The 144,179-nt window shown below is 43.6% G+C and overlaps 4 protein-coding genes across 9 annotated transcripts; 1 reads left to right on the forward strand and 3 right to left on the reverse strand.

The window, feature by feature from the left end:
- The first annotated feature begins 298 nt into the window (after positions 1-298).
- Positions 299-50,932, forward strand: wipf2b (WAS/WASL interacting protein family, member 2b). Of its 4 annotated transcripts, none has more exons than XM_078224097.1 (8): positions 299-587; positions 26,866-26,992; positions 27,321-27,453; positions 27,947-28,096; positions 34,083-34,739; positions 42,114-42,317; positions 44,547-44,648; positions 47,253-50,932. In XM_078224097.1, exons 2-8 carry the CDS (start codon positions 26,933-26,935, stop codon positions 47,291-47,293), a joined length of 1,347 nt encoding a protein of 448 aa, XP_078080223.1. In that variant the 5' UTR covers positions 299-587; positions 26,866-26,932; the 3' UTR covers positions 47,294-50,932. The 4 variants fall into 4 exon arrangements, with proteins under 4 accessions (XP_078080223.1, XP_078080224.1, XP_078080226.1 ...); XM_078224098.1 differs by having other exon boundaries at positions 299-546; XM_078224100.1 differs by having other exon boundaries at positions 303-447.
- A 20,996-nt stretch (positions 50,933-71,928) lies between these two features.
- LOC144500985 (leucine-rich repeat-containing protein 46-like) lies at positions 71,929-96,580 on the reverse strand. 2 transcript variants are annotated; one of them, XM_078224485.1, is made up of 8 exons: positions 96,523-96,580; positions 93,335-93,434; positions 92,167-92,275; positions 85,848-85,894; positions 82,334-82,443; positions 78,094-78,163; positions 77,140-77,345; positions 71,929-72,353 (listed from the first exon to the last, which is right to left on the reverse strand). In XM_078224485.1, exons 1-8 carry the CDS (start codon positions 96,551-96,553, stop codon positions 72,076-72,078), a joined length of 951 nt encoding a protein of 316 aa, XP_078080611.1. In that variant the 5' UTR covers positions 96,554-96,580; the 3' UTR covers positions 71,929-72,075. The 2 variants fall into 2 exon arrangements, with proteins under 2 accessions (XP_078080611.1, XP_078080610.1); XM_078224484.1 differs by lacking the exon at positions 96,523-96,580 and adding an exon at positions 95,287-95,380.
- A 3,187-nt stretch (positions 96,581-99,767) lies between these two features.
- Positions 99,768-126,288, reverse strand: LOC144500737 (secernin-2-like). Of its 2 annotated transcripts, XM_078224131.1 has the most exons (10): positions 126,208-126,288; positions 124,284-124,518; positions 122,287-122,461; positions 116,957-117,138; positions 114,145-114,344; positions 112,358-112,573; positions 109,310-109,478; positions 107,930-108,110; positions 105,086-105,280; positions 99,768-103,672 (listed from the first exon to the last, which is right to left on the reverse strand). In XM_078224131.1, the coding sequence occupies exons 3-9, from the start codon at positions 122,458-122,460 to the stop codon at positions 105,122-105,124; spliced, it is 1,281 nt and encodes a 426-aa protein (XP_078080257.1). In that variant the 5' UTR covers position 122,461; positions 124,284-124,518; positions 126,208-126,288; the 3' UTR covers positions 99,768-103,672; positions 105,086-105,121. The 2 variants fall into 2 exon arrangements, with proteins under 2 accessions (XP_078080257.1, XP_078080256.1); XM_078224130.1 differs by lacking the exon at positions 124,284-124,518 and having other exon boundaries at positions 126,208-126,287.
- Positions 126,289-142,674: 16,386 nt separating this feature from the next.
- Positions 142,675-143,817, reverse strand: LOC144500986 (transcription factor Sp8-like). Its single transcript, XM_078224486.1, has one exon. It carries the CDS (start codon positions 143,815-143,817, stop codon positions 142,675-142,677), a length of 1,143 nt encoding a protein of 380 aa, XP_078080612.1.
- Between the last annotated feature and the right edge of the window lie 362 nt (positions 143,818-144,179).

Genomic DNA, 144,179 nt, shown 5'->3' on the forward strand with positions numbered 1-144,179 from the left:
CGGGTCCCATGGAGCTGTGAAGCAGCAGTGCTAACCACTGTGTTACCGTGCTGTGTCGGTACAGGCTAAATGGCCTCTTTCTACACTGTGGAGGGATTCTATGAACTCAATAAAGACAGTGTCTTTTTCATTGATTCCTCCGGGGCGCAAGGGGGCGGTGTTGCCGGGGGGGGTTGGACGCGCACGCACATACGCGGTGGACGCGTGAGCGCGCCCCTCCCGCGCGGACATGCGCGCAGTGAGCGCGCACGTCGGCCGTGCTGCGTGCCCAGGCTGACGCCCGCGGCCGCCATTTTGTGGGACGCTGGTGTGAGTGAGTGAGGGAGAGACAGAGAGAGAGAGAGAAAATTTCCGGGTTTGTTGATGAGGAAAAAGTTGGCAGCGGCGGCGGAGGAGGAGGCTTCAGCGAGCGAGGAGTTCGGAGGGGTGGCGGGCCCCGATCGGAAAGCAAGTTAAACCCTCCGCCTCCCCCATCCCCCCCCCACCTCGTCTCCCTCCACCTTTCCCCCCCACCACCATCAATAACAAACCCCAGCCGGCGCCAGGGTATGTGACCAGTTGGGGGGGGGTGGGGGAAACAGAGAAAGGTAAGCCAAGCCGGAGAGGGCATCAAACTCAGTCCCCGGACTCGGGGCCTAGTGCTGCTGTGAGGAGGTGTGAACCTGTGTTGATTCTGGGTGGGGGGGTGGGGGCCACATTTGCAGCATTGACATTCCTGAAAGGACAACCTCACATCAGAGAGAGGGAAAAACACACACATCTTAAATCCAAATGGAATTCAGAGGGGGAGGAATTTTAAGTCAGCTGAGAATGGTGGCTGGGTGCTATTGCCTTCAGCAACAGGGTCTCAGGCTCTGGCACAGACCCAGTGTTTGGGGGAAGTTCCCCCCTCACAAATGGGAGGGGGGCATTAGTTAGTGATACAGGTGTATAATGTGTGTTTCAGATAACATTTCGGGTGGTGGCAACTCAATGCAGCACTCCTGTAATTGATAGGACGAATTGTTTCATTTTCCTGAATCTAATCTTTTCTCTTTTACAATGTGGACAAAGAGGATAAAGGAAGGAGGGAGAGACAGAGAAGTACAAATCTAAATCTCCAGTCCCCTGATTTGACAACTTATATCTGTTGGATCCTACTCATTTTAGGGGTGAGGTGTTTCTGACCCCCCTTTTGTGTATCGTGCTTGTTTGCAGTTGGTTTGACACATGTTGATTATTCTTACGTTTACTTTTGGGGCGGCACAGTGGTTAGGATTGCTGCCTCACAGTGGTTAGCACTGCTGCCTCACAGTGCCAGGGACCCAGGTTCAATTCTGGCCTTGGGTGACTGGCAGTGTGGAGTTTGCGCACAACTCCCCATGCCTGCGTTGGTTTCCTCCTACAGTCCAAAGATGTGCAATTCAGATGAATTGGTCATGCTAAATTGTCCCTTGGTGTTGCAAGATGTGTAGGTTAGGGGGACTAGTGGGGTAAATACATGGGGTTACGGGGATAGGGCCTGTCAGAGAGTTGGTGCAGACTTGAAGGGACGAATGGCCTCCTGCACCGTAGGGATTCTGTGATTTCTGTATTCTAATTTACTGGGAAATGTTCAGAATAGGTTAGAGGATTCCTCAGATTTTTTTTATTAGGCTTGATGGCGATCTTGACTTTGAAAGTATGGTCACCTGTGCCATCTAGGCTTTGCAATTCTAACAATCAATGCCAGGATCATCTTTCCTGGTCCATGGGTGTGTGACAGACTCAAATTATATACACCTATGTCATCTGTTTTGAAATTTGACAATGAGCAGAGAACTGTCTTCACTTTTTTCTTTGGAGATATTAGAAATATTTTAGATACTGGCAGATGATTGAACTGTTAATTTGACCTTGATTGGATCCAGTGTGTTAACAAAGTTAAATTTAGCTTAAAAACTAACAGGGATTAACAAATGGAGAGTGGAAATATCTGTTTAATAATTCTGTAGTTAGGTGTATTAAACAATCCAGGAGACAGTATTGGTATAATCAAAAGAAGAATCCTGCTAAATATTCCCATGTGCTTTAGATGAAACCTTTTCATCCAGCAGTTATCCAACTTATAAACAGAAAACTCAGATACATCTGAGGAATTGTGCATTATCACAATTAAACTTAGAGTGAAATCATATGGAGCAGATTAATCTGGGGTGTACTGCACCATTGGTATATCAACAGTGTAGGTACAATTGATTAATGAATTGCAGTATGTAAAAGTAAGTGTATAATCATATGTATCCTGATTAAAATTTTAACGAGCTAAAACTATGCTGTACAGCATCTGACAGCTTACCCAATAAGGACCACTGAACTTGTGAGATCATTGAGTTGCAGATTTATCTGGGGTTGAAAGGGACAAATCTCAGCTCTACCCCTCCAGGGTAGTCAGGCTGGCTGGTCATTTGTTAGCAGTGCCCTAGATTATTGAGGATCTGTCTGGCTCAGGTTTCTGACTAGGGTCATAGAGTGACTCAGGTTCAGCCTTCGATTAAGAGTTATATCATCTTGGGGCCAAAACGATCCTGCTTGTACTATGTTTAGTCCTAACTCTCAAATAGATAGAAACTAGACAGTCATTGGACAACTGTGAACTGCAAGTTTCAGCACTTGCAGGCTGACAGCAGATAACAAGTGTAGCTCATTGGCACCATGGTGATCGCAGTTTTCCATGAAGTATGAGTACTTTGTTCTTATCTTCCTGCCCATACATGACCATGGGCTGCAGCATGGTTCAACCAGTTGGAGGTACACATCTTTGGAAGTAGATGCCTGTTTCCCTATAACCCAATCTCAATAGGCACTGAATCCGGGATAAATGCTCATTATCAGTCTCTGGGCAATGCCTCCTGTCATGTTTAAGAGTTTCCTCAGCATTGTCGTGACATTGCGTATATTTTGAATGGCTGCCTTAAGTGTGATGGAAAGGCATATGAATGACAGTTTGTAATGTGTAGAACTATTTTGATCTCAATATCCAAGCCCAGTGTTGCACATTGGATTTATTATCCACTACTTCATCCAAGGGTTGTTATATGAAGGGCTTGGGTAAAGACACATGCCTGATCTGAGCAACGGATTGCATCCCTTGCTTTCTGTCACTGATTGGACCTTTCTACCACAATCAAAGCTCAACCACAGACCCTTTGTCAGTCAAGAACTTAAGCCTGCTTTCTGGTTGCCATCTTGTTAAAGATGCAGATAACTGAAATATCTAAACCAAGATACTCGACTTGTTAGACTGCACTTGGTCTACTCATGACTGGGATGTCAATAAGGATATTATAATTGGGTCAGGAATAGGAAATTCAGATACGGTTCTGATATCTCACCACTAATATACAGTAATTGTGACTGAAGAGACGCAATGTGTGAAATATTGACTGGGGCCTGGATAAAAATCTATGTTGTAGATTCAGAAAGAATGGGCAGTGATTTCACATCAATGCAATGGGGCGAGGAATGAAGAGCAGTAGCCTGATTGTGCAACGTCCCTACCAAACTCCAACCTGTCAGTACAGTACAAAATAATACAGATTCACTCCAGTATGTACACAGTGTGGGGGAAGGGCTGAGCTTTGATGCACGCTATTTGACTACTGGGAGCAACCTAGGAAATGCACTGTTCATTCACTCCCTTGATTATACATTGTGTGGTAGTCCTCTGCGGTGACTTTGCAGTACTAATACACCCACTTCACAATTACATGAGGCCTGGAAACTCATGCTGGTATGCATTCTGTATAAAAACTGGCAGACTTGGGCAAGCTGTACTAATACATGTGTTGTATCAATATCACCAGCACTATCATCATGTTCCAAGTAACACCTAAGAAAGCTAATACTAATATTTCTATATGCTAAATGGGGTGAAGATTGGAACATTTTATTCAGTTTTCTCTAATGAAGATGCTGTCTTGTTCTGCAATATGATTATACAGGGCAGCCCTCGAGTGCCCTATCCAAATGGTTGTTGTTCATTGAATTCAAAAGTATAAATGTTGCAAAGCTATTTGAACATGGGAGTTTCTCAGCTGAACCTGATCTTGTTCTTCCTCGACATTCATGCGTGCAATTTCGACACGACTTACTGACTAGTGATCTGTAGCAATTGCATTTTCACCTCCCTTGCTCGGGGTGGGGTGGGGGGGGGGGGGGGGGGGGGGGTTGCTGAATGCAGTTGCCACACCTGTCAGAACATTCCAACCGAGATCAACTAATTCAGACTGGGAATTGCAACAGCAGTTGCTAATCTGCCTTTCCACCACTGGCAGTTCAGGAAATCCTCCACTTTATGTTTGATCAACATTTCTCCAGTGTATTTGACCTGCTGAGGGAGCTGAGTAAAAACAGACAGCAGCCTCGAATGAGAAAATTTGGTGAAAGCTTTCTCTAATCCCAGAGGCAGCCAAGCTCAATATTTAAGATCATTTCATGAACCCTGACTTTTTGTATTTGCATGGTGACAGTCTTGTATTCCAAACAAGATCATGGAATGGTAGAGTATTTGCTTACGACAATATCAATCCCAGTTTGGGGGTCGGGTGGAGTGGGTAGTGGAGAGCATAGTGTTAGAATGTTGATGTCTGAGAAAACTCTACATTGATACAGAAACAGTGTTTGTTCTTGAATTAATATGTAAGCCTGCATTAATATCTAAACCCGCATTAATATCTAAGCCCATTTCTAAGTGAAAGTTTGTTTAGGCCAAATTGGATACCAGTCGCAGTGAATTACTTTAAGGATGATTGTACTTAGCTGTACCTGGACCGAAAGCAATTTATTTAACATGCTTAACAAACATAACAGCCACAGTTGGTAAACACAGCAGCTTTAGCCAGCTATCAAATGAGCGAATGTGAACGGTGAAAACCGACCACAGAGAGCCAAGTTGTGTATTTCATGGTTCCCTTAATACCATTGGAGATAGTTATATTGGCGATGCAGTAGTTTAATGCTGTGACCACTGGTGCCAAGGGCAAACTGTCACTTAGGTTTTATCTTACTCAGCTGAATGCCGTTAATGAGACAGCAATATTTCAGGTAACGAGTAACAAGTACTCGTTCAAGTGTAAGGGTCACATTGCTGCAGTATGCACAAGGAGGTAGAATGGAGCTGTCCTGGGTATTCTATGCACTCTCTGGGAGGCAGCTACACATTATTTGAAGCTCTGCAGACAAATGTGTTGTGGAACTGAGATGTGTTCATTCCCCAGGTTCAACTCCTGGCCTATGTTGTTCTAGCCAATTTCAGTCGAGACAGAGAGTACCATAGTAGTCTGAAGTACTTGTCGGCTAAGACTAAGGGCTAAAAAATGGCAGATTTGGGCAATCTCTGGATGGAGATTGAACATGACTTTTACTGAAAATATCACCCACACTTACTGTGCAGGCTGCTTACCAAAATATGGCCTACTTTGTTTAGGTATAGAGGACTGTTACTGCAACTGGAGTCATACACCAGTGTCATAAACTTTAAAGCAAAATAGGACAATAAACTTCCCAAGGTCACTGACTGTGACTGGTATCCAATTTGGCCTCGAGCTTTAATTGAGAAATGGACTTGGATATTAATACAAGTTGTACCACTTCTTAATCTGGGTCGGTGAGAAACCAACTCTTTTTACCTTTAATGTTTTAGAATTGGCCACAGATTATTCTGATCTGTATTTTTGATCCAACATTGGGCGACACTGTGGCACAGTGGGTAGCACTGCTGCCTCATAGCGCCAGGGACCCAGGTTCGATTTCCAGCTTGGGTCATGGTCTGTGTGGAGTTTGCACATTCTCCGCACATCTGCGAGGGTTTCCTCCGGGTGCTCCGGTTTCCAACCACACTCCAAAGATGTGCGGGTTAGGTGGATTGGCCATGCTAAATTGCCCCTTAGTGTCTGGGGGACTAGCTAGGATAAATGCATGGGGTTATGGGGATAGGGCTGGGTGGGATTGTGGCCGGTGCAGACTCGATGGGCCAAATGGCCTCCTGCACTGTAGGATTCTATGAGTTTCACCCCTTCCAAAAATGTAATCCATATCATTTGTTGAAAAGGATGCAATTCGCTATTACTTTCACATAAGGTGAAAGGGAATATCTGCAGAAAACACTGTGGCCTTGTGCTCTTGCTACCCTCTGTAAACCTGAGGTCATCCAAAATTCTGTGTCTGTGTCCCAAGTTGCACCAATTACCCATCAACCCTGTTTTCATTGACATATACTGTCAACGCTTAAACATGCCAACATTTATTTGGCCTCGTGCAGTAATGGCCACCCAATCATAGTATTTAGAGCTTACCTGATGTCTGTACAGCCATACAAATTCTAATGGGTTGGAAACATGACTTTGAACATTACAGCAGTAATTTAAAATGATAAGGAAGCACCACACAGATGGACACTAACACCATACTATTTAACACTTAGTTTTAATGCATAGTTGTGAGAAAAAGGCTTCTGACTTGTAAACTTTTTAACTGTTGCATTGCTAAAACAGTTGAATTGAATTTTTCTAAGTAAATACCATTGCAAAAGAATGTCCAATGGGATTGGTATGGCACTGAATCTTTGAACACTCAGTGCCACAATGAAAATAAGTACAGGTTCAACTAGCTTGGTAACTAATCTGAAATTAGTTAATTGGAGGCTTAGGGTGTTTCTGAAAGTGAATATTAAATGGTTGATTAGTGCTGGATGCATCTCAAGCTGATAGCAGGGGTACTGGTAACCTCTGAGAAGTCCTGTGAACTCCCCTTATGGCTGTAAAGAATGCAGGATAGGTGACTGAAGAGGAAAAAAATTGCAGAAGAGGAAGGGAGGGGGATTAAAAATGTGGTGGGTCAGGCATAGGATTTTTTTGTCTCTGGTTTCAGAGTTATTCTTGCTTGCGCTTGACACTGATATGCCATGTTCTCCTTTGGACTTGACTATTCTAACACACTTCTTGCTGACCTCCCACAGTCTACCCTCTAATCCTGAGATTGACCAAAACTCTATGCTGCCCATATCCTAAATTGCACCAGATCCCATTCTTTGACCTACACTGACTCCCGGTTAAACATGTGAAGATTTATTATTTGGTTTCAGATATTTAGAATGGCTGCTCAAAGCGTGGTATTAAGATCTTGCTTGGTGTCCATGCAACCATGTCACAGCATGTCTGTGCTTTTCTGGAGGGGAAGAATTCAGAATAACACTTTATGGAAAAAGACAGGGAATGAAAAGCAGAATCTTCTATGGGCGAGCAGTTCTGGTACAGTGTCTTATTCTGCCTGGTTTGGTGTTAGTTGAGGACATAGGAGGTGGTTTTCTGAATGATTATTTGTAAACTGGATAATGACTACGTGGTTACACTTAAAGCTTTTGTAAATTTCAGGCTTGTATAATCCAGAAAAGGGTAATCTTTCACATTTCCCATTGTGTCTGTAGACACAAGTGCCTGTGCGTGTACCAGTTGTCATCATGACACATTTTCAGAAGGGCGGTTGTCAGCGTAATTCTATTGATTACTTTTACATTGTATTTGTGATAGATTGATAGCCATATTTATATGTTGATTCAATAAGTTAAAATTGCAGTAATTAAATAATTTGCTGCACTACCAACAGTGCAAGGAAATGTATAGTTCAGTTTGGTTGGAAGATGAGGGGGATAATTGTACACTTTTGCTGGCCCCTGAGAATTACTATTTTATTGCATTTTTTAATGTGACTCCAGCTGCGGTTGACTCTTAAATCCCATCTGAAATGGCCTAGCAAGCCACTCAGTTCAGGGGCAATTATGGATGGGCAATAAATGCTGGCCCAGCCAGTAGCGCCCACATCCCATGAATGAGTTGAAACCTATTATAAGAGGAGTTTACGCCCACAAGGAATGTTCAGAGTCATTTTATAAATACAACTACAGTCAGCAAAAATAATTTTTCACCCCCATCGTAATGGGCCAAATTCAAACCCATCAACTGGAAAGAAAGTGAAGTGTCTTCACCTTCTGAACCACACAGGTCTCTTTTTGCTTATGTGGACATATGGGGTAGGGCAGTTCATTTCGAGGACCTGAACTCAAAATGACCTAAACTGTGGGAATTAAGGAAGGGTCTTGCTCTCACGTTTTGACTAATGTATGATTGGGGGAACGTTCTTTCCAATTCCTAGTAATGCAAGTATGTTACAAAATTTAGCACATACAGAAATTGCTGGAGTAGAATGATGCTTTGAGGGTGAATATGGAATCATTTGAAGTGTTGAAGGAGATTTATGTTATTTATTGTACTTTAAGTCCATGGGCTGTGCTTTTCACAGAGCCTTCATTTACAAATATTACTGAGTTTGCTGTTTAAATTTATAACCCAATCTTCACATTGGTTCTTGCTTTCAGTTATCTCTGATTTTTGATTTCATATCACTATTTTGCTGAAGGCAGGAATACTGTTGACTGAGAGGTTTTGAGGGCACCTATAGCCCCAGCAATGTCACTTGACTGGAATCCACCAATTTGGCACTGACCAAGAAAAAACCTGATCAGATACATCTTAGAATCCCTACAGTGCAGAAGAGGCCATTCAGCCCATCGAGTCCACACTGACTCTCTGACAGAGCACTCTATCCAGGCCCCCTCCCCTGCCTTAACCCACAACCCCACACATTTATCATGGCTAATCAATCTTTGGACACTAAAGAGCAATTTAGCATGGCCAATCCACCTAACCTGCACACGTTTGGACTGAGCACCTGGAGGAAACCTACACGGGCACATGGAGAATGTGCAAACGCCACACAGTTACCCAAGGCTGGAATTCAGCCCGGGTCTCTGGAACTGAGAGGCAGCAGTGTGAATCATGATATGTATGGTACACTTACCTGTAGGCATTTGGTAGCTGAAGTAGGAGTACTTTCCCTTTTTTCAAATTTTCTCTCCTTATTTTCAATACTTAAGGATTGATTCTTGTTCTGGATGCTTGGAATGTATTACAGAGCAGAAATATTAAAGGAATAACATTGATAACGAATAAGCTTGGAGGAATTTAAAGATGTGCAGGTTAGGTGGATTGCCCATGATAAATGTGTGGGGTTGTGGGGATAGAACAGAGGGAAGGGCCTAGGTGGGATGCGCTTTTGGAGAGTCAGTGCAGACTCAGTGGGCCTCGATTGTCTGTCTGTCTATATTGCAAGCTATTATTTTGAAATATGTTGCCTGTGTGTGTGTTTCAGATAACATAGGATCACTGGCTTTTCTTGACCCAGTTCTCTTCCCCTAACTCCAAGATGTTGATTCTTGCTGGGTGCAGTTGTACAGTGTCATACACACACTGATGGCAGGGTTCTGTTGATATGCTGCGTGCTTTGATGAGTTGTAGTGATGTATAGAATGATTTCACAAACAGCAAAATAACTTTTTCCTGATAGAGGAATATAACCTTTTCCCTGATCTATTTTTTTCTCTTGTTCTCTCATACAATTTAGTAAAATCCTGTGATTTTTTTTCCCCACCCCTTTAAAAACATTATGCAACAATAGATTATTCGATTATTATGGAGTAGTTTAGTTTTGTTCCTTGGTCTTGAGGATAATTTTTATTCTGGCTGGATTCTGACCTGTATGAATGGATCAACAATTTGAGATAATTAATCCTCTTTGGTTGTAAGACTGCAAAGCTATGGCAGTTGCATAAGCCAGTTTTATAATACCAGCTTAAACAAGGGAACAAGAAACTAGTATTGTTCTATTGTAGTTCATTTATTCCAACCTGCCAAATAAATGTGAGAGAAATTCTGAACATTTTATATAATAATTTTTATGTATTAGCATATTCACGATAACTCAAAAGGAAACACCCTCTATAGTAGACCCATTGCAAAGATCCCAAATTTGATTCACAATCTTTAGAGCTGACCTTGTAACAATAAATCGGCATATGCAAACAACTCAGTAGTTGCAATATTATAAAAACAGATAAACCCTTCATTATAACACACATTTCATTGTGCTTTGTAATGTTCATCAAGGATACTTTATAATAAAAAAATAATTATTTGTCACTAAGCTACTCTGTGGTTTTGTTGCAAAATGTTGTGGGGCCATGTGCAATGACATCCATATAACCTATTTTAAGTATGTGGGAGAAACTGCTACTTAGACAATGTGGTTTCCTGGCACTTGTCTTGATGATGGTGTGCAGCTTTGCAATACCGTGGATTAATATTGTAATATTATACACGAAAAATGCCAGCCTGCGTTGGTTTGATGTGTTTGTTGCCAATTGACTGCAGATAATTTGGAGAGCAGCACTACACCTAACCATATGCCCAATCACTCAAAGTACTTCTAGTATTTAGTGCAGTTGGGTGTGCAATCCTAGGACCTTCTAAACAATGTGTTTGGTGTGGTGAGGTATAGCTTCATGGCAGTAATTCCCCATCAGTTAAATTATGGATTTGTTGTTAGGATGCATAGATTGGAGACACAGTTATTCTCAGGCACGTTCTTGTGACCGGCAATGGAATGACATGGCAGATTGCTCTGATTTTGGACTGAGCGTGCATGGTGACTGTATAAAAAAAAAGATTGTGAAATGCTGGTGTGTAGTACAGATGATCCAACACGTTTCTAGCAAAAGCGATGCTGTGTATATATAAAACATGGCAGACACCCAGGGCTAGAATTGCTGTGCTGTACTTTCCTGTACGTTAGCTGCTTGAATCAAAGACTCAAAATTTGATGCAGGAGTCCAAAAGTAGACATTTACTGTTGGAATCCTGATTGTAACAACAGCATGATGTCTTGCTTACTGATTTTGTATTCAGGTTTTCGTTGAAGACCTATTAGTTGATTTGACCTGGTGGTCAAATTTCAACCAAAAAGGCCCAGCTAATACCATGCTCAGATCTGATCTGTTGTGCCTGATATGGTGGATTAATATGTGTGACATTTTACAAGGGGCTGAGTGTTAAATCAATTGATTTTTGAGTGCTGGATCTGACAGTAGGGAGCATCTGATTTTATTGTTTGATGCCTGCTTTGACCTCTGATTCCTGGATGCTCTATTTTCACTTTATTTTGCCCATCTATAATTTTTCATTTGGTGTAGGATAAATAATGGCTAGAGTAGTGGAATCAGGTGAAAATTACACTGCAGTCAGATTTTGCAGTTATTATGAAAGAACTATCAACTTGAAAATCCTATAATTGACTGAAGAACATAAGAATTAGGAGCAGGAGTAGGCAATTCAGCCACTCGAGCCTGCTCTGCCATTAAATATGACCATGGTTGCTCTCATCCCGGCCTCAACTCCACTTTCTTACCCGTTCTTCATAACCCTTCAACCCATTACTAACTAAAAATCTTGTCTATCTCCTCCTTGTCTCAGCATTCATGACCCTTTGAGCGAAGTAGTTTCCCTTCATCTCTCTTTTAAATCTGCTACCCCTTATCCTAAAACTGCGACCTCTTATTCTAGATTGTCCCACAAGAGATATCATCCATCTATGTCTGCTTTGACAATACATTTTATCATATATACCTCAATTCTTTTAAACTTGAGGCCTAAACTGCTCAATTTCTATTCGTAAGACAAACCCTTCATTTCTGGAATTAATCTAGTGAACCTCCTCTGAACTGCCTCTATTGCCACTGCACCTTTCCTCAAATAAGGGGACCTAAACTGTATACAATACTCTAGATGCAGTCTCACCAATGTTTTGTGTAGCTGCAGCAATACTTCCTTACTTTTATACTCTATTCCTTTAGCTTTAAATGCCAAAATTCCATTTGCTTTCCTTACCAGCTGTACCTGCATACCAGTTTTCTGCAACTCATGCACAAGGACACCCAGGTTCCGGAGCACCCCAAAGTCTCTGTCCATTTAGACAACAAGTTGTCTTTCCAGTTTACCAACCAATAGCACAAAACACACCAGCAATATAACCGGCAACAAAATGGATAAATAAAATGATAATTAATAAAAATCCAGCCGGTTGTAAAAATATTAGGTGTTGTGAAATAATGCGGGTCTGTTGTGCAGGGCCTCTAAGAATGAGATTGAAAATGCCGAAGCTCATTTTACATAGGATCCTTTCATCCACCGCCAGGAGAAATTCTGTTATCAGTGTGGGCTAGATTTGATTATGGTCCCAAAAGTGAAAGGCAATTCTATAATCACACAAACATCTGAAATTAATTCATTCACAATAAAAAATTCCATTGGCATATTAGATTTATTCTGGAAGCAGGAAGAATGTGTACCCTTAAAAACTTAAAACTTTGTGTTTGTGTAGGATCCTGTTTCATATTGCAGTAGTTTTATCTTGGTAAATTTTGTTTTACCTTGAAATGAAATGGAGATTGCTGTCTATTACCTGTGACATTCAATTAGTTAGAAGCTCTGCTTCCCGGAGTTTGTTAAAGTTAATGTGTGAACTTAACTTGGAAAATGGCTGCTTTGATCAAATAGCCGAATTACTGGTTAAGGTTCAGGTGCCACACCTCAGTGCTTCGAAGTATGCATTTCATATTGGATCATATGGATGGTAAACTATTGGGTAAACACTTGCATGGATTTCATTTTCATACAGGCAGATGGAGCACATTTTTGCTAGACGTTTAGTATCTTTCACACTGCTCTAAACCGAGTTTATAATAGCAAAGTCAGGGCCAACCTGCAAGATGATAATCATTGAATCATAGAATACTGTAGAAGTCTATGATTGTATGAGTCATAGATTCCCTACAGTACAGAAAGAGGCCTTTCAGTCCATCGAGTTTGCACCGACAACAGTCCCACCCTATCCCCGTAACCCCACATATTTACTCTGCTAGTCCCCCTGACACTAAGGGGCAATTTACCATGGCCAATCCACCTATCCAATCCATCTTTGGACAGTGGAAGGAAACCAGAGCATCTGGAGGAAACCCATGCAGACACAAGGAGAATGTGCAAACTCCATACAGTCACCCAAAGCCAGAATTGAGCCCAGATCCCTGGCGCTGAGGCAGCAATGCTAACCACAGTGCCACCATGCCGCCCAAATTTTGCATCCATTTATATTGCCAATACATGGGTTGTAATCCAGTGCAGTGTCCAATCTTGTTTTGTGCCAAAGAATTGCACAAGGAGGATGATTGATTTTGCAAAAGAAGTTACATGGTCCACATGTACACTTTCACTGTATTCTGTTGTGTGAGGAAGACATCCTTAAAAATCTAGGTTAGAGAATAAAAGTCCGGTTGGTTGGCATGTCAATAGAAAGTAAAATGTTATTGTCGCAATTCTTAGAGTCAGAGTCATTGGGTAGCTGAGGAAAAAGGAAGCGCAGGGAGGATTGCTACTGGAGGTATTTGTATGGTTTTATTTAAAAAGTGTACAAAAGTGAAATATTTCAGATGGCGAAATCTGGAATAAAAGCAGAAAATACTTGAAATACTCAACAAGCCTGGCAGTATCTGTGGAGAGAGAAACAGAATTGGAGTTTCTGGTCAATGAATTTTTATGTCATTGTCTTGAAACACTATTTCTCTCTCCACTGATGCTGCTTGTGTTAATTGCTGTAAAACTGAAAAATCACAAGATTTCAAGGGAAATTTTAATTTACTAACCCGGGGCTTGAACAATATTAATTATTTTTAAGATCTCTCTTGTACCCCTCCCAAATTTCTGTCCTTTACTCCAGGCACTGACTTATTTACATATATAGATCCACTACTGGATCTATTTATAGATCCTTCTGGTATCTTGCACATGGACAAGTCAAGGCAGTGAATGTCAGCAGATCATTTGCCCTTTGGAAGCAGAAGAGATGAATGCAGTACAATCATAGTCCAACTTAACCTTATTCTTATTCAGCATTCATACCCATAAAAGGGACAGCACAGTGGTTAGCACGCACTGCGTGCTTCATGACACTAGGGACCCAGGTTCGATTCCAGCCTTGGATGTCTGTGTGGAGTTTGCACATTCTCCCCTTATCTACGTGGGTATCCTCCGGGGGCTCCAATTTATTCTCATAGTCCAAAGGAGTGTAGGTTAGGTGGATTGGCCATGCTGAATTGCCCCTTACTGTTCAGAGATGTCCAGATTAAGGAGATTTGTGGAGCAAATGCAAGAGGTTATGAGGGTAAGGCGGGGGGTGGGCCCGATACTCCGTTGGTGCAGATTCGATGGGATGAATGGCCTCCTTCTGCACTGTAGGGATTCTATGAATAGTCACAGGATAGCACAGTCAAGAGTGGCTGATCTTGTTTTCATTCTGCTAGCTGAAAGGATACGAGCCAAATGTAGTGCAATAGTTGACGTTAGCTACATTGCCTTATTAAACCTGGGACCTCCTGTTTCTGTGCTTCGTTTCACACAGCAGACTCATTGTCAAGTGAACCATGAAGGAGAGCAAAATGCTGATTTATTTTTTTCATAGAATCATAGGACAGCAGAGGAGTAGTGAGCATGTACTGGCTCTTTCAAAGAGCAATGCAGTTCATCTCACTCCCTCTCTTTCCTCCCCCCGCCACACCCCCCAATCCCTGTAATTTCTTTCTCTCTCAAGAATTTATCTCAATCCCTTTGAAAGGTTACTATTGAAATGGTATCCACTGCCCAATGCAGTGTGTTCCAAACCCTATCAACTTGAGGTAAAACCTTTTTTTATACAAGTCACTTCTGGTTCTTTTGCCAGTCACTTTAAATCTGTGCTGTCTGGTGTTGACCTTTAAAACATTGGAAACTATTTCTCTTTATTTAGTCTATCTTCATGATTTTAAACACCACTATCAAATCTCCTTCCTCTTAACCTTGTTTGTTTTTAAGAAACACGATCCAGTTTGTCTCAAGTCTAGCCATGTAGCTGTAATCTTTCATCTGTGGAACCACTGTAGAGATTTCTTCTAAACCTTATCAAAATCTTCGCGGCCTTCCTAAAGTGTACAGTTCTTTACTTAATTGTAATCAACTCTTTAGAACTCTACATCTGAACATCACACAAAAACGCAGTGAATCATTTTCCATTATAGTAGATTGTGTCCCACAAGGATTTGTGTTGGGGCCTCAACCATTCTCCCAATTAATGACTTAAATGAAGGAATGGAAAGCCACATATCTATAACATAAAAGATAATTGGCAATGTAATTCATGTAGATAGAAGCATAAAATTACAAATAAGTAATAGATTAAATGAATGACAAATGGATTTCAACGTGGGAAAATGTGTGGTCATCTACTTGGACATAAATGAGATAGAAGAGTATTTTCTGAATTGAGTAAAAGCTAAAAACAGTTCAGTCTAAAGATACTTGGGAGTCCAGGTACAAAGATCATTGAAATGTTATGGTACAGAAAATAATCCAAAAAATTAATGGAATGCTATCTAGAGGACTGGAAGAAAATAGGGTAGAAGTCATGCTTTGCAGCTACGTAAGGCTCTGTTTAGATCACTCAGAATATGTGACCAATTCTGGGCACAACTTCTTATGATATATTGGCTTTGAAGGAATAGATTTGCCAGAATTACACCTGACCCCTCAAAAGTTAAATTATGAGAGATTAAACAAACTAGGGTTGTATTCCCTGGAATTAGAAAACTAAGGAATGGTTTGATAGATGTTTCCAAGATTTCAAGGGGGATAGAGAAGATAGAGGGGAACCATATCTTCTGGTGGGAGAGTCTAAGATTGTGGATCATAGTTCAAAAATTAAAGCCTGACCTTTTAAGAATGAAATTAGGAAACACATTGGGTGATAGAAATTTGGATCTTTGGCAATTGTTAATTTTAAGGGACTAATATTTATTATCCAAAGGTATCGGGACAAAATCATGTATATGGAGTTAGGTCACAAATCAGCCATGATTTCATTGACTGGTGGAACAAGCTGGAGGGGCTAAATGGCCTTCTGTTCCTATGCTGTCTGAGGAAATTAGTTCAAAATAAAGCACACTGCAACTGTTGGGAGAAAGAAAACAGTGATCTATAAGTTTTTTCTGGAAAGAATCAGACTTAAGACATTTTGAGAAAAAACGGATCCCTACTGAGATGTTAATATTTTGGATGAATATTAAACCAAAAGCAGCAGATACCTGGAAAACTGAATTTGAATTTTGGACCTATTAAGCCCTGGACATTTCTTGACTGTGATCGTGATCATAGAGCAGAATTCCCCCTCTTGATCACATCATTCTTTTCAATTTGTTATTGTTAGCCCACAAGGAGTCAAATTTATTCAGCATCGGCATGTTTTTAAGTGCTAGGATGATGGTTTTGTGTGATTATGTTGTACATTAGCACAGTGAATCAGTATGTCTGTACATGAGCTATTGATATCCAGACACACAGAATTGGCCCCGGTTGGCATGTGTATGGTGTGATGGCAGCACAATTAATTGCCAGTGATTTGTAAGAACTAACTATAATATCTTGGAGAAATTGGCCATTTATCAGTATTTGGATTTGAATAAAACAGAGGAGTAGGAAGAGGATGGTGTGCTCAGCCATGTTAAAGGCTGCAGATCAAATGTGCAGGGCTAGGTCACCACAGCCAGAGTTACATGATATGACATTTGTCACATAGGATCTCATTAAATCAGCCATTCTTTCTGTGTACCTGGTGACATGCTCATCGATCTATAGCATTGATGAGTTTGATCCTTTTCAGTCCGAACATTACAGTTTGTGCTAGTTCCAATACAGCTTACTTCATAATGACTGGGGACACTCCAGCCTGTGGGCTTGTATTGTAATGGCCTAACCAGAGCAACTAATTCACAAAGCTATGGTAATGAGCATGGGACCTTTTAGTTTGGCCAGTTGAACGCCAGACTTATTTCTGTTCTGCACTCCCAAGAACAATTTTATAAAATTGACAGTATAACAGTTCACGAGTAATTAACATTTCTTGCCTTTATCCCAGAACTATAATCTATTAATCCAGTCCCTAAAGAGGCTTTGCTGACACTTTGTTGAGGAGTTTTTCATTTTGTTACATTCATATTGTATCCCTTTCATTCATTTGCCATTTTTAAACTGAAAATTTTTCATTTTGTTTCAGTCTCTAAATAATATTGCCTACCAATTTGGAGGTGGGAAATTCATCATCATATGTCACCTTTTTTGCCTCTTTTCCCGGACCCAATTGGTCACTCGTTTTATATCAAGTTACGTATATTCTTGCAACATCAGATTTCAGACCCTTCTAAATAAATACCAGAGAATTCTACCAGACAAATTCATGCCATCTTGAATGCTTCAGAGGTTACAGTTCCTCTATTTAGCACTGTTAGCTTTGCACTTGAGGGCCCTACACTCGAGTAAGATACCTGTAAAGGAAGCAGATTTTGAGACGTCATAGGTAAAGTAAACAAAGTTACTAAATGCCCATTAGCAAAAGTCAGTATTTGTACAGACCTGGGTTTGCATTCCAGACACACCATTATATCTGCAGATTCTAACCATCGTGAGTGCAATTAAACTTTGGTGGTGGACCTTAATGACTTTGATTTATAGTTTGTAATGAAGCTGTTGGTAATCTGTAGGTGGTTCTCGTAATTTCATAGGATCTCATGTCACATTGTAAATGGATAAATAGACAATGTTGTCAATAAGTGTTTGAAATGCTTGTGCAGCATACAGATCAAATGGCTGTTCCTAAGGTGATAGAATGGCATTGGGGAAGTGAGATGGTCTGTCTCTTGGGTTCAGCAAACTGCTGCAGTCGGGACTGTCTTTCATTCCAGCTATTTCCTGTGCTGTCTGCAGACAAACTAGCTCGTTTGCAGACAAACTCCACTGAGGATTCCAGCATTCCAGTCCCAGCTTCAGACATGCGTCTTTTTAAGGTTAGCAAATGCTGCTTCGACCGTAGCCCTAAATCTAAATGTAATTAATTTCCTCCACCACTCTTGCCCTCCCCTACCATATAAAAAAAATAGTTTGACAGTTAAAAGTTTCGTGCCACTTCTGTAAGGTGCCTGATGTTGACATGTTCTAACATTGGTGAGGTTGAATCCTAGCCCAGGGCACTAAATGTGGAAAGAGTAAAAGGCTGAGTGTAATTCCATAACTCAGCGTCTAACAAGACGCTGCACTTTCAGTTCTGTAGAATGAGGAAATCAGTAAGGTGTGTAAACATAAGCTCCAACCAGTTTCAGCTTGGAGGGTGTGATGTTTGTTGAAGACATGATTTAGCTTGTTGGTGAGGGAGGTACAAGAAAACATTTATTGCAGAGCAACACTAAAAGTGCTGAAGGAGCAACTTTCCATTGTTGATGTCTTGCTGAAAAGAATTGCAAATTTAAAAAGACAGTATGGAAAGAAGTATATTTACAAGCCTGTTCATTGAATTACCTGAGATACTGAATGCTTAATATTTTATAGCAAAAGTCCATTCAGTCCATTGACACCCAGCTCTTTTTCTATTCCCCCACCCTTTCTCCATACCTTTTTTTCTTTTCAAAGGAAATCCTTGTAGCTTTTAAAATATATTAAGGATTGTGCTTCTGCCTCCATTTTTGTAGAACATTCCACATCTTGAGCCTAATGTAACTGTCTCCTCTTGCATTCTTTTGAGGAATGTTTAAAATATTTTGCCCTCGAGTCACAAACCCATTAAGCAGCGGAAATGGTTGTTCCAATTTACTGTATCAAATTCTCATAATTTTGAACATTTCTCTAGAACTCCTTTTAATGGATTATTTTGACTATTAGTTCCTTCCCCTTGCTCAGTGTTCTGCAAGCATTGTAGAATACAGATATAGTACCAAAGAACTTTCAAAACATCTTTCAAAAACCAAAATAATCAAGTATGCAGTTGATCCCAGCACTCTGCTGTATTACGGTAGTTAGTAACTGCTGGACAATGGGAAAAGTCTGTCCAAGATTCTAAAAGAATACTTCGAAAGTAAAAAAAATTAACTAACAGCAGAGGCCCAATAGCTTGAGTAATGAAGGCAGCAAGGTGAAGATTAGATTCTGTTCAGATATTACAGTCAAGATTATGCAATGTTCTGTACCTGTAGAGGATTTACTGAGTGACTTGCTGATTTGCAGCTGGATCAGGAATCCTGATTCTTTGTGCCTTCTTAACTGACGGATGTTTGTTTAACATTCCAAAAGAAATCCCACTAAGATAAAAAGTCATTCACATTGATCATGGCTGATCTATAATTTGTCCCAGCTTGTGATCCCAATGAATTAAGTACTTAATATTTTTGACAACTTATCTCTGGTGTCTCCACATTGTATGTCAGTTTAGCTCATATTAATCAGCAGAAAATTTTATTTGTATTTGCTAATTTAATCTCTGTTTTAGCTGTAACATTGCAAATAATTAATTGTAACGACTTAACTAAGTTGCTTAAATGCAGTTGAGATAAGATCAGCCTTGAAATTGTGACCCTGATTGTTATCTGGAGAAATCTGCAATTATTACAATTGACAATTAGACTAATTTTTATACTCGGGCAGATAGATTTTTAAATTTTAAAATGATGTCTTTTGTGATGGTGCTTGTCTTATGCCATCTTCAAAGTGATTCAAATTTTGAAAATTGTCTGGATGATGGTGTTGCTGGCAAGACTAGAACTTATGCTTAACTCTCATTACCTAGAGAAGGTGATGGTGCAGTTTGAGTGTCTAAAGCGATTCCCACACTGCTAAGTATGGAGTTGACTCAGGGGTGATGAAGAAACAGTGGGCTATGTCCAAGTTGGGATGGTTTGTGATTTGGGGAGAACATGGTGAATCTTATCCTATCAGGTGGTGGAAATCCTAGATTTTGAAGGTAAACCTAAGGCAGCCTTGACATTGCTGCAGTGCATTTTAGAATCATAAAATCCTATAGTGCAGATGGAGGCCATTCGGCCCATTGAATCTGCACCGACCACAATCCCACCCAGGCCCTATTCCCATAACCCCATGCATTTACCCTAAGGGGCAATTTAGCATGGTCAATCCACCTGACCCGCACATCTTTGGACTACCTCCATTCTGTAGGTAGTAACACCTTAGCCATGGTATGCCAGTGCTGGAGGGGTGGATTGTGAGACTGGTGGATTAACTGCCAATTGAACAAATTGCTATGTCCTGAATTTTGTCATTTAGTTGTGCCGAATTTTATTCATGTTTTATCTTTTCCTTTTATTTACCTGTCTTTCCATTAAAGGAGTATTTAACTGCATTACACCATGTTTTTGACACAGCTCAGACAACCTCAAACTTTCCCTATATTTAAACAAATTCTGTCAGCTCAGATTTCAGTTTGTAAGAAATGAGCTTTGCATGTAAACTATAATTTGAGGTTGTGGTTTGTGTAGATTGAGTTAGGTGCTTAATTTGACTGTACAAAATCGTGTTTGAATCAGGAACAGCTTGCACAAAAGGAATATGTGGTAACAGACCTGTGTTTCAGAATTGGCTGGAAGAATTTTTTTACATGAATATACAGAAAATCCAGGGTGATTATTCTAGTACTTCCCCAGGATTAAATGTTAGTAATTCAACTATTATTTATATTTGAGGATGAGTTTTAGGCTGCGTTTTATCACGTGCTTTTCATTTCCTGTTTTGTTTCTACTGTTAGTGCTGCACGGTGTTATAATATTAGTCTTGTGCAGTAATCAGGGTCTGATTGGAATTCACCTGCAATATTTAATATAACTTTTTAATTAGCATGAATTTGTACCAAACTAGTTAAATATTCTGCTTTTAAATGCCCCTGGAGTTTTGATACTACTTAGCTTCAACTATTACAGACAGGAGGGAAGGGGGGTTTAATATAAACTGCACTGATTTCTCCTCTCAGCACCCATCTGTAAACATAAAGGTCTTTTGATTTGCTTTTCTCTTTATAAGCACTGACATATTTCGCAACCCTTTGGTTTTGATGTGATCCAACTTCTATTAATAATCCCAAATCAAATGTGAGATAGGATGAACTCAAAGGGTTTATTTGCACACACTCATGTGGGAAATGGGTCGCAACGTTGCCTCCTTTTCATTTAGATTGTAAAAGAAGGATAGAGAAAAGAAAGATTTGCAACCATCAGCCATTTTAAAAGTCTTTGTTCAGTTTTTAATTTTTGAAAAATATACAGTAAGAGGTCTTATAGCCCCTTCACACTACTAAGAATATCAGACTGTCTTTGTGAATGTTTGTAACTATTTGACCAACCTGATACCATAATAAAGTCTAGTCCTATCTTTGCTGACCATCCTTGCAGTAGTCAATTTAGTTGAAAAAAGAAATAAGAACCTGGCCATTCTCTTCTTCCTAAACTGGACAATGAACCCAAATGCAATACCCTCCTGCTGCCCCAGATTAAGATCATGTAATTTTTGCCTGTGAGGTTTAACAACTAGCCTGATGAACTGGTTGAACTTTGGGGAGCACAAATCTTCAGTTTTGTGTTATTTTATATAGTTTTCCGGAAGGCTTCGTTGCCTCTTTGTACTACCGAATGGATTGCAGACATGGCAAATGAGATAGTGCACATGTCATCAAAGGCAACAACCACATGTGGAATTGTTTAATTATGTTCTCCACAATCAAAACACCATCACCAACAAACGTAACTAGTCATCAGTTCAATCAGGTTTCGTATTACTGATGACGATTGGTCTTGTCCCAATATCATAGATAATCCCCATCCAAAGTATGAAAGTAGTGAATGCTTAAATCCCCCATTTTGTTACTCATTCTAGATGTGGAATATGTACCATGGTATAAATATTTTTTTAAAAATACTGCAGCAATTAAAACTCTTTGAATTTTTAGAAGCATTCTAAAAGTAATAATTTAACTATCAGAAATACTGCCAGTAATGTAACCATTTTGAACTATGTAGAATTTGTCATTCAATTGCTAAATTTGTTTTTAAGTATCTGGTTGTCCAGTGGGAGTGGACATTCTTTCATTGCCCAGACAAATGATAATTCATAAGTTTAAAAACAATAATGCACACCAGTGAATTATTGCTTAGTGATTTGTTAAGCTTGCCCTACCGAAAAGTTTTCAAGCAGCATGTTAACCCTGCATGACTAAAATAATTGAAAAGCCAAGAATAACTGCATCAGTAATGATTGAACATGACTGCAAAACCTCTGCTAGTTTCCCCCAAAAAATGCCTTTCGCACATCTCCTAAAGGATGTATCCAGACAGCTAAAGTAAATCACTGTAGTTTCTCATTGTTGATCTTGATGCTGTTTAGGGTAAGCTTGAAATTCTATTGAAGCAGCAGCTGTCAACATATTGGCCGGATTCCAGACAAGCTGATGAAAAGGCTGTTCCATGGCATCTTGTTTAAATTCCTGCTGTACAAATATCTGTGGAGATGATGATTTTATGGGTGTTTCACACTTGTGAAAGAACATTGGTTAAGGTCATTGTCACCCAAAAACAACTAATCCCGCACAGTGGGTTCATTTAACCAGCAGCTTGTGAGGGGATAAAGACTGGCTGAAATCATGAAGACGTGGCTGGCGGAGGGGAAGTTTAAAACTGATGCAGTTTTCTGGCTAGTCCCTGTTCAGCTTAAAGGTTGGATATTCTCTAATCGGCGGTTGCTTAAGCTATTGAAATATTAGAGAGCAGATCCAGTAATTGGGAAAATGGTCTTCCTGCGAATTTTAAAAACATGACATATAATGAATGAGTCAGTTCGTAGGTTCAAGTCCCATTCCAGAGATTTAGCAATTATCTTGGCTGACAGTTGCGTGCAGTACTTGTGAGTGTTATACTGTTGGATGTACCATTACTTCTGCAGTGACTGGTTGGAGTTCATTCTTCCTCTGAATCGTAAGCATGTTGATATTTTATCTTTTTATCAGCGGGTAATTAAGAAGGCAAATGGAATTTTGTCCTTCATTGCTAGAGGGATGGAGTTTAAAAACAGGGAGGTTATGTTGCAGCTGTATAAGGTGCTGGTGAGGCCACACCTGAAGTACTGTGTACAGTTTTAGTCTCCTTACTTGAGAAAGGATATACTGGCATTGGAGGGGGTGCAGAGGAGATTCACTAGGTTGATTCCGGAGTTGAGAGGGTTGGCTTATGAGAAAAGACTGAGTATACTAGGGCGATACTCATTGGAATTCAGAAGAATGAGGGGAGATCTTATAGAAACATATAAGATTATGAAGAGAATAGATAAGATAGAAACAGAGAAGTTGTTTCCACTGATGGGTGAAACTAGACTAGGGGATATGGCCTCAAAATGAGGGGAGCAGATTTAGGATTGAATTGCGGAGGAACTTCTTCACACAAAGGGTTGTGAATCTGTGGAATTCCCTGCCCAGTGAAACAGTTGAGGCTACCTCATTGAATGTTTTTAAGGCAAGGATAGATACATTTTTGAACAGTAAAGGAATTAAGGGTTATGGTGAGCAGGTGGGTGAGTGGAGCTGAGTCCACAAAAAGATCAGCCATGATCTTATTGAATGGCGGAGCAGGCTCGAGGGGCCAGATGGCTTACTCCTGCACCTAGTTCTTATGTTCTTTTTGCGAGATTAAGATGGGAGAAATTCAGGAGGCATTTCTTAACTACTACCTGAAACATGTTTGCTCCTGTCTGATTTAATGTATATACTTAAGAGGCAAGAGTTTTGGTTTGTACCAATGTCTGTGAAACAAAATTTATTATTTCAAATTGGATTTTCATAGTGTTGTACTAGGCCTGGTTTACAGCTGCCTGGCAAACTAGAAAATTAATCAAGGCCTTAATGTCCAAGCTGTGGAATATTCAGTGTAGTTACCACTTCAGATGTAGTTGCTTCTGCCTCTGTTCGTATGGTTTGGTCATAAACAGTTCCCTCATTCGGTTAAAAATTTCTTATGAAGGTGGGTGGCTGGCCTGAAACTGAAACCCAGGTTATGCACTTATCCATGTGAAATCTGAATTGATTGACAAGTTTAACAGTGCAAGAAATAACACACTTAATTACTTGTGAGCAGTTTCTGTCAATCACCTTTCACAGCAACATTTATTGCTCATCTCTAATTGCCCTTTTGAAGTTGGTGGTGAGCTGGCTTCTTGAACCACTGCAGTCTGTGTGGTTGTAGGTACACCTATAGTGCTGTTAGCAAGGAAGATCTAGTATTTTGACTTAGCGGCAGTAAAGAAACAGCAGTACATTTCCAAGTCAGGATGATGTGTGACTTGGAGGGGAATCTGATGGTATTTCCATGAGCCTGTTTCAAGTGGGTATGGGAGGTGTTGTCAAAGAAACCTTGGCAAGTTACTGTAGTACATCTTGTAGGTAGTACAGATGTGCTGGTGTGCTTCAAGCTTCATTATGAGATTTGAGCACTGTTGCAGTGTAAATAGAATGCTGCATTGTTACGAGTCTTTTTGACATAAAAGCTTCCATGGCCATACTTCGAAGAAGAGCAGAAAAACCTGCTGATATCCTGGCCAAAGTTCCTTGTTTCACCATCAGGGGCAAAGCAGATTAGTTGATTATTTTTCTCATTTCCTGTTTGAGTCTCTTATGCGCAAGTTAGCTGCTATATTTGTGTACAAAGCAGCAATGTCATACTTGCAAAAATAATTAATTGACTGTGAAGCACCATCTGATATACTGCGGAAATTGTATACATTTCAATTCTTCAATGAAGTTATAGATTTAGCTGGAGATGATCTCTCTGTGACTTATTCATTAGAGTACTTCAGAGTCATTGCTTTGGTTCCAGTCCAACAGGTTTATTTGGTAGCACGAGCTTTCGGAGCACTACTCCTTCATCAGGTGCTGCCAAATAAGCCTGTTGGACTTTAACCTGGTGTTGTGAGACTTCTTACTGTGCCCACCCCAATCCAGCACCAGCATCTCCACATCATTGCTTTCGTTATCAGTGGAAAACCATCTTATTGCTTATATAGGGAATGCTACTTCCCAGATTACTTCATTGGTATATTTGTTTGAGTTCATACTAAGTGTGGGAATGTTTGTGGCATTAATTCTTTGTACTGAGCATGCTAAAAAGTATCTGGAAGTACCTAAAGTGGAACTCTTAATACACTGCCCTATTTGCATTATTTGATATGTGGTCTGGGAAATTATAGGGCTAGGGATTTAGGGGAAGGGGTGGTGCAGAAGTATTATCACTAGATTAGTAATCCAGGAATCCAGTCTCTGGGGGCTCGGGTTCGAATCCCACTATGGTAGATGATGGAATTTGAATTCAATAAAAATCTGGAATTGAAGGTCTAATAATGACCATGAAACCATTGTTGTTTGTTGTAAAAATCCATCTTGTTCACTCATGTCCTTTACGAAACCTGACCTACATGTGACTCCAGATCCATAGTCTTGTGGTTGACTCTTAAATGTCCTTTGAAATGAGGATATTTAAGCGACTCAGTTCAAGGGGAATAAGGGATAGGCAACAAATTCTGGGCTTGCCAGCAATGCCTACATTCATCGAAGCGTTAAACCTAACAAAAACACGTGTATGTGAATGGATTTTGTGTCAGTAGGGAAAAGAATTATACAAAAAGGCGACACAGATGGATATTTTGGATTGGAGTTGAGGGTCAGAAAAGTGGATGATTGGTTCCTTGTTGTCAGCTGGGATTTTCTTTGCAGTGGGCAATGCAAATTTAGGACACATACATACAAAGTATGATTCTTCTACTCTCCTGTACAGATATGTCTCAATGCCAACATCAGGAGATGATGCTGCGGCACTCCACCTGTCTGAAATTTTCATTTTATTATCCAAGCCTTTGTGAGAGAATTTCCCAGTTAGTTTCAAATTAGGTGAGTTCTGTATGAAGAGCCCATCTAACATAGGGACAAGAGATATTTCAACCACAACCCCAGTTGCACAACAAAGACATAATGAATGATGTTTATGTAATGGGCTACTCTAAGAAAGAAATGCTGAGGTTTTTTTGGGATAAGTTTGTGAGTCGCCTCAGGCCCAGGTAAGTTTTCAATTGTGGTGGTGCAAGAAATGGAACCTTGAGGGAGTACGGCTGCTTACAGGTGGAGGAAGATCCTTCAGGTAGAGGACTTGTGTTTCTTTCAAGTGCACATGAAGAGGGCAACAAGAAACCATGTCATTCTTTTCGCTGGTCATATTGCTCAGTAAAATTGAAAATGGGAGGCTGCTGCGAGCAAGCGAAAGAAGTGCATGACTGCGAGGTATGGAGAAATGAGAATAGGGCCAGCCCTTAGGCAGATCACGTTGAAACCTTGGCCAGTGCATAGCTGCATTCCTTAAATTATTCAAGCTCTCCCAGAAATATTCTGTGCAACACTACATCATTGGAAAATGTGTTATAGCCCTCGAGAGTGCAACATCAGGATGATTCTATAACACTGGAATCTTAAATTGGGAAAAGATTGAGGAAAACAAATTTGCCTGAATTGGAAAAAGGCTAATGTAGTTATGAAGGTGATTGATAAACACTCATCCAAACAATTGTTTGTATTCAGAAAGGGATCATAAAATAGGGGTCATAATTCAGAAATGAAGTGCAAAGGCATTGTGCAAAACAGTTCCATCTCTGGCTAACCCCTGCTGCAGGGATTGGATACTGCAATTGTGTCCATTTTCCTGGATGACCCGGTGAGTTCCTACTCCTGATTTCTATCTTGTGACCCTGCTAGAAAGTGCATTATGTGAGTGTTGAGTGAGGATAATAGAAGTGTATGGGTCATACCCCCACAGTTGAATGTTTGCAATTGCGCGCTACCTTGCTTAATGTCTGTGAATGAAATGCAGGGAGACTGTTCGTCATCTCTGGATCAATACCCGAGTATAATAAATCAGTACTTTCTGGAGAAATGTTGAGGGGATGGGAATTTTGAAATACTAATCGATAATGATGTAGAATAATCTGTGCCCTGATTGTGCAGTATTTACATATTTTTCAGGTTTATGAATGACCCAGAACACTGTGTGAAATACAATAGAGACTGAGCCAGCAGGCAGTGGGAAAAGATGCCAATACCTCCGCCACCCCCACCTGCTGCACCCCCTCCACCCCCAACCTTTGGTCAGGTAAGAAGAAAGGCATGCGAGCACGGTCTGTGACAGTTTGGGCAGTTATCATTTTGGTTAAAAATTAGCACATACTGTTATGGTCTTTCAGATACTGTCTATATTATTGCATCAGTTGGACAAACATGAAATATATGTGTGTTGCATATCAATACAGGACTGCATAAACAAAAGTGTGCCAAGAAGCCCTTGCTACACCTGAACATTTTGATCCGAGAACATTGTAAAAATCCTTATACAGATGGTCTTCACTTGTAATTTGCTAAGAGCTTTGTAGCAATTTTTCTTTAAGTGCATCTTTATGATTAATTTTAATCTTTTTCATCAGGCAAATACAGTTACACCCAAATTGACCAGAGATGACCAGCGTAATCGAGGAGCACTCTTAAATGATATCACAAAGGGAGCCAAACTTCGAAAAGTGACCAATGCAAATGATAGAAGTGCCCCGATTCTTGAAAGTAAGTGACAAATGTAAAAGAGCAGTGATGTTGTTAGAATTTCAGTAAACTATAATGGTGAGTTTGTGACAATGTTGTCCAATGTTCACTTAAATTTTAAAAACCCCAACCAGTTCAATTACAAATATTGTCTTTTCAAACTTGAAACCAGTTTAAAAGAGGCACTTTGAGTTATCTAAAGTTACGGCGAAGTGCAGGTTATCTCTGCTTAGTTTTGAAGGCAGTTTGAAATGATGAATCTGAAGCACCAGACAAGAAATGTATTGCACAACACTAAAGTTTATTGGCTTAGTTCAGTTTTTTTTCTTGAATGCAAATTGACTAAATGAGTTTCTGACAGTGGGTCGGCTAAGTACGTTGCTTTAAATTACTTGCTGACTTGCGTCTGGACTGAATTTTCACCACTTGTGCTACATCAGATGCTTTGGCATCACTGAAGTCCATCAGAAGGCTAATTACCATTGTGTAAATTTAATATTTTTCTTATTTGCAGATGCTAAAGGAGGAGGGGGTGGTGGCGGTGGTGGTGGAGGTGGAGGATTTGGTGCAGGACCTGTTTCTGGAGGACCAGTTCCCTCGATGGGTGGTTTGTTTCAGGGTGGAGTTCCTAAGCTTCGTCCAGTAGGACACAGAGACAATTCAGGTACTTCAACTGGGTAATTGTTGGAATGTGGGCCGTAATATTCTTTTAAGATTATTTATTTTGTTTAGTGTATGCGTCATCACAGACCCAAGCAATAGCTTTGAAAGTGGCTAGATGGATTTCTTTAAGCCCGCCTTCAAGTTGAGTCAGCAGACACTCCTCAGCAATGTGAGTCATTGTTTAGATTACACCATAGCTGCACACTTGATGGTCTTAGCTACCCCACTGATGTTGGGGGCTGCACAGAGGCTGTGGCTAGTCCAGAAGCAATTCAAAAGGGTCCACTGTCGCTGTGGGAGAGTAAAGCGGAGTCGATACGCAGTGGAGTCTACATTGAGGGTGGCCTCTGGTGGATGTTTTCTCCTGCCAGTTCTCCTGCTATCAGTTCCTCAGTTATCTCGCACTGTGCTGGGTTTCGCCATATGGTGAGGTGTGAGGGAAGGCATATTGTTTGGTGAGTTGAGGAGGTCCTTGAATAAGGGCATGCTTGGGTTGGAGAGACCTTTTCCTGTAGCTTACTTGTGCAGTTACCCTCCTGATGTAATGGGAGAAGATGTTGCTTAGCACTGGGAGTCGGAGAGGTGGGTCTGTCAAAGAGCATCTGTGATGATGCACATTGTTGAATTGAGTTGCCCATGATGGGTTTTACGCAAGCAGATTGATAGACTGGTGTGCAATATTCTGGAGTTGAGTACATAATGGCAAGACTAGAAGTGCTCAGGGTTTTGACATGTGATTCCCATGAGTTTACGGTTCATTAACTGAGGAGGTTAATGCAGGCTTTAATTTTTTCTAATCTATTTGTTCAGGGGGAAATCATTGGCTAGCATTTATTGCCCATCCCCAACTGCCCTTGTGAAGATTGTGATGGGCCACTTTCTTGAACCACTGCGGTCTGTGTTGTGTAGGTACACCCATAGTGCTGTTAGGGAGTGAGTTATAGGATTTTAACCCAGCGACAGTGAAGGAACGGCAATATATTTCCAAGTCAGGATGGTGAGGGGCTTGGAGGGGTCTTGCAGATGATGGTGTTCCCATGCATCTGCTGCCCTTGTTCTTCTAGGTGGTAGAGGCCTTGCATTTGGAAGGTGCTGTCAGAGGAGCCTTGGTGAGTTGCTGCAGTGAATCTTGTAGATGGTACTTAATGCTACCACTGTGTGTCAGTGGTGGAGGAATTGAATATTTAAAGTGGTGAATGGGGTGCTAATCAAACAGGCTGCTTTGTCTTGAATGGTGCCAAAGCTCTTGAGTTGTTGATACTGCACTCATCCAAGCAATTGGAGAGTATTCCATCATACTCTTGACTTGTGGGCAGGATTTGGGGAGTAAGAAGTTACTTTCCACAGAATTTCCATCCTTTGACCTGCTACTTTAGCCACAGTATTTATATGGCTGGTCCAGTTCATTTTCTAGTCAATGGTAACCCCCAAGTTGTCGATAGTGTGGAGTTCAGCAATGGTAATGCCCTTGAATGTCAAGGGAGAGGATGGTTAGGTTCTGTCTTGTTGGAGATGGTCATTTCCTGGCACTTGTGTGGGACAAATGTTACTTGCCACCTATCAACCCAAACTTGCATATTCTCCCAGTCTTGCTGCATTTGGATATGGACTGCTTCAGTATCTGAGGAATTACAAATGATGCTGTATATTGTGCAATCATTTGCGAAAATCCATACCTCCGACTTACTGATGGAGGCAAGTCATGAATGATGCAGCTGAAGATGGTTGGGCCTTAGACATTACCCCGAGGAATTCCTGCAGTATTGTCCTGGGACTGAGATGGTTGACCTCCAACAATCGCAGCCATTTTCTTTTGTGCTCGGTATGACTCCAATCAATGGAGGGCTCCCCCCCTCGATTACCATTAACTTTAAGTTTTACTGGGGCTCTTTGATGCGACAGTGTCACCTCATCACTGTAGTTCAGCTCTTTTGTCCATGTTTGGGTCAAAGCTGCAATGAGGTCAGGAGCCGAGTGGTTCTGGCGGAACCCAAACTGAGCGTCAGTGAGCAAGTTATTGTTGCGCAAGTGCTGCTTGATACTGCAGCCTTGATGTGGTGTTGCCTGTATTTGTGGATTCCATTAAGGGTGGCACCTAGAAAAACAAGGTGGGGACTTTGCTTCAGTCTCTGACTATCCAGGGTGATGTTCAGTTTCAAATTAGCAGAGGCACTGTGAAGGTGGAATGTAAGAAGTTTAACAACACCAGGTTAAAGTCCAACAGGTTTATTTGGTAGCAAAAGCCACACAAGCTTTCGGAGCTCCAAGCCCCTTCTTCAGTTGAATGGGAATTCTGTTCACAAACAGGGCATATAAAGACACAGACTCAATTTACATGAATAATGGTTGGAATGCGAATACTTACAACTAATCAAGTCTTTAAGATACAAACAACGTGAGTGGAGAGAGCATCAAGACAGGCTAAAAAGATGTGTATTGTCTCCAGACAAGACAGCCAGTGAAACTCTGCAGGTCCAGGCAAGCTGTGGGGGTTACAAATAGTGTGACATGAACCCAATATCCCGGTTGAGGCCGTCCTCGTGTGTGCGGAACTTGGCTATCAGTTTCTGCTCAGCGACTCTGCGAGCCCACGGATAACCTCACGATGCTCCACTTCTCCAGCTTCCACCCTAAACACGTTAAAGAAGCCATCCCCTACGGACAAGCCCTCCGTATACACAGGATCTGCTCGGATGAGGAGGATCGCAACAGACACCTCCAGACGCTGAAAGATGCCCTCATAAGAACAGGATATAGCGCTCGACTCATTGATCAACAGTTCCAACGCGCCACAGCGAAAAACCGCACCGACCACCTCAGAAGACAAACACGGGACACAGTGGACAGAGTACCCTTCGTCGTCCAGTACTTCCCCGGAGCGGAGAAGCTACGGCATCTCCTCTGGAGCCTTCAACATGTCATTGATGAAGACGAACATCTCGCCAAGGCCATCCCCACACCCCCACTTCTTGCCTTCAAACAACAGCACAACCTCAAACAGGCCATTGTCCGCCGCAAACTACCCAGCCTTCAGGAGAACAGTGACCACGACACCACACAACCCTGCCACAGCAACCTCTGCAAGACGTGCCGGATCATCGACACAGATGCCATCATCTCACGTGAAATCACCATCCACCAGGTACACGGTACATACTCTTGCAACTCGGCCAACATTGTCTACCTGATACGCTGCAGGAAAGGATGTCCTGAGGCATGGTACATTGGGGAAACTATGCAGACGCTGCGACAATGGATGAATGAACACCGCTCGACAATCACCAGGCAAGACTGTTCTCTTCCTGTTGGGGAGCACTTCAGCGGTCACGGGCATTCGGCCTCTGATGTTCGGGTAAGCGTTCTCCAAGGCGGCCTTCACGACACACGACGGCGCAGAGTCGCTGAGCAGAAACTGATAGCCAAGTTCCGCACACACAAGGACGGCCTCAACCGGGATATTGGGTTCATGTCACACTATTTGTAACCCCCACAGAGTTTCAATGGCTGTCTTGTCTGGAGACAATACACATCTTTTTAGCCTGTCTTGATGCTCTCTCCACTCACGTTGTTTGTATCTTAAAGACTTGATTAGCTGTAAGTATTCGCATTCCAACCATTATTCATGTAAATTGAGTCTGTGTCTTTATATGCTCTGTGAACAGAATTCCCACTCACCTGAAGAAGGGGCTTGGATCTCCGAAAGCTTGTGTGGCTTTTGCTACCAAATAAACCTGTTGGACTTTAACCTGGTGTTGTTAAACTTCTTACTGTGTTTACCCCAGTCCAACGCCGGCATCTCCACATCAAGGTGGAATGTGCCAGAGACTGTTTTATTGATGCTTGGTTTTAGGCACCATGTCATGCAGTAGTTGGCCAGCTTTACAATGTCATCTTTTAGTGTGTCTTCCAGCTCTGGGAAGCCTGAGCCAGTAAGAGCACATGATGTAGGTGCAACATTAGGATGAATAAATGATTGGCTAACAGGAAGCAGAGAGTAGGAATATTGGGTATTTTTCAGGTTGGCAAACTATAACTAGTTGAGTATCACAGGGATCAGTGCTGGCACCTCAACTACTTACAATCTATTTTAGTGATTTGGATGAAGGGAATGAATGTATGATAGCTACATTTGAAGATCAAGATAGTTAGGAAAATAAGTTGTCAAGAGGCTGAAAAGAGCCTGGAGAGCGATATGGATGGATAAAGTGAGTGGCAAAGATTTGACAGATGGAGTATGACATGGGAAAATGTGAACCTGTCTGCTTTGGCCGCGAGAATAGAAAAGCAATATATTATTTAAATGGAGAGAGATCATAGAAATAGCTGATAGAGAGATATCCTCATAGAAATATCATAGAAACCCTACAGTACAGAAAGAGGCCATTCGGCCCATCGAGTCTGCACCGACCACAATCCCACCCAGGCACTACCCCCATATCCCTACATATTTTACCCACTAATCCCTCTAATCTACACATCCCAGGACACTAAGGGCAATTTTTTTAGCATGGCCAATCAACCTAACCCGCACATCTTTGGACTGTGGGAGGAAACCGGAGCACCCGGAGGAAACCCACGCAGACACGAGAAGAATGTGCAAACTCCACACAGACAGGGGGAGTGGAATATAAAAGAAGGGAAATTTTACTGCAGATATACAAGGCCTTGCTATTACATCTGGAATACTGCGTGCAGTTTGGCTTTCCTATTTGAAAAAATATATAATTGCGTTAGAAAAAGTTCAGAGAAGTTCACTGGACTCATTACTGGGATGGAGGGCATATCTGATGAGAAACGTTGAATCTGATGAGAAACGTTGAACCGGTTGGGCCTGATGGGCCAAATGGCCTGCTTCTGCACTGTAGAGATTCTATGAAAGAGTGGATTAAGGTTTTGCAGCAGTATGGGCAAAATCAAGCTCTGCCAGGTTTTATTATTCATGCTGTTAACCTGTGTTTGGCTCCAGTTTTCCTGCCAGCCACTAAACTAGAACTAGGTGAAGGTCAGCAGCGTAACTATGCAGCTGAAGCCATTTTAGATTCTCCCCTATCATTGATACAAAAAAGTCAGTCATGTAAACTGAAACAATGAGGGGTGTAAATATCTTACTGGATATTTTTTCTAATTTCCCTCGCCCAAAAGTTCATGATAATGGAGAAAATCAAGAATTTGCATTCATAATTGCTGTGCGGGGTGACTCCAGCTGGTGCGGGCATGGGAGAAAGACTTAATTGCACTCGAATAGGATGCCTTTGTGTTTGAATAAGCAGCCAGGGCTCGCCATCCAGCGTCATGTTGAAAGAATGATCATTTCTCCCAACTCTTTCCTCTTCCAACAGTGTCAACTTTTACTATTGTATTGTTTCACGGGCATTCTCTATGGCACCTTTCCCAAGTAAGATTGCGATTATATCTATCTACAGTTGCCGTTCTCATGCGTGCACTTTCAGTATGGGTTGACAGTGGGGAATCTGAACGCTCTTCTAACTCTGGAATTTTCAGGTCAATATCCTACTGCTGATCAGATAACTGAATTGTACATCTTCAGAGAATCCTCCAGGGCAGAAGGAGGCCATTCGACCCATCAAGTCTGCACTGACCGCAATCCTACCCCAGGCCCTAATCCCACGTATTTACCCCGCTAATCCCTCTAACCTACTCATCCCGGGACACTAAGGGTCAATTTAGCATAGCCAGTCGACCTAGCCCGCACATCTTTTGGAGTGTGGGAGAAAACCGGAGCACTCAGAGGAAACCCACGCAGACTCGGGGAGAATGTGCAAACCCCACACAGACAGTGACCCAAGCCGGTAATCGAAACCCAGGACCTTGGAGCTGTGAGGCAGCAATGCTAGCCACTGTGCCCTAACCTGAATTAGTTTCATTCACTAGTCATGGGGTAAACTCACTAAATCATCAAGAAGCCCAAAGTGAAGTTTTTAAAGTATAACTCTTTACGTTTCAACCATATATTCCTTTTATTTCAGATTCTACATCCAGTAAAACAGCACTAAATCCACCTGGCACAAGATCCGCTGCTCCGCGACCTCCGTCCAGCAGTAATCGTTATAGCGATGATTCTGATTCACAGAGTAAAACATCTCCACCAGAGCTTCCAAGAGTTCATCGACCTTCATTACCAGATCTCTCCAGCACATCTCGCCCCAGTAGTGCCGGTGGTGTGAGGCATAGCGCATCAGCACCGCCACCGCCTCCTCCAGTTGGAAGACGTACAAATGCGCCTCCACCACCTATGCACAGCAGCAGAACTCATTCCAGTGGACCATACAACAGAGAAAAGCCTTTGCCTCCTACTCCAGGACAAAGGACTCCTGGCAATCGAGATGGACCTCCTGCCCCTCCTTCAGTCAAGCCTCCCCCATCCCCAATAAATGTTAGGCTTGGTAACATTCAGAGCCAACCTTTGCCACCCCCTCCCCCACCTTACAGGCAACCGCCCCATGTACATAATGGCCCTTCCAGTCCTGGGAATGAGACTGCCCCAGAATTGCCACAGAGACACAACTCATTATCACGCAAGTCAGCAGGACCAATGCGGGGAGTTGCTCCTCCCCCTCCATCTCCTTCACCCTCCCAAAACCGACCACCACCACCTGCTAGAGATCCGCCAAACCGAGGTGCAGGTACGAGATTTCTGTGTGTTGAGTTTAATAGAGGTCAGATATAGTGGATGACTGATGGAACTCTGAAGCAAAGCACATTTTGTTAGCAATAGTAGAAATATTACCTTGTGTGTTAAGTGGATTGACCCTCAAAGCTTTCTGGGAGGTTTGGGAGAGGAAATTTTAAATGAGGTTCCTGCTGCCGATTCATTGATCACTATTGAAAAGTGGATATTGGATGGATGCAGCATCATGGTAAGCTGTGAAATACAGGAACCATCCCCCTGCTCTGGTCAAGTAGCTTTCCAGCATTCACCATGGCTGCCGTGGGTTGCTGGCAGGTAATGGACTGTACACCAGTCTATGAGTGACTTGGGTGAAGTGAGGGAAAATTGAACTGAAGTACCTATTAATTTAATGCACTTTAGAAAATTATGTTGATATAACAAAATAAACATGCAGTTAACAGCTACAATGTACTTAGCAGTAATGTCTTCACGTTTCTTAATATATATTGTCCAGTTCTAAGTGGATTGATCATAAGTTATGAATGTTGGCTGAGGGCCTTTAGTTCAAGGCACTAAACTTGAACAGAGTATGATTAAGAAGCAGTCATTAGGTAACATAGAGCTTACATTTAAAATAAATATTTATTTTGCAAGAAAGTTAAACCGAGGCAGATAAGGAGTTTCTAAATGTTCTACTGTCTGAGAGAATGTGTTTGGGTAGGAGACAACACAGCAAGTTTTGAATTTTGAGCATATTAGAAAGACATGCCCTTGGTTGCAAATTCTAGTGTTATGGTCTGAATATGCAGTTCCCTTTGGGAATATTATTTTGATGTGCAGAATGGCAACATCACAAGGCACAGACATTCCAACTCCTGCCACGGAACCGAGAATGAGCAAATTTAATCTCTGGAGGAAAGGGGAGCAGTTCTTCTATTTTTAAGCCAAAGGTGATCAGAATGGCTGCAAGGAACAAACGTTTAAATTCGTTGCCAATCACGTCAGAGAAATTGTTTAATTTTAGCGCTGGCATATGGCAGCGTGCTGTGGATCAGAATGGTGCTCCTGATGGCAGCTCATGGGGAGCTGTCACACCATCTTTGTTCAAGTAGAATACATACGATGGTAATAATTTTTGAGTAACTACGTCACTGGAATTCCCATGAAAAAAAATCAAAGATGTTACTGATTCTGATCATTTATCATCGACCCAAAAACAATTTAAGAAAGTGTGTTTTGTTTTGATGCAATGATCCTAGAGAGAGCACCACCAGACATTGGTAACATAGAAACTAGAAGCAGGAGTAGGCCATTTGGCCCTTCAAGCCTGCTTGGCCATTCATCTCGATCACAGCTGATCACTGAATCCAACATCCTGATCCCCGCTTGCTCCCGGATCCCTTAAGCCCCAAGAGCTATATCCAATTTCTTCTTGAAATCAGACAACGTTTTGGCCTCAACTACATTCGGTGGTCGTGAATTCCACGCATTCACCACCCTCTGGGTGAAGACATTTCTCCTCACCTCAGTTCTAAAAGGTTTATCCCTTATCCTCAAACTATGAACCCTAGTTCTGGACTCTCTCTTCCCCCCCCCCCCCCAAAAGTATTGGGAACATTTTTGAATCTACGACGGCCATAGTGAGAGTTTTGGACACCCCCTTACAAGAAGAAATGGAGAAACTGCAGTGTAGATTCCATAGGGTGTTACCAGAATGAGTGGTTGCAGTTACGAAGAAAGACTGAAAAAATTGATAGCTTTTTTCCCATTTGAGAGGTGAACCTAAGGGAGGTTTTCGAGATTGTGAAGAATGATCAGATAAATGGTGATAGATTTGTTTCTGCTGATTGGTGAGACTATAACAAGAGGACAGAAATTTAAAATTAGAGAATCTCTATAATGAAGGAGGAGGCCATTTGGCCCATCAAGTCCCTCTGAAAAAGTATCCCACCCAGCCATTATTCCTGTAACATTTCATATTTATCCCGCTAATCCCTGTAACCCACACTTCCTAGACCACTAAGGGGAAATTTACCATGGCCAATCCACCTAACCTGCGCATCTTTGGCCGGTGGGAGGAAACTCACGCAGACACGGGGAGAACTTGCAAACTCCACACAGACAGTGATCCGAGGGCGGAATTGAACCCGGGTGCTGTGAGGCAGCAGTGCTAACCGCTGTGAGGCAGCAGTGCTAACCACTGTGCCACCTTGCCCGTCCCTCGAAGAAAGAATTAAAAGGGAAACTAGAAAAATGTCTTTACACAGTAACTAGTTGTGATGATATTTGGCGAAGAATACCGAAGATGTATAGAGAGCAGGTGAAAATAGATTTAATTAGGGGCTTCATGTGCATAAAAGCTCCAAGATGCTTAATGGGCCGCATGACTATTTTCTGTGCCAAGGCTTTCTATCATTCCATGATATTTGGGACCAGTATCAGCAGTTATTTCTAGCATGAAGAGTAAAGAACACGCAGAGTACTGGATGCAACAATTCTGGAATCATTTAGGAAACCACTCTATCCTGTGATGCTGGGAGGATGGTCATTCTGGAAGACTGAGTTAAAATGAGGACAACGTGTGTAAAACGATGAAGGAATTTGAGAGGTTAGGTACAGGAAGTCGGATAAGGGATCATTCAGATCATTTAAAAATTAAAGCTAGGACATTCAGGAGCGAAATCACCAAGTGCTTTTCACAAACTAGAACTGTCTTTCGCAAAAGGCCGTGCTTGCTGGGTCAAGTGAAATTTTCAAGACTGAGATTGATGGTTTTATTTTGGCATTCGGCTCCAAAGAGAAAAGGCAGGAAGTGGAGTTCAGATGTTGATCAGCATCTATCTATTTGAATGACGAGGCAGGCTCGGGGTGAATGGCCTAATCCTGTTTTAATAATTCTAAAATGGAATTTGTTTTCTGTCTTTGTCTTGTCATTGCCTTTTTGTACCTGTGCACTAATTTCTAGTGAGGGCCTGGACATCTGAATCTTGCTTCTCATCCTCCGTGTTTAGCTTCTCACCATTAAGAAAATATTCCAATGGTCTTTCTTGAACCCAGCGCTACTCCTGTTACAGTTTTACCCACTCGCTAAATCTACACTATGTCCACTCTTCATGCTTCCATCCAAATAATTTAGGTGCTTCCTAACTTAGTGTCATCTACAAACTTAGATGTATGATAACAAATCTCCGCTCTTTCATCAGGGTCATTGCTACAAGAGGTGGAAAGTGGAAATCACAGTCCCAAGTCCCTGAGGAACATTACTAGCCACAGCTGGTGATGTAGTGGTAATACCGTTGGACGGGTAATCCGGAGGCCTAAGCTAATGCTCTGGGACACAAATTCAAATCCCATCAGGACACCTGGAGGGATTTGAATTCCGTTAATAAATCTGGAATATAAAACTAGTCCCATGAAACTATCACGATTGTTGTAAAAACCCACCTGTTCACTAAAGTCCTCTGGGGAAGGAAACCTTCCATCCCTTCCTGATCTGGCCTAAATGTGACTCCAGGCACACAACAAAGGTCCCTCTGCAGCGGTCTCGCAAGCCACCCAGTTGTAGCAGTTAGGGATGGGCAACAAATGCCCACATCCCTAAAAAGAATAAAGAAAAAAAAATTAGTGCGCACTCAATTTATCTCTCCTCTATAATGCCTATCTCCTATTCCACGCTACAATGTTATCTCCAATTTTGTCCACTTTTTAAATATTGAACTTTAGTTATAACCTTGTTGAATGCCTTCTTGGATATTCACCTTATTTTCCTAAAAAGATTCAACAGATCAGGCAAACTTATTCTTCACAAATCCATGCTGACTTTCTCTGATCAGCTTGTGTGTTTTCAAGTGTTCCTTCACTGTCTCCGATGATGAATTTCAGTCACTTCTTCACAGTTGATGTTAAACTGAGAAGTCTGTAGTTTCCTCCCTTCTTTAATATTGGAGTAACATTCGCAATCTTCCAATCCAAAATATCAGTTTTCAAACCTTCAGTTTCCTTGTATTTCTTTTAGTACCCTGTAATCATCACAAAAACACCATAAACCATATCACCCCTGGCTTGGGAGCTTTTAGGTTCTGGAATACACTGATTGTTCTGAACATATTTACATATCAAGCTCATAAATTTAAGGTGCCATAACTACAAACAGCATCTTAACGATAGTTACAATCTTGGATGCATCTCAGAAGTAGACCGAATTTTATTTGTAGTTTAAAAAATACTTTCAGTTAGAGAGTGTCACATTGTGCCAACCAATTTAGTATTTGGGCACAAATCTCGCCATAGCTTTAGAAAAATTACATTGTAATTTCCTGTTGTGCCTACTTCTGAAATGCATCCTAGATTGTAATTATCGTTAAGATGCTGTTTGTAGTTATGGCACCTTAAATTTATGAGTTTAATATATAAATATGCTCAGAACAATCAGTGTTTTACAGACCGAGAAGCTCCCAAGCCAGGAGCGATATGGCCTGTGTTCGTCTGTGATGACCGCCCGTACACTACACTCAAATAAATTTGACAAAAAATATCTGAAGTGCTTACAAATCAACCAGATTTCTGTGCATTCACTGATTTCAAAGATCAGAGTGAGTCTGTTTGTTTGGGGGAGGGAAGTGGGGGAAGATGATAGCCATGCCTTTGAATCTTTATTCTCGAACCACAGAAGTACTACAGAAATTGGCAGTATTAGAATTGAAGAAACCTTGGTTGGGTTGAAGATTTAGTTATGTAGCTCCTTTGAAGTTTGGGACATTTTACTATGTTAAAGTTACCATATAAATGCAGTTTGTTGTTTAGCAAGGACAAGATGCGTTTATAAAGTATTCTTCCCCTTGTTAATTTTCTTTCTTTCCATCCTCTGTTGCAGGCATTGACTCTTTAGGATAGTCAGTGTTTGTTGGCTTTCCAACCTGTTTGGAAGAAGGTGATAGTCCAGCCTGTTCCTGGTTTCAGATAAGCGCCTGATTCCAGCAATTGGGAATAGGGACCTCTGACCAATTTTCTCTCTGCTGTTCTGAGCAAGAACATCAAATTCAGCCCTGAGCAAAGACTGAACCTTGGACCTTTGCCATCTGTATGACTTGACTCTTTCCTTGTTGATCTATTAAGGATGTTTGGCGTGCAGGAGGAATGAGAGTAAATGATGCCATGCCAGCCAAATGAAATGGTCTTGATAATTTATAGTTCACAAAATAAAAGTAGGTTGATGATCTTTCTGATCTTTGGGTCATTGAACGTGTGATGGACACGTTCAGGTCAGGTTTGTAAATACCTCCGGCATCTTTAGTCAAATCTATTTGAGTGCAGTGTACAGTCATCATCAAAATAATGAGTTGGAGATACTGGCGTTGGACTGGGGTGAGCACAGTAAGAAGTCTCACAACACCTGACTCACCCGATGAAGGAATCAGGTGTGTATCTGAAAACGGGAAGGGGTTGGACTATCATCTTCCCCCAAACAGGTTGGAAAGCCAACAAACACTGACTATCCCAAAGAGTCAATGCCTATCACAGAGGATGGGAAGAAGGGGAAGAATACTTTATCAATGCATCTTGTCTTTGCTAAACAATAAACTGCATTTATAAAGCACCTTCAACATGGTAAAATGTCCCAAGGACTTCAAAGGAGCTACATAACCAAATCTTCAACCCAGCCAAGGTTTCTTCAATTCTGAAGCACTTCCGACACTGATTCCAAATAGGCCTGTTGGACTTTAACCTGGTGTTATCATAAAAACAACACAGACTGTATGGTCCCTGGGTTAGGTGTTTCATGATGTTTAGGTGTTTATTAGGTGTTTCATCCCAGGAGTCAGTCTTTATTTGTGTTCAACCTCTCGACAGTGCCCTGTGCACTGACTCTTTCCCTTGTGGGGACCCATCAACAGCCAACATTTCTCTCTTTGCGATCCTCTGCAAAATGGCCTCCTTCCACACTGCAAAGATTCTGTGATTAGGCTTGATTCGATATGAAATAACCCTAAACAGAGAGATTTGAACATTAGGGCTTCATATGCAAAACGAGAAACAATGCTAGAATGTTTTAGAGCAAAAGGCCACTTGTGACAACAATATCTTTAATTTTTGGTTTTAATTTGCACCGTCAATTTTGATGGCTTTCCGTGGTAGCTGATTTCAAGATACGTCTTTCTTTAATTATATAAAAACTAATCAATCAGACAAGAGGCTTTCTGTTGATGGTTCTGAACACAATCTCATTAAGAACTGGCAATTGTGTCCTTTTACTGGGGGGGGGGGGGGGGGGGGAGAGAGAGAGATGCGGGGATGAGAGGGCAGATGATGGCATGTTGATAACATCCCTGGACTAATAATCCAGATGCCCAGGCAAATGCTCAGAGGGAATGGGTCCAAAACCCATCACAGCAGGTAGTGAAATTTAAATTCAATCAATAAAAAGTCTGCAACTGAAAACTAGTCTCAGTAATGGTGACTATGAAGTTATCATCAATTGTAAAAACCCAATCGGTTCGCTAATGTCCATTAGGTAAGGAAATCTGCTGTCCGTATCCGGTCTGGCCTACGTGTGACTCCCAACCCATAGCAATGTGATTGACTTTGAAGTGCCCTCTGAAATGCTCTAGAAAGGACATGCTAAATTGCCCCTTAGTGTCCCAAGGTGTGTTGGTTAGGGGGATTAGTAGGGTAAATGTGTGGGGTTGCAGGTGTAGGCCGGGGGTGGTCTGGTTAAGATGCTCTGTTGGAGAGTCCGTGCAGACTCGATAGGCTGAATGGCCACCTTCTGCACTATAGGGATTCTCTGTCACTCATTACAAGGACAATGAGGGATGGGCAATAAATGCTGGCTCTTTTGCCAGCGACGCCCACATCCCCTGAAATAATGTTTTTTAAATACTTTTTCTGTTTGGGTCCCAAGACTTTTTAATTAGGAATTCTGTTGTAATTCTGAGTTCTCATAGATTCTGTCACTTTCCTAAACCGGTTACATTCTTCAATACACACTGTAGAAAGTGACATTCGATGCAAAATGCAGTATAATTGGGGTTTGAGGCATAATAGGTACTTGCTTCTCTTGTTGAAAATTGCTTGTGTTTGCATATGTTGGCTGCTGCAGAGGAGACTACCTAGAAAGGAAGTAAAACACAAATAGGATAACAGTACTAAGTGATAATCTGACTTGCATGAGTTCTAAGTATGCAGATTGGTGGATCTCTCGAAGTTTATTTTTTGAAACCAGCCTCCCTTTTGTCTACAGTGATAATCAGTTCTTGCAGGGTTCGCTCCTTCTGGGTTTCGTGCAGTTTTAAGTAACAATGACAAGCTGCTTATGCTTAATAGTAAATGTATTCTCTCATGTGGCACTTGACATAACTTGTTAAATGTTTAACTTTTTCCTGTGCAGCTCCTCCACCACCTCCCCCGGCGATGCGGAATGGAGCTCGCGAAGTCCCTCCCCCGCCACCGCCATACAGGACGCCCTCTTCAGATCCGCCAAATCGAGGGAAGCCCCCACCACCACCTCCAATGCGGACTCCTGCACCACCTCCTCCACCTATAAGAAATGGACATAGAGACCCCATCGGATCATCATCCAAATCATTCATAGGTAAAAGGAAGGGGGGAGGAAAAAATGCCAAATTGCTGCTGTTTTAAAAATCTGCTTTCTTACTTGCCTCTAGAGAAAGAAAGATCAGCCAACACTCTAATCAGCTGATGGCGGGATGGACTGGAAAGTGGGGTTGAGGCCACCATCAGATCGACCAATGATCTTATCAAATGGCAGAGCAGGCTCAAGGGGCTGAATGGCCCACTCCTCCTAATTGTTGTGTTTTTATGCTCTCCCTGTCCTGATCATTAACACAGTGGCTTTAGGAAATTGTGTGAAAGGGTTGTGAGAAACTCAGCAATGTGCTGTAACTGCAAATCATTGACTAGATGTTTCCAGAAGATAAATTCAAGCTGTTTATAACTTTCTTTTCAGTATTTCCAATCCCAATTGATAAAAATTGGCTCAAAGTGAACTTCCTTCCTTTTATTTATAAAGATATCCTAAAATGTTTTTCTGGCAGGAATTCCTGACTCCCAATGACCTTCTAATATTTATCCTTAGTTATATCGCTCCTCCTATTGGTGACTAATGCACACGGGTTGATCCTATTTAAAAATTGTGCAGTTTCCAGCATCATCGGCAGATGGAAACAGATTGACATCAAATGGTCAGAAGCTTGTAACTCTTGTTAGTTTTACATAAGAATTAACATGCTAAAGTAGGCCGTACTCTATTAGAAGAATTACATTATATTTCTACCTCTTTGTGTGCCCTCCTTTCCATGCCCTAGGGGCAGCACGGTGGCACAGTGGTTAGCACTGTTGCCTCACAGTGCCAGGGACCCAGGTTCGATTCTGGGCTTGGGTCACTGACTGTGCGGAGTCGGCACGTTCTCCCCATGTCTGCATGGGTTTCCTCCGGGTGCTTCGGTTTCCTCCCACAGTCTGAAAGATGTGCTGGTTAGGAGCATTGGCCATGCTAAATTCCCCCTTAGTGTACCCGAACAGGCGCCGGAGTGTGGCGACTAGGGGGATTTTCACCGTAGCTTCATTGCCGTGTTAATGTAAGCCTACTTGTGACACTAATAAAATAAGCATAAACTTTCCTGAACGTGCTGACTCTTTCCTGGGGTTTAGATCAATGAGAGCCTTCAGCTTTCTACTATCTTGCTCATGTATCTGTTCTCCATGTGTGATCCTAGAGGGTGAGTGCAAAGTAGTTAATCCGTTGTGGTGGGCATCACGAAGTAAGTCTTCGTCAAATATCTATTCATAGTTTCTTCACACCACTGGATTAACGATCAGGACAGGGAGCTTTAGCTGATTATTCCCTCTCCAGAAATAAAACACAGAAAAGTGAAAAAAGTATTAGTAAAGGAATAAAATGATGAATTATACCAATGGGATTTAGTTTCTTTTTAGCTTTAATTCTTCCACCCTCTCTGGCTGTCCTTTACTATGTGAGATATTCTGGCTCAGAGGGAAGAAAGATGTTTCAACCAGTGCCGCTCCAGCCAGCCAACAGTTGAGAGGCATCCAGAGTGAATTTCCTCCGAGATACTGTCCTCCCTCGTTACTGGAAACTGGCTGCGCCCTACTCCTATCCTCTCCCTGTTTAGCATGGGTCGCTGACAACAGTAACTTACCATATGGGCATCACAGACAGGAGCCTGTGGGCACGAGTACACTGTGCCAACAACCCGCCATATGGAAAACTCAAGATATGAGGCTCTGCTGATTTAGATTTTCATGTTTCAAGCTAGCATTACTGCTGTGGGCTCATGTTCATGGGAGCTGATTAAAATGGTCAGGCTGCAATTCACTGGAGACATTTTAACATAAAAGGGGTTGCCACCTGTTCTGTTTTTGATCGGGCAGGTCTGAAAATCGGGCTCCAAAAAGCATTTTCCATCTTGTCTGTTTTCTAATATGGAGGTACAAGTTACTGAGGGTCATTGGTAGCCAAGGAACTGCAGACGTACTCATGCCCATGCCCTGCTTCTGTTCTGCTTCTGCCCAGCTTTGTACCTATGCTGGGAATTCCAAGGGAAGCTACTTTTAGTCATATCTTGTGGTCAAGCCTAGAGGATGTGTCATGTTGTTCAAATCTTGTAGAAACCCATTATAACAAATTGAACCCACCCTGTTGTTAATACTTGGCGGTGTTCAGTTTGAAGAGCGGCAGAATTTTCAGGGTAGGTGAACTCCTTCATTCACCCCAGATGCTCATAACTTGCATCGACTATGTAAACAAGACATGACATTTTAAAAATTGTCTCTTCCCTAGATGACTTTGAATCAAAATATTCATTTCATCCAATTGAAGACTTCCCAGCACCGGAGGAATATCGGCATTTCCAAAAGACGTACCCTAGTAAGCTGAACAGAGGTGAGTCTGTCCGGTTTGCTGTAGGCATGCAAGGATGCCAGTTTTAAGTGAGTGCCCATCAGCCATTTGTCACACATACCATCCCATCTGATATAGGATAGGTTTGCATGAAGGGAAAAGGTCTTCATTTTTCTCTCAGGGCATCTGTAGAAACCAACATTAGAAAAATTATCTTCCAAATATGTAATTGATTATATGTTGGGTTATGTAGAATTACAAAGAGTTTATAGTAACATAACATGCCATTTGGTCCAACTTGTTAATGCTAGAGTTTTGGGGGGTTTATGTGACCATATTTCATCTAATCCTGAATGCATATCCTGTAATCCTTTACTACTCATGTTTATCTCGCTCCTCTAACCGCATCTGAATAGCTAGTGGTTGAATAGCAGCTGTGAAGGAACTGTAAATGTCTGGTTAGTTTATCACCTGCTATTAGCTAGCACTATGGCTCATAATTTTTCAGTGACCAATTATAGTGTCTATAAAGAATTGATCTTGTAATACACTAATATAAATTTCTAGCATCAGTATGAAAGGAGCGATGATAGGAATGAGATTTATATGGTCGGATGTATTTTTCCCGCTGTAGAATATATTGGAATTGGCCACATCCTCGTGCCTGCGTTAGTATTTCTATGTTTAGAAAAGCAACATTTTAAAACTTGAGCAGTAAGACAGTAAAAAGTCAAAAGATCAAAGAATTTCAGAATCAATACATTCTGCAGCAATCTCCATTAAATAAGATGGTGTAGGAAACTAAATATATAACGTACGGGGCATGGAGCCAAAATGTCCTCCTTAGATGTCTATTCAGCAATCTTGATTTGAAGGCCTATCAATTGTCATGTGTGCCTATTAAAATCTTCCCCAGAGTTGCAATGGAGTTGGCTACATGACTGCGCCCACTGCCATCTTCACAGGGCAGCCACGGATGGCAGCAAACTTGACTTTGCAGCGAAATCCACATCTTAAGCGCACAAAAAAACAAATTTACCCACAATGCTGGCAGCAGCATAAGGGACCAGCTTCTAAAAAGTGACTACATGCACTGGATTTTTACAGTAAAGCAAGACAATTTTTTTTTAAATTCATTCGTGGGACATGGGCATCACTGGCTGGCCAGCATTTATTGCCCATCCCTAGTTGCCGTTGGAGGGCAGTTGAGAGTCAACCACATTGCTGTGGTTCTGGAGTCACATGTAGGCCGGACCAGGTAAGGATGGCAGATTTCCTTCCCTAAAGGACATTAGTGAACCAGATGGGTTTTTCCGACAATGTTTTCTTGGTCATCAGTAGATTCTTAATTCCAGATAGTTTTTATTGAATTCAAATTCCACCATCGGCTGAATATTAGCTGAGTTTCTGGATTAATAGTCTAGCGATAATACCACTAGGCCATTGCCTCTCCAACTGACATTGCTAGTCTCTTAATGTTCATGTGTATTTGGAGAAATAGAGTAAATTTAGAAGCCAGGAAAGTCCGAAGCAAGTAGAAGGTAGTGGGACTAGATGAATCAACTCATAAATGTGGCAGATCAAAACTATAATGCCTAATGCACATGGTGCTCTATTTTACATTGTACCTTAAAATATTCCATATGTGTTAAGACCATAAAACATAGGAGCAGAATTAGGCCACTCGGCCCATCGAGTCTGCTCCGCCATTCAATCATAGCTGATTTTTTTTCTCATCCCCATTCTCCTGCCTTTTCCCCATAACCCCTGATCTCCTTATCAATCAAGAACCTATCTATCTCTGTCTTAAAGACACCCAATGACCTGGATGAAGAAGTTCCTCCTCATCTCTATAATCTTAGTGCTTGCCTTAATTTCATCCTCTGAATATGTTAGACCATGCTAGCTTCCACTGTTTATCAGCGCTCAATGGTACTGCACCAAGTGACCAAGTTCAAGTCCTCGACTGAGCTCAGTTAATTCTTGCTGACCAATGCAGTGGTCGAAGTGCCACAGTTGGCCACTGCCCATGCACTGAAGGGTGGAGAAAGATTTTTATCCATTGAATCTTAAGTATACGGATTAGAAATTGAACCTCGTTGCACCCATTTTACCAGCTTTATTTCGAGGACTAATGTCTCATGCCCCAAAGTTCCTGAAATTCAAAAGCGGTTGGGACCATTTCGCACATATCCCTAAAAGTTGCATAAAATAGGCCTCTCATTTTCATATTTAAGGCAGTTAAAGCCTGTTTAAGGTCCCTTCACAGAAATTGACTTACACTGAGCCTGGGGGAAGCTGTCTGGTTACTGGGTTAATGCACGCTCTATCCAGTTTAATGATGTTTATGTATGCCTTTCTAAAGATAGTAGCAGGCTAATCTGCTTACAGCCAAATAAACTATCCACACTTGTGTTCTTGGCTCACAGGTGACTGGCCAGTTGGGTAAGATACCAGAGGGTTGGAAGCAATCCCCACAATAGTTTAGTGCCTTCAGGAGAAAGGAGAGGATGTTTGTGATAAACTGTCCATCCGGAGCATAAGTGCCTCTGACGAAATACTGCAGTTTGTTTAATCTCGTAACTCCTGCCTTTCTCTTTACTACTTGCTCTGGGTATTTGCTGACCTGTTTTTTATTTCTTGCAGTTGTTCGAGGGGCGCCACCTCTGCCGCCTGTTGCGAGGTGATCTGTGACTGTGGGCTTGGCTGTTCCCCCACCTTCCTTGTTGGAAGACTGATGGTTTCCCTTCCTTCCTTTTTCTGGTGTACAGCTCAGGATCCTTAACCACTTCAATTCGTTGAGGCAAAACCTCTTCAGATCTGCTTAGAGCATGCATTCTAATCTGAGATTCCTGAGTTTCAGATTGCACAACCTTTGACCTTCGCATCTTTCGGCTCCAGGAATTGTCATTGCAATTGGGCTGAGCTAATGGAAAGTTGACTGGAATGTCATGATGATTTTTCTTTAAGTTGAGGGTTGTAAGATGTTTACAACTACCAGAGATCCAAGAATGGCATGTCCAAGTTTCACGACAAATGAAATTGAAACACATGGAATAATGTGGGGTTTGTTTTGATCTATATTAAGTGGTTAAACTTAATCTTTGTAAACGGATGTTGATTTGAAAATATCCTTGGACCTCTGGTAGAGTGGTAGAATCATGGAACACTATTGGGTAATCATAGACCAGTTGGTAAAACTAAAATTCCCACACTACATGTATTTTTTTGAATTTTTATTCCAATATCTAGCTGGTCCTTGCCTTATACACTATGTCATGTTGTCGGTACCAGATTTATTATAATGTATTTACTCAAGTACATGAGATATAGTAATCATTGTTATAATTCTTTCTTTGTAATTGTACAGAGCTTGTGAATTAGGTAATGGTGGGCTTGATGGAAGACACTACTTTCTCAGAAGATGGACTGACTCGCTTGTTTTGATTGCTTATCCTATCCACAACAAAGGTTTCATCTTTTGTTTAATCGGAAACAGCAGAGCTCATGTTGAGGGATGCTGTCTGAGTGTGTTATTTACCGGGCACAAGTAAAGTCTTGGCACGCGCTGGGTATGAGAGACGTCGGTCTGGCATTCACCAGGCTGGGGTGATGTCTCCTGGTACGTGCTAGGTACGAGCGATGTGAAATGCACTGTGCATTTTTTTTAAAGCTGTAACTTCAGGCCAAAGCACTTTGAATTTGGTGTTTTTTTTTTGTGTGTGTTTGTCTGTAATGTGGTACTTACTGTTCCTGGGAACCCTGTACACTGTTTTCCTACAGCCTTTATGTGCGGTGCTACAATACCAGCGAGTCTAAATCTCTCTCTATAGGAACAATGGTAACTTCTTCCACAAATAAATATTCCTTCCTCCCCCTCTCTGTCTCTCTCTCTCCACATTGTTTGGAAATGGGGTTTGAATTTAGATCCAAAACCCTGCCTGAGAGAGATGCTGAACAATCTATAGAAAGTTTGCGGTTTCCCATACAAATATTTTGGCAAAAATATATGGAGGGGTGGGGAGAGAGATGGAGTATATAGTGCTGTACCAATTAATCAATTCATGACCAATTCATCGATTCATTTTCTTTTGATTTTAAATATTTAAATAATCAGCTTATTTTTGAGCCAATCAATATGGGTGTAGCCCGATATTATATCTTGCGATTAAGTCATTCAGATCCTGCAGAACACTGGTTGCTGTAATAAGGCAGAACGCTTAAATGGGCTTTGACCTTGATACAGGGCCCTCTAGTTTACCATTTTCATAGTAAACGATGGACTGATCATCAGAAAGCTGGTGGAAATCCTGGAAACTCGTCATGGAATTTGACTTGTTCAGTCACCTTACAGGAGGGTAACTTGTCCGCTGGAACAATTAGTTGACCCAGCTGAAAAGACACCTTTTATGTTTTTCTTAAATGTGTCGACATTCATAGAAATGTTGTTTGACTTTAAGCACCTACCGTAATAGAGAGCAGTCTGCATTGGTGCTTTTCTGGGTTCGTATGTTGGGTGTGAAAAAGCCCATTATCGTAAGTGCTGATGTAGGTGTCAGTGGAACAGGCTGTTTTCTCATGAATACAATGCATCCAGCAATGCTGTTCCTCTAAAGGGATATTCGGTTGTTCCCTGCATCAATGTTTGAATGACGCAACAAAGCAAGAATCTGGCTGCCATTTTTTTAAAAACTTGAAACATGCCCCTGGAACCAACATTGGAGAAGCTCTCTGCTACACTAACCCCGAATGGTATCTGGTACCTGTGGGGATCTGCAGATATTTTCACACCTGTACATAATACCTTTTCAATTTAATGTTTGTGAATCATCATTGGCAGGTACTGTGAAAATAACACTAAAATGTGTTTCATTGTGCATGGCACGTTTTTCTAAGATTTTGACTCGCTGGTTTGTGAAGTAGAAATTGCACTTGCAAATATACTCGAGCTTATTCTACAGTTTAAGCGTGACAGCAGGATGGTTTTCTATACTGTACAAGTGCATGCAATTTAAATACTACAGAACTGGCCCACCATGCTTCTTTTGTCTAGGTCTCAATCGACCCAACGTGTTTGCATTTGCTTCTGGCTGCGGTTTCAATAGTGTAGTCAGTGAAAATGACCAGTTCTTGTATAATAATCTTTTGAACCAATAACTCTAGTGACCACTCCACAGAATAGTCTGGTCCAGTACTGGTGATGTCTTTGTTTCTTGTTGAAAATCTGGTACTTGTATCCCTAATCATCCAGCACACACCAAGAAAGGAAGAAGCAAACAGTGAGTGAACTTTGCAGGAAGCTGACAGACAGATGGGCAATGAGCAGGGCTTTGTGGGTTTTACGAATGAATTAGATCTGCAGCGATTATTGCAGGTGTCATAGTGGTTTTGCCAGTAGTCCCCAATACAAGGCTACCAGACCTGAGATCTGGGATTGTAATACAGGTTTGAAATGTGCAATATTGGCACTGGTGCCGACACATGTACAGTAATGCCAGTGCCTGTATGTGTAATACCATGCCAGTACCCTCTACATATAATGCCAGCCTCATTACTGGTGCACATGGCACCAGCTCCCTAATGTATGGTGTATGCAATATGCCAGTCTAGTACAGGTCCAGTATAAGTATAATTCTTTTGTTTTGTTTTCCTCACTTTGCAGTTGCCACAAACATTGTGCCTTACAGAATGCACAGGTGTTTCTGTGTTGCTTTGTTTGCTCTTTTATGTGCGTGCAAGCGCACACACAAAAATAGGACCGAAGGACTTTTCCTTCCATCAGCTGTCGCCTGTTTTGAGTCCTGTGAATATTACGTGTCTGTCGTCTGAGGCCGCCTGTGGTGGGTTTCTCCTTTTTTTTCCTCCAGTAGCTTTTCCGTCAACATGGTGGGTACTCTGCATTCAAAATATTTTTAAACAAAATTAACCTCATTATTATTAAAGTTCTTGTTTAGCTGGATTAATTTATTGTCTTGATTTATGTTTCATTTTATGGTAATCTAATAGATTTCCTGTCCCTCTCCTATGGTTGATCTGTGCAGGGTGTTGGGGTATTCTCTTAACTATGGATCTGGAGTGTGCTGTAGTTTCCCCTGCTATGCAATTCTTGATTATGAAAACAAATCTTTGTAATCACATTTCTTTAAATGGTACAGCAGCCTCTTCTGTGGGATTGAAATACATAGAAGAACAAAAAAGGACTCAGATATGGAGATTGCAATAACTAAAGCATTAAATTCCCTTGTTTATTGCTGTATCATGCAGGCCAGCTGGACTTGGTTCTCTGTTAATTATCAAGAAAATTGAAATAAAAATAATCACTTTAATTTTTCTTATCTCGAGTGTTGGTGTGATTTACTGTTAACTCGGTTGTTTCCATTCCATTTCTTGGTTTATTTTCTGTGTAACATTCAGCATGTGTGCTTTGGAGAGAGCTGCATTACTCTTATTTTCCTGTGCATTCTGAATTAACAGGAACCACCACCTCATGATCCCGATCGACACGGTAGCACAGTGGTTAGTACTGCTGCCCCACAGCGCCAGGGACCCGGGTTTGATTCCCCAACTTGGGTCATTGCGGAGTCAGTACGTTCTCCCCGTGTCTGCGTGGGTTTCCTCCGGGTGCTCCGGTTTCCTCCCACAGTCCGAAAGACATGCTGGTGTTAGGTGCATTGGTCATGCTAAATTCTCCCTTGGTGTACCCAAACAGGTGAAGGAGTCTGGCGACTAGGGGATTTTCACAGTAACTTAATTGCAGTGTTAATATAAGCAAACTTGCGACACTAATAAATAAACTTTAAAACTATCCATTCACCAAAAACATGTGGTGAAAGGATAAATTTCCACTCCATCTGACGAAGGAGCAGCGCTCCAAAAGCTTATAGTATTTGCTACCAACTAAACCTGTTGGACTTTAACCTGGTGTTGTGAGACTTCTTACTGAAAGGATAAAAGGCAGATCTCATTCTTTTACACCAGAGCCCTTTGCTAAATCAGACTATTTAACTGAATACGCCAAGGGTCTAGACTCTGAAGGCTCTTGCAACATTAATGGAATAACATTTATTTCTGCAGGTGCTTCAAGTTCAACCCCCCACTGTGAAGCAGGTGGAAGTAAATCATATTTCTATTCCATTACTTCTCTTGCCTGATGGGCTAGATTGTCACAACATACAGCCTGTCACAGCATTTCTTGTGAGAGCATAGAAATCTACAGTTCAGCAATGTGGGGAAATCACTTGAGCGTTTCATCCCTGTGTTTGAGTCCTTGCACTTGAATTCAGGATTTCCAAGCTGATGAATGTCTTCTGCTCCAAACAAGTGAGGCAGTTTGATAATAGCGGCTCCTTAGACCATAAAAAACAGGAACAGGAGGAGGCCATTCACCCTGTCAAGCCTGTTCTGCCAAGGTTAATAAGATCATGGTTGACCTAAGGTTCACTACATCCACTTTCCTGCCTTATCTCTGTAACCATTCATCCCCCCCCCCCCCCCCCCCACCCTTCCCCCACTGCCTTGAAAATGTTTGGACTCGGCTCCACAGATTGCTGGATAAAGAATTCCGGAGATTCACCACTCCAGGTTAGGTGGCTTGGCCATGCTAAATTGCCCCTTAGTGTCCAAAGATGTGTAGGTTAGGTGGATTGGCCATGGTAAATATTTGGAATACTGTGCACAGTTTTGATCCTCTTATTTAAGGCAAGATATGTTATTATTGGAGGCAATGCAGAGGAGGTTTACTAGGATGATCTTGGGTGCGGAGGGACAGACGTATGAGGAAATATTAAACAGGTTTGGGTCTGTACTCCTTGGAGTTGAGAAGAATAAGAGGTGATGTGATTGAAGCATTTAGGATTCTTAGGGTATATGTTGGGAAGACGTTTCCATCATGCCAGAGGGCATTGTCGCAGAATAAGGGGTGCTCATTTAAGACTGATTTGAGGAAGAATTTCTAGTGTCCAAGAACCATAGAACCCTACTGTGCAGAAAGAGGACATCCGGCCCATCAAGCCTGCACTGATTCTCCAAAGGAGCATTCCACCTAGGCCCTATCCCTGTAACCCCACACATTTACCACGGCTAATCTACTGACCTACAAATCTTTGGACACTAAGGGGCAATTTAGCAAATTACTGCGGATGCTGGAATCCAAAAGAGAAACAGCTGGAATATCGCAGCAGGTCTGGCAGCATCTGCAAGGAGAGAAAAGAACTACTGTTTCAAGTCAAGATGACCCTTTGTCAAAGCTCATCTAACCACCTAGCCCAGCACATCTTTGGACTGGTAAGGTGTTACACAAATGCAAATCCTTCTTTCTGTAACCTAATACTCTGCATGCTCATGCCCCCTAATCAGACTCCAGGAGCCACATTTGTATTCATATAATCATAGAACGCCTACAGTGCAGAAGGAGACCATTTGGCCCATCGACTCTCCACCAAAGCATCTTACCCAAGTCCACCCCATTCCCTTAACCATACACATTTACCCCGGTAATCCCCCTAACTTACATATCTTGGGACACTAAGGGGCAATTTAGCATAGCCAATCCACACTTTTTGACTGAGAGGAAACTGGAGCACCCAGAGGAAACCCATACAAACTCCACACACAGTCACCCGTGGCTGGAATCGAACCCAGGTCCCTTGCGCTGTGAAGCAACTACTCACCATTATGCCACCCTCGTTACCTCCTTTTAGTGGTCTGGGAATAGGCCTCTGATGCTCCCAACATGACGTTCCAAGCTCCTTCAAAATGGATTTTTGGTATAGAGCTACTGAAGTGTCAAGTGTGGCACTTAATAAAGTACTGCTACAAATGATCATTGGCTACCAACTGAGACAATAAATATTCTAGAATGCCTTGCACTGCGATAGTAATAGGATTAAAGAAGCTGAGGTCCGCTGGTTCAGCACAGCCATTAGTAAAATCATGTCATTATAGCAGAGCTGTACTAGCAGTTTATTGAATGAATGTGGACTTTGACCATTCATTAATAACCACTCTGTCAGTCCCTGAATCACCAGGCTTCAATGATTTATCTACTTCTATGCGATAAGATTCAGAATCAACAGTCCGCTGAGACATGAGCTTTATTAACAAGCGCTGATGCCTTTGTGAATAATCAGAGTTTATGTCTTGTATTTAAAGAGTGCATGAAATGTATCTGTCTATTTTTTTAAATTATGGCTCATTGAACAAGGTAGACCTTTGAATAGTAGTCATCCTTTTAATGGTTTCAAAATACGTTTTATTGCAAAGCACAAAATGAGCATGAATATTCCTGAAGTTAAATGTGACAGAATTAGCCCACTATTTCTATAGCATTGAGTGAAGCATCGTGATTGTGGGCAGCCTCATTCCCAAAATATATTCAGATTTAGATCTACCTAAATCGAGTTCCATAAAAGTATTTTAATTGAGACTAGGTGTTAATTAAAAAAAACACATTTCTTGCAACTTGCTTCTAAAATAATCCCAATTTAGTTTAAGTGCCAACTAGGCAAATAAGTGCTAAAATCCTGTAGCATAATGGGGGAGGGGAATGAATTAATTTCTTGACTCGGCTTACTCATTGAACACTGATGGGGGAGGAAGATGGGCTGGTTGTCCATGGAACTGTATCTGAAGTGTTCCCTCGTTGTAGTTGCTGCTACGCCCACTCGCGTTGGTTTAGCTCATTTGGTAACACATTCACATCCTGAGTTCCAGGTGCTAAACAGGACTTTAAGCAGCCCAGTAATGCTATACAGAAAGAACAATGCATTGTCTACATGGCGACGTCCTCCAGCCAAGACCTGTTCAGGTAGGAGAAAATCATAAAATCCCTACAATGCAGAAGGAGGCCATTTGGCCCATCAGGTCTGCACTGACTCTCTGACAGAGTATCTTACCCAGGCCCTCTGCCCTCACTCTATCCCTGTAACCCCACATATTTACCATGGCTAATCCATCTGACCTAAACATCCCGTGACACTAAGGGTCAATTTAGCATAGCCAATCCACTAAACCCACACATCTTTGGACTGTGGGAGGAGACCACAGCACCCGGTGGAAACTCATACATGGGGAGAAGATGCAAACTCCACAAGCAGACACAGGGAGAACATGCAAACTCCACACAAGCAGACACGGGAAGAACATGCAAACTCCACACAGTCACCCAAGGCCAGAATTGAACCTGGGTCCCTGATGCTGTGAGGCAGCAGTGCTAACTATTGTGCCACCACCATGCCGCCCCCAAGAACTTGGGCAAGAACCTTCTGACTTGCTTTTCAATATCCATATATTCTCCCAGTTCAGATTCCAGCTGAGCCCTGTCTGGTTGATGCGTAAGCATCTTGTAACTTTCACCAGGCCCACTGGGCTGAAAAAGGAAAAGGGAATGGGTAAGGAGAAAGGTTAGCCCAAAACAGAGACTCCTAGAGAAAAGAAATCTTGAAAGTGCAAATAAAACTTCGAAATAGAGGTTTCTCTGCTAGCACTGATATCAGAGAAAGCACTGCCCAGTGGGAAACAACCCTGTAGATCCGGAAGGTCGCTTGTTCATTTATCGATGCTGTGTAATCTCCGCTGCAATGACTTTGGAGAAAATAATTGAACTTTGTACCCATCTGAATGTGATAGTGCAGCTCGCGCGAGTGGACCTCGAGTAATCATTCGCGTTTGTGATTCTTTCCTATTGATAAATGTGCTGCTGCCACACAATGTCCATCTGTCATTCCTGATATAATTATTGTTAACATGGCAGCCAATTTTCACATAGCAAGAAACCCATGAGGGGACTGGCCAGTTTATTTAGGGCGGTGTTGATTGAGGAGGAAGTATTGGCCAACCTGACTGGCAATTCATTTCTTGAGAAGGCCTCCATAAGGTCTCAGCAACTTTATAGTTAGATAAAGCTTCCATCATTAACTGCCTTTCCAGCAGTAATGAATGGCCAAACCTCCCAGAATATAGACTTTGTAGAATACTGATATATATTTTAGGGTCGCACAGTGGTTAGCATTGCTGCCTCACAGCTCTAGGAAATCATAGAAATCATAGAAACCCTACAGTACAGAAAGAGGCCATTCGGCCCATCGAGTCTGCACTGACCACAATCCCACCCAGGCCCTACCCCCATATCCCTACATATTTTACCCGCTAATCCCTCTAATCTATGCATCTCAGGACACTAAGGGGCAATTTTAGCATGGCCAATCAACCTAACCCGTACATCTTTGGACTGTGGGAGGAAACTGGAGCACCCGGAGGAAACCCACGCAGACACGAGAAGAATGTGCAAACTCCACACAGACAGTGACCCAAGCCGGGAATCGAACCCAGGTCCCTGGAGCTGTGAAGCAGCAGTGCTAACCACTGTCCTACTGTGCCGCCCTAGGGCCGTGCCGCCCTGGGGACCTGGGTTGAATTCTGGCCTTGGGTGACCGTATGGAGTCTGCACGTTCTCCCCGTGTCTGCATGGGTTTTCTCCGGGTGCTCTGGTTTCCTCCCACAGTCCAAAAATGTGCTGGTTAGGTTGATTGGCCATGCTAAATTGCTCCTTAGTGTCAGGGGGATTAGCAGGGCAAATACGTGGGGTTACGGGGATAGGGCCTGGGTGGGATTGTTGTCCGTGCAGGTTTGATGGGCTGAATAGCCTCTTCCTACGCTGCAGGGATTCCACGAGGTTGAATCCAATTTTCTTGTTCTCAACAGATTTTATTGCTGTGAACTAAATGGGCCATTAGTTGAAAGACAAGTAAGTCAACTTTGTGTTTTTTTTAAAATAAGGTTTCAGACATCGAGTTGTTAAAACAAATGGAAATGCAGCAAAAGAAAGTGGATAAACTTCATCTTTTTGAGAAATAAACATCACTGGATTCTTGGGAAACAGACAAGGCACAGCAAATAAACTGCTAACAAGAAATAGTGTGAAAATCTACTGACAAACAGCTAGACACTTCTTATGAAGATGATGTTAACCTGTAAACAAGTGCTTTTTACACCGTTGGAATAACTGTTCAAAACTGAACAGGGTTAAAGCCATAAATAATTCAATGGCAAGGAACATTTTTCATCGAGGCAGTGAATTAAAATTGGGATTGTAGAAACAAAAACTGTCTCTCAGAACCAAATCAAGGTCACTTTTGGAAAATACCTCTAACTTTAAAGAAAATCCTCATTAGAAATATCAATAACACTATTGAGGATTTGTACATTTTCCCCAGTTTATAAAAGGGTGTATGTATATTATATATCAAAATGGACGAGGCTGCGATGAATACAATTCTTCCGTTCCTGTTCAATGATAGCAAAGAAATTGAGATGCACCAATCCAAAGCTTGTTCTACAATTCTTCCACAACTATTTCTGGTCAAACAGAAGCGGTGCAAAAATACACAATATATTTTTTTATTTGTTCATGGGATGTGAGCGTCGCTGGCTGGGCCAGTATTTCTTGCCCATCCCTGAGGGCAGTTAAGAATCAACCACATTGCTGTGGATCAGGAGTCACTTGTAGGCCAGACCAGGTAAGGACGGTAGATTTCCTTCCCTAAAGGGCATTAGTGAACCAGATGAGTTCCTACAATAATGGTTTCATGGTCATCATTAGACTTTTAATTCCAGATTTTTTATTCACTGAATTCAAGTTTCACCATCTGCCATGGTAGGATTTGAACCTGGGTCCACAGAGCATTTCCCTGGGTTACTAGCCCAGTGACAATACCACTATGCCACTGCCTCCCCCTGATAGGTATGTTAGTTATTAAGGACAACAGCGACACATGGAGAATGATGAATTGGCAGAAATCTGGTGGTTGCTCTCAAAAGATTAGGAAGTGAGGGTAGCCCTCATAGAGGCTACAGGGCAGACATCCCATCTCCTATCTTAGGGTGGCACAGTGGTTAACACTGCTGCCTCACAGCGCCAGGGACCCGAATTCTATTCCCAGCTTGGGTCACTGTCTGTGTGGAGTCTGCATGTTCTCTCTGTGTCTGCGTGGGTTTCCTCCGGGTGCTCCGATTTCCTCCCACAGCCCGAAAGACGCGCTGGTTAGGTACATTGGCCGTGCTAAATTCTCCCTCAGTGTACCCCGAACAGGCGCCGGAGTGTGGCGGCTAGGGGATTTTCACAGTAACTTCAGTGCAGTGTTAATGTAAGCCTACTTGTGACATTAATAAATAAACTTAAACTTAGAACTATGCCTAATTGGAGAATGAGCAAGCAAAGTTTCTCCCAATAACCCCATCCGTGTTTCAGGAAACATCCAATGACATTTTTGCCATTCATAGTCTCTCTGATGTACTGCTTTGTGCCAGAGTGAATGGTGAAGTATTTGTGATACAACTGAGGGACAAGCTTATGCACATGCACAATTAAATCTACATTGCAAATCTACTGCCAACCAATCCCTTTTATGAAAAATGTCAAAATAAATTGCCTCGCTGCTTCGAGCAATGGCATCTCCCGACACGTTAACACAATTCCTCCTACACAGACTTGGATTCAAGAATAGGAAAATTCAAGTGGCCATATTTAATTAGCTGATCAACTTGTCTGGAAAGTCGGGGCTATCAGATTCTGAATAGTATGGAACTGTCATTAACTGCTAACTTGCATTTCTCTAGCAACTTTCACAACCCTCAGGTCTGAAGCCAATTATTGTTTTTTTTGACAGGGTCTTCACTGTGGTAATGTGAAGGGAATGCTCGCCAAGGTGTTTAATATAGTCTGGCCAGTCAACGTTCTACAGCCAAAAAAGGGCAAGGAACTGGTGGATTTATTACTTGGCAGTATGCACTGCCCACTGAGGAGAATAAAATAACATGGGAAGTACAGGAGGGCTCTGCCACATAACGCCAGACATCATAGAATCACAGCATTCCTACAATGCAGAAGGAGGCCATTCTGCCCATCAAGTCTGCACCAACTCTCCCACAGAGCATCCCACCCAGGCGCTATCCCGGTGACCCCACGTATTTACCCCGCTAATCCCCCTAACCTACACCTCTTTGGACACTAATGGGCAATTTAACATGGCCAATCCATTTAACCTGCACACCATTGCAGGCCAAGATTTGAGGAGATTATACAAGACTTGACGGGTAGTGTTCTCTGGCCATTTCGAATGGAGTTTGTAATTGCAGCACAATACATTAACATAGGAATTGAGAGCAGGAGTGGGAAATTCAGCTCTTCGAGCCCACTCTGCCCATTTAACACGCTCATGGCTGACCTTATCCTGGTCTCAAGTTCACTTTCAAGCCTGCTCCCAGTAGGCCTTTATCCCGCTTTTCATCAGGAAATGCCCGCTATTCCTTGGTGCACCTCCAAAGAAACAAACATTGAGTTGAAACCATAATTTTGAGAAAATTCAACTATTGCTGAACTTCATCCACTTTTGACACATCTGTTAGCTCTGTCTATGGGTGGCATGGTGGCACAGTGGTTAGCACTGCTGCCTCACAGCACCAGGGACACAGGTTCGATTCGTGGCTGGGGTCATTGTCTGGGCAGAGTCCGCACATTCTCCCCGTGTCTGCGTGGGTTTCCTCTCACTGTCCGAAAGACGAGCTGGTTAGGTGCATTGGCCATGTTAAATTATCCCTCAGTGTACCCCAGCAGGCACCGGAGTATGGTGACAAGGAGATTTTCACAGTAACTTCATGGCAGTGTTAATGTAAGCCTACTTGTGACTAATAAATAAACTTTAATTTTACTTCTCCACAACACAAGAAAGCTCCTACTTTGGCCTTTCTGAAAATCCCAGGCGTTAACATGGACCCAGCAGCAGTGACATCATGTGAAACAGGACTTCCTGATTTAGTTGATCATTTTTTGGAAAATTCCGAGAATTCTAATTTAAAGTTTATTTATTCTACGCTCGAGACTGAGAAGGAAGAGGAACTTTTATGGCTTTTGTCCCACACTCTGCCAGCAACAGACGGATTGTTCAGCTTGGTAAACAAGTGACCAAACATGTTCAGAGTCAGTACCTTCATCCACAAGAGAAGGGGTTTCTATTTGGGCAGACCACGAACAAAGAAATGAGAGAGATGCTTCACAGTGTTCGACACAATGAAGCATTGCTGAGGGCAAAACTACGAGACATGATCACTCTGTAAAATATGTGGACACCACTCTGACTACACTGAAGGAGTTGGTGAATTTAAATTTTGCTAAGAATTCTGCAACTTTCCTCCGCACTATGAATGAACAAATAGTCTTGGACATGAGGGGGAGGATCTTGCATTCCTGTTTCCAGGGGACGGGATCAGTGGTGGGAGTTGGAAATCCCACAGGAGTACCAAAACCAGTGGGATTTCCTGTTCCAATTGTACCCCACCCCTGCCAATGACGGATGTAACGGGAATCCCTGGCACTGTGAGGTAGCAGCGCTAACCACTGTGCCGACCCCAAGCAGAATTGCATTTCACCACAATCTGTAAACCTAAAGTCTGGCATATCCTTCATTATATCATCATCATCAAGCCAGGAGACAAACTCTGGTTCAATGTTTTCTTTTTATTCATTTGTGGGACATGGGTGTCACTGGCTGGGCCAGCCCTTCCCTCGTTGCCCTTAGAGGGCAGTTAAGAGTCAACCACATTGCTGTGGCTCTGGAGTCACATGTAGGCCAGACCAGGTAAGGACAGCAGATTTCCTTCCCCAAAGGACATTAGTGAACCAGATGAGTTTTTCTGACAATCGACAATGGTTTCGTGGTCATCAGTGGATACTTGATTCCAGATATTTTTTATTGAATTCAAATTTCACCATCTGCCGTGGCGGGATTCAAACCCCGGTCCCCAGAACATTAGCTGAGTTTCTGGATTAATAGTCTAGCGATAATACCACTAGACCATCGCCTAGTGGAGTGTCGAAGAACAGCACCAGGCCTAAAAATGAGGTCCCTGCCTCAAGCTGGAAGCTACAACATATTCAAAGCAGTGGAAGTAACATACTACAGGAAGAGCAAAGTGATCCCACAGCAATCCTTCAGTTCAAAGCTCTGAATTCCTGAAAATCCAGTCATAAATGGTGGTGGACAATTAAACAACTGATGGAAGGAGGAGACTCCATAAATATTTCCATCTTCAACGATGGCGGAGCTCAGCGCGTGAATCCAGAAATCAGGGCCGAAGTATTCACAATCATCTTCGGCCAGAAGTGCCGAGTCGATGATCCATCTTGTCTTCTTGCTGAGATTCCCGCCATCACAGATATGAGTCTTCAGCCAATTTGATTCACTCCCATGTGATATCAAGAAACGGCTGAGCACAATAGCAAAGGCTTCAGGCACCAACAACATCTTGCTGCAATGCTGAAGGCTTGCACTTCATAACTAGCTGTGTCTCTAGTCAAGCTGTTCCAATGCAGCTGCAATGTTGGCATCTACCTTGCCATGTAGAAAATTGCTTATGTATATTCTGATCACAAAAGGAACAAACATACTTAGAAACATAGAACGCTTTACAGCACATAAGGAGGCCATTCGGCCCATAGTGTCTGCGCCAGGTAATAAATAACCATCAAGTCTAATCCCACCCTCAAGCTCTTGGTCTGTAGCTCTATCAGTCTCCTCGCAAACATCTGTAAAGTCAATGGAAGTGCTATCAACAGTGCTATCAACCTGCACTTAAGTCACCTATAACCTGCTCACTGATGTTCAGTTTGGCTTCTGTCAGGACCCCTCAGCTCCAGTTTTTATCCAGACATGGACAAAGGTGCTGAATTGGGAGGAGAAGTGAGCTTGACTGCTCTTGGACGTCAAGGCAGCATTTGATGGAATGTGGCATCTTTGCAAAAATTAAGTCAATAGGAATAAAGGGGAAAACTTTTCATGATTAAAGTTAAACCCAGAAGAAAGGATGGTACGGTGACACAGTGGTTAGCACTTCAGCCTCACAGCGCCAGGGATCTGGGTTCGATTCCTGGCTTGGATCACTGTCTGTGTAGAGTCTGCATGTTCTCCCTGTGTCTGTGTGGGTTTCCTCCGGGTGCTCTGGTTTCCTCCCACAGTTCAAAGATGTGCTGGTTAGGTGAACTGGCCATGCCAAAATTCTCCCTCAGTGTACCCGAACAGGCAACTAGGGGATTTTCACAGTAACTTCATTGCAGTGTTAATGTAAGACTACTTGTGACTAATAAATAAACTTTAACTTTGGTTGCAGGCAATGAACATCTCCAACAAGAGAGAGACGAACCATATCCCCGCGACACTCAATTGTGTTACTGTCCACAAATCACCCACTGTCAACATACTGAGAGTCACCGCTAACCAGAATTTTAACTAGATCAGCTATATACATATGCTGACTAAAAGAGTCAATCAGTGTTTGGGTATTCTACAAGCGACTCATGTTCTGGCTCCCCAAAGCTTTCCCACCAACTGGAAGGTAAAATCCCACCAACGCCTCTACTTTCTCAGAAGACTAAGGAAATTTGGCATGTCAGCTACGACTCTCACCAACTTTTACAGATGCACCATAGAAAGCATTCTTTCTGGTTGTATCACAGCTTGGTGTGGCTCCTGCTCTGCCCAAGACCGCAAGGAACTGTCAGGACCCCTCAGCTCCAGTCTTTATCCAGACATGGACAAAGGTGCTGAATTGGGAGGAGAAGTGAGCTTGACTGCTCTGGACGTCAAGGCAGCATTTGATGGAATGTGGCATCTTTGCAAAAATTAAGTCAACAGGAATAAAGGGGAAAACTTTTCATGATTAAAGTTAAACCCAGAAGAAAGGGTGGTACGGTGACACAGTGGTTAGCACTTCAGCCTCACAGCTCCAGGGACCTGGGTTCGATTCCCGGCTTGGGTCACTGTCTGTGTGGAGTTTGCACATTCTCCTCGTGTCTGCGTGGGTTTCCTCCGGGTGCTCCGGTTTCCTCCCACAGTCGAAAGATGTGTGGGTTAGGTTGATTGGCCATGCTAAAATTGCCCCTTAGTGTCCTGAGATGCATAGGTTAGAGGGATTAGTGGGTAAAATATGTAGAGATATGGGGGTAGGGCCTGGGTGGGATTGTGGTCGGTGCAGACTCGATGGGCCGAATGGCCTCTTTCTGCACTGTAGGGTTTCTATGATTACAAAAGATTGTGAATGTAGCCCAATCCAGCATGCAAACGAGCCTCCCATCCATTGACTCTGTCTACACTTCCTGATGCCTCGGCAAAGCAGCCAGCATAATTAAGGATCTCACGCAGCCCTGATATTCTCTCTTCCACCTTCTTCCATCGGGAAAAAGATACAAAAGTCTGAGGTCACGTACCAACTGACTCAAGAACAGCTTCTTCCCTGCTGCTGTCAGACTTTTGAATGGACTTACCTTGCATTAAGTTGATCTTTCTCTACACCCTAGCTATGACTGTAACACTATATTCTACACTCTCTTGTTTCCTTTTCTATGAATGGTATGCTTTGTCTGTACAGCGCGCAAGAAACAATACTTTTCACTGGATGTTAATACATGTGACAATAATAAATCAAATCAAATCCTGGGTCAGTGCAGTTGAAGCTCAACACCATTCAGGACAAAGGTTTGATTAGCATCCCATTCCCCACAATAAACACTCTCTCCCTCCACCACTGATGCACAGCGGCAGCCATGTATCCCATCGATAAGAGATACTGAAGCAATTTGCCAAGGGTTCCTCAACAGCACCTTCCAAACCTGCAACGTCTACCACCTAGAAACAGATGCATAGAAACACCACCATCACCAAGTTCCTTTCCAAGTCACACACCAGTCTGGCTTGGAAATATGTTATTCTTTCATCATTGCTGAATCAATATCCTAGATCACCCTCCCTCCGTCAATCCACAGATGACAAGAGTTCAAGAATTCAGTACACTATCGCCTTCTCATGGATGGCTTTGCCAGTGATGTTCACATCTCATGAATGAAAAGAACATATTATACAATGTCTGCCCGATTATTCTAGATCACCGTCTGCATAATAAGTTGTGAAGAGATTACTGATTTGCTGTCAGGTGAAAAACCCAGAGTTCAAGCTGTGATGGCAATGTAGAGAGCTACATGGATTCAGTTGCATCAGAAAAACACCATTGTGGCAAAGTGATTTGATTTGATTTGATTTATTGTTGTCACATGTATTAACACACAGTGAAAAGTATTGTTTCTTGCGCGCTATACAGACAAAGCATACCGTTCATAGAGAAGGAAACGAGAGAGTGCAGAACGTAGTGTTACAGTCATAGCTAGGGTGTAGAGAAAGATCAACTTAATGCAAGATAAGTCCAATCAAAAGTCTGACAGCAGCAGGGAAGAAGCTGTTCTTGAGTCGGAAGAAGCTGTTCTTGAGTCGGTTGGTACGTGACCTCAGACTTTTGTATCTTTCTTGTAAGTTTTTAAGTGGTTAGCACTGCTACCTCACAGCACCAGGAACCCAGGTTCAATTCCCGGTTTGGATCACTGTCTGTGTGGAGTTTGCACATTGTCTGCGTGGGTTTCCTCCGGGTGCTCCAATTTCCTCCCACAGTACGAAAGAAGTGCTGGTTAGGTACATTGGCCACGCTAAATTCTCCCTCAGTGTACCCGAACAGGCGCCAGAGTGTGGCGACAGTAGCTTAATTGCAGTGTTAATGTAAGCCTACTTGTGACACTAATAAATAAACTTAAACTTATTGTAAGGTGAGATTTGCTTGCACCACATTTAGAAAATGGATGTCTAACATAGCAGAATATACATGGAAAATAGCCAAAAAGACAATCACTATGGAAACAGCATGAGTTGTTTTGCAGACACCAGGATTGCCAGTGGGAAGCTGGATGCTTTTTTGCCCTCGCGTGCACTATTTCTCCATGAAGTATTTTTCAGTACATTCTACAGCAAAATCATCCACCGATAAATTAATTTTTGAATAAAGAAAATAATTCACTGAAGGCACCAATTATTTTAGAATATAATACTGACTGGTGATCAGACCTCCAAAACTCCTGGGAAGTCAATTCCAAGGAGCTCTTCACTGGGCACCTCCTTCCTTGGCCACACACTGTCATCCTTTGTCCTTTAACCCAATCACTTCTCTTCCACTATTTAAGTTGCCAACTCTTATAGCTGGTGAATTTTAGTCCAAATTACCTGTTAAGTGCTAACTGAAACCGCCAACTCCCATTGTCCGGCCTGCCTTGTGAAGAATGCTGGATCATTTCCCAAATTTGGCTTCCTGGGCTTCTCTCGACATCAAGACATCGCTTCTAAGAACAACGAACAAAAACAAAGAACAATACAGCACAGGAAGAGGCCCGTCGGCCCACCAGGCCTGCACCGAATACTAATCCTTATTTAGACCCTCTACTATTGGCAATACACGGTTTCTATCCCTCTGTTCGTCTTCTGTTGACGTGTCTATCAAGAGAAGCCTTGAACATTGTTAATGTGCCTGCTTTCCACCACCTCCACTGGCAGTGCACTCCAGGTAACCACCACCCCATGTGTGAAAAAATTACCTCACACGCCTCCCCTAAACGTTTCCCCTCTCACCTTGAACCTGTGCCCTCTTGTAGCTGACCTTTCCACCTTGGGGAAAAAGCCTCTGACTATCCACGCTATCTATGCCTCTCTTCTGCGCTGGACTACACTGCAAACCCTATTTGTAATCTTTGATCTTTTGCTCTGTTGCTTGTATTTTGAAGTAACTTTGATCAGCTGACAGTCTTCCCCTCTCCCCACAACAATGGTGGTCCTTGTTAAGCCTTTGATTGGACGACTGGTCCTCCTGGTTTTTCAGCTCCAGTCTGTCCCTGGCCAGAGATGTACTTGGCTGGGCTGAAGTCTGTTTCGCTGCCACTGCCGAACCTTATTGTAACCACCAACTTGACCATCGCCCCAGAACCAATTCTGCACATCTGGATCTTCACTCTCATGAAAGCATTTTGATGAGTGAGCGCTTGGAATAGTTTCTGAATTTCACTCAGCTGCCACATCTGTCTCTGAACTTGGAGAGCAGTTTGCTATTGCAACATACTGATTCCACCCCACCAGGTCTATTTTGTCCCATTGCAGGTCCCTTGGCTTTAACTCTGACTCCCTCCTATTCTTTCCTGTCAGTTCCTCATTTAATACCAGGTTTTATGTATCCTAATTATTGTAACATAACCAGGCCTCTGTAACTTGAGTTTTCTTTTTCATAGAATCCCTACAATGCAGAGGCCATTTGGCCCTTTAAGTTTGCATGGACTCTCTGACAGATTATCTTAATGAGGCTGTCTCTCTGCACCCCCCCTCCTCCCCCCCACACCCCATCCCTGTAACCACACACATTTACCATGGCTAATCCATCTCACCTATGCATCTTGGGGTACTAAGGGTTAATTGAGCATGGCCAATCCACCTAACCTGCACATCTTTGGACTGTGGGAGGAAGCCGGAGCACCTGGAGGACACCACACAGACACGAGGAGAACGTGCAAACTCCACACAGACAATCATCCAAGGGCCGGAATTGAACTTGGATCCCTGGTGCTGTGAGGCAGCTGTACCACCGTGCCACTTGCATACGTGCCGCCCTCCGCATACCTGAGGGTGTTGTTTTTTTGGATAGAGATGTTAAATCGAGAATAGAAAATGCTGGAGAAACTCAGCAGGTCTGGCAGCATCTGCGGAGGGAGAATAGAGCCAATATTTTGAGTCAGGATGACCCTTGGTCAGAGCTGGTTGGCTTCATCAGCTCCTACGAAGGGTCATCCAGACTTGAAACGTTGGCACTATTCTCTTTTCACAGATGCTGTCAAACCTGCTGAGATTTTCCAGCATTTTCTGTTTTTGTTTTAGGTTCCAGCATCCGCAGTATTTTGCCTTTATGTTAAATTGAGGCCCTGTTTGCCTTCTCAGCCGCACATAAAAAACCTCGCAGCACCATCCGAAGGAGGGTAAGGTCCTGGACCAACACCACTGAAACAGGTTACCTACACATTACCACTTTTCTTCCACATGCAGATACAGATATTTTTACCGGTGTGGAATTCCATCAATAATCTAAAAAACAGAGTGAACTATTTTAAAAAAAGACAACCTAATAGTTCTGAGCATTTCGTGAAATGTAAATATAATAGTAATTATAGTTAGCATAAGGTCTGCACTGTTTAAAAATGATCACCTTTCTCTATAATTGCTCGGTATGTCCCCAGACACTGTTGTTAAATTAGTCCAAGAGGAAGCACATTATTGCTTGATGTATTGCTGCAACTAGCTGGAATGGGGCTTCTCGCAGAGTGGGCCATTAGATCGACTTCGTACTGTACCCTTCAGTTTGAAAAATATATTGTGTTGGAAGTACGAGCTGATAACAATGCGGCAAGGGTAGCCAGGCATCTGGGAGCTCGGTGAGTGATAGGGCCAACGGCAAATCTGCTTAATCAGTGAGATTATAGGATTGAGAAAGAGACAGGGGAACGACGAGGCTGGAAATAGAGTGATTAGAGTCAAATCAGCTGGAGAAGGAGAAATAAAGTGAGAGAAAGAGGGTAAAGGCAAAGACTGTAAATGCTGGAGATCAGAAATAAAAACAGAAAGCGTGAAGAAAAACTCAGCAATTCTGGCAGCATCTACGAGGAGAGAAACAGAATTAACGTTTCAAGTCCAATTTGAGTCTTCTTCAGAATATGTTAAATGAGAGAAAGAAAGATTAGATTAAGAGGAAATAAAATAGAAAGGTAAGGAATAAACAACAAAATTTGACATTTTTAAAATTTCTAACGATTCTGTGCCTGAAGGAATGGGTTACCACAATTGCAACTCTTCCCTTGCTGGGTCAGGAAGGTCGCCTGGCAAGGCATTAACAATGATCATGTATTACACAATCGCCAGGTTATACTTTCTGCAGCAAATTTAATGGGCAATTAATGTGCAAATCCAGCAGGTTCTCAATAAAACGGGGAGGCTAAGGGTGAGATCTTGTATGTGTGCAGAACAGTGGAGTGACTGGAAATTAAAGAACATAGAAAATTACAGCACAGTAACCCTAACCCTAACCCTACCGCCCTCCAAGCCTGCACCGACCGGGGACCATATCCCTCTATTCCCATCCTATTCATGTATTTGTCAAGACAGCCCTTAAAAGTCACGATTGCTTCTACCACCTCCCCCGTCAGCGAGTTCCAGGTGCCCACCACCCTCTCTGCAAAAAACTTGCCACTCCTCTTAACCCTGTGACTTCACTGGTCAAATTGCACATTATTAATAGCGTATGTCTGATTTTGTTTATTCATTTGTGGGACATGGGCGTCGCTGGCTGACCAGCATTTATTGCCCATCCTTATGTCGGTGGCACGGTGGTTAGCACTGCTGCCTCACAGCGCCAGGGGCCCAGGTTCAATTCCCGGCTTGGGTCACTGTCTGCGCGGAATCTGCACGTTCTCCCCGTGTCTGCGTGGGTTTCCTCTGGGTGCTCCGGTTTCCTCCCGCAGTCCGAAAGACGTGCTGGTTAGGTGCATTGGCCATGCCAAATTTTCCCTCAGTGTACCCGAACAGGCGCTGGAATGTGGCGACTCGGGGATTTTTACAGTAATTTCATTGCAGTGTTAATTTAAGTCTACTTGTGACACTAATAAATAAACTTGAAAACTTTAGTTGCCCGAGGGCAGTTAACCAAAGCTATGAATTTTTAAAAATTCATTCATGAGACATAGGCGTCGCTGGCTGGGCCAGCATTTGTTGCCTATCCCTAGTTGCCCTTGGAGGGCAGTTGAGAGTCAACCACATTGCTGTGGGTCTGTAGGCCAGACCAGGTAAGGATGGTAGATTTCCTTCCCGTAAGGACATTAGTGAATCAGATGGATTTTTCCAACTAATGACAATGGTCATCATTAGATTCTTAATTCCAAATTTTTTCCTTATTGAATTCAAATTCCACCATCTGCCATGGCAGGATTCAAACCCGGGTCCCCAGAACATTAGCTGGGTTTCTTGATTAATAGTCTAGCGATAATACCACTAGGCCACCTCCTCCCCAAAACTGCTTCATTTAGTAAAATTGAACTAGTTTGAAAGAAAATCAGAATGTCAAGGCATTTAGCTGAACTATGTGGTTATTTGTTTATTAAACCACAAAAGGCAATTTTTTCTTGTCCCCTACCTGCGGTTATTTTGTGCATGTTATTTATCATATAGTGAATTGTGAGATTTTTATACTATTGTGTTGAACAAATCAGAGCTTTAATGATTTAGTCAAAGCCCTTTTGCATTATTTATGTGTTGGAATCAATAAGATTGTATTTGACTGATTTTCAACATAATTTGCTTTAGGTTGGTGGATGTTTTAATGAAATATTTTACTTCTATTTAAAAATTAATTCTATGGGTGTAGGCGTTCTGGCAAGGCTGGTGTTGTTGTCCTTTGTTGCTCTGAGCAGGCGATGAAGAACCTTTTTCTTAAACAGCCACAATCCATGTGATGAAGTTGTTTGCGCAATGCTGTAAGGTGGGGGCATTCCTTGTAGCGGTTTGATGCAACTGAGTGAGCATCTTTGGGGACAGTAAAGAATCAGCGTGTTTAATGTGGTACTGAGGTCAGATTTCCTTCTCTGAAGGACTTAATGAGCCAGTTGAGTTTTTATAAATCTAACAGCTTCATTCGGCGGCATGGTAGCACAGTGGTTAGCACTGCTGCCTCACAGCTCCAGGGACCTGGGTTCGATTCCCGGCTTGGGTCACTGTCTGTGTGGAGTTTGCACATTCTCCCCGTGTCTGCGTGGGTTTCCTCTGGGTGCTCCGGTTCCCTCCCACAATCCAAAGATGTGCGGGTTAGGTTAATTGGCCATGCTAAATTGCCCCTTAGTGTCCCGGGATGCGTAGGTTAGAGGGATTAGCGGGTAAAATATGTAGGGATATGGGGATAGGGCCTGGGTGGAGTTGTGGTCGATGCAGACTCGATGGGCCAAATGGCCTCTTTCTGCACTGTAGGGTTTCTATGATATTGTCAGTTTTACTGATCCCAACTATATTTTTAAAAGTTCATAATTTCAAACTGCCAGGGTGGGATTTAAATTTACTATTACTTGTTGCATGACAGGGGAGTATGAGTTGGCCATTCAGCCCATCAAGTCTGTTCCTCCAACTGGATCTCGGCTGAACTGTAACTCAGCTCCATTCTTTTTATTTTTGCTCCACATCCCTTCATTTCCTTGTCTAACTAAACTCTATCCATTTCAGTCTTGAAAGCTCCAACCGAGCCACAATCACGTCAAGGGAGGGAGTTCCAGCTTTCTAACACGTCGGTTAGCACGGTTGCCTCTGAGCGCCAGGGACCTGGGTTCAATTCTCGGCTTGGGTCACTGTCTGTGTGGAGTTTGCACATTCTCCCCGTGTCTGCGTGGGTTTCCTCCGGGTGCTCCGGTTTCCTCACATAGTCCAAAGATGTGCGGGTTAGGTGGATTGGCCAGGTTAAATTGCCCCTTAGTGTCAGGGGGACTAGCTAGGGCAAATACATGGGATTATGGGGTTAGGGCGTGGGTGGGATTGTGGTCAGTGCAGACTCGATGGGCCAAATGGCCTCCACCTGCAGCGTAGGGATTCTATGAATTGTGCTTTCTGACTTTGCTCTCCAGTGGTCTAGCTCCAATTTCATGATTATGTTCCCTTGTTTTGGATTATCCCACCAGAGGGAACAGTTTCTCCATATCCATCCAATCAAATTATCGTCTTAAACACCTCGACCAAACCCTCTGTCATCTATCGCAGGAGCCTCCAAATCTCAGCAATGAAGCCTACAAAACCACAAAAAGCATCCCCCCCCCCCAGAGGAGAACTTACTGCTTCCTGTTCATCAGTCAACCTTTTATGTACTCCCAGAACCCGAGTTGAAAAGATTAACAACATGAACATTATTGTAAGACAGGAGCAAGGCCATGGAGGAATTGTAGATGAGGAGTTTGAAGCTGGAATTTTGCGGGATGAGGAATGAAGAGATATTATTGAGGATTGGGGTAATTGATGAAAGAGACGTGTTACAGAATAGAGTGTGGATAGCAGAATTTCACTTAATTATCACAAATATTTTAGCTTTGTGCAAATAAGAGTTACAGAAGGCAGTTCCTTCATGATAAAATATGTCTCTAAATACTTCTTTTTAAATGGATTCCCACTCTATTGTTTGGTAATGACTTAAGCAGATCAGGAAGTTTCCTGATTTGAACCTTAGACAGTTCTGCAATGCTATAGACACCAGTTGGCTCATTGTCCCTGGCTTAAGGAATGGAAAAATCAGCTGGAGTCAATATGCCTGAATGTTAAGCAGCAATCTCTGCTGGAAAGCATGTGTATGTGTGTGTGTGTGTGTGTGCAAGTGGGCACAGGCTGCTGACAGACTAACGACCACAGTAAAACAGCCTGCTGAGCTTCTCTGTCTAGGCTAACATGTATGGAATGACATACTGGGTGAGTTCAATTAAGTTCCTGGTGCACATAACTTTAAAAACTTGGGAATGCTCTTTGATTCATTGCTTTACATCTTTCAAAATTATAAATTTATTATTTTCATTAAAATCAGCATTTTCCACATTCAAACCTAAAATATCTCTTTCCGTCAACTTACAACTACAGCATGGCAAGGCTAGGCGGCCATTCTGATAGGCAATAGGTCCCCTGATATCTGTTTAATTTCATGTCATGGCAAAAAAAGTCATAATGTGGATGTAGCCCCCATAAAAGATTTAGTCTACTTCTCACAAGAACTAGCCGAAACAACTAGTATAGATACATTTAAGGGAAATCTATCTAACCATGAAAGAGAAATGAATAGACGTCATGCTGAAATGACGAAGGATGAGAGGAGGTTCATGTGGAGCATAAACACCAGCATGGGTATGGTGAGCTGGATTCTCTGTCTCTGTGCTATAAATACTGTGTAATACCACTGCCTTGGTCCAGATTGATTCAGCTTAGACCAAACTGCAGATCCAACCTGTAACTTCCTGATCCATATGGCTCAGTGCTAAATGACATAATGCATTTACACCTGAACCATTATAGGGCCCATCAGCTTTTGAGGACCGTAAAATACTCACTCCATCCAATTAGGGTGCTTGAGAAAAGTAGCACAGACCAGAGAACAAAGCTGTGACTTCCTGGTCTGTGTGGCTCAGTACAACATCTCACAGTGCATTTGGACTTGTAATGTTTCGAACACCACACACTTCCACTCCATCCAATTACAATTAGAGCAAAAAACTAGCATGGGCCAGGGAATGAACCTGGAACCTCCTCGTCAGTATGGTTAAGCCATACATTGGTCGGTACACTTGCCAGGTGAGTCAGAGAAGAAAGGGCCTTGGTGAGCAAGGTTTCTCTACTGAGTAAAACTTCTGAACCAAATATAATTTATTATCTCTTTAATGGGAAAATAGCTCAGCTCCTTCCCTGACTGAGTCGTCTAAATATAACAAAGTCAGTATTGTTTGGCCTAAAGCTGAACGGGATGGAAACAGCTGGCGTAGGCGGATTGTTTGGGAGCAATTTGCTTGCTAGCCCTCTGTCTGTTTCCCTGGAGAATCGGTCCACAGCTCCAGCTGCGGCTCCTCGATCTTCATTTCCCTCATCCTCTCTTCACTTGAACCAACATTTGGATCACTTTCTTGGTGACTACAATCCTTTTTCATTCCTACTGGTTCATACCGTCTTTCCATTATCTGGTTACGAATCTCTTCCAGTTCATTCATCCTTGACTGATGGTCAGTTTCAACTTCCTTCCTTCGCTGCTGTGACCGACAAACCATTTCTTTGTGAATCTCAACAAAGAATCCTGTGAAACCAAAATTAATGAGTCCAGTGAGTAGAGTAGAGGATGGTTGTAATTATTTAAACAGTCATAGTACGCACTTAATCCAAGGTAATTTATATTCCAGACAAGATACACAACAAAGATACATTTCTTTATTTTATAGCAGGAAGACAGGGAACGATTTCCGTGCTATTTATAAACCGCCTTTGAGAAGTATTGAACAAAATCAATCTTTCTCCAATAAAACCTGTCACACCCTTGCCATTTTTAAGAGCTGTTCTAGACATGGCATTGTTGAAATCAGTGTTGGGAGCATCAGCTTAATATGAATGCTTAATACTTCCATCTGGTAATCCTTTACTGTACTGCAAAGCGCAAAACCAAATTAAAACCTGCATTAAAATCCCAGACAGAGGAATCTCAAACAGACATATGAAGTATTTTTCCAGTAATATTGCTGTCAGCAATTTCTAGGTCAGAGTGCGTTTTGTGGAAGAATCTGGCAAAAGCTTCATTTTCCTGAGTGCAGCACGGTGAGGCCTTTTACTAAACTTTGTATCTGTTCTGGAGACCTACGATAAATATCAATTATCCTCTGAAGTCTAAGGAGCGCAGACGTCGGGATGATTGAGAGCGCAAGTGTGTGCATGTGGCAGAATACAAAGCTATTCAAACCAGCAAGTTCTAGATTCAGTAACTGCTATGACAAATAATTTCTATAGTCTAAAGATTCGAAGCATATTTTCTGCTTACCATGTTAGAACCACAACTGAAATAAATCTTTTGCATGAGTAAGCACGATAATAAAAGCCATTATGCTCACAGAAAAATGTTAAACTAGCACGACCTACTGGTTGATATTTTTGGCCTTTCATCTGGTTTGTTTGCATTCTGGATTTGCTCAGGTGATATATCTGTTTCTATTTGTAATCTCGTTAAAGCTGATTGTTATTACATTTGTTTAATATTCAGCTGTTAGCTTTTCTTGATAATCTTTCTATTAACCAGCCAACAATTTATCAAAAATTACAGAGGAGTTACAGCGTGGAGAAGGATATTCAGCCCAACCAGTCAGTGTTGGTACTTACTTTCCACACAGAATCCCTTCATCCCCTTTTCCCTTAACTACCCACCCATGTTACTCTTAAAATATTGACATGCTCTCTGAATCAATCATTCACTTCAGTAGTGCATTTTATAGCCTTGCAACCCCCTATAAGTAATGTTCTCATGCTCTCTGTCCTCAAGCTATTTTCAAATCTATCAACGTCTTCTGTTCACAGACACCTCAGCCTTTGCAAGTGGACTGGTTCCGTTTACTCTGTCCCATCCTTAGTAATTTAAACACCTCACCCCTTAATACTTCAGTGAAATCTGTCCCATTAAACTGGGATTTTAATTTAGTCAAGGGACATTGTCTGCCAAGTGAGTAACGTTTTAACGTGACATCCTGTTTCAGTTTTGAATGAAAAATAAACGTTTACACAATTTTTAAAAATAAATACTGAAGTGGCATTGTTTTGCAGCACTGACCCTGCTGATCCAAGTAGACGGCAATGTGGGTATGTATGCCTTTGTCATTCACCATGATGCTGCATTTTTAAAGTCAGTGGTAGTGATGTGGGTATGTGCCAAGCAAAGGCTGTTTCCTTTTCATCAGTGAGGAAGGGGGCAATGGGGGACACTGCAATTCGCTGGTACTGGTTATATATGTCTTAGTGACTGGTACAGAGTGAGGTAGATAAGAGTTGGAAGTAGTGTCTACCCAACCCCCTCGGCTATGAGCACATATAATGGCGAAGGGGAAAGGCGATGGGGGCTAAACCATAGCTTTGAACATAAAAAGCAGCAGTGAAAATGAACAGATTCAAGCTGGGAGCCACGCAGTGGGAATAGATCCACACGCAGGTTTAAAGGCTGCCAGGCTCAGTTGTCAACCTGAACAGAAAAGGGGCCCAAAGTGGAGCAGTCACACCTGATGGTTTCTGGTGCCACCTGGTGGTTGCTCTAGGGAATACCGGCCAGGAAGTGAAGCGAAAAACAAACATAGGATAAAAATCAAAACAAAGCAAAACAAAAACTTTTAAAACTTTAAAGTTTATTTATTCGTGTTACAAGTAGGATGACATTAACACTGCAATGAAGTTGCTGTGAAAATCCCCTTGTCGCCACACTCCGGCACCTGTTCAGGTACACGGAGGGAGAATTTAGCATGGCCAATGCACCCTAACCAGCACGGCTTTCGGACTGTGGGAGGAAACCCGCGCAGACACGGGGAGAACGTGCAGACTCCGCACAGTGACTCAAGCCGGGAATTGAACCCGAGTCCCTGGCGCTGTGAGGCAGCAGTGCTAACCACTGTGCCACTCAAAACATGCTCAAATTGTACTCCACTGAAATACCGGGGAGAGTAAAACCATTAGTCCATAAAAGGAAAAAGAGAAAAATCGTGTAGTTTGATTTTCAAACTTAAATAAATGACATTTTATTCAAGTTGATCCATCTTATAGCTAATGTTTTGCCGTTGACATTGCAACAACAAATCAGCTGTAAACAGATATGTCTGAAAAATAGCATCAGACGTGCAAAATTAACACACCCATTTTTATCACCGATTTGCTTTAGAATATCAGTAAAATCAATCGCACTGCTATTTGTGTATTTAGGTGTTTCAGCACAGAGTCAAATCGACAATGAAATGAAAAGGTGGCAGATATCCAGGTAATGGAATGTGTCAGAATATTGCACAATTATTCACAACTCGGACAGGAGGCAGCCAGTGATTCATCGAATATGTCTCGAGGACAACAAGTGGAACACAGAATGATTTCTGAAACACCAGTGGGCAGTCAGCGGCTTAACATGCTGACCACCCGTTTTCAAATTCAAAAGAAATTTTGCAATATTTGAAACATCCAGGTATTTTCATGACAGCAAAAACAACAACTTACATTTCTATAGTGCCTTTCATGTAATAAAGCGTCCCAATCAGGAGCATTATAAAACAAAGTATGCCAGCAAACCACATAAGACATTATTAGGTCAGATGACCAAAAACATGGTCAAAAAAGTACATTTTAAGGAATGTTTGAAAGGAGGAAAGAGAGAGAGGCGTGGGGAGGGAATTCTAGAGCTTGGGGCCTAAACAACTAAAGGCACAGCCACCGATGGTGGAGTAAATATAATTGGGGATGCACAAGAAGTCAGAATTAGAAGAGCACAGATATCTTGGGGAGGTTGCAGTTACAGGGACTTAGCCACTTAACTCAGCTTCAGCGCACATTTGTTGCTTTTAAGCTAGAAGTTCTTGTTTTTAAAAATGTGGAGTGGAGGCTTCCCTCAGGGGCACTGCCCGGTGCCCAGTGGGCGGCACTGCCTGGTGCCAGGCTGGCACTGCCCAAGGGGCATTGCCCCCACCTGACCATCCGGGGGCTTCAATGGCCTGCGGTCCCATTTGTAGTGAAACTACAAAAGGTCGTGAATGAAGCCCAATCCATCACGCAAACCAGCCTCCCATCCATTGACTCTGTCTACACTTCCCGCTGCCTCGGCAAAGCAGCCAGCATAATTAAGGATCCCACGCACCCCGGACATACTCTCTTCCACCTTCTTCCTTCGGGGAAAAGATGCAAAAGTCTGAGGTCACGTACCAAACGATTCAAGAACAGCTTCTTCCCTGCTGCTGTCAGACTTTTGAATGGACCTACCTCGCACTAAGTTGATCTTTCTCTACACCCTAGCTATGACTGCAACACTACATTCTGCACTCTCTTCTTTCCTTCTCTATGAACGGTATGCTTTGTCTGTATAGCACGCAAGAAACAATACTTTTCACTGTATGTTAATACATGTGACAATAATAAATCAAATCAAATCAAATCAGTCCCACCAGCGAGATCATCACGTCTATTCCTGTTGGTGGGTACCAGATGTGATCCTCGCCGGTGAGAACCTCCACCGGCGAGGCCAGAGAGCCAAGTGGACCCAGGCAATAGCGTCCGGAGCTCGCTGAACAGATTTAAATCAGCCTCATGCGCTTCTCCAGCGCGAGGCTGATCACGTCAATGAAAATGGCCCAGGAAGATCGCGACCTGCTGGATGCCGGGTGCAAATCCGATTTTTTGGTTCCCGTTCAAATTTCCTGCCCTACTTGACCAGTGCAGTGGGACGGCAAAATCGCAACCGTGATCTTTGCTGGTGTTTCTTTACACTGTTTCTAATTTTCCACCTCCCTGTCTCTGAAGACTGTGACTCTTGCTGGGTACTGTGAGACCTCCAATCTATCAATCATATGACCATTTGTCACGTGAGTCTTTACAGTGAATGCCAGTGCATCATCTGGATGAATAGGACAATGCACCAGTTTGAATCCTGTCCACACTGGGATTCACACATGCTCACTTCCAGGAAGACAGGGGAACCACGACATAAAATTAAACTATATCTTATCAAATAACTAATACTACAGAGCAATTTCAAGGCAGTAAATGCAGCTCTTGTTGGTCAGAGTGTCGTTACAGTATCAGTTCATATTTCTACTGTTGCACGCTATTCTTACACAGGAGAGAACAACAAGTGGTGGTGGGTGGGGTGCGGCTCAGTCTTTCAGTGAGAACAGGGTAAGTGGGAAGTGTGGGTGATTCTGCCAGCTAGGACCGAGGGGAAAGGACGGTGATTTGCTCATTCAGAATTGAATGACTGTTCTGCTTTCAGTGCTAACATAAAAATATCATTTCTACAACGCCCCAATTAGTTTGGATTTAATCACATATACTAACCCAAAAATCACACTGTAAATAGTCTTTACCTTTGACTTTTCCCAGTGAAGCTGAGATCTCAGGCAGTGAATCCTCCTTCTCAGTCTCAGCGTCATATTGTTCTTCTGAATCCTCTTCGCTTTCAGAATCGCTAGTGTCTCCATCTTCTTCACCAGCTCCACTTGGTCCCTTCCTCCTTTGGACAGAGTTACCATCAAGCTGCTGAAGGGCAGGTAGGGCCTCCGTCACCCTCTCCCTGTCGAAATACAGGCAACCATGGACCGAAGGTACAACAAGTGCCTCATTACTTAGCCCCCCCATCAGCAAAAGTGAACGCCATTTTAGTGTGGATCGAGCTTGCGCACCATCTATTCCGTCAGTTTGGTTATCAGTATTACACTGTAGAGAGTGTATGGGGCTTAATCTAACTGCAGGAAATCTTGAGGATTGCTTTGGTCTGGGTGGCCAGCAATTGTGTACCAGCGTTGCGGGACCAGCAATCGAGCTGGTGATCAGGCCGTGGGGAGGGGGGGGGCCGTGTACCAGCGTTGTAAGAACATAAGAACATAAGAAATAGGAGCAGGATTAGGCCATCTAGCCCCTCGAGCCTGCCCCGCCATTCAATAAGATCATGGCTGATCTGAAGTGGATCACAGGACAGGCCAGCGATTGAGCTAGTCAGCGATCAGGAGACCAGCAGTGCGGGGCTACTGCACATGCGCCGATCTCAGCACTGACATGTCAGTACATGCGCAGTGGCCCGCTCAGCGCTGTGCTGCCTGCCTCTCCAGCGGGAATAGGCCCCGTCCACAGATTTTCAGCGCGATTCATGCTAGTGCACTCTGTAACCCACAGAATGTGGGAGATTCATTCTGAAACTCCCGCTGAAAAAAAACAGCCGGATTTACTCCAGTTTTTACACAAATTCAACACATAATTTTTTTGGGAGAATTGGCCTCTGGAACGTAACTTTTTAAAGAACGATATCAGTTTTCCTGTCTCACCTATATCCTTCCTGTTCTGTACAGATATTGCCTGTCATATTCAGAATGATGAGACACTCTGGAAATTCACCTTAGTATAAAAAGACATAAACAAATGTGAATAAGGAGATAAGCAACTCAAGTGACAGCCAATAGATATTAACATCAGTACATCTGCCACGGAGATTATATAAATTTAAAATCTTGTGTAGGTTGCCTAAAGCAGGCTCCAGGGCTGTATGGTCTTCTCCTATTTCTTATGCTCCTGTTGCCAGGATTCTTGGTCACACATTTCTTCCACACGTCCCATTTTAAGTTGCTACATCAACATGTCTTACACAATTTTGCTATGTCGACTGTCAGCCTTAGACCATCAAGCGGCTCTGTGGAGCAATTTTCTAAGATTCTCAAAATAAGGGTGGGTCAGAGACAAAAATAGAAAATGATGGAAAGACTCAGCAGCATCTGTGGATAGAGAAATAGAGTTCATGCTTTGACTCTGTATGATTCTTCTTCAGAGTTTAGTTGGGCTGTCTAATTGAAATGGGTAAGGCTTGTAAAACTCGAGTTTATGCATGCACGCTCTGTGAGCAAAGCGATCCCAGGAAGTAATTAATTTTCAGTGAATGATTAGTCTCTGGAACAAACAACTGAGACATGTGATAAGTATGGAGTCACTCGTGATCTGGGCAGATTCCTGTGAGCTGAATTAGTTTCTGGCTATAGATGATAGGTTGCCGGTTAGTTGTCATCGTGATGAGCCACAGGCAACTGCATGTCTTCCAGAATTTACTCAACTGCCTTGGAAATTGGAGAGGAATTTCCCAGAGTCTTTCCTGGGTTGGCTGCAGTTTTTAACTTAATTTTCCCTGAAGAATAACTGATGATGGATTAACCACATCTGTGTTTACTGGATACAATGAGTCATCGATTTTAGGAAACGTAGTGGAAGACATGCCCCTGTCTATATCAACGGGGATGAAGTGGAAATGGTCGAGAACTTCAAGTTTCTAGCTGTCCAGATCACCTGTCCTAGTCCCTTCACGCCGAAGCTATAGTTAAGAAAGTAAGAAAGCCATTGGAATCTGTTATAATGTAGCCAATGATAACGTTGGAATCTGTTATCATGTAACCAATGATATCATACTGTGAGGGTCAGCTGACCAGCTGACACAGTAGACAATGTACCAATGGCAAAATGATGTGGTGGTCAGCTGACCTGGTATGAATAGAAAGCAAATGGGAATTGTGATGAGCTTGTGTGGCCCAGGTGTTAGTGTAATGAAGTTTCTTTACTAAAACCTTTTTCTTTGTTAAGTTAGTTCTTTTATTGCTTGCAATTGAAGATTCCTTACTGCTGGATGAACACACCAGCACCTCTTGGGCAGCACAGCGGCTAGCACTGCTGCTTCACAGCTCCCAAGGACCTGGGTTCAATTCCCAGCTTGGGCCACTGTCTGTGTGGAATTTGCACATTCTCCTTGTGTCTGTGTGGGTTTCCTCCGGGTGCTCCGGTTTCCTCCCACAGTCCAAAAATGTGCGGGTTAGGTTGATTGGCCATGCTAAAAATTGCCCTTAGTGTCCTGGGATGTTTAGGTTAGAGGGATTAGTGGGTAAAATATGTAGGGATATGAGAGGGATATTTTTTATATGAGGGTAGGGCCAGGGTGGGATTGTGGTCGATGCAGACTCAATGGGCCAAATGGCCTCTTTGATTTCTCTACTTTCTCAGGAGGCTAAGGAAATTTGGCATGTCCGCTACGACTCTCACCAAGTTTTTCAGATGCATCATAGAAAACATTCTTTCTGGTTGTATCACAGCTTGGTATGGCTCCTGCTCTGCCCAAGACCGCAAGAAACTACAAAGGATTGTGAATGTAGCCCAGTCCATCACGCAAACCAGCCTCCCATCCATTGACTCTGTCTACACTTCCTGCTGTCTTGGCAAAGCAGCCGGCATAATCAAGGACCCCTTGCAACCCGGTCATTCTCTCTTCCACCTTCTTCCGTTGGGAAAAAGATACAAAAGTCTGAGATCACATATCAATCGACTCAAGAACAGCTTCTTCCCTGCTGCCATCAGACTTTTGAATGGACCTACCTTATATTATGTTGATCTTTCTCTACACCCCCTAGCTATAACACTATATTCTGCACTCTCTCCTTTCTTTCTCCACCATGTACTCTATGAATGGTATGCTTTGTTTGTATTGCATGCAAGAAACAATACCTTTGTGTTGTATCCCAATACACGTAACAATAATAAATCAAATCAAATGTCTCGTTGTCCTTTCTCACTCACCTTTCAGTATAATTCATTGATTAATTGTTGGCACACGTATCATGGGCTGAGTGCACCCTTTCTGTGCAATATGATTCTATCTGCTTTGGGCAGGAGGATGTGAATGATGCACAGGGGGCCTATCTTGCTTTGAACTCATTCCCTAGCTCTGCTTTAGCCAGTCCCGAAACACGTGATGAGTACGTGCAGGAGACCTGCATTGTGTTTGCAGCAGTGTGATGCAAATCAGCTCTGACAGCTATGGAACACCAGGAATCTAAATTTATTCTTGATGAAATCAATTGTTGGACTGAAAACCTCGGAATGTATCACATGGAATAGAAAGGTCAAATTTCTAATAGCAATAAAAGTCACACCATGTCAGTAGCACATGGGGTCACAAGTTCAAACTATTAAAAGGCAAATTTAAAACTGATTAAACAAAGCTCTTTAGACAAAGTGTGATCGACACATGGTTTGGAGGTCCAGACAGGGCAGTGCAGACAAAAGTCCTACAACGCCTTGAAGCTGTTGAATTCTGCGATGAGAATTGTAGATTTGTCTGGAGCAACGGACAGAATGAGCAGTCATAGAATCCATACAGTGCAGAAGGAGGTCATTCAGCACTGACAATCAATCCCACCCAGACCCTATCCCCGTAACCCCATGTATTTACCCTATTAGTCTCCCTGACACTAAGGGACAATTTAGCATGGCCAATCAACCTAACTCGCACACCTTTCGACTGTGGGAGGAAACCAGAGCACCTGGAAGAAAACCCACGCAGACCTGAGGAGAACGTGCAAACTCCGCACAGGCAGTCACCCAAGGCTGGAATTGAACCCAGGTCCCTGGCACCGTGAGGCAGCAGTACTAACCACTGTGCCACCCCGAATTGTATTCACCTTATCATCTTGTGAAAAGCTCCTGCTTTGTAACACAGGACTCACAATGTTGTGTTTAGGTCGGCTGGAAATCTTGAGATGGATACAAATCTTTACTTATGGATGAAAAACACATTCATAATTAATGCCAGTTTTCAAATAATTCATGAGCTATAATGTGCACTTAAAAAGTGTTGCTAATGTAGACTTTCTGCTTGTGCCTAACCTTCCACGCTGTTTCTTTATAATAGTGATGAGACTGACTCAAGCTGCATCACTTAAGGCATGAACTGAGAGAGCTATGTGATTTTATTTAATTAGATTTTTTTCTTTAGACCTTTATTTTGTGCTTAACAAGGTGAGAGGAGTCAGTGGTGGTGAATAAGATACTTGCGTGCTTTCAGCATCAGGAACTCCCCAGCTGGTAGATCGCAGCAAGGTCAGAGTCTCCATCTATCCTCCTGCCACAATGTACCTTAACCCTAAGAACATCATGACACAGCACCACTGGAAGATTCTATTCCCTGCACTGAAACGCTGACAACAATTTTGTCTTGAATTATGAATGATTTTTCTGGACTCTGTCTCGCTTTGAATTAAGTTGAGGCTGCTTCAACTCTTACTTTGTTATTGTCCACAAACATCAGTGAGATGATACCTTCATGCCAATGATCTGACCAAGATTCAAATGGCTTCCAGAAGTGAAGTGGCAAATTTTGGGGCGGCATTCATAATTGGTTAGCATTGCTGCCTCACAGTGCCAGGGACCAGGGTTCAATTCTGGCCTTGGGTCACCATCTGTGTGGAGTTTGCACGTTCTCCCCGTGGGTTTCCTCCGGGTGCTCTGGTTTCCTCCCACAGTTCAAAGATGTGCGGGTTAGGTTGATTGGCCATGCTAACTTGACCCTAGTGTCAGGGGATTAGCAGGGCAAATAGGTGGGGTTACGGGAATAGGGCCTGGGTGGGATTGTGGTCGGTGCAGACTTGATGGGCTGAATGGCCTCCTTCTGCACTGTAGGGATTCTATGATTTATTGCATTCCAGTCAGACAAGAATATCTACTTTATCTGTAAAATGATGACTCAAGCAAACCAACCTGGTTCCAGCTGTTCAATCTGATTATATGAAAGATCTAAGAATCCCAGTCGCTGCAAAGATCTAAGGTTTTCCACTTTCTTGATTCTGTTGGCAGCTAATGTCAAAAATCTGTGCCAGAGAATTAGAGAGATTTAATATTTTGTTTGTTCTTTCAGATCTTTAGGAAATAAGAGCTGAAGTAGGTATTTCAGCCTTCAAGCCTGCTCCGCCATTAGATTGGCTGACCTTGTACCTCAACTCCATTTTCCTCACTATCCCCATATCCCTCTTTAATGTCTTTAATATCTAGAAATGTATTACTCTCAGTCTTGAATATGCTCCATGACTGAGCCTCCACAGCCCTTTGCAGTGTAGAATTCAAAGGATTCACCACCCTTGGAGTGAAGAAATTCCTACTTAGCTCAGTCCTAAATGGCCTACTTCTTATTCTGTCCCTTAGTTCGAGATTTCTCCAGCCCAAGGGAAACATCCTTCCTGCATCCACCCTGCTGAGTCCTGTAAGAATTTTGTATGTTTCACTGAGATCACTTCTCATTCTTCCAAACTCCAGTGAATACAGGCTCAGTCTCCTCAATCCTTCCTCACAGGACAGTCCTGCCAAAGCAGGAATCAGCCTGGTAAACCTTCGCTGCATTCATAGAATCCTACAGTGCAGAAAGAGGCCATTCGGCCCATCGAGTCTGCACCAACCACAATCCTACCCAGGCCCTATCCACATATCCCTACATATTGCTTCTATGGCAAGTACATCTTCCTTAGGTAAGGAGGCCAAAACTGTACACAATACTCCAGGTGCAGTCTCACCAAGGCTCTATACAATTGCAGCAAAATATCTTTATTCCTGTATTCAAATCCTCTTGCAATGAAGGCCAACATACCATTTGCTTTCCTAACTGTTTTGCTGCACCTGCATATTAGCTTTCGGTGATTCATGGACAAGTACACCCAAGTCCGTTTGGACACCAACAACTCCCAATCTCTCACCATTTAAGAGAGACTCTGCATTTCTGTTTATCAAAGTGTTGTCTCAGGCAGGAAAAGTGGAGGCTTTTCCTGCTATATTTTAAACACTCTGAAAAAAAGTGAAAGGGGGAAGGGGTAGCTTCCCGTGCCAGCAACTTAGGTTTTTGAAAGCTTGGGGTGCCGTTTTTAAAGGACGCCCTGATTTTTAAAAATAAAAAAAACAAGCACCCTATGTAAATCGCACCCCCCCCCACCCCCTCCCCCCAACCCCTCACGGTACTCCCCCCACCCTTTGGTACTGCCCAGGCATGAGTCTTTTCCCACTGGGGGCTGTACTCACCTGTGCACCTTCAGCGGGTTTTGTTCACCAGATACACGGCATGGGGGAACCTGTGATGATTCACATTGGTGCGCTCTCAGGCTGACGTGGACGGACAGTCTAACGGGGGGGGGGGGGGGCAATTAGGCATAAACAAACATCTGATACGCACAGATAATTAGAGGCAAATGGGAAATAGACCATAAGACCATTAGACATTGCAGCAGAAGTAGGCCATTCGGACCATCAAGTCTGCTCCTCCACTCAGTGAGATCATGACTGATCTGATGTGATAATCCTCAACTCCACTTCCCATTTTTTCCCCAGATCCCTTGATTCCTTACTGATTAAAAATCTGAACATTCTTAACTACCCAGTCTATATAGTTCTCTGCGGTGAGGAATCCCACAGATTCAAGATCCTCTGAGAGAAGACATTCCTCCTACAAACAAAATCTGTTTTAAATGGGCAACCCCTTACTCTGAGATTAAGCCTTCTATATTCTCCCACAAGGGAAAACAACCTCTCAGTATCTACTCTGTCAAGCCCCTTGGGAATTCTATATGTCTCAATAAGATCGCCCCTCATTCTTTTAAACCCCAATGAGTACAGGCCCAACCTACTCAACGTCTCCTCAAAAGAAAATCCCTCCAGACCTGGGCTCAACTTAGCTCTGGACTGTCTCCAATGCCAGTATATCTTTCCTTAAGATAAGGGGACCAAAACTGTTCACAGTATTCTAGTGGTCCAACTATTGCCTTGTGTATTTTTAGCAAGGTTTCCCATTTTTATACTCCATTCCGTTTGACATAAAGGCCAACTTACATTTGCCTTCCCTATTAACAGCTGAACTTGCATGCTACCTTTTTGTGATTTATGCATGAGAATCCCCAAATCCCTCTGCAGCTTTCTGCAGTCTTTCTCCATTTAAATAATATTCAGCTCCTTTATTCTTTCTGCCAAAGTACATAATTTCACATTTTCCTACATTATATTTCATCTGCTAAGTTTTTGCCCACTCACTTAACCCTTTGTAGGCTCTTTGTGTCATCCTCACCACTTGCCTTCCCACCTATTTTAAAATTGGGATCCCCACTATGTCATTGGCAAGGAGCAGGGACAACTGAGAGGGGAAATTCCGTTGGCATAAAAGCTTGATTCTCCATCCCTCCACCATTCCTGGCCCCCCAAAACAGGGGCAGAAAATCCCCCCCAAAGTATTTGTTTAGTTTCTCTGCCATTTCCTTATTCCCCATCATTAATTCTCTTGTCTCTGCCTGTAATGGACCCACATTTACTTTTCTATTTTTTTCCTTTTTACATACCTATAGAAGCTCTCACATTCATTTTTATGTTTTGCGCTAATTTACTTTCATATTCTATTTTCCCTTTCTTTATCAGTTTCTTGGTCCTCCTTTGCCTAATTCTAAAATGTTCCCAATCCTCAGGCTTACTCATTCCTTTGGCACTTTAAAAACCTCTTTCTTTGATCTAATACAATCCTTAACTTCTCTTGTCAGCCAAGGTCAGATCATTTTTAATGTTGGGTTTTTAAGCCTCAAAGGAATGTATATTTGTTGTAAAAAAATGTATTAATTCTTGAAATGTTAGCCGTTGCCTATGTGCCATCATATGTTTTAATGTAGTTTTCCAATCTACCACAGCCGATTTGTCCCTCCTACCTTTGTAGTTTCCTTTGTTTAGATTTAAGACGTTATTTCGGATTGAATCAAATCACTTTCAAACTGAAGGTAAAATTCCATCATATTATAATCACACTTCCCTAAAGGCTGCTTTATAACAAGGTTATTAATTAGCCCCTTCTCTTTACTCAATACTAGATCTAATAGTCTATTCTCTAGTTGGTTCCTCAACATACTGTTCTAGAAAACAGCTTGTATACATTCCAAGAATTCACCCTCCATAGCGTTAATGCTAATTAGATTTACCCAATGTGTATGTAGATTGAAGTCCTCATGATTACTGTATTATCTCTGTTACATGCACATCTAATTTCCTGATTTATACCCTGCTCTCCATTACAACTACTGTTTGGTAGCCTATAAACAACTCCCACAATGTTTACTGCCCCTTGCTCTTTCTGTTCTCTGAGTAGAAACACTTGTACTGAAGGAACAGAAAATATGCACCTCCCTTACTAGTGATGGGATAACTACTTTACTAGAGACAGCATATCTTAATCAATTTAGTTATGTTAAATAGTACTCACCTTAAATTGTGAAGCATTTCTAAATTTTCTATTTTCTTAATCTGATTCTGTGATTGAAAGGAAGAAATGTAAAGAGTGAATATTGCAATCTCCTTGTTGGAGGTTCACTGTTCATATTCTGAGGTGGAACAATCACCTTAGTGGTGTTGCTGAACTGGTCAAACTGCCTAAAATCCATGAGGCATCCCACCCAAAGCATTAACCTAACTTCGTGTTTCTGATAAAGACTGGCCAGTTACGTATCATGATGTGGAGATGCCGGCGTTGGACTGGGGTAAACACAGTAAGACTTACTGCAGTTACGTATCTCCAGTAGCTTCTGTTTTCATTTCAAGTTTCAAATATTGGAATATCCCTAGGGCTAGGGGTTTGGATGGAGAGGAGTTTGTTAGGTGTGTCCAGGAGAGTTTCCTGACACAGTATGTGGATAAGCCTACTAGAGGAGAGGCTGTTCTTGATCTGGTGCTGGCTAATGAACCTGGACAGGTGGAGGATCTCTCGGTGGGTGAACATCTTGGGGATAGCGATCATAATTCTATCTCCTTCACGATAGCATTGGAAAGAGATAGGGTCAGGCAGGCTAGGAAAGTGTTTCTCTGGAGTAAAGGGAAATACAGTGTCATCAGGGAGGAAATTAGACGGGTAAATTGGAAGGAGGCATTCTTGGGGAAAAGTACCGAAGGAAAGTGGAGGATTTTCAAGGAATGTTTGTCTGGAGCTCTGCATGACAACGTTCCGATGAGACAGGGGGGTGTTGGTAGGGTACGGGAACCGTGGTGCACGAAGGTTGTGATGAACCTGGTAAATAAGAAAAGAGAGGCGTACAGAAGGTTCAGAGAGCTAGGAGGTGTTAAGGATTTAGAGGAGTATACGCGATGTAGGAAGGAGCTTAAGAAGGAAATTAGGAGAGCGAGAAGGGGTCATGAGAAGACCTTGGCGGGTAAGATTAAGGAGAATCCCAAGGCTTTCTACAAATATGTCAAGAGTAAAAGGATGAGATGTGAAGGCATAGGACCCTTAAAAGGTGAAGGGGGAAAAGTTTGTGCGGAACCGTTAGAAATGGCGGAGGTGCTTAATGAATACTTTACCTCGGTATTCACGGTGGAAAGGGATCTGGGTGGTTGTACTGCTGGATTGCGGAGGACAGAAAGGATCGAGCATGTGGACATAAAGAAAGAGGATGTGTTGGAACTATTGAATGGCATCAAGGTTGGTAAGTCGCCGGGACCGGATGGGATGTACCCCAGGTTACTGTGGGAGGCGAGGGAGGAGATTGCGGAGCCTTTGGCGATGATCTTTGCATCGTCGATGGAGACGGGAGAGGTTCCGGAGGATTGGAGGATTGCGGATGTGGTCCCTATATTCAAGAAAGGGAACAGGGACAGCCCGGGAAATTACCGACCGGTGAGTCTAACCTCAGTGGTTGGTAAGTTGATGGAGAGGATCCTGAGAGACAGGATTTATGATCATCTAGAGAAGTTTAGTATGATCAAAAGTAGTCAGCACGGCTTTGTCAGGGGCAGGTCGTGCCTTACGAGCCTGGTTGAGTTCTTTGAAAATGTGACCAAGCACATTGACGAAGGAAGAGCGGTGGATGTGGTCTATATGGACTTCAGCAAAGCGTTCGATAAGGTCCCCCATGCAAGACTTCTTGAGAAAGTGAGAGGGCATGGGATCCAAGGGGCTGTTGCCTTGTGGATCCAGAACTGGCTTGCCTGCAGAAGGCAGAGAGTGGCTGTGGAGGGGTCTTTCTCTGCATGGAGGTCAGTGACCAGTGGAGTGCCCCAGGGATCTGTTCTGGGACCCTTGCTGTTTGTCATTTTCATAAATGACCTGGATGAGGAAGTGGAGGGATGGGTTGGTAAGTTTGCTGACGACACCAAGGTAGGTGGTGTTGTGGATAGTTTGGAGGGATGTCAGAAGTTGCAGCGAGACATAGATAGAATGCAAGACTGGGCGGAGAAGTGGCAGATGGACTTCAACCCGGATAAGTGTGTGGTGATCCATTTTGGCAGATCCAATGGGATGGAGCAGCAGTATAAAATGAAGGGTACCATTCTTAGCAGTGTAGAGGATCAGAAGGACCTTGGGGTCCGGGTCCATAGGACTCTTAAATCGGCCTCGCAGGTGGAGGATGCGGTCAAGAAGGCGTATGGCGTACTAGCCTTCATTAATCGAGGGATTGAGTTTAGGAGTCGGGAGATAATGCTGCAGCTTTATAGGACCCTGGTTAGACCCCACTTGGAGTACTGCGCGCAGTTCTGGTCACCTCATTACAGGAAAGATGTTGAAGCCATTGAAAGGGTGCAGAGGAGATTTACAAGGATGTTGCCTGGATTGGGGGGCATGCCTTATGAGGATAGGTTGAGGGAGCTTGGTCTCTTCTCCCTGGAGAGACGAAGGATGAGAGGTGACCTGATAGAGGTTTACAAGATGTTGAGGGGTCTGGATAGGGTGGACTCTCAGAGGCTATTTCCAAGGGCTGAAATGGTTGCTACGAGAGGACACAGGTTTAAGGTGCTGGGGGGTAGGTACAGGGGGGATGTCAGGGGTAAGTTTTTCACTCAGAGGGTGGTGGGTGAGTGGAATCGGCTGACGTCGGTGGTGGTGGAGGCAAACTCGTTGGGGTCTTTTAAGAGACTTCTGGATGAGTACATGGGATTTAATGGGATTGAGGGCTATAGATAGGCCTAGAGGTGGGGATGTGATCGGCGCAACTTGTGGGCCGAAGGGCCTGTTTGTGCTGTGACTTTCTATGTTCTATGTTCTATCCCTACCTGGGACTTGTTGTTGACCGTAAAGAAAAGTGAATTACAGGGAACTTCAGGGTAAAGTACTATCATAAACACTTACATTTAAATGACCCCTAGAACCTTTCTTTCCAATCAATAAATTGAATTTTAAAATTTCTACATAGAGAGCTTCTCTGTATATCCATTAAAATGACCAAGCACAGTGAGATGACTCAGGTGTATTTACTTCCTAACACTTGTATTTGATCACACTGTTTATAGCTGGTTCCCCATTTGTACGAATTAGGGAGAAAAAGGCAACCTTATTTTGTTTTTTGCTGACAAGTTGCATTGATATAGGTGTTAATTACGGAGAATGTACAGCATAGGAACAGGCCACTGAGCTGAAAAAAATCCATGCTTATGTTTATGTTTCACACGAGTTAATACATATTCATCCTCAAAGGATGCCAGATAGTCAACTGGGCTCTGGAATCATAGAATCCCTACAGTGCAGAAGAAGGCCATTCAGCCCATCGAGTCTGCACCGACCACAATCCCAACCAGACCCTAGCGCCATAACCCCATGCATTTACCCTGCTAATCCCCCTGACACTAATGGGCAATTTAGCATGGCTAATCCACCTAACCTGCATATCTTTGGAGTGTGGGAGGAAACCGGAGCACCCGGAGGAAACCCACGCAGACACGGGGAGAATGTGCAAACTCCACACAGACAGTGCACCCAAGCCGGGAATCGAACCTGTGTCCCTGGTGCTGTGAGGCAGCAGTGCTAACCACTGTGCCTTTCCTGAAGTTTACTTGATTATGTTAGGAATTCTAGGAGGAATTTCCAAGGTTTGTCACAGGGTTTTTCTGTTTGTTACCTCCCCTAGGGAATAGAATTGTTGTGCAGTAACCTCAAAAATGTAGGAATAGAAGATATAGCAAAATTGATGAAATTAATTTTATTTTTAAGAAACCACTGGGATCTTCTGAAGGCTTAAGTTTTTTTAATTCTTTCTTTGGATGTGGGCATCAGTGGCAAGTAGATTTATTGCCCATCCCTAATTGACCTTGAACTGAGTGATTAGGCCATTTCACAGGACAGTTAAGAGCCAATCAAATCACGTGGATCTGCAGTCACATGTAGGTTAAACCATAGAACATAGAACATTACAGCGTAGTACAGGCCCTTCGGCCCTCGATGTTGCGCCGACCAGTGGAACCAATCTAAAGCCCCTCTAATCTACACTATTCCAATACTATCCATATGTTTATCCAATAACCACTTGAATGCTCTCAACGTTGACGAGTCCACCACTGCTGCAGGCAGGGCATTCCACGCCCTTACGACTCTCTGAGTAAGGAACCTACCTCTAACATCTGTCCTATATCTCTCACCCCTCAATTTAAAGTTATGTCCCCTCGTGCTAGCCAACACCATCCGAGGAAAAAGGCTCTCACTATCCACCCTATCTAATCCTCTGATCATCTTGTATGCCTCTATTAAGTCACCTCTTAACCTTCTTCTCTCTAACGAAAACAACCTCAAGCCCCTCAGCCTTTCCTCATACGATTTTCCCACCATACCAAGCAACATCCTGGTAAATCTCCTCTGCACCCTTTCCAACACTTCCACATCTTTCCTATAATACGGCGACCAGAACTGTACGCAATACTCCAAATGCGGCCGCAGGTAAGGATTTATTTCCCTAATGGACATTAGTAAACCAGATGTTTTTTTTAATGGTAATCAATGATAGTTTTATGGTCACCATTACTGAAACTTAGCTTTATATTCCAGCTTGTAATAATTGAATTTTTGAATTACCATGGTGGGGTTTGAACCCATGTCCTCAGCTTGGGTTTCTGGATTACTAGTTCAGTGACATTACCTTCACACCATTGTCTCCGGTTGAGCTTGCATTGCCCCTTTTAACTCACACTTCAGTACCTAGCTGTTTCTCTACTCATGTTAGTTTAACCAGTCCACGTTGTTAGGCTTCATTTATGTTCATTGTTAAAAAGGTTAAAGTTACCAATAACACTCCGAATGGCTCCTGGTTCACAACGTGGTCCAGTCCCTATGGAACTGAAACCAAAAGAGAACATGCTGGGAAATCTCAGCAGGTCTGTAAGGAGAGAAAAGAGCTGACGTTTCGAGTCCAGATGACCCCTTTACAGACCTGCTGAGATTTTCCAGCGTTTTCTCTTTTGGTTTCAAATTCCAGCATCCGCAGTAATTTGTTTTTTATCCAATGGAACTGTTTGTTTTTCAGTAAGTTGTATCGTGGCCTTTCCTCAGAGAATCTTACAGCACAGAAGGAGGCCATTCCATCTATCATGTCTCTGCTAGATCTTTCAGAGAGCAGTCCAGTTAGTCCCACTTGTGTCCAGGTCCAGATGGCAAGTGTGGCCAGGGTATTTGACTGGAGTGGGCATCACAGTCCAGGCAGATCCCTTGTCACCTGATGTTCAGAAAGGTATAGGATATAGATAGGCTGGAAATTTGGGCAAAGAAATGGCAGATGGAGTTCAATCCTGATAAATGCGAAGTGATGCATTTTTGTAGAAATAATGTAGGGAGGAGCTATACGATAAATGGCAGAACCATAAAGGGTGTAGATACGCAGAGGGACCTGGGTGTGCAAGTCCACAGATCCTTGAAGGTGATGTCACAGGTGGAGAAGGTGGTGAAGAAGGCATATGGCATGCTTGCCTTTATAGGACGGGGCGTAGAGTATAAAAGTTGGGGTCTGATGTTGCAGATGAATAGAACATTGGTTCGGCCGCATTTGGAATACTGCATCCAGTTCTGGTCGCCACACTACCAGAAGGACGTGGAGGCTTTGGAGAGAGTACAGAGGAGGTTTACCAGGATGTTGCCTGGTATGGAGGGGCTTAGTTATGAGGAGAGATTGGGTAAACTGGGGTTGTTCTCCCTGGAAAGACGGAGGATGAGGGGAGACTTAGTAGAGGTGTATAAAATTATGAAAGGCATAGATAGGGTGAACGGTGGGAAGCTTTTCCCCAGGTCGGTGGTGACGTTCACGAGGGGTCATAGGTTCAAGGTGAAGGGGGGGAGGTTTAACACAGATATCAGAAGGACATATTTTACACAGAGGGTGGTGGGGGCCTGGAATGCGCTGCCAGGCAAGGTGGTGGAGGCGGACACACTGGGAACGTTTAAGACTTATCTAGATAGCCATATGAACGGAGTGGGAATGGAGGGATACAAAAGAATGGTCAAGTTTGGACCAGGGAGCGACACGGGCTTAGAGGGCCGAAGGGCCTGTTCCTGTGCTGTATTGTTCTTTGTTCTTTGTATTTTCTAGCAGCAGAATAGCAAAGAGGGATTTTGCTCCGTCTAGTTCAAGGTTCTTGAGGCCAATTGTAGCAGTTCTACCACTACTTTACCTGAAATTAATTCACAAACTATATGCAAGCTTGGAATTTCATAATCTATAAGGTTTAATATTACGCAGATGGTGGATTTACCACTGAGCTATCCAAAGGAGCCTAGCATTCACTTTTCAACCACTTTTGCAAAACCATCTGTGGGACATAGGTAAAGGTAAAGGTACCTGCTGAAGGTAAAGACTATAGACATTTCCCGCACACTCAAAATTTCCAAGGGCGTCAATATTCTCTCTGTCCAATCGAATAGTCATCAGTTTTGCCACAGCTTCTGTTCTGTATGGAAAACGTGGAATAATCTGTCAAACACCAGGAATTTCATTTTTATCAAAGCAGACTCAATACAAGGTGTCACTGAGTCAGACTGTTTAATAAATAGCACAGTGCAGGACCTAGAGAAGCCACGGCAAAAACACTTTGTGCACCCAAGGCCATTTTCTTTGCTTTTATTTTAAAGAATCTGTGATGGTTGTACTAAACACAACCACTAGATGGAAGCCTTATGCCTATTTTAACAATTCAAACTGTAATTGTGAAATATTGAAAGAAGCAAATCTAGGGGATGAAACTGAGGCACAGCAAACAAATGATTCCACAAAGATGGTGCCCTCGACTGGGAGACAAGCCGATGTATTGTAAATTGTGTAAAAAAACAAGAGTGGGGAAGATCTTGCTTACATCAATTCTTTAGGCTCAGGGAAATGCAGATATTGTGGCAGCTGGCCAATAACTCCCTCATATCTGAACGCCATGTGAATTATTAGCATCCAACCTCACTCACTGTAGCATGCCCTCAGTATTGTACTGACATTATCAGTTATTGGTGTCCAGCATGATGGCACAGTGGTTAGCACTGCTGCCTCACAGCGCCAGGGACCCGGGTTCGATTCCCAGCTTGGGTCACTGTCTGTGCGGAGTCTGCACATTCTCCCCACGTAGGTTTCCTCCCACGCCTTTCGGACTGTGGGAGGAAACTGGAGTACCCAGAGGAAACCCACGCAGACATGGGGAGTATGTCCAGTCTCCTAGAGAGACTAGAGTGAGATTTAGCACACTATTCTACTGCATAGAGCATCATCACTGACCTCACTATTAGGCACACACAGTGTTTACCAAGAGTTTGCAGGACAGCAGTCAGGAATTGGGAAAATCTGGGATTTGATAATCAATCACCGGATAGAGCAGGGATCTTCTGATCTGCAGAAGGTGCTACAACAAGAAAGATCGTTAACACTAACTGATTAGGGAAGTCTAATGCCTCATTGCTGCTATCGTATAACCATCCAGACAGTGATGTTTCTTATGGACTCCCACTGCCAAGCTGTGGCCACTCACATGTCTTCTGGTGTCTGTTTATCTGCAGGGAGTTGCAAATTTCGCTTAGCAATCAGTGACGTGGAAATGTACACCAACTTCTTTGCTTCACATGGGCTGTCTGAAAACAACATGAACGCATCCCAATCAATAAAATCAACATATTCCACTAGGCTAATACCAAATGGAGAGTAACAGGATTGGAAAGAAAAACTGGTAACTCTGATCAAAGGTTTGAGTGAGGTTCAAGCTGGTACAGTCTCTCACTGGATATTGAAGAGACCTGGAGATTTACTCACAGGTTACCCTCCATTCACCTCCTTATGCTTCATCTTGTCTGTTGCGACAGCTTAGCCCAGAGGTGGCGTCAAGGTGGCTCCGTTTGACCCGAGAGTGTTGCAGGAAGAGATCTGTCTCTTCTCAAACCAAGTTCCTCAGTCAAGACTAGCAGATCACTCACCACTGCAAGGCCCCTTAATTTCAACACTTGAGCAGTAAATACAATGGCACACTTTCTGCTAAAAGGGTCAGGCAGTGATGCTCAGACACAATTGGGATCATTGCAGCATGAAGAATAAACAAAGACAAGTGGTTTATTTCAGATTAGATCACTGGGCAGCCCCAATCACATTACTTCCAGTTACTGTATTCAGTTTATATATGTAGCGTTAATGCATTTTTGTGAATTTTAAGTTCATAAAATCATAGCATGATTGCAGTACATAGGGAGGCCATTCAGCCTCACGTGTCCATGACAGCTCTCTGTAAGAGTTAATCAGCTCGTCCCACTCTCTGGCCCATTCCTTATAGCCCTACAATTTTTTTTTCATTTTAGAAGCTTATCCATTTCATGATTGAATCTGTTTCCACTGCACTCTCAGGCAGGGCATTCCAGATCCTAACCACCTGCTGTCTTAAAAAAGCTTTTCCTCGTGCCTCTCATGTTTCTTTTACCTATCACTTTATATTAATGCTCACTGATTCTTGATCCTTAATTGGAGCAGTTTCTACCTGTTCTGTCAAAACCTGTCATGATTTTGAACACTTCACTCAAGTCTCCTCTCAACAGTCTCAGCTTCACCTATCTATCCATTGATCCATTGTAATTGAACTCCCTCATCCCTCGAACAATTCTTGTACATCTTCTCTGCAAACCTCTCTAAAGGTTTCACATCCTTCCTAAGGTGTGATGCCCCAGAATTGGACACAATGGGTGGAATTTTCCCGTCCGCCTGCCAGCGGAACCATAGTGGGCAGGACATGGACCATGCAAAGGCCCGTTGAACGCGGGCAGGATTTTCTGGCCTTGGAGCGAGCTTTTCGGCCAAGCGTGTTGGAAAATCCCACCTGAGGTCAACAGACCTTTGCATGGGCTGTGTCCCACCCGCTACAATTCCTGTGGCGGGCGGGACGGGAAAATTCCACCCGATATGTCAATTGAGGCCATTGATCATAATCTCCTTGTTTTGTATTCTATGCCTCTATTAATAAAACCAGGATTCCGCATGCACTTTTAACCACTTTCTCCATCTGTTTTACCATGTCAATGACTTGTGTACATATAACCCAGGTCTGTTTCTGTATCTGCTTTTGAATTGCAATCTTTATTTTATATTGCCTTTCCTCATTCTTCCTATCAAAATGTATTACTTCATGGTTTTCTGCATTAAGGCAAGCTAAGCAACGCTGATAGAGGAAAATCGACTATTTCCCTATTTCAGACATTAAGGTCATCAAGCACTCCCAGCCCCATGGTGACATATAAAGTGAAACTTTCCCTACTCTGATTAAGCCATGTTCTACGGTGCCAACCTCATAAGACCAAGCCATACTGCAGCGCTGCAGCACCCATTTCTTCAAACAACGATCCTTTTGGAAACTATATGAGAATGGCAATTTCATCCTAACAAATAGCCAGTGTATGTCATGCATTTTGTTTTAAAAGAACACATTATCATATGAACAGGACTTACGGTCTGTGGAGGTAACTTGGTTGGTGCTGCTCATTATTTTATTGTAAAAGACATATTCATGTAGTGCCCTTCAGAATGACTGAACATCCCAAAGCTCTTTACAACCACAAGATACTTTTGGAGGTGCAGTGACTGCTGCAATGTAGCAAGCTCTGACAAATAGCCATGTGCTAATAATAAGGTAAACTGTGTTGTTACAATGTTAATTGAGGGATAAGTATTGGCCAGGGCACCAGGGATAAATCACTTGCTCTTCTTCAAGGGGGGGGTCTTTTGCATCCACCAGGGTGAACAGAAAGAGCCTCAATGACTCACCCGAGAGACGGCACCTCTGACAGTGCAACACTCCCTCAAAACTGCAACACTCCCTCAACACTACATTCGATTGGCAATTAAGATGTAGAAATTGATCATCCACCTCCCCGCCACTGCCACCGTCTCCATCACCCTCCCCAATCCATCTCATTACCCCCCCACCTCCCAAGGCACAATGGCACAGTGGTTAGCACTGCTGCCTCACAGGACCAGGGACCCTGGATCGATTCCTGGCTTGGGTCACTGTCTGTGTGGAGTCTGCACATTCTCCCCGTGTCTGCGTGGGTTTCCTCCCACAGTCTGAAAGACGTGTTGGTTCGGTGCATTGCCCGTGCTAAATTCCCCCTCAGTCATTCCCGAACAGGTGCTGGAGTGTGGCGACTCGGGGATTTTCACAGTAACTTCATTGCAGTGTTAATGCAAGCCTACTTGTGACTAATAAATAAACTTAAACAGAAGGAGCCTCAGTGCCTCACCCGAGAGGCGGCACCTCCGACAATGCAGCACCCCCTCAACACTGCACTGGACTGGCAATTAAGGTGCAGAAATTGATCGCCCCCCCATCCCCACCCCCACCCCCTCATCACCCCCTCCCCCTCATCACCCCCCACATATCATCACCCCCTCATCATCTCCCCCACCCCCTCATCATCTCCCCCACCCTCTCATCACCCCTCACATATCATCAAGCCCCACATCTCATCACCCCCTCCCGCCTCAGATTGTTTTGCTCCAGTGTTTGGAGTGGGCTTTGAGCCCCGAGCCTCCTGAGGCCTGAATGCTGCCACTGTTTTGATGCAGAGTGTCTGCTCCGAAGGGGGGGGGGTTTATTTTTAATCCCATTTAATCTGGGTGCAGCTGCCAGGCTGGGGTTTGGCTCAGAGCCGCACCCGGGACCCCCGCACCCAGTGCTGCACCTACCCTCCGCCATTGCGGCCTCTCCGTCACCCATGGCAACGCCTTCACCATGGCAACCGCCGACACCAACGAGTGCACCAGGCGCGCAAGAGAATCCCCCTCTTCCTCTGGTCGGCGAGTCGCCAGGGCGCTCCCCCTGGTGGCGGAGCTGAGAACTCATCAAACCCAGCAACTCATAAAACTTGCCCCAGCTCCAAACTTTCCTGAGAGTAAAACAGGGAAGCAGAAGACAGCAGAGGCTGGAAATCTGAGATAATATCAGGAAAAAAACAGTCACAATGCTGGGTATTCTCAGCAGGAGAGAAAATAAGAGTTAATGTTTCATGGGGGATGGTGTTATTAGAATTGATTTCAGTCTCCCTCGGGGTGACACAGTGGTTAGCACCGCCACCTCACAGCGCCAGGGACCCGGGTTCAATTCTCGGCTTGGGTCACTGTGTGGAGTTTGCACATTCTCCCCGTGTCTGTGTGGGTTTCCTCCGGGTGCTCTGGTTTCCTCCCACAGTCCAAAAGACGTGCTAGTTAGGTGCATTGGCCGTGCTAAATTCTCCCTCAACGTACCCGAACAGGTGCCAGAGTGTGGCGACCAGAGGATTTTCATTGCAGTGTTAATGTAAGTCTACTTGTGGCACTAATAAAATAAATTTTAAAAACAAAGTTTCCCCTGGCTGGATCTTGAGGTTTATACCTCATCAGGGAGGAACCTGGGGGTGGTGGTGGGAGAGAAAGAATTTGACTTTGAGGAAAGGGTCAGTAGAGCCCATCAGGACTACTTCATACAGTAGAGAAAATTTAGAAGTAGTGAAGGTGGAAAAAGAGTGAAACACCAGGAGAGAAACCAAGGCCGGCCGATTGATTCCATCTCTGAGGAGTGATGCAAATGCAACCTCAGAACTTCAATGATCTGCCACATTATTTTGATGGCCGAACAAGCCAATTCTAGAAAGACAAGGTCTGCTGCAACAGGTCATAGAGTCATACAGCGCAGTAAAGGCCCTTCAGCCCCCCTCGAGTCTGCACCGTCAATAACTGCCACTAAAGTCACGCTAATTCCATTTTCCTGCACTTGTCCCATATCCTTCAATGTTATGATATTTCAAATACTCATCCAAATACTTTATAAAGGTTGTAAGGTTTCCGGCCTCCACTATCTTCCCAGGCAGTGCATTCCAGATTCCCACCACCCTCTGAGTGCAAAAGATTTTTTCACAAATCCCCTCTGAATCTCCTGCCCCTTACCTTAACAATATGCCACCTCGTGATTGACTCCTCAACCAAAGGGAACAGCCGTTCCCTACTCGGTGCCACATATGAAACTGTCCCTTGCCAATGATGCGGGATGATCTTTGTTAACACCCTTGTTTGTTGACCTGGCATGGAGCTTCTGAAGCAACATTGTCATGGTGGCAAATTCCTGCCCACAGCCAGAGTTTCCCACTTGTTGTGATTGATCTTGAGGGCTTTCAGAAGGTAGGCTAGAAAAGGACAAAACAAGGGAAGAGCTAGAAAGCAAGATGCTGAGAGAGAGACATGAGAAAAAATAGGTCATTCAGACCCTGAAGCCTTGTCTGCCATTCAGTGAGATCATGACTGATCTTCAACCAATCTTCTTTCCCACATCTGCAATCCCTTGATTCCTTGTGTTCAAAAATATATGGATTGCAGTCTTGAATATAACAACAGAGCAACCATAGCCTCCAGGATAGAGCTTTACAAAGATTTACAGCCTTTGAAGGTTTATTAGACTACTGGGTAGGTTGTCTTACGTTGGACAGACAAGGCTTGTATCCGCTGGAGTTTAGAAGAGTAAGAGGTGACTTGACTGAAACATACAAGATCCAGTGGGCTATTGACAGGATGGATGTGGAAAGGATGATTCCATTTGTGGGAGAATCTGGAACCAAGGGTCACTGTTGAAGGCAGAGATGAGGAGAAACATTTTCTCTCAGAGCCTCAAGAATCTTTGGAACTCATTTTCCCAAAATATTAAGCAGAATTAGATGGAAGTGGAAGTCTATTTGGGGGGGGGGCGGGGGGCGGGGGAGGAGAGAGAAGAGGGTTGGTGGAAATGTGGAATTGAGGTCACAGTCAGATCAACCATGATCATAGAATCCCTACAGTGCAAAAGGCGGCTATTCGGCCCATCGAGTCTGCACTGACCACAATCCCACCTAGGCCCTATTCCCATAACCCCACCTTTTTACCCTGCTAATCCCCTGACACTAGGGTCAATTTATCATGGCCAATCAACCTAATTTATAAATCTTTGGACTGTGGGAGAAAACCCACGCAGACACGGGGAGAACATGCAAACTCTACACGGTCACCCAAGGCCAGAATTGAACCTGGGTCCCTTGCGCTGTGAGGCAGCAGTGCTAACCACTGTGCTCGAGGGACTAATTGACCTACTCCTGCTCATTTGTATGTTTGGAGGGGAAAAAAGTGAAAAGCATTTTTGATGGCTGATCTTTAAGGTAATAGAGCAGTCTGATAGGATAGGCACAGAGAGGTTTCTGCTTTGTGGTGGGGTGTGGTGCAGTGGACCAGAACTAGTCATCATCAATATAAATTAGTCACTAATAAATCCAGGAGAAACTTTTTTACCAACTGGATGATTAGGATGTGGAACTTGCTACCTATGGAGTTGTTGCGGTGAATAGTATAGATATTATCCAAGGAAGGTTAGATTTTTTTTAAATTCGTACATGGGATGTTGGCTTCACTGGCTGGGTCAGCATTTATTGCCCATCCCTAGTTGTCCTTGAACTGAATGGTTTGCTAGCCCATTTCAGAGGGCATTTAAGAGTCAACCACATTGTTGTGGGTCTGGAGTCACATGTAGGCCAGACCTGGTGAAGACGGCAGATTTTCTTCCCTAAAGGACACATAAGAATGGAATAATAGCATGTGCAGTTGGGATTGATGAAGAAAGGGAGATGGCCTACGTGTAGTATGGCCTGTTTCCATGCTGCAAGCCTTTTTTATTCTTCCTAACCAAGAGGACCTTGAAGCTTGTTCTTTAGTGACTTTATCACTGCCTCTCGACTGAAATCAGCTAACTCAATCCAGACCAGGAGCTTCTTGAGTCTGTGTGGATAAATGCCCACGCTGGACAATGAAATTAAAATTGAGTCTGTTTTATTCTGGAGGGTGAGAAGTGAACTAACACAAGTGCTTTCAATTTACAACGACAGGCATTCCGCCACTCCTTAAACTGTCATGTACATCAAAAAAACTCCACTTGTATAGACAGTTCTGTAATTTATTAGTTAACAGCATCATAAATAATACAGAAACATTGCACAGGCTACATCAGAGTAACTTTGCCCTGCTGTTGTTCTCTGAACATTTCTCTAACACTGCTTTCTCTTTTACACAGTATTTATTGCACAACACAAGCTCCGCCAACGTTTCTTTTGGCATAGTGTTAAACTAACATGTATTTTTCTTCCTTTTAATTCACATTATGCTCTGCAAAGAAGGGGAAGGAGGCTGATCAGTATTGCTCACATAATGCTGGACACCGTGCTTGGCTTCTGGACATTCACCAATATCTTCTCATCTTCCTTTGCTTTGGAGTGTTTACCCTTGCTCCAAACCACTGGTCAAACACAAGTTTGGGAGCTGACTTCTGTTTGTGGGTTTAGCTATCTTCCATTCGCTACTGTTCGTGCAAGACTGTGTTTCCATTCCTGTCTGAACTTCGCTCAGTTAGGCGCAACAGGGTACAGTCTGGGTTCAAGTCATTCAGATTGGAATTGGAGGTGAACACATGAACCAACGCACGGAAAAGTCACGAGCTGGAGAAATTAAGCTCGTTTAGGGTGGGATTCGTAGTCCAAAATGAGACTGGGCAGAGAAGAGAGACAGAAGATCAAAGAAACTAGAGTTGTTTTTGCTGCAAATTATAATTCCGCAAAATAAAATTGAAGTATTGCATATGTTTTTTATTTTGAGGTGGCGGTGGTCTGAGGGGGGGGCGGGGGAAAGAGAGAAAAGAGGGGTGTTGGATACAGTTTACATTTTAGAAATTATGTTTTATATTTTAGAAATTTTCAGCCAGTCCACTTAAAGATCCAGAGTCTCTGACAAAACCTCCAGTGTTAAAGGGTACTTTATTATCATGGAGGGGGGGGGGGGCGGGGTGGGGGGGGGGAGAGAAGAGAGGCAACAGGTGATTGCGGGGTGGGGGTGGGGGGGGGGTGATGTAACTCCATATTAATGATACGTTTGAAGAGGAATTCACCACCAAGGGTGGAATTTTCCCTTCCCGCCCGCCACGGGAGTCGTAGCGGGCGGGGTGTGGACCCATGGAAAGGTCCACTGACCTCGGGCAGGATTTTCCGGTCTTGGGGCGAGTGCGGCCGGAAAATCCCGCCCATAATGTCTGTTCCTCTCAGGAAGGTTAATTCTGGAGACAGAAACTTACTTCTTATGAAAAGATTGAGACAAATTGAATCTGTTGCTTTTGTAACTAAAAAAAACCCTCTCAGCAACGGAGTCGCATGAATGTAACGCTTCCAAGCATGTGATGGTTTGAGAATGACTTGGTTGGCGAGGCCATTAATTACAAGGGAAAACACAGGCCGTCTCCTGCTCTTGGTTAAAAGGGAAATTTCAATCCACCCCCAGAACCGAGAGACAGGGAGACGCCAGTAAGTGTACGTTTTCAACATTCAGGATTATACGGCAATTTAGTAGATTACACTCACCCCTTTAATTAATTCTGAAATGTAAATGGATCTCTTAAGGCCCAGGATCCCTTTAGATTGGGTATACCGTACAATTTTCCCTTAGCTGATGTCAGCTCAGTCCCAACAGCGAGTGTTCAAAAGGAATATACTGAAAGGCTGAAATGAGTACAACGGGTTAAAAGTGTAGGACCAGCCCTTCAACTATCGGCAAGGTTTTTCTTTTGTTCCAAAGATAAATTCCGTCACCATTTTGCAAAGATGTTTAGATACGTCTCAAATGTGACAAGGTTTTGGAATCATTTCTATACTGCTTTCCTTCCCCATAAATTTCCCCCCCCCCCCCCATCTCTCCCAATGGCTCTGGGGTTTTGTTCCTGTCTCGGGACTACCAAAGTAAACTGGGACTGCTCGGAGAGAGATGACACATCGGTCAGAGAACTCCGGCCTTTCACGTCAGCGGGATTCTCTGGTCCCACTGGAGTGAACGGCGGAGCACCGAATTCTCCATCCTCTCTGGTAGCAGAGGCGGGGAGTGAACAGCTGGAGAATTCCAGCCTTTGCTTCATTTGTACAGGAGCAAGAAGATTTCAGAAAGGCGTACCCCATCAAAAAAAAAATGGAAAAGTCTTTGCAAGTTGCTAGCTCTTTTTTAAAAAAAAGAATTCTAACAAAGCAGGAAGCAGCTGGTACAAAAACAAAATTAAAACAAGTAGTACAGAACTCAAGTATTGCTGAATAAGGAGACCTACATTTGAAGCTTTTTGTCTTGCAGTCATGAGGACAGATGCAAGAATGGTAAATTTCAAAGGGCACAATAAGTTATCTTGCATGAGAATAGGATGTTGACTGGTAACATCTCAATCAATCAAAACCAACTTGCCAACCAAGCAGACCCCCCCCAATACAAATTGTTCTTTCCTTTGAAATTTGGCATCCTTGTGTTTGTCCTGATAAATGCAAGAAGAAAAGCTACAACAGTGCAACTCTTCCCTTTTCAGCTAAAAGCAAAACACAGCAGATGCTGGAAATCTGAAATAAGAGCAGGAAATGCTGGAAACACTCAGCAAGTCTGGCAGCATCTGTGGAGAGAGCGAAGGAGAGGTTACAGAAGGCATCGGGCCTGCTGAATATTTGCAGAATCCCCAGCTTCTAATTTAAGAAGCAACAGGTCAGAACTAGCTCTGCACCTAACACAGTCTTCAAGTTAACCGCCGTTTCCCAGATACACATCGGTCACACAGGTGAGTGGTTTGACCAGGCAGGTGGAGTCTCAATGGGTCTCTGCAACAATGGGTCTCTGCAACAGCAGAAGGACACTATTTTTTAAAAAATCTTTTAGTTAAGAACGAATGGACAGCATTTTGATCGGAATACAGTCCTTTCTTTCCAATATCTTTCTCCCCCCCCCGCTGTCCTAATTCTTGCCAGATACAGTCCCACAGGCACCAGATGCCACCCTATGCTTCTCCCACCTGGCGAGTCTTCATGTATGAGATTACACAATAAATGGCAGTAAACTATTCAATCCTGTGGGCGAGTTTGAGCAGGAGTTAAGTCCACACACAAAGTGCACTTTCATTCAATAATGCTTAGGAACAGGGGTCATGGTCTTTCTATCACAGGACATTAGAGACAACTATTACACTTCTATCAACTGTTTTAAGAGAAAAAGAACTCAGCATGGGGTATGATCAAATCTGACACCTTCCTCTTAAAAAAAAACTGTACAGCTTTTGCTTTGTGCAGGTAAACCTACTTTTCTTTTGGACAAACATCCAGGAAGAAGAAATTCTTAAGAAATAGCTGGGAAGATTTAAACACCAGCTGAAAAGTCGAAAAGCGAAGGATAGGACGAGTCACGTTATTCAACAGTAATCATGGCTCCGTTAACTTTTAACGAGAAAAGGCTCAAGTGCGTTTGCCGCAGCGCAAAAATTCACAGTCGCCAGGACAGAGTTTTATCACTGGGTTGTTCCTGGTTTACCTGAACGTGTCCCAACTCCAGGACGTTGCCTTGTACTTGTGTTTGAGATAGAGACCAGTGTATTTGTAATCACAAACCTAAATCTGGCTTCAACCAATTACTCCCTACAATAATCTAACTTTTTCATGAGTCATATTAATTAACTAACTTTAACGATGATAGCTCAGTGCCAAACACTACAAAGGGGTTACCGGTCATTTTAAATGGCAGAACATCTCAATATGTGCTTGACCGCCAATCAGCTCACTGGCAGTCTCAGAAGACCAGCAACAATAAAAAGACAATTTCTCTGTCAGTTAACAATCAATGTAACAGCAAATCCAGTGGGTGGACAAGAGAGCTTTTAACCACAGAGGTTGTGGGTGGTGTGCGCGTGCGCGCGCGTATCAAGGTTAACGGCTTCAAGGAAGATATCCATTTACTTTGTTGTCTTTGGGTCAATGGTCCAGCAGTAGATCAACTTCTATCAGCAAATCTATACAGAGTGAAAAAAATACATATTGAGGCTGACTGGATGAGGTCAACCAATTTTTCATTCAATTTCTTGAACAAACACAAGTTATTTTATACCATTTCTCATGCAATGCTCAAATTGTACTCAGTGATTAATGATCCATTTTGTCCCCCTAGTTTCTCTCTTTGTCATTGAGGTTCATAGAATCCCTACAGTGCAGAAGGAGGCCATTCGGCCCATCAAGTCTGCACCGACGACAATCCCACCCAGACCCTATCCCCTTCACCCCACGTATTTACCCTGCCATTCCTCCTGACACTATAGGAAATTTACCACGGCCAATCAGCCCAACCCGCATATCTTTGTACTGTAGGAGGAAATCGGAGCACCCAGAGGAAACCCACGCGGACACGGGAAGAATGTGCAAACTCCACACTGACAGTGACCCGAGGCAGGAATTGAAACCGGGTCCCTGGCGCTGTGAGGCAGCAGTGCTAACCACTGTGCCACATGCCGCCCATTTTTCTTATGGGAAATATATTGGATATGTTTCTACCAGGCACAGGGAGCCTTCCTTTACCTTGTCCTGTTCTGCCTGGAGAGAGAAGGGGTGTTACCAGGGCACAAATCTACAACATGCTCTTTCGGTGAGTCGGTGCAGACTCAGTGGGCCAAATGGCATCCTTTGTACAGTAGGGATTTTATGGTTCTGTGACTCAGGGCGTAAGAATGTATAAGGAGCAGCTGTTTCCCTTAGTTGAAGGGTCAGTTACCAGGGGACACAAGTTAAAAGTGAGGGGTGGGAGGTTTAGGGGGGATTTGAGGAAAAGCTTTTTTACTCAGGAGGGTGGTGACGGTCTGGAATGCGCTGCCTGGGACGGTGGTGGAGGCGGGATGCCTCACATCCTTTAAAAAGCACCTGGATGAGTACTGGGCACGCCATAACATTCAAGGCTATGGGCCAAGTGCTGGCAAGTGGGATTAGGTGAGCAGGTCAGGCCTTTCAAATGTCGGTGCAGACTCGATGGGCCGAAGGGCCTCTTCTGCATTGTAGATCTTTAGTTTAGAAAGGTGTCATGTGCTGGCATTGGCTTGGTGGGCCGAAAGGACTGTCCCTGTGCTGTTCTGTTCTTTGTTGTAAATTAATATCAGCAAAATGAGTGTATTTGCAAATTTAACTTTCAGGATACTCCCAAGAAGGAAACTCCTAGATTTTTACACATGCACGCTATTGAGAGCTCACTGGATAGTGATTAGATTTGGTTACTCTTAACTGATTTCCCCTTACCCCACCCCATTCTCTGCTGTACGTGTGTACAGGACAAATATAGACCCCGCCACCCAACTACAGCACACATTTCTAAATTGCAAGGATAGTCCACAAGCAGAACTTGAAATACACATTGTAAATCAAGTGTAAAAAAAAAGAAGTACCTGTAGAGGAATTGTAAACGTGTTGTATTTGAAGGTTTATTTGTAAAATTTAATCTCCGTGTCAACACAGTCAAAGAACAGATCTGCCATTTCTTCTGGGTCAAAGGTCCCTCCGCTAGTCAACAAATCCTCGATAGCTTTCAGTCCCTGTCTCTCGAGGTTCTCCATAGTGTGGTGCAACATTACACCCTGCTCCTGAAAGAGAACAGGCATGTGTTATAATGACATACGTCAGCAGGACCTGTGCAAATGCTCTGGTAATGTTCTCATTTCAATGTCGTTTCTCCCCATCACCCCAAACATCACCGAGATTACCCAACCAGTTTGTTTATTCTGGAGAAACTATTTACCAGGAGGCAATGGCCGAATGCTATTATCGCTAGACTATTAATCCAGAAACTCAGCTAATGCTCTGGGGACCCAGGTTCGAATCCCACCCACGGCACATGCTGGAATTTGAATTCAATTAAAAAAATATCTGGAATGAAGAGTCTACTGATTACGATGAAAGCATTGTCGGAAAAACCCATCTGGTTCACTAATGCCCTTTAGGGAAGGAAATCTGCCATCTTTACTTGGTCTGGCCTACATGTGACTCCAGAGCCACAGCAATGTGGTTGACTCTCAACTGCCCTCAGGCAACTCGGGATGGGCAATAAATGCTGACCAGTCAGCGATGCCTATGTGCCACAAAATAATAACTAAAGAGAAGAGCCAGGGCCCAGAGTACAGCCAAGGATAAACAAAGGGAAACTATGCTTAGGTGATGCCACTAAAGGGAACCAGGTCAGGAGTTCCAGGATTTTGAACTCGCAGGTGGTGGTGTTGCCATGTGTCTGCTGCCCTTGTCCTTCTAGGTGGTACAGGTTTGAGGGTTTGGAAGGTGCTGTCGAAGGAGTCTTGGCAAGTTGTTGCAGGGCATCTTGTAGATGGCACACGCTGCTCCGCTGTACACAATGAAACTTGATTGCATCCCTGCACCTTTGCCGGTTTGATTCCCGGCTTGGGTCACTGTGGAGTTGGCACATTCTCCCCGTGTCTGCGTGGATTTCCTCCGGGTGATCTGGGTTCCCCCCACGGTCCAAAGATGTGCAAGTTAGGTGAATTGGCCATGATAAATTGTCCATTAGTGTCAGAGGGATTAGCAGGGTAAATATATGGGGTTACAGGGATAGGGCCTGGGTGGGATCGTTGTCGGTGCAGGTTTGATGGGCCGAATGGCCTCCTTCAGCACTGTAGGGATTCTAGTCCATGATTCTATGTTGGAGTATGCGTAGCTTAGCAAAAACTAAACTTAATAAAATTGATAACATTGATAAAATGTAGAGAAGGAAGCACAAGATAGATCTGGAGGAGTGGATTGAGAGTTGCCAACTCATGCTGAATGCATTCTTGGAGGATTCTGCTTTTGTCCCCCCCATCTCCAAGTGCTTCACTCAGTGAAACTGCACTTACTCAATCTCCAATAATACCCCTATGATTCTTCTACCAGCTTACCCACAACAACGTCAAGGAGATTAATGTTTAATTCCTGCCAGTCCAGGACAATCCTGTAACGGATATTGACTTAGTGGCAAATCTGAGAATGAACTGCAGCTCTGACGTCAATGACATGCAGCAATAATTACAACCCACATACTTCTCACAACGACAAATCCCACAAGAGAACAGAGCGTTGGAATTTTTTCCTACGCAACCAAGTGGAACATCTGAAATTCTGTTGAATAAGTTTAGGGATGCAGAAAAATACAACACTGGATTATTTAAGCACAGAGTGACAAGCAACTTGAAATTGCAGAAGTTTCCAATGAAGTTACGACTATTTCTTGGTTAGGTTGATTGGCCATGCTAAATTGCCCCTTAGTGTCAGGGGGATTAGCAGGGTAAATAGATGGGGTTACAGGGATAGGGCTCGAGTGGGATTGTTATCGTTGCAGGCTCGATGGGCTGAATGGCTTCCTTCTGCACTGCGGGGATCCTATGATTCTTGAATACAGGATGCCTCCTCTTCCCGTTCCCCCCTCCCCCCACTATCCCTCCCCACATCTCCATTCACACCCCCTCTAAGGTTCCAAGATGGCACCGGAGCAAGGCAATTTCTTGCAAGTTGTGCCCAGAATACCTTCTAATTCTATCTTTCTATGCTTCTAAAACTTCATTCTAACCATTTTAAACTCTAACAATGCTCCAATTCAATCTCTTACAGATTTGGTGATCACTAAGTTGATCTTTCTCTACATCCAATGGTTAGCACTGCTGCCTCACAGCGCCAGGGACCCAGGTTCGATTCCCGGCTTGGGTCACTGTCTGTGTGGAGTTTGCAGATTCTCCCCATGCCTGCATGGGTTTCCTCCGGGTGCTCCAGTTTCGTCCCACAGTCCAAAGATGTGCGGGTTAGGCGCACTGGCCATGCTAAATTCTCCCTCAGCGTACCCGAACAGGCGCCCGAGTGTGGCGACTAGGGGATTTTCATAGTAACTTCATTACACTGTGAATGTAAGCCTACTTGTGACTAATAAATAAGTAAGCTTTAAAACCTTAGTTATGATTGTAATACTACATTCTGCACACTCTCCTTTCCTTCTCTATGGATGGTATGCTTTATCTGCACAGCACGCAAGAAACAATACTTTTCACTCCATATTAATACATGTGACAATAATAAATCAAATCAATAGTTTGATATCAGATTGATTGACTAGCTGCTATGTTGGCATTTATTAACTTTGGGCAGATGATCTTTTAGTCGGATGACTGACCAGAACCTTGTGAAGTAGATATCATCAGTCCAGTCAACATTACCTCCGAGGAATTATTTGTCACCAAAAGTAGTGTCGTGAGTACCTGTCCACTCTCCATTGTAGCTCTGGCCTGTTGATGTGCCTTATACAATTCATGTCGGCGGTCCTTTTTGCACTGGAACCGAGGCTGTTTCTTGACTGGATCATCCTCACCGTAACTCGGAGAAATCACCATAGGAACTGGCATTACATCATTGATAAAGATGAAGGGTTTGAAGACAGATCTATTAATGAAAGACATATATATGTATATTTTAAATCAGATGCACACAGTACAAAGGAGCAGAGGCCATGCATTATTGGCCCTACTTTCTCTGCTATCCACCCCATCTAATGTTGTTTTACAAAACATTTTTAAATTATTTCTCTTCCTCCTACACAGATGTTCATTCAATCAAGTCAATATTTGATTTATTATTGTCACATGTATTAACATATAGTGAAAATTATTGTTTCTTGCGTGCTATACGGCATGGTAGCACAGTGATTAGCACTGCTGCTTCACAGCTCCAGGGACCTGCGTTCGATTCCCGGCTTGGGTCACTGTCTGTGTAGAGTTTGCACATTCTCCTCATGTCTGCGTGGGTTTCCTCCGGGTGCTCCGGTTTCCTCCCAAAGCTGTGCAGGTTAGGTTGATTGGCTATGCTAAAATTGCCCTTAGTGTCCTGGGATGCGTAGGTTAGAGGGATTAGTTGGTAAATATGTAGGGATATGGGGGTAGGGCCTTGGTGGGATTGTGGTCGGTGCAGACTCGATGGGCTGAATGGCCTCTCTCTGTGCTGTCGGGTTTCTAAGATTTCTATACAGACAAAGCATACCGTCCATAGAGAAGGAAACGAGCGTGAAGAATGTAGTGTTACAGTCATAGCTAGGGTGTAGAGAAAGATCAACTTAGTGCGAGGTAAGTCCATTCAAAAGTCTGACAGCAGCAGGGAAGAAGCTGTTCTCGAGTCGGTTGGTACATGACCTCAGACTTTTGTATCTTTTTCCCGACGGAAGGTGGTGGAAGAGAGAATGACCGGGGTGAGTGGGGTCCTTAATTAAGCTGGCTGCTTTGCCGAGGCAGCAGGAAGTGTAGACTGAGTCAATGGATGGGAGGCTGGTTTGCCTGATGGATTGGGCTACATATGTGCTAAGCAAACTGGGAAATAAATTTAGCGATACATTCCAGTCCGTCCAATTTACTAATAATTTTATTTGATTTTCATTTCAAGACAATGATGGCGTGAGGCACAACATTAGAGAGTAACAAACTGGTCAGATAACGAATAAATAGCTGATTACCCCTCTAGCTGAACCCTTTGGAGCTACACTTTAATATGTTGGTGATGAGTCACCGTCTTTAGAAAACTTCCCCCCTTCAGCACAATATACTGGTAAAGAAAAACTGTCGGAGAGTGTTTACCAACTTTAGTTAACTGACCTCGAAGGGTCAGGAGTAGCTGTAAAGAAATGCACGCAGGGTAAACTGTCATCCTGAGGTAGGATGGACACCATACTGCCCGTGGTACAGAAGGCCCCAGAGTCCATGCAGATTCCACTTTCCTTATCTCGTAGGATGTCCATGATTGTTCCAGCTTGGATGCTCCCTGCTGTGATGCAAAGAAAGTATTTTTAAATCATCTATATTTCGCAAACACTTCCTGATCACAGAATCTTCCTTGTGTCATTTCTGGGTCTGTTATACGTTCACTGATTGAGGTTGATTGCCACAATTAGTTAATGGCGCTATTATCATTGCACAATGGTCCCCAGCGCAGTGTGACTTATCTACAAAATGCTCTGCAAAAATTTGCCAAGAATTCTTCCCTGGCACCTCCCAAACCTACAACCTCAACCACCTCAGTAGGACAAGAGCAGCAAGGACATGGGAACGCTAGCATCTCCAAGTTTCCCTGCACACACCATCCAGACTTGGAAATACATCATAATTCCTTCAACTTTACAGGGTCAAAATCCTGAAATTCTCTCCCAAAGACACCATAGAATTCCCTTCAACACAAGGACCGCAGTGCTTCTAGAAGATGTGCTTCTAGAAGAATGGAATAGGGCCTGGGTGGGATTGTGGTCAGTGCAGACTTGATGGGCCGAATGGCCTCCTTCTGCACTGCAGGGATCCTATGATTAGGATTACTCACCAAGATCCTCTCAAAGGCCTTGCTAAAACACTCATACCTACAGAAATCAAATCTTAAAAATTGTGTCTCCAGGGTATTAAGTGAACTGAATGGATTTTTTTTTTGTTGTCCAACAATTCTTTTGTTATGGGAAATCAGAAAATATGCAGCAGAGATTTGCTTCAAAGGTTTAGCCGATGCCCACTAGACAAGGAAGAACGGGTTATGGAAAATCATTGTTTTTGTTTGAACCCTTCCATTTCTAATTGTATGATAATTCTTGGAGTTGGTTCAGTGTAGCCTCGTGGTCAGCCAATTTATTATTTTCTATGAACACACTGCAAATTAAGTTTGAAACAATGCTTGGAAGAAGTTATTCTCCCCACTTTCTTTCCTTAGTTAATTTCCTTCCCTCGGGGCTTTGGCATTTGCTGACTGAGGTTCCTCATTTTCGGACACCTCATTCATTCGTACCCCACTCTAGGTGCCGGATTAGATAGCAGGTGCCGTGTGCCTGTTTTATAATGGAGATAATCACAATCGGAGTGAAAACCTGTCTTCACACAAAGTGCAGACTTTTACACTTTCCAACTGGATTCTCTGAACAGTAACCCAACGTAGGGAGAGATGGTGGCACACTAATAACTTCAGTGGATTAATATTACCTCCAGGCCCACAGCAACGTGGTTGACTCTTAATTGTCCTCTGAAATGTCCTGGCAAGCCACTCCATTCAAGTGCAATTAGGGATGGGCAATGAATGCCTGCTTTGCCAGGAATGTCCACATTCCATGAAAGAACAAAGAAAAAGCAAGCAGGAATCGAATGGGTGATTTGTTTTCCTTCATATCATCGGGAGGTTTTGTGGATATTTCCCATGTCTTAATTGAGATTCACAGAATCAAGGGATCATAGAATCCATTGAGAAAGAGGCCATTCAGCCCATCGAGCCTGCACCAACAACAATCCCACCCTGGCCTTATCTGTCTAACCCCATGTATTACTCTACTAATCCCCTGACACTAAGGGGCAATAGAGCACGGCCAATCAACCTAACCCACACATCTTTGGACTGTGCGAGGAAACCGGAGCACCCGGAGGAAACCCATGCAGACACGGGGAGAAGGTGCAAATTCCACACAGACAGTCACCTGAGGCTGAAATTGAACCCGGGTCCCTGGTGCTGTGCTAACCACTGTGCCACCATGATGCCCAAAGAAGTCAAGCAGTTAATCTCGCGGTCTGCACAGGCAGTGATGCATCAGGCATGCCTTTGCCCACGGTGCCATCAGTGTGCTTCTGCCACCAGAAGACTGTCTTGTTCAAGTGGAGAGTAGTCCAATTGGTGATTTTTCTCTCACTCGGAGGCGGAGCAGCAGAAATAAAGAAAGACTTGCATTTTATACAGTGCCTTCCACAACCTCAGGGGAACCCAGAGCTCCCCAATTAAATATCTTTGAAGTGTCGTCATTGTTTTGTAGGAAAATAATTCATGACTGGGTTAAATTATGAGAAGAGATTACATTTCTATTCTCTGGAATTTAGAAGATTAAGGGGCGATTTGATGAAAGTTTTGAAGATATTAAGCGGAAAAGAAAGGGTAGATGGAGAGAAACTATTTCCATTGGTTGGGTAGTCTAGGACTGTGGTGTCTGTCTAAAACTAAGAGCTAGATCTTTCTGGAGTGAAATTTGGAAACACTCTACATACAAAGGGCAGGATAATTTCATACCTCCTTTCTGCAAATGGCAACTGATGTTAGAACAATTCTTAACTTTAAATCAGAGATTGATAAGATTTTTGTTAACCAAAGGGATCAGGGATAAGGGACAAATGTGGGTAACTGAAGTTAGGTTCCAGGTCAATCATGATCTCAATGAATGAGCAAATAAGCCAAATGAGCTAAATGACCTCCTCTTGTTCCTATATGCCTAGGGGCGGCACAGTAGCTAGCACTGCTGCCTCATAGCGCCAGGGACCCAGGTTCAATTTCAGCCTTGGGTGATTGCCTGTGTGGAGTTTGCAAGCTCTCCCCCGTGTCTGCGTGGGTTTCCTCCAGGTGCTCCGGTTTCCTCCCACAGTTCAAAAGATGCACAGGTTAGGTGGATTGGCCACAGCAAACTTTCCCCTCCAAATTGCTAACTTTGGATGTTTAGGTTAGGTGGATTAGCCATGGTAAATGTGTGGCGTTACAGAGATAAGGGGGGGGGGGGGGGGGGGGGGGGGGGGGGGGTAGCCTCAGTAACCTGCAGCCCCAGTAACTATGTTTTCATAAGACTAGCTTTTCGCTCACCTTCCTAACAATTCTTGTATGCAAGAACGGCACATTATTTTACACTCCTGAACTCCACTCACCTTCTTGCTTACGAAGCAGCTCCTTGCCTCCACAGTAACGAACCTTTGCAGCCTCCATTCTCACCGGTGGATTCGTGGGAGAGAAAATCTGGGAGAAGTTGAACTCACCATCACCGCTCCACCAGCCCTGACTCTGGGCATAGTTCCGGAGGTCAGGGTGCTCGGCGCTGATCTCCGTGGTGATGGTCAGCTGATTGGAGATATTTTTTGCACCTTCTGTTAAGTAAAGGACATGGAGTATAAAGAATCTGGGTCCCCTTTGCGACAGTGCACAGCTTTTGAATCACTCGTGCACAATTAATTTTACTTTTCCCTCCAATTCTCCATACAGTCACGCTGGGGTACATTTCTATGGGCACCAACTGCCCTCTGGCTAGTCAGTGAAGTGGCTACTCCTTCACCTATGACCTTCGACACTGCGTGAGCTATTCATTCATTCCAAACATCACAGCTGGCCCCATTTTGTCCATACCCATGTCTGCATTCTGAGTTAGCAATTTGGAGGCATAATCTGAGAATAAGAAATAGACCTATCACAAGTGAAATTAGGAAAACCCTCTACACACAAAGGGTAGTAGAAATTTTGGAATGCTCTTCTGCAAATGGCAATTGACAGTTGGTCATTTGCCAAGTTCAAATCTGAGATTGGTAGATTTTCGTTAGTCAAGGGTATAAAGGGATATGGGACAAAAGAAGATAATATAGAGTTAGACTGAAGATCAACCATGGCTCATTGAATGGTGGTACAGCCTCAAGGAGTTAAAAGGCCTTCTCCATTTTCTATGGGTTTGATCTCTGTTCAATTTTCTTCCTCTCTAACGCATGGGGAATTTAAACCAACTCCACTGTCCCTTTAACTGAGATCCACTAACGCAGCAAGGACCAGGTTAATGATTTGGGAGGATATACTGCTACACAAAGTCCTTAACAACTGGGCCTTCAGTGAGCCAGCTCGATCCTAATTAATAAAACCAAGGCATTATGCTAATTCAATCTACATGGAGAAGGGGCTTCTCCTCATCTATCAGGCAATATACTGGGCTTTTGATAAGGCGACACACCCGGAGGGATCCAGGTCGCAAGCTAAACTGCACTTCTATTGTCATTCATAGAATTCCAACAGTGCAGGAGGCGGCCATTCAGCCCATCGAGCCTACACCGACAACAATCCCATCCAGGCCCTATACCCCATAACCCCACGTATTTACATAGAAACTCTATAGTGCAGAAGGAGGCTATTCGGCCCATCGAGTCTGCACTCATGACAATCCAACCCCAAGCCCCATCTCCACAATCCCACACATTTACCCCGCTAGTCCCTCTAACCGACACATCCAGGACACTAAGGGGCAATTTAGCATGGCCAATCAACCTAACCCACACATCTCTGGACTGTGGGAGGAAAGCGGAGCACCCAGAGGAAACCCACGCAGACACTGGGAGAACGTACAAATTCCACACAGTCCATCGGGGCTGGAACTGAACCCGGGTCCCTGGCACTGTGAGGCAGCAGTGTTAACCACTGTGCCACTCTGTTGTCCTCTCAGACACTGTGCAAATTTCAGGCGATGGAAGTCTAGAATGAACACAACTACCAACATATCATTTTGTTGCTTAAGATCATTGGTAGCAGACACAACATGAATGGTAATTGAAATGGATGATCTCACTATAGTTAGGTACACAAGAATCACTGATACAAATGTTGTATATCTCTGTAAATGATACCATGCTGAGAAAACACAGACTACGTGCAACACGCTTTTCACTCTTTTCCCACTGTCGACCTGTGATTTGCTGAGCGGCCCAGTATTTCCCAGATGTCTCCAGTACCCAAGCCTCTTTTCTGTCCACAATCAGAAACGTGTTATGGTAGCTGAATGCTTCCGGATCTTCCTTGCAGTTTCCACCCTGACCGTGTTGCTCCAAAAGAGAGGCAATAACATCGAGAGCCTCCTTGGCAGTGGAACCTCTCTCCAGTCCAAGCCTGAGGAAGGAATAGGAAATAGGATAATGTACACGCAATAGGAAGAGGCTGCAATCCACACCATGCACATTAACAGCATGAGAAAGTGTTTGACAAACATCTTTGGAGTAAAAAAAGACACAGAAGTGCGGTGCATCAGGTTCCTTTTAACGCCACATATAAACAGTTCAGTGGTGTATTTTGATCTGCCTTATGTTATTTTGGTGTATTCACACACACAATTCAATAGACTTAGACGTCCAAGTTGATGTCCCTTACAATAAAGGACTACAGAAATTATTGCTGGTAATATTGATGAATACTTAATAAGTTATTGTAAAGACTAGCATTGATTTGTTCTTTTCCCCGGAAGGTTGTTCTTTTCCTGGAAGGGTAGGGGGTTTTAGTTCAGACAGGCAGCATGGTCGGTGCAGGCTTGGAGGGCCGAAGGGCCTGTTCCCGTGCTGTAATTTTCTTTGTTCTTTGGAACGTCCTAATGTTGTGAGAGGAACAAAGTGCATTCCTCTGTTAATTTTAATCCATGACGTGGAGATGCTGGCGTTGGACTGGGGTGGGCACAGTAAGAAGTCTCACAACACCAGGTTAAAGTCCAACAGGTTTATATGGAATCATGAGCTTTCAGAGCACTGCTCCTTCACTTGCCTGATGAAGGAGCAGCGCTCCAAAAGCTCGTGATTCCAAAACAACCTGTTGAACTTTAACCTGGTGTTGTGAGACTTTATGATTTTAATAAAGCTGTTAATTCATTTACTTCAAATAGTTTGATGCCACAGTAAAGGAACATAGAACATAACCTTTGGCCCACGATGTTGTGCCGAGCTTTATCTGAAACCAAGATCAAGCTATCCCACTCCCTATCATCCTGGTGTGCTCCATGTGCCTATCCAATAACCGCTTAAATGTTCCTAAAGTGTCTGACTCCACTATCACTGCAGGCAGTCCATTCCACACCCCAACCACTCTCTGCGTAAAGAACCTACCTCTGATATCCTTCCTATATCTCCCACCATGAACCCTATAGTTATGCCCCCTTGTAATAGCTCCATCCACCCGAGGAAATAGTCTTTGAACGTTCACTCTATCTATTCCCTTCATCATTTTATAAACCTCTATTAAGTCTCCCCTCAGCCTCCTCCGCTCCAGAGAGAACAGCCCTAGCTCCCTCAACCTTTCCTCATAAGACCTACCCTCCAAACCAGGCAGCATCCTGGTAAATCTCCTCTGCACTCTTTCCAGCACTTCCACATCCTTCTTATAGTGAAGTGACCAGAACTGCACACAATATTCCAAATGTGGTCTCACCAAGGTCCTGTACAGTTGCAGCATAACCCCACGGCTCTTAAACTCCAACCCCCTGTTAATAAAAGCTAACACACTATAGGCCTTCTTCACAGCTCTATCCACTTGACTGGCAACCTTTAGAGATCTGTGGATATGGACCCCAAGATCTCTCTGTTCCTCCACAGTCTTCAGAACAGGCAGGATTTTCACATTACACAATATTTAGTGTATGATGCTGGACAGCAACCCATGATTCACAAGTTATCCAGCCTACTCAAACTTTCCAGTTCTTGCTCCATGGCCCTGCACATTACAGCAATATCCAAATAGGTTTTAAAACGCAAGAGGGTTTCCACCTTTCAAGCAGTGAGTTTCAGATCCTCATAAATCTCTGGGTCATAAAAAAAAGTGTCTACCCTGTGCCCAGGTTATTGACCACCTTACTAAAGTTTACTTATTAGTGTCACAAGTAGACTTACATTAACTACAAAAAAAAACTACAAAGGGTTGTGAATGAAGCCCAGTCCATCACGCAAGCCAACTTCCCATCCATTGACACTGTCTACACTTCCCGCTGCCTTGGAAAAGCAGCCAGCATAATTAAGGACCCCCACGTACCCCAGGCATACTCTTTTCCACCTTCTTTCATCGGGAAAAAGATACAAAAAGTCTGAGGTCACGTACCAACCGACTCAAGAACAGTTTCTTCCCAGCCTTCCCATCAGACTTTTGAATGGACCTACCTCACATTGAGTTGATCTTTCTCTACACCCTAGCTATGACTGCAACACTACATTCTGCACTCTCTTCTTTCCTTCTCTATGAACGGTATGCTTTGTCTGTATAGCGCGCAAGAAACAACACTTTTCACTATGTTAATACATGTGACAATAATAAATCAAATCAGCTCAAATTAGCCCAACAGGGAATGGGCAATATTGGCTTGCCAAAATTGCCTGCATCTATCTCACCCCCAAAAATAAATCCCCAGTTATTTCTAAGCGTATGTTGTTTCCAGTAAGAAAGGATGGACAAATATCAATCCAAAATGATGCCAGCCATCCCGAAATGGAACCTCCCACTGTCAGGTCTCATCCTGATAGTTTTTGAGCTCGGAAACTTATCATTGGTTGAATTGCAACGGAGTTCAAAAGTGGTTCCTAAATTTGAATCCATCATGCCAAGCTCCTGAAGTTCATACAAATTAACTTTGGCACTAATATACAGTTTATTCCACTGGCTTTGAAACATTTTTTGATACAATAGATCTGCACCTCAATTACAATTAAAGCTCAAGCACCAAGCAGTACAAAACAGGAGGAAGGTTCTACCTGACCAGGTCCATGCCGAGCAGCGCTTCCTTCTCAATGATGGGCTCCTTGGTCCACACGGCCTCGTTGCCAATGCAGACACCGTGACCGTTGGCTCCCATTTCTGCTCCCCATAACCAGGCTGGCCGACTGAGAATCACTGCGTTTGTCTTCTCAATCTGCTCAATTTCAATGTATGTGCACTGTTTAATAAAAAAAGAAATACGATTTACACAAATGTAGACAGTTCTCCCGAAACGGGCACTCAAGAGACATGTACTGATTTGAATTGCAACAAGCAATTAAGCAATAAGCAGCACGGTGGCACAGTGGTTAGCACTGCTGCCTCACAGCGCCAGGGTCCGGGGTTCGATTCCCGGTCTGTGCGGAGTCTGCACATTCTCCCCATGTCTGGATTTTAAAAAAAACACTTTCTATGCCTTTTAGCTTCGACAAAGGGTCATCTGGACTCAAAACGTCAGCTCTTTTCTCTCCTTACAGATGCTGCCAGACCTGCTGAGATTTTCCAGCGTTTTCTCTTTTGGCTCCCCATGTCTGCATGTTTCCCCTCCGGGTGCTCCGGTTTCCTCCCACAGTCCAAAGACGTGCGTGTTAGGTGGATTGGCCATGCTAAACTGCCCCTTAGTGTCAGGGGGACTAGTTAGGGTAAATGCAGGGGATTATGGGGATAGGGCTTGGGTAGGATTGTGGTTAGTGCAGACTCGATGGGCTGAATGGCTTCCTTCTGCACTGTAGGGATTCTATGAAGTCAACCCACTAACCCAACAATGCATCATGGTACTTTGAAGAAGACCAAGGAGTCATACTTACCTGGAAGAGGTGAAACCATGATCAAGCGGGTGGTTCATCCAGGCTAGAGTAGAGTTAATAATCAGGATAGCCGATCTTCCAAAGCTGTCTCAGCCTTCTGGCCAAGATGAGGCACCAGATCAAAGGCTGGGAGAGGGTGCAGTACCTCATCCTGTCAACTTTTTTTATTCATTCGTGGAACATGGGTGTTACTGGCTGGCTAGTATTTATTGCTCATCCCTAGTTGCCCAAGGGCAGTTGAGAGTCAACCACATTGCTGCGGCTCTGGAATCACATGTAGGCCAGACCAGGTAAAGATGGCAGATTTCCTTCCCTAAAGGACATTAGTGAACTAGATGGGTTTTCCTGACAATCGACAATATTTTTTTACTGAATTCAAATTCCACTATCTGCCAGGGCGGGATTCGAATCCAGGTCCCCAGAACATTAGCTGAGTTTCTGGATCAGTGTTTGTTTATTAGTTTCACGAGTAGACTTGCATTAACACTGCAACAAAGTTACTGTGAAAATCCCCTAGTCGCCACACTCTGGCACCTGTTCGGGTACACTGAGGGAGAATTTAGCATGGCCAATGCACCTAACCAGCACATCTTTTGGACTGTGGGAGGAAACCGGAGCACCCGGAGACACCATGGGGAGAACGTGCAGACTCCGCACAGACAGTGACCCAAGCTGGGAATTGAACCCAGGTCCCTGGTACTGTAAAAATGATTAAAGGAGTTCTCAAATTGCCGCAGTCATGATGACTGAAGGATTTTAATTGGGTATGTGGAGCAATCCAGAACAAGGGGGCAGGGCAATGTCAGGAAGCGTTTCTTCACACAAAGAGTAGTAAAATTCTGGAACTTTCTGCCGAAGAGTCGGGGTTGAGGATTCATTGAAAATTTAATTAATACATTTTGTTTCAGTAAACAAGAACGGAATCAATATGAGATCAGCCAATGACCTAACTGAATGATGGAGCATACTTGATGGATAAATGGCCTATTCCTCTTCTTTTGTTTTATTCATTCATGGGACATGGGCGTCGCTGGCTGGGCCAGCATTTATCGCTCATCCCTAGTTGCCCAAGGCAGTTGAGAGTCAACCACATTGTTCTGGCTCTGGAGTCACATGTAGGCCAGACCAGGTAAGGATGGCAAATTTCCTTCCCTAAAGGACATTTAGTGATCCAGATAGGTTTTCCGACAATCAATAATGATTTTATTGTCATCAGTAGGTTCTTAATTCCAGATATTTTTTATTGAATTCAAATTCCACCATCTGCCATGCCGGGATTCGAACCCAGGTCCCCAGAACATTAGCTGAGTTTCTGGATTAATAGACTAGCAATAATACCACTGGGCCATCGCGCCCTTATTTAGTAAGGAACTCAGTAAAGAAGTACCATGGCTGTTTGTTTATCTGCTGCACAGGACTAGATATTCACTGCGGTAAATTGTAAGCATGCATCACTGTTGTATTATATAATTTGAGGAACGTATCTATACCACAACAAGGATGAATAGAAGTCCCTCACGTAACTCAGTTGCATTGGTAAAGAAAGCACTAATTTTTCCACCGTTCCATGGATAAGCGGACTATTTCTGCAGGAAATTTGAATCTGGGTTTTAATGTGGACTTTCCAACTTAAGTTACTTTGCAATAATGGGGGAGCACAGATGAGAAAATCCATTGATTTTTGACTATTATTTTCAGCTGAGGTAGCTGGCAGCAAACTTTGAAGTGCAGACCTTAACAACACGAAACTATCCTAGAAACTGGGCGGTGTAATGGGCAAGGACACAATATATTCCATTGTGAATTTAACTCGAGTCCAGAATAAGACTGGCTGAAGGACCTAAGGCTGAAACTTGGTGTCTGAAATTGGAAGACCTGTCTTTGTTCTAACACTAATAATTTTCATCTCAATGAGAGATATTCACAAGAAAATACTCACAGAAGAACCCCAAATATCTATAACATGTAAGCTCCAGTATAACAGGATCAAAAGGTTGCAATATAACTTCATGACTGATGGACAAAAAAAAGACACCCTGTCAAAATAGGACAGACACAAGAATACCAATTTCCAAGGAAGGAATAATTTACGCCGCTTGAGAAAAGGGTGCTGATTGGTTGGCCAGTCAGCTTTGATTGGACAAGGTGTTGCCATGGGGAATTAACCAGAAAGCTATTGTTCCCTCTGGCTTTTCTTTAATTTTTAAGGAGGCATAATGCCAGGACATGAATTTTCCACAGCAACGCTTCTACCAATCAGAGTCCACTTGCCAACCAATCAGCATCCTCTTCTCATGCTGTATAAATTATTGTTCCCTTTTGAGAGTTGGTAATCTTGCACTTCTGTCCTGATGAGTGCCAAGACAAAAGTTTCAACAGCATGTCTCTTTTTTCAGCAACATTCATGCAGCAATATAGCAAATGCCACCTTCCAGGGTTCAATCAGATCATTCTGTATTAGCAAATGTTGGGATTCTAAGTAACTAGATACCAGATGATGGCATAACATTTTGAAATTAATATAATCAATTTTAGCAACATGAAAAATCCAGTAGACTCAACAATTCTACTTCAAGACCATTTGTTTGCATTCAGATTGTACATTGTTCCAAAGTGCATTTCTCTCGAACTTATTTATACTGGATACTACATAAATTATGGTAGAAAGAGCAAATCCTCATGCACACTCCACCCAATTACACAACTTCCACCCAAGTGTCTTTACTCAAGGCTTTCAAACCAATTGTGATTCCAGACAATAGATTTGGACAAAACTCTCCAACTCTCACTCTGCACTCGTGCAACTTTGGAAACTGGCATTGGTAAGGTTGCAAAAACCCATTGTTATTTCTACTTTAGTTTCGTCTCCTTCACACACCTGAAACATTAACCCAACCTTTATCTCTCCATTGATGCTGCATGACCCAAGTGTTTCCAATATTTTCTATTTCTTATTCATAATCAGTGGGACAGCTTGGTGGCGTAATGGTTAGCACTGCTGCCTCACAGTGCCAGGGACCTGGGTTCGATTCCTGACTTGGGTCACTGTCTGTGTGGAGTCTGAAACTTCTCCCAGTATCTGTGTGGGTTTCCTCTCACAGTCCGAAAGATGTGCTGATTAGGTGCATTGGCAATGCTAAATTCTTCCTCAGTGTACCCGAACAGGTGCTGGAATGTGGCGACTAGAGGATTTTCACAGTAACTTCATTGTAGTGTTAATATAAGCCGACCTGTGACACGAATAAATAAACTTTAAACTATTGGTCAGATTCCAGATTTACCAGGGAACTGGAGAACTGAAACTGCAGTTCACTGCTCCTTTGAAGGGGCAGTGCTCCGAAAGCTCGTGATTCCAAATAAACCCGTTGGACTTTAATCTGGCGTTGTGAGACTTCTTACTAAAGACAGATATGAGGAGGAATTTCTTGGAGGATCATTAGCTTTTGGAATTCTTTTCCACAGTGAGTACAGGAGCCTGGGTCTTTGAATATATTCAAGGCTGAGATAGAAAGATTTTTTGATTGACAAGGGAGTTGAAAGTTATGGGTCAGGCAAGAATAATGTTAAGGACACAATCCAATCAACCATGATCTTATTGAATGGCGGAGCAGGTTCGAGTGGCTGAATGACCTACTCCTGCTCCCTTTCCTTGTGACCTTATGAACTGCAGTTTCAGTTCTCCAGTTCCCTGGTAGATCTGGAATCTGACCAATAGTCTAAAGTTTATTTATTAGCGTCACAAGTAGGCTTGCATTAACACTACAATGAAGTTACAGCGAAAATCCCCTAGTCACCACATTCCGGCACCCGTTCGGGTACACCGAGGGAGAATTTAGCGTAGCCAATGCACCTAACCAGCACGTCTTTAAGACTGTGGGAGGAAACCTGGAGCATCCGGAGGAAACCACCGCAAACACGGGGAGAACGTGCAGACTACGACCCAAATCGGGAATTGAACCTGGGTCCTTGAAACTGATCTGTCTCTACACTCTAGCTATGACTATAAAACTACATTCTGCGCACTCTCCTTTCCTTCTATATGAACGGTATGCTTTGTCTGTATAGCGAGCAAGAAACAATACTTTTCACGGTATACTAATACATGTGACAATAATAAATCAAATCAAAGTCCCTGGCGCTGCGAGGCAGCAGTGCTAACCACTGTGCCACCCAATTGGCCTGGTGAGCCTTCTCTGAGCTGCTTCCAAAATAAGTACATTCTTCCTCAAGTAAAACAGACTGAAACTGTACACAATACTCCAAGGTCTTCCCAATGCCCTGTACAATTGCAGTAATTTCCCTACTTTTATACTCCATTCCCCTCACAATAAATCCCAACATTCCATTTACCTTCCCCATGATTCACTGTAACTGCAAGCCAATGTTTTGAGATTCATTTACAAGGACATTTACAAATCCTTCCAAACCACAGCATTCCGCAGTCTCCGCATTGGTGTAAAGTCCTGCTTTCTACACTTCCTGTCAAGGTGGACATTCAGTTGCGATGGTCAGTCTCTTACCTCCACCTTGGAGCCTGGTTCATGCACAGCCACAGGAAAGTAAACCACTTCCTGAACCTCATCCCGCGGTCTGTCCGAGTTCTTCCCAAAAATCACCTCTTTCCTCTTGGTGGCAGGTGGGAGAGCAACGAAGCAGTCGCAGGAAGAGGGAGCACACACTGTGCCGGCAGCCATTCTGTGGGAGGGAGAAGCATCTCATTGAAGTCAGCTTTACAAACTTCAGCACAACACAAAGGCTCAAACAACTGCCCGTTCCTCCATCCCGACTTGGAAACATATCATAGAATCCCTACAGTGCAGAAGGAGGCCATTTGGCCCATCGAGTCAGCACCGGCCACAATCCCACCCAGGCCCATCCCCGTAACCCTACATATTTACCCAGCTAATTCCCCTGACACTAAGGGGCAATTTAGCCTGGCCAATCCACCTAACCTATACATCTTTGGATTGTGGGAGAAAACTGGAGCACCCAAAGGAAACCCTATCCCCAGATATGGGGAGAACGTGCAAACTCCACATAGACAGTGACCCGAGGCTGGAATTGAACCCGGGTCCCTGGTGCTGTGAGACAGCAGTGCTAACCATTGTGCCACCCGTATATCATTGATCTTTCATCCTTACTAGGTCAAAATCCTGGAACTCCCTCATTAACAGTGCTGTGGGTGAAACTATAACACGCAGTATACAGAGGGTCAAGAAGGCAGCTCACCACCACCTTCTCGAGGGCAATTAGAGATGGCCAGTACCTTCAACCAGATACCAAGAATGAATATTAAAATAAATTCACCGTTTATTCCTATTTCTTCAGAGGCAAAGAATCTCCACAGATACTGTCAGACTTGAAACATTAACTCTGATGTTGCAGACCTGCTGCGTTTATCCAGCTTTTTCTGTTTTTATTTCATATTTCCAGCATCTGCAGGATTTTGGTTTTATTGGTTAATATGGGGGCAGTGCCAAGATATTCAGTTCAGAAGCTCTCTGATTTGATGTCTGGTACAGCCGAGTCAGGCAAGGTGATCAGGAATAATTACAATTGGCCTCAGTGCCCCAGACTTGTGGGCAGCACGGTGGCACCGTGGTCAGCACTGCTGCCTCACAGCACCAGAGACCCAGGTTCAATTCCAACTTCGGGTGACTGTGTGGAGGCTGCACATTCTCCCCGTGTCTGTGTGGGATTCCTCCGGGTGCTCCGGTTTCCTCCCACAGTCCAAAGATGTGCAAGTTAGGGGGATTAGCCAGGTAAATACGTGGGGTTATGGGGATAGGGGATAGGGATATGTGTAAGATAAAAAGTGGTTCTGTGTAAACTCGATGGGCCGAATGGCCTCCTCTGCACCGTAGGGATTCTACGACTTAAGAATGAGAGAATAACCTTCTTGCTCCTGATTCTTATCCATCAACTCCCATGAAAATGTGTACACAGACAGGAACATTTGTAATGCCTCCTGCAGTTGTATAGCCTGCTGACTCATACCATGAGTCAGCAGTCATATCATCAGGGCAGCACGGTGGCACAGTGGTTAACACTGCTGCTTCACAGCGCCAGGGACCCGGGTTCAATTCCTGGCTTGGGCCACTGTCTGTGTGAAGTTTGCACATTCTCCCCGAGTCTGTGTGGGTTTCCTCCCACAGTCTAAAAGATGTGCTGGTTAGGTTCATTGACCCGAACAGGCGACGGAGTGTGGTAACTAGGGGAATTTCACAGTAATTTCACTGCAGTGTTAATGTAAGCCTGACTTGTGTCTAATAAATAAACTTTTTACTTTTATTGAGACCCATGAATGAAGAATGACTATCTGGTGGGGTGGGTAACAAGGAGATAAATACACGTGAAACTCTTGTGAACCCACAGCATATACAAAGGCATTATTGCAAAACACACCCAATATTTGCAAATGGATCCCTTTAAGAAAAATAACTGAAGCGAATCAGTCCCTTTTTGGCCGTGTCCACAAACAAACCAGTTCTTGGGACCTGGACAGATACCCACCCACCTTAAGTTGAGGGTGGCATGGTGGTTAGCACTGATGCCTCACAGAGCCTGGGACACGAGTCAGATTCCCGGCTTGGATCACTGTCTGTGTGGAGTCTGCATGTTCTCCCCGTGTCTGCCTGGGTTTCCTCCGGGTGCTCCGGTTTCCTCCCACAGTCCAACGATGTGCGGGTCAGGTGAATTGACCGTGCTAAATTCTCCCTCAGTCTACCCGTACAGGCACCGGAGTATGACAACTAGAGGATTTTCACAGTAACTTCATTTCAGTGTTAATGCAAGGCTACTTGTGACTAATAAATAAACTTTAAGTAGTTGACAGCAATGATGAATTTGTATTTCTGTAGAACCACTCAACCTCAGGACGCCCAAAAGCATTTTGCAACCAATGACCTTGTGAAATACAGTCACTTGTGTAACATCAGGAAACACATTAGCCAAGATGCAGACAACAACATCCTACAAACAAACAGGTCATCGACCTGTGATGTTAAGTCTGTTTTTCTCCCCACAGGCACTGTCAGACCTACTGAGCATTTCCAACATTTCCTGTCTTTATTTCAGATTTACAGCATCACAGTATTCTGTTTTCAAACAGCAATGCGATTCATACTGGTTGGGGAACGGGACGAACTCCCTTGCTCTTCTTCATACAATGGCCAAGGGATCTTTTACATACGACTCGGAAGATAAACAAGGCCTCGGTTTAACATTGCCTGTGAAAGCCAAGCACCTCTGACAGTGCAGCACTCTCTCGGTGTGGCACTGGGAGTGTCAGCCTAGGTTTTGTGCTGAAGTTTCTGCAGTCATAGATACAGCGGGGAACTTTATCGTCCCGCCCGCCACGGGAATCATAGTGGGCGGGACTTTCTGACCTTGGGATGAGCGCAGCCAGAAAATCCCACCCTTAGAGTTGCACTGTGCAGAAAAGGCCATTCGGCCCATCGAATCCGCACCGGCAATAACTACTGCACCAAAGTCGCACTAACTCACATTAAGCTGATCTTTCTCTTCACCCTATCAGTAACTGCAATACTATATTCTGTACCCTATCCTTTCCTTCTTCCCTACGTAACAGCTCACAAGAAACAATACTTTTCACTGTATCCCAGTACATAGAATTCCTACAGTACAGAAGGAGGCCATTCAGCCCATCGAGTCTGTACCGACCACAATCCCACCTAAGCCCTATTCCCACAACCCCACACATTTACTCTGCTAATCCCCCAACACTAGGGTTAATTTAACATGGCCAATCAACCTAACTTGCACATTTTTGGACTGTGGGAGGAAACCAGAGCACCCGGAGGAAACCCATGCAGGCACGGGGAGAATGTGCAAACTCCATGCAGACAGTGACCTGAGGCCGGAATTGAACCTGGGACCCTGGCGCTATGAGGCAGCAGTGCTAACCACTGTGCCACCCCTGTAATAAATAATAAATCAATTCAATTAAATACTAATCCAGCACTTGTCCCATATCCTTGAATGTTCTGGGAGTTACTGCTCAATGGGGCCAGAGCTACCAGATGGTTCAACAAACCGACCGGAAGTGTCAGTGTATCATTATTAAATGGTTACAGTGTCAGTTTCAAGCTGCGGATTCACCATCACAAAATGTTTCAACTCGTGGACTTCAGCCCCAAGGTAAAGGTGGGGGAGACAGGGTTGCAATGAAACCTCAAAAACTCGGGCATAAATAGAAAGAGTATAAAAATGTTAAAACATTGAAACAACAGCCGGGCCCTGCAGAGCCGCATTTGGGCGGATTCCCAAACACCTTACAATGACAACGCCAGCCACCCCTGCAGAGCTTGCGGCATTTCCACAGTGCCGGGAGTCCCGCATCTAGCAATGAGAGGGTGAAATATCCACGAGTCAATTCCCCCACCCGCCCCAACAACACATTGTGTCCTCCCTGCACCTACCTTCCCTTTATTTTAAAGGAGGAAGTCCCAGCAACACACCAGCTGAACGGAGATCAATGTCTGACTCTCCCTTTCTCTCCGAGTCAGCTGACAGTCACACACGCCGTTAGGTAGTAAAGTTAACCCTTCGGTTCCTAAGTACTTGCAGTCTGGGAAATCAAGAAGACACAGATAGCCACTCTCGGCCAAAAGGACACGTCGATAGCTAACACATTCTTGCAGCAGCAGTCTATAGCAGGGGAATAATACAAATAGAGCACCTTGTTTGTATCTTAAACTTTCAGCCCCACAACCATCCAAGATATCTAATTTTGCCCCCCTGAGCGTTCCCAGTTTTAATCGCTCTTATTGGTGGCTATGCCTACACCCTCAGCTCTGGAATACTCCTTGCCTCTCACCCATTCCCCTTAGTTGAAGGGTCAGTCGCCAGGGGACACACATTCAAGATGAGGGGCAGGAGGTTTGGGGGGGGGGGGGGAATATGAGGAAAAACCTTTTTACCCACAGGGTGGTGATGGTCTGGAATGCGCTGCCTGGGAGGGTGGTTTGTCTCATGCATGAGCACTTGGCTCATCATAACTTTGAAGACTATGGGCCAAGTGCTCATCCCTGTATCCGGCATTAGGATGGTACAGTGGTTAGCACTGCTGCCTCACAGCGCCAGGGACCCGGGTTCAATTCCGGCCTTGGGTCACTGTCTGTGTGGAGTTTGCACATTTTCCCTGTTTCTGCGTGGGTTTCCTCTGGGTGCCCTGGTTTCCTCCCACAGTCCAAAGATGTGCGGGGTAGGTTGATTGGCCATGCTAAATTGCCCCTTAGTGTCAGGGGGATTAGCAGGGTAAATACATGGGGTTACAGAGATAGGGCCTGGGTGGGACTGTGGCCGGTGCAGACTCGATGGGCCGAATGGCCTCCTTCTGCACTGTAGGGATTCTATGATTTGATGAAGTGCTGGTAAATAGGATTAAGTGGGAAGTCAGGTGTTTCACCTGTGTCGGTGCAGACGCGATGGGCCGAAGGGCCTCTTCTGCACTGTATGATTCTATCTCAGATATATCTCTTCAAATCTATCTCAGTATCAGAAAAGAAAGACTTGCATTTATATAGCGCCTTTCACGACCACCAGGCACCAAAAGCGCTTTACAAACATTGAACTTACTTTTGAATTGTAGTCACTGTTGTAAAGTTGGAAATGAGGCAGCCGATTTGTGCACTGCAAGATCCCATGAACAGCACTGGGATCGTCTGCTTTTTCCGATGCTGGTTGAGGGATAATTCACCTGCTCTCCCTGGAAATGATGCTAGGAGATCTTTTTCATCCACTTGAGAGGGTCTCTCGATTCAACGTTTCATCCAAAAAGACCACACGCTCTCTGACAGGGAGTGCTGCGCTGGAGTACCAGCCTAGATAACACACCAAGTCTATCGCAGGATATGTCACACACTTAATCCTGTTTAATATGAATCCCACATGAAACGTTGAGGCCAGCACTGTGGATGAGACGAAACACACCCACTACATCAAGCTCACTGCAACCAATTTTATATGCCAGGAACCTGATAATGGAATGTCTGGTTTGGCAATCTCAGGAGGATATCAAGTTTAATGTGAATCAGAGATAACACACACCAATCCCGTTCAGTTTAAATTAGTGCAATACGTACTAATTTCAACATTTTATGTATCAAAACCCACTAAATTTGAGAAAAGGTTTATGATGAAAGTAGTAAGACTAGAATCTCTACACTGCAGAATGAGGCCATTTGGCCCATCGAGACTGCAGCAACACTCCAACAGAGCATCTCACCCAGGACCACCCCATCCCCGTAACCCCACATACTTATCCCACTAATCTCCCTAACCTACACATGTTGGGACACTAATAGGCAATTTAGCATGGCCAACCCACCTAACCTGCAAATGTAAGTTTATTTATTAGTGTCACAAATAGGCTTACATGAACTCTGCAATGAAGTTACTGTGAAAATCCCCTCGTCGCCACATTCCGGTGCCTGTTCGGGTAACACTGAGGGAGAATTTAGCATGGCCACTGCACCTAACCAGCACGTCTTTCGGACTATGGGAAGAAACCGGAGCACCCGGAGGAAACCCACGCAGACACGGGGAGAACGTGCAAACTCCACAGACAGTCACTCAAGGCCAGAATTGAACCCTGGTCCCTGGCACTGTGAGGCAGCAGTGCTAACCACTGTGCTACCGTGGCATCCCAAGACACGGTGATAAATATATTTAAGATGGATCCATAATTCCTGGACACTCTAGGTCCAGCACAATGCTGGAGTGTTGGCAGCCCTGTCCGAGGCCAAGGATCATTCAGAAAAACTCATTCCGTTGAGATCACTGATCAGAGATGGGATCTTCTGGCCTAGAAGCCATGATCTTACTGAATGGCGGAGCAGGCTCGAGGGGTCAGATGGCCTCCTTCTGCTCCTAGTTCTTTTCTTCTTATAGGATTTGGTGCTGTGTCAGTCATGCATTACCCTACACAGCCATTGGGAGGAGCTACTTCCCTGAGATTTACTTCCAGGCACCTGTATTTGATTTGAGACAGGTATTTTAGGTTGAAGTGTGCAATATCTCTCTGAGAACAGAGTTCACAGTTAACTCTACCACACGCAAAATGAAATCGTGCCCCAACACCTTCAGGGGAGGGTCAAACAAGGTAGAAAACTCAGGACCCAAAAATTTACTAAATGCTTTTTGAGTCTGTTGTAGATTAAACCTGAGCACGTAAATGTTGTTCACAGGCACTGAACAGCATAGTCAATCCGACTGTCCCGCACAGGTCATAGGATCAAAGAGGTTTACAGCATTGAAACAGGCCCTTCAGCCCAACTTGTCCATGCCGCCCAGTTTTTTACCACTAAGCTAGTCCCAATTGCCCGCATTTGGCCCATATCCCTCTATACCCATCTTACCCATGCAACGGTCATTCCAGCCTCCAACCTTGCCTTGCACAACCCACCAGCATCCTCACAGTTTGAATCACTGCTGGTGCTTTGTGCGATTAAACTTTTTCTAAAATTCCTTTATATTTCTTCAGGTGATTTGGAGAGCTGGGACAAAGATGTGTAGGTTAGGTGGATTGACCATGCTGAATTGCCCCCTTAGTGACCCAAGATGTGTAAGTTTGGAGGGATTAGCAGGGTACGTGCATGGGATTACAGGAATTGGTGGGTGGGAAGGCCTAGGTCTGTCAGAGAGTCGGCGCAGACTCGATGGGCCGAATGGCCTCCCTCTGCACTGTAGGGATTCCATGATTTTATCTTCACTGTCAAAATCAGGAGCACTGGGAATAATATCTGAGGTTGGGGAAAAGTGAGACAGGCTACAGGAAACGATGTAAATCCAGCATTTATCTGTATTGACCTCACAATCTCTATTCATGTAGCCTGGCCTCACTTTGTACAATTTACACCACTGGAGGTTACCACATCAGAACACAAGAAATAGAAGCAGGGGTAGGCCACCAGACCCTTCAACCTGCCCCACCATTCAATACAATCATGGCTGATCTGTGCCGGCCTCAACTCTGTTTCTGTGCCATTTCCCCATAGCTCTCTACTCTTCGATCTATCAAATATTTATCCACCTCCACTTTAAATACTTCTAATGATCCAGCCTCCACCAGACTTTGGGGCAGAGAATTCCAGAGATTCATCACCCTCCGTGAGAAGAAATTTCTACGCACCTCAGTTTTAAATGACCTGCCCTTTATCTTGTAGCTATGTCAGTCTAATGGCCTCAATGAGGCCCATGAGGGAGGGCCTCTTGGAGTATGAGCTCCCTGATTGGGCAGGCAACCATTACCTCAATCAGGGAGCTCATACTACAAGAGGCTGACCTCATGGGTCTCGTTGAGGTCAGTACAGTCTCCTTGTTCGAGACTCTCCCACTGGTAAGAACATCTCACCAACTACTCTGTCAAGCCCCCTCAGGATCTGATATGTTTGAATAAGGTCACCCCTCACACTTCTAAACTCCAAGGAATACAGACCCAGACTATTTAGTCTCTCTTGATAGGACAACCCTCTCATCCCAGAAATTAGCTTGGTGAATCTCCTTTAGACTGCTGTCAATGTTACTATATCCTTTTGAAGATAAGATAAGCTCCTTTAAGAGTTCACAATTCAGGTTGAAGCTAACCTTGGTTGACGGACACATACCTTTGTCAAGTATTCTCTATAATCTTGTAAGGAAAAGGTTGCTCAAGCAAAGGTCTTGGAAGATTTTACTAACTATTACTTTTCTTTACACTGCCCTTGGGTGGATAGAGGACTGCACCAGTTATGCACAAAAATATAAATAAGGAAATTATTGATCATGTAGACGTAATATAGGTCTGAGTTTCAAAGCTGCTGTTAAAGGTACCAGTGGAAGAATGATTAACACTTTATATGATATTATTTTGACTATATTTCAATACCAGTGCTGATGCAATGCTAGCACCCGAGAGGCTTCGATTATGTTGTAAACTAATGTCACTAACTATACATTAAAGACCACAACCAATTTCTAAGGGAGGCGATAGCTTAGTGATATTATTGCTAGACTATTAATCCACAACAGCTAATGTTCTGGGGACCCAGGTTCGAAACCCGCCATGGTGGAATTTGAATTCATTAAAAAATATCTGGAATTAAGAATCTACTGATGACCATGAAACAATTGTCGATTATCGGAAAATCCCATCTGGTTCACTAATGTCCTTTAGGGAAGGAAATCTGCTGTCCTTATTTGGTCTGGCCTACATGTGATTCCAGAGCCACAGCAATGTGGTTGACTCTCAACTGTCCTTCAAGGGCAACTAGGGATGGGCAATAAATGCTGGCCAGCCAGTGATGCCCATGTTCCACGAATGAATAAAATAAACTTGCTTATTGCTTTCTAGAATGTTGCACCAGGTTGCTCAAAGAAAGTTGGGGGTTTACTTGTAAATCACTATATAGAGGGCTCCTGAATCCAATCAGGTCACTTAGGTTAGTTGCCAAGGCAAAACCAGACACTTCCCCACAGGGAGAGGGGAACTTGCTTTGGGTTGAGCAGTTTGATAGATGTAAGCCATGGCTTTTTCACTTCTGAGTCAATCCCCACTCCAAAGATTTGGACACGTAATCCGGGCTGGCACTTCAGTGCAGCAGTGAGGGAGAACCATGCTGTCGGAGGTGCCATCGCTCAGGTGAGACAGTTAGCCAAGGTCTCGACTGGCCTCTCGGGTGATCCTGTGGAACTACTCCGAGGAGAGTGTGGGAAGAGTAAGCTGGAGAGGTGACAGGGTTTGGGAAGGGAATTACATATCATGTGGTTTAGGTGATTGAAAACATGGCCATCAGTGCATTGTACAAACACAGGAAGAGATTAACAGGGCGCCTTGACTGGCGGCAATGCTGTTTTAAGAATTATTAACATCGTCTTCATTTTACTGAGGGCGCAGTGTAAATTGTTTATGAAAAAACACAGATGGTACACAGCAGGAGACTATAATTTAACCTCTGGGTTGAGGCAACATCCATAAATGACTTAAAAACTGCTATCATGGTTTCTGATGCCATCAGAATCCCTAGAGTAAATTACAGCCTTTTCACTCATTTATAACCCTGCTTAATTCTATATTTAACTCTCTGAAAATGCTAGCATGATAAATAAAGAAGGTATTCATCACTTTTTGGTAGTGTTCGCAAAGAAAACCAACTGGAGAATGTTGACTTGAATAAATGTACGTGGAATGATACACGGAGCGAGGGGTATTGGCCAAGGAATTTCCCAGGTTTCTGATCACAGCCTGGATGAAGGAGAGTCTAAAGAAGGCCAATTTCTATAGTGTCGTTCATACAGCAAAACACCCCAAAGCACTTCAAAGAAGCCTAATTAAGCAAAAGAATAATATTGGATCAACAAAGGAAACCTTAGGACTGACAATCAAAATTTTGGTGAGTGAGGTAGGTTTTAACAAAGAGCATAAAGAACAAAGGAAAGTACAGCACAGGAACAGGCCCTTCGGCCCTCCAAACCTGTGCTGATCATGATGCCCTGACTAAACTAAAAAAAACCTTCTGCCCTTACTCGGTCCATATCCCTCTATTCCCTCCCTATTCATGTACCCATCCAGATGCCTCTTAAATGTTGCTAATGTGCCTGCTTCCACCACCTCCTCTGGCAGCGCGTTCCAAGCACACACCACTCTCTGCGTGAAAAACTTCCCTACAAATCTTCCTTAAACGTTCCCCCTCTCACCTTGAAACTGTGCCCCCTTGTAGTTGACACTTCCACCCTAGGAAAAAGCCTCTGACTATCCGTCCTGTCTATGCCTCTCATAATGCTGTAGACCCCTATCAGGTTTCCCCTCAGCCTCCGTCTTTCCAGTGAAAGCAATCCAAGTTTATGCAACCTCTCCTCATAGCCAATGCCCTCAAGACCAGGCAACATCCTGGTGAACCTTCTTTGCATTCTCTCCAAAGCTTCCACGTCCTTCTGATAGTGTGGCTACAGGAGGATCTTAAAAGAAAAGAGTAAGGTAAAGAGGCGGATAGCTTTAGAAAGGGAATTCTAGAGCTCAGGGTCTGAGCAGCTGAAGACATGACCAGCAATGGTGGAGCAAAGGCTACGGGGTATGAACAAGAGACTGGAATTGGAGGAACACAGAGTTCTGAAAAGTTATAGGGCTGGAGGAGGTTACAGAGATAGGGTGGGCAAGGAGAAGGGTGGCGGAGTGAGGCCATGGACGGATCTGAACAGGATAATGAGAATTTAGAAATCAAGGCACTCAGGAATGGTGGGGGTTGGGGGGGGGGAATGGTGGGGAAAGGGGGAAGGTGGGGGTGTGGGTGGGGGGGGTGGAATGGTGGGGAAAGGGGGAAGGTGGGGGTGCGGGTGGGGGGGGTGGAATGGTGGGGAAAGGGGGAAGGTGGGAGTGCGGGTGGGGGGGGAATGGTGGGGAAATGGGGGAGGTGGGGGTGCGGGTGGGGGGAGGTGGAATGGTGGGGAAAGGGGGAAGGTGGGGGGGCGGGTGGGGGGGGGGGGGGGGGCGGTGGGATGGTTGGTGAATGGGTCTTGGTGTGAATTAGCTTGCAACCAGTAGAGTTTTAGGTGTGTTTAAGTTTACTTCAAGGAGGTGCTGTAGGGAATTTATTTGTTGGTGAAAGAACAGGAAACAGAGTAGATCAAACCCAGTGAATCAGTGAACATCAGATTCAGAGTTATTTTTTAACACAATGGGGAAGAACTGTCACAGTTTGCAAAGTGAGGAGGACCAGGCAAGATATAGAATACTGCTGTGGCAGCTTATGGCTTAAATCCTAATGTTTGCTTTGAAACCCTTAACCTCAATAAGTGATGCCACCAGAGAATGAAAGACAGGTGGAAAGTATGCTTTCATTTTTTTCTGTTGCTTGCTGTTTGGTTTATGTCTGAGATTTTTGAATGAAACTGGACGGACCAGCTCAAAACCAGACTGACGGCAAATAAAGAAAAAGGAAGTTACTGCCAATAACGTTTCCCTCAAACATTAAAGGCTTCAAGCTCTTTTTGTTTGAATATTTCTGCGTTTATAATTAAATTCCTTTGTTGTAATTTTAGTTAAAAGCAATGGAGTATTAGTAGGCTGTTGGTAATATCGCAGAGCACTATTCAACTCATAAAAATTGCAAAGGAATACTTTTGAAATGTAGTCACTGTTGTAATGTCGGAAATGCAGACAATTTGTGCACAGCAAGATCCCACAAGCAGTAATGTGATAATAACTAGATAATCTGTTTCTGTGATATTGATTGAGGATGAATATTAGCCAGGACACCAGTGATAACTCCCCCACTGCTCTGCAAAACAACACCTTGTGAACTTTACATTTTTTATTATTCCTTCACGGGATGTGGGTGGCTGGGCCAGTTTATTGCCCATCCCTGAGGGCAGTTAAGAGTCAACCAAATTTCTGTGGTCCTGGAGTCACATGTAGGCCAGACCAGGTAAGGATGGCAGATTTCCTTCCCTAAAGGACATTGGTGAACCAGATGGGTTTTTATGACAACCGACACTGGTTTTGTGGTCATATTTAGACTTTTAATTCCAGATTTTATTGAATTCCAATTTCCCCATCTACCATGGTGGGATTTGAACCCAGGTCCCCAGAGCATTACTCTGGGTATCTGGATTACTAGTCCAGCGACAATATCACTGCACCACTGCCTCCCCAAGGGGGAAGCGAGGGGCTTTGTTTAATACCTAATCCGAAAATGGACACTTCAAGCAGGACAGAACTCCCTCAGTACTGCACTGGACTGCCCTGGAATGTAACCTGAGCCCACAACCTGGTGCTTGGGAGGTGAGAGCACTCCCAACTATGCCATTGTTGACACTAATATTGCCTAGAGGCCACCAGTCCTCTGTAAACCCGTGTCTTGTTGGGGATTATGAAACTTAGCTACAATGACATGAGTAATGGAGAGTGCTGTTCACTATTCACGGCTGGAGTGAGGGATTTAAGTACTGGGTGTAATGACTTCAATCAGGCCATTGAGGTTGGCCTACTGGAGTATGAACTCCCTGGGGCGGCACGGTGGCACAGTGGTTAGCACTGCTGCCTCACAGCGCCAGGGACCTTGGTTCAATTCCCGGCTTGGGTCACTGTCTGTGTGGAGTTTGCACGTTCTCCCCGTGTCTGGGTGGGTTTCCTCCGGGTGCTCTGGCTTCCTCCCACAGTCCAAAGATGTGCGGGTTAGGTTGATTGGCCATTCTAAATTGCCCCTTAGTGTCAGGGGGACCAGCAGGGTAAATACGTGGGGTTAAGGGGATTGGGCCTGGGTGGGATTGTGGTTGGTGCAGACTCGATGGGCCGAATGGCCTCCTTCTGCGCTGTAAGGCTTCTAGGATTCTATGAATTAAGGATCCAATTTATGGGCCAATCAGGGGGTCTTTGCCTTGTACCTAACGGGGAGTGTCAATTCCTCTGACCCCCCCCCCCCCCCCCCCGCCCCCGCTCCGGAGATAGACTGCTGACTGCTAGCATTCTGTGCACTGCTGTTAGAGTTTATAAATAAAGGGAATTTGGTGAAGGGATTTCTGCCTCTGAAGACTTATTACACTGGGCAATGTAACATATTTCAATATCAGTGTTAAACATTCTCCCATCAGGGAGCTTTGTTCTGTAGGAACAATGAAATCCCTCTGTCCCAACTTAACACTAAAAACTCTCAAAGTTGTTCCGACTGATCTTGAATCATTCGAATGTTGTGACTTTGAGAGCGACATTGTTCATTTGGATGTAATTACAGACTGCATCCACTCAGAACAGAGTTGAAACCAACCAGATCAGTCTACCCAAAGGCACTGAAACCAACAGCTAGAGAAAACCTTTCATCCAATTAGTCAGAAACAGTTTTGAATCCAGGCTTCGGATGCAGATGGTGTACATACTAACTAAGCATATCATGAGCAGCAATCATGTGTGGGGGCTCTCCCTGGCCAAGCCCTCCCCTCTTCCTAATGCAGAGACAGGGAGATCTTGTGGTGAAGTGGGGAGTGTCCCTAACTGTGAGTCAGAAGTTTCGGGTTCGAGTCTAACTCCAGAAAGGTGCCTTCATAATCTGGTCAAACAGGTTGACTGTCAACCTGTATACCAAGGGTGGGAGAGTCTCCTCATCAGCCAGGGGGTGGCACGATGGCACAGTGGCTGGCACTGCTGCTTCACAGCACCAGGGACCCGGTTCGATTCCCAGCTTGGGTCACTGTCTATGTGGAGTTTGCATGTTCTCCCTGTGTTTGCATGGGTTTCTTCTGGGTGCTCCGGTTTCTTCCCACATTCTAAAAGATGTGCTGGTTAGGTGCATTGACCCGAACAGGCGCCAGACTGTGGTGACTAGGGGAATTTCACAGTAACTTCATTGCAGCCTTACTTGTGACTAACAAATAAACTTTAACTTTTACTTTGATGAGGTGAGGAGTGGTGCCCCTCAAGCCAAGGCCCCTCTATTCCAGGCAAAACTGGTCATGGAAACAAACATAGACATGTGCTTAGTCTGCCTCATAGGTGTGGAAAGGAAACCAAGAAGAATGCAGAGATGCTGAGGCTAATTGTATTGTCCCCACATCATCTCAATTTCAGGGTGGCATTGTAGCACAGTGGTTAGCACTGCTGCCTCACAGCACCAGGGACCAGGGTTCAATTCTGGTCTTGGGTCACTGATATGTGGAGTATGCAAGGTTTCGCCGTGTCTGCGTGGGTTTCCTCCGGGTTCTCCGATTTCCTCCCACAGTCCAAAGATGTGCAGGTTAAGTTGATTGGCCACGCTAGATTATCCCCCTGACACAAAGGGACAATTTAGCATGGCCAATCCACCAAACCTGCACATCTTTGGACTGTGGGAGGAAACTGGAGCACCCGGAGGAAACCCACGCAGACACGGGGAGAATGCGCAAGCTCCACACAGTCACCCAAAACTGGATTTGAACCCAGATCCCTGGCGCTGTGAGGCAGCAGTGCTCACCACTGTACCACCGTGCCGCAGGCCACAAGCCAGGGATTACCACAGGCCAGCGATTGAACCTTGAGACTTTTGTAGATATTAGATATGGTCTCACGGATGGAAGATTCAATAATGTGGAGGAACTGGGATGGTTCTCATTCAAGCAAAGAAGATTAAGAGGAGATTTAATGGAGGGGTTCAAAAGCGTAAATGGTTTAGTTAGATTAGGAGAAACCACCTTCCACTGGCAGAAGGGCCAGTAACCAAGGGACATAGATTGAGTCAATATGGCACAGAAGGAGGTTATTTGGCCCATCGATCCCATGCTGGCTCTCTGCAGAGTATCAAGTCAGTCCCATTCCCTCATTCTTTCCCCGTAACCCTGCAAGTTTATTTCCCTCCAGTGCCCGTTCAATTCCCTTTTGAAGTCATTCATCGTCTCGGCTTCCACCAGCCTCCTTGGCCGTGAGTTCCAGGAATCAGTTCAGATGATTGGCAAAAGATCCATAGGCAAAATAAGGAAACAGTGGGTTGCTGTGATCTGGAATGCATCACCGGAAAGAATGGTGGGAGCAGATTCAATGGTAAGTTTCAAACAGGAACTAGATGAACACTTGTAGGGAAAACAAATAATGACAAGGTTATGGGAAAGAGTCGGTTGAGTGGGATTACTAGTTGGACTACCAAAGAGTCAGCACAGGCACGATGGGCCAAATGGCCTCCTGTGCTTTTTTATTCAGGGATTTCTAGTTTGTATGGTTCAAGGTCATACTTTGTATCCACTGATTGACTAAAAGGCAAAGGCATGTTTAAGGACTTCATCATATCTAAAAATACTTGACGCAATGAATCTATTTTAGCATTCAGTGCTTGTTGTTTAAATTAAAGCACATTTAATGCAACAATGTCCACCAAACGGATGTGAGATGAAGGAGCTATTAATCAGGTTCTAATGCTTCATCCAGACTTGAAACGTTGGCTCGGTTCTCTCTCCACAGATGCTGTCAGACTTGCTGAGATTTTCCAGCACTTTCTGTGTTTGTATCAGTATTGTAAGGCATCTCACCACAGGGAGCATTGGTCAGAGGATGGTGAACCTAAAGGGATGACCCTTTAAAACCGAGATGAGGAGGAATTTCTTCAGCCAGAGGGTGGTGAATCTGTGGAATTCATTGCCACAGAAGGATGTGGAAGCCAGGTCATTGAGTATATTTAAGACAGTGATAGATAGGTTCTTGATTGGTAAGGAGGTCAAAGATTCCAGGGAAAAGGCGGAAGAATGGGATTGAGAAACTTATCAGCCATGATTGAATGGCGGAGCAGACTCGATGGGCCGAATGGCCTAATTATGTTCTTATATTTTATGGTCTTATGGTCTAACTCAACCTGATTCTGTCCTTCCTCACGCTCCCATGTACATAAATTCCAATAGGGGAGGAAAGGGTCAAAGTGTCATCTGGACTCGAAACGTCAGCTCTTTTCTCTCCTTACAGATGCTGCCAGACCTATTGAGATTTTCCAGCATTTTCCCTTTTGGTTTCAGATTCCAGCATCCGTGGTAATTTGCTTTTATATAGAATCATAGAATCCCTACAGTGCAGAAGGAGGCCATTTGGCCCATTGGGTTTGCATCGACTCTCCAACAGAGTATCTTACCCAGGTCCTATCCCTGTAACCCCATGTATTTACCCTGCTAATCCTCCTAACCTACACATCTTGGGATACTAGGGCAATTTTGCTTGGCCAATCCACCTATCCTGCTCATCTTTGGACTTTGGAATGAAATCCCCTGGAATATATCCACCCAGAATTTCCATCCCAAGAACAGAATTGGATCAATTGTGATATACTCTTATCTGTATGGGATCAAATCAATGCCAAGCATTTAATTTACCAGCCTTGCTCTCAGTTGGAGTCTCTGCTCTCTTTTTCTAAAGTATTGTACAATCCAAACTGTGAAAAAACATGTCAGAGGCATCGTGAAACATTTGAAAACAAAACTTTATTTTTTTGTCAACTATGAAGACAATGTTAATTAAATTAAAGACTTCAGTTTCCTATTGTGTAGGCACTTCACAGCGTAGAATTCTAGTTTCTGTAAGAATATGCAGGTCATTTTCTTAAGTGGATGGAGAGTGTGTTATTTTAACATATGCTTTAATATTTGTAACACATACCACGGTTCCAGACAATCACACTCTTCGTACAGGAGTTTGTTGGAACAATTTAGATCCTGTTTTAAATTTGTCATCCAACACAAATATTCTAAAATTCTGTTTAAACATAGCCATGGTTCAGACTGGTCGAAAACCACTGTTCCAGCTTCTCACCGTGAACTCCACTCTGTTCCACCATCACGGTAAGTAGTCTCACAACACCAGGTTAAAGTCCAACAGGTTTATTTGGTAGCACGAGGTTTCGGAGCGCTGCCCCTTCATCAGGTGAGTACCTAATGAAGGGGCATCATGCTACCAAATAAGCCTGTTGGACTTTAACCTGGTGTTGTGAGACTACTTACTATGCCCACCCCAGTCCAACGCCGGCATCTCCACATCATGGCCACCATCACGATCAGCATCAGATCTGGGAATAATTATATTAAGTGACTCGAATCAGTATCAGAGGAGTGAATTTCCCAACGATGCATTGTGTAGCCAATTTTCAGAGGGAAGTTAGGTAAACACATGAGGGAGAAAGAAATGGAACATTAAACCAATTGGGCGAGATGAAGATGGGAGAGAAGAAGTTCAGGTGGAACATCCATCCCAGCATGGACAAATTGGGCTGAATGGCCTGTTTGCATGCTGCCCTTTCTGCGTCATTCAATTTTGATTGAAATGAAATAATTTTTTTTTCTACACTAATACATCTTACTTTGTTCACTTCTCCTTAACATTCATTACAACATCCTTGATTGTGATATGCAACAAATGATATGCATTGAAATACTAATAAATAATGCTGGTGAACCAAAACTTCTACTGAGAGAAACGCAAGTTTCAGGTATTGATCTTAGCTCTGATATAGGGTTAATAGCTGAAATATGAACCTGCGCTTCTCATTACAGATACTAATGAACTTGCTATGTACTTCCAGAATGTGTATTTTTTAAAATTATTTTTTGTTTCCCAGCATTTGTGAGTTTTATTCCTTTTTCATGAACAGTTAAATGATAATCTGTTGGGTTAGAAGGAAATTCCAGATAGCACTGTGGGAATATCTTCACCCCACGTACTGCAGTGGTTCAGGAAGGTTTAACACCAAGTGCTAAAGGGAAACCGAGAATGGACAATAAATGCTGGTCTTGTTAGCCCATATCCCAAAGAATGATTTTTTAAAAACTAGAATTTACCAGAAAACTGCTGAACACAGGACTGGGCCAGTGGGGGTAAAGGTAAGTGGGTGAGAGAGACAGAAATATTAGGAGCTGGCTGAGCGGGGGCTAAGCTATAGGTACTGGGACAAGGTGAACAAGAGCAGTGCGATCAGGAAGCAGTCTTTCAAAGATCATGCTACCAGTAGCTGTGAGGCAGCCATTGGAAGCATGGCTATTAAAGGGTAAACTGGATTTGCAATTCATGCAATTCATGTTCTCCATTTCACATCATGGTTGATATCACGATATTGCACCAGCAGCAGAGCACTATTAGTTTATAGCACACCTGGTAGGCAGCACGGTGGCAGAGTGGTTAGCACTGCTGCCTTACAGCGCCAGGGTTCAATTCCAGCCTTGGGTGACTGTGTGGAATTTTGCACGTTCTTCCCGTGTCTGCTTGGGTTTCCTCCAGATCGGTCGTGCTAAATTACCCCTTAGTGTCAGGAGGATTACCAGGGTAAATACATGGGGTTAGGGGGATGGGGCCTGGGTGGGACTGTTGTCAGTGCAGGCTCGATGGGCTGAATGGCCTCCTTCTGCACTGTTGGGATTTTATGATTCTAAAGACCAACAATGTACAGCAATCACTCTCACAAGTAAATAATCAGATGTCTCCCACAGAATTAAATAATCCAAGAAATGGCCAAGTCACTGTAATGTTCTATTTATTCTATGTATTTACATTAAAAATATAAATATCCATAATTTTTAATGCAAAGAGACAATTTATTAAATGTATCAATTCCAGCAGTCTAATGACTCTAGGATCTGACTGGAGGTTTTTGTCCTTGTATGTTAAGTGCAACGAAAGGTGAAATATTTCATATTTTCTGATAGATGTAGTATGTTTTGTGATTTTGCCCCCCATGTGGAATGTTACCACAGGAAGCAAAACTTAAAATTATATTAATGCCCACAGAATAAACTAAACACAGTTGAAAATGAACGTAAAGGTGTTGTTGAAAAAAAATGACAAAATTACATATCTAATAGCAGTAAGGTTTAAAAAAATGTGTTTATGTAAGATTTGTGATGGTGGCTTTGTTTTGAAGTTCACCTTTGATCTATGTTACATCACTCTTTGGTGCGTTGAAGGGCATCAAGCCCATTACTATCTCACCCATTACTGCTTTGATGCATTATTACACTGGATTCAGGACGCTTACTATACACAGAAAATACTACTCACATCAGGGCAAGATCCTGAAGTGCGTCTGCCATTGGCAGCTTTCATCCTAGCAATTAACGGAGTCCTACATCACAACTAAAATCACTAGCACATTATTTACTGTCCAAATGCAACCTGTATGATTACTATTAAAACCGTATTTTAAATTTTAAAAAAAACCTAATTTACCACTCTCACTCCTTATCTAACATTGCAAAAGCTAGCACTTTGGGTGTCTCCAAGTTGTTTGTTCTGTTTAATATTACATCAGTAAGCTTTACTTTAAATTGTTTGAACATGTGGCTGCAACAAATAAACTCTGCTGCTTTACAATGATATATCGGTTATGATGTGAATAATTCCTTTCATTAAAGATGCCCTGGTTAGGCTGAGCCAATGGCACAAACCTCCTCACAGCATCCATTCTTGCCGGCTGGAGCAACTTAGTAAAGGTATTTGCATTTATATAGTACCTTATCACATCAAACTATCTCAAAACTCTGCAAACAGTGAACTTCTTTTTGAAGGACAGAAATTGTAACATCTTAATAAAAAACAAAATAACAGCAATGTGGTTTTTTTTAAATTACAGAAGTCATGCTACAGCAGATATTACCCTCCTGGAGTGTAGCTTACTCTAGTGCCTCATGCAATTCATTTTCAGAAATGGCTGTTCAGTAGCAGTGAGCCCAATATATAAATAGCCCCTGTAGTCATGGCCCCTTATTCTCCAAATTGTACTATTAAGTACATCCCTGTTAAAATGATGGTTTAAATGTTGACAATGAACATCAGTAGGAAGGCAAATGAAACAGACACAAGGATATTACAGGAGTGTATGCCTCGTGATAAAAACAAAAGTTGACAGAAAACATTCTTCCAACTTTTCATTCAAGTACTTAAGAAAGTACATTCATCAAGAGGATCCCAGAGCCGGAAAACTGCAGTTATGAAGGGAGAACTGAAATACTGGGACTATTTCCACAGGAGCAGAGAAGGAAAAGTAGATTTAAAGGAGTTATCTTGACATTACAAAGTATTTCAAAGGAATGAACAGGAAAGGGGTATATTCTTCTGGTTGGGGAGCCAGTGATGAGGGCTCATTAATTTAAAATTGTAACAAAGAGAATGCAGTGTGAGACTAAGAGCAAATGCTTTACACAGAGCATTTCAGGGATAGGAAACGCTTTGCCACAGGGAATGGACTATTGATTCTCTATGAAATGGAGGAAGGTACAATGGGAGACCTAATTACATTGCATGTTTTGTAAAGAAATGAACACTGATTTTCTCAGCAACTTTTCAAAACTATACTGCCCCTTTAATGGTATAAGAGACAAGTGTAACCTTTTCCAGGAACTTCCTTCAGAATCTCACCCTAGGACAATACACAGCAGTTGACAAGTCCACACACTGACATTAAGAAAAAAAAATCTTCAGAGTCTTAATTTTGCTGTCTATCAGTAACTGGGAGTCCATCGTTGACTCCCTTCCCTTCACAGTCCCTCTGGATGTCCCCTGGGGACTGGGATTGCACAGGCACTGAGCTGCACTTGCTGGCCTCCCCGCTGGCTTCTTTGCTGGTCACCTGGCTGCCTTCCCCGTGTGTTTTCAAGTGCTTGGTGAGGTGGTCGGTCCTCATGAAGACCCGGTTACAGATGGGGCAGAAGAACCTCTTGGAGCCCGTGTGGGTCTGCAGATGCCGCTGGAGTTCGTCGGAGCGGGTGAAGCGCTTCCCGCAGAAGAGCCAGTTGCAGACAAAAGGCCGGTCCCCACTGTGCCACCTCAGGTGGGCCTTGAGGTGCGAGGTCTTTACGTAGGCCTTCCCGCAGCCTGGAATGTGGCAGTTATGAAGGGCTTTCTTCTTGGTGTTGCCATCGGTGGGTGTCCCCAATCTCTCCGCCTCCAAGCAGTTGGGGCACCGGCAGCTGCCCTGAGCTGAGCTTCGAGACAAGGACCGCCTGGTGCTCTTTGCCCTGCTGGATCCTTCCAGCGTCTGGTTCAAGACCAGGGGCTCCTGGATGGGCTCTGTCTGCTTATATCCATCCTGGTTGATCATGACTTGGCTTGACTGTATCAAGTGTGTTGGGGGGCCGCAGATCTGATGCTCAGACCCATAGCCCCCTAAAGGAGGCTGAAGCCCACCTGGGTGGGTGGAGTTTTGGAGACCACCCTGTGTGTTCTGAAGATCCATCCAGTTCGACCCGGTATGTAGGTCCCACCAGGTGGCGGGGAGACCCCCATCCTCAGTTGCAGCCCCTTGGTGAGGAGGTCTGAACCAAGCCTCATGATAGTGAGCCATGTCCACCCCTGGGTGCAAGGAGTTGGAAAAGTATTCGACTGTGGACTGGACGTTGGGTTTGAACTGGACACAATCCTGAGGCTTCAAGCCCGGGCTGTTGAGTAAAGCATACTTATTGTTAAAGGAGAAGTTGGGGGTCGTGTTGACGGAGGGGCTAAAGGCACTACTCCCGGACGTGGTTATCCCCAAGTTCTTGGGAAGCGCGGGCGACTTCCAGGAGCTGAAACTGGGTGTGAGAGGCGAGGCCTGCTGTTCTCCGAGGCTATTCCATGTGGCAGTTTGCATTGCCGAGGAAATTTTCACCTAGAGTCCAGGCCAACTGTAAAGAAAAGAATATGTTAGCAAACAGCAAAGGACCAACATCGATTCAAAATAGGAGGGATGAGAGATCAGTGCGCGCTACAGTCTTTGTCATTAAATTAAAAACAAGTTGGTTAATGGAACAGAATTGCAGAGCTGTCATCAAAAGGGCATGGTTATCTTACATGCTCCATGAGAGGTACAAGATAAATAGCACAAATCGCCAATTTATTGAGGGAAATATACATCAACAATGTCTCCAAACAGAAGTAGCAATTTAAACCCTGCAGTACAGTGGGAAACCTAATTTGCCCAATCTGCTAATGTTCATCGAGCACCAGCCTATT

This window comes from Mustelus asterias, chromosome 11, assembly GCF_964213995.1.
Source record: "Mustelus asterias chromosome 11, sMusAst1.hap1.1, whole genome shotgun sequence".
In the NCBI taxonomy this organism is placed as follows: Eukaryota; Metazoa; Chordata; class Chondrichthyes; order Carcharhiniformes; family Triakidae; genus Mustelus; species Mustelus asterias.

What these genes read in the sequence shown, in the direction of transcription:
- wipf2b (XM_078224097.1), top strand. Translation starts at nt 26,933, where the DNA reads ATGCCAATACCTCCGCCACCCCCACCTGCTGCACCCCCTCCACCCCCA. An exon ending in TCCGCCAAACCGAGGTGCAG is followed by an intron (nt 34,740 to 42,113) that starts GTACGAGATTTC and finishes TTTCCTGTGCAG; the next exon opens with CTCCTCCACCACCTCCCCCG. An exon ending in CCCTAGTAAGCTGAACAGAG is followed by an intron (nt 44,649 to 47,252) that starts GTGAGTCTGTCC and finishes TATTTCTTGCAG; the next exon opens with TTGTTCGAGGGGCGCCACCT.
- LOC144500985 (XM_078224484.1), bottom strand. Translation starts at nt 95,320, where the DNA reads ATGAGCAGCACCAACCAAGTTACCTCCACAGACC. An exon ending in ATAGTCTTTACCTTCAGCAG is followed by an intron (nt 85,895 to 92,166) that starts GTACCTTTACCT and finishes TTTCAATCACAG; the next exon opens with AATCAGATTAAGAAAATAGA. An exon ending in GATTGAACAGCTGGAACCAG is followed by an intron (nt 78,164 to 82,333) that starts GTTGGTTTGCTT and finishes TTTTATACTAAG; the next exon opens with GTGAATTTCCAGAGTGTCTC.
- LOC144500737 (XM_078224131.1), bottom strand. Translation starts at nt 122,460, where the DNA reads ATGGCTGCCGGCACAGTGTGTGCTCCCTCTTCCTGCGACTGCTTCGTT. An exon ending in GGCCGCTCAGCAAATCACAG is followed by an intron (nt 112,574 to 114,144) that starts GTCGACAGTGGG and finishes TTTACTTAACAG; the next exon opens with AAGGTGCAAAAAATATCTCC. An exon ending in GCTGCTTCGTAAGCAAGAAG is followed by an intron (nt 109,479 to 112,357) that starts GTGAGTGGAGTT and finishes TTTGCATCACAG; the next exon opens with CAGGGAGCATCCAAGCTGGA.
- LOC144500986 (XM_078224486.1), bottom strand. Translation starts at nt 143,817, where the DNA reads ATGCAAACTGCCACATGGAATAGCCTCGGAGAACAGCAGGCCTCGCCT.